General features: G+C 42.1%; 4 protein-coding genes and 1 long non-coding RNA gene across 6 annotated transcripts in view; 1 reads left to right on the plus strand and 4 right to left on the minus strand.

Annotated features, from left to right (window-relative positions):
• mknk2b (MAPK interacting serine/threonine kinase 2b) overlaps positions 1–9,323 on the minus strand; it is a 12,312-nt gene extending 2,989 nt beyond the window's left edge. Inside the window, exons 1-14 of the mRNA XM_034081722.2 lie at positions 9,198–9,323; positions 8,490–8,696; positions 7,963–8,050; positions 7,636–7,737; positions 7,407–7,504; positions 5,053–5,132; positions 4,844–4,917; positions 4,566–4,670; positions 4,286–4,341; positions 4,063–4,158; positions 557–751; positions 300–464; positions 166–206; positions 1–71 (exon numbers count right to left, since the gene is read on the minus strand). The exon at positions 1–71 is cut by the window's left edge and continues 2,989 nt beyond it. Coding sequence (XP_033937613.1) covers positions 1–71; positions 166–206; positions 300–464; positions 557–751; positions 4,063–4,158; positions 4,286–4,341; positions 4,566–4,670; positions 4,844–4,917; positions 5,053–5,132; positions 7,407–7,504; positions 7,636–7,737; positions 7,963–8,050; positions 8,490–8,540 — 1,222 coding nt within the window. The 5' untranslated portion in view covers positions 8,541–8,696; positions 9,198–9,323. The remainder of the gene's footprint in view (positions 72–165; positions 207–299; positions 465–556; positions 752–4,062; positions 4,159–4,285; positions 4,342–4,565; positions 4,671–4,843; positions 4,918–5,052; positions 5,133–7,406; positions 7,505–7,635; positions 7,738–7,962; positions 8,051–8,489; positions 8,697–9,197) is intronic.
• A 4,548-nt stretch (positions 9,324–13,871) lies between these two features.
• On the minus strand, positions 13,872–19,557 carry mob3a (MOB kinase activator 3A). 2 transcript variants are annotated; one of them, XM_034081536.2, is made up of 4 exons: positions 19,331–19,557; positions 17,560–18,125; positions 15,810–16,012; positions 13,872–14,311 (listed from the first exon to the last, which is right to left on the minus strand). In XM_034081536.2, the coding sequence occupies exons 2-4, from the start codon at positions 17,975–17,977 to the stop codon at positions 14,282–14,284; spliced, it is 651 nt and encodes a 216-aa protein (XP_033937427.1). In that variant the 5' UTR covers positions 17,978–18,125; positions 19,331–19,557; the 3' UTR covers positions 13,872–14,281. The 2 variants fall into 2 exon arrangements, with proteins under 2 accessions (XP_033937427.1, XP_033937428.1); XM_034081537.2 differs by having other exon boundaries at positions 19,268–19,557.
• Positions 19,558–19,663: 106 nt separating this feature from the next.
• Positions 19,664–33,980, minus strand: zap70 (zeta chain of T cell receptor associated protein kinase 70). The gene is made up of 13 exons (XM_034080329.1): positions 33,917–33,980; positions 28,562–29,025; positions 27,517–27,677; positions 27,287–27,425; positions 27,098–27,179; positions 26,887–26,909; positions 26,766–26,805; positions 25,785–25,977; positions 25,444–25,650; positions 24,584–24,776; positions 22,212–22,352; positions 22,019–22,131; positions 19,664–21,346 (listed from the first exon to the last, which is right to left on the minus strand). Exons 2-13 carry the CDS (start codon positions 28,964–28,966, stop codon positions 21,229–21,231), a joined length of 1,815 nt encoding a protein of 604 aa, XP_033936220.1. The 5' UTR covers positions 28,967–29,025; positions 33,917–33,980; the 3' UTR covers positions 19,664–21,228.
• A 2,206-nt stretch (positions 33,981–36,186) lies between these two features.
• On the plus strand, positions 36,187–113,088 carry adamts10 (ADAM metallopeptidase with thrombospondin type 1 motif, 10). Its single transcript, XM_034080468.1, has 26 exons — positions 36,187–36,260; positions 40,753–41,141; positions 44,791–44,927; positions 45,042–45,251; positions 48,116–48,284; positions 48,703–48,905; positions 50,321–50,404; positions 52,501–52,646; positions 54,303–54,346; positions 54,969–55,074; positions 75,944–76,090; positions 76,325–76,466; positions 77,280–77,387; positions 80,256–80,401; positions 87,735–87,798; positions 88,158–88,260; positions 94,984–95,117; positions 97,696–97,819; positions 108,529–108,609; positions 108,941–109,104; positions 109,192–109,318; positions 109,891–110,020; positions 110,385–110,589; positions 111,133–111,309; positions 111,392–111,557; positions 112,755–113,088. The coding sequence occupies exons 2-26, from the start codon at positions 41,039–41,041 to the stop codon at positions 112,862–112,864; spliced, it is 3,330 nt and encodes a 1,109-aa protein (XP_033936359.1). The 5' UTR covers positions 36,187–36,260; positions 40,753–41,038; the 3' UTR covers positions 112,865–113,088.
• LOC139433761 (uncharacterized) lies at positions 36,252–44,424 on the minus strand. Its single transcript, XR_011643149.1, has 3 exons — positions 44,234–44,424; positions 39,208–39,285; positions 36,252–36,371 (listed from the first exon to the last, which is right to left on the minus strand). It is a non-coding gene; the product is annotated as an uncharacterized lncRNA (long non-coding RNA).
• Positions 113,089–121,896: the final 8,808 nt, after the last annotated feature.

Below are 121,896 nucleotides of genomic sequence, written 5' to 3' on the forward strand. Positions count from 1 at the left end.
GTTCAGCTAGCTGCCGGTTCACAGCCATGGCTTTGTCAGCAAAGAATGTAAAATCCCTGGCATTGCTGGATCTACGGGACAAGATCAAAAACAGATTAAATACAAAGTTCAAACATTTGAAGCTGAAGTGTCCATAACGAAGACAGTGTTGTAGCTGTAACTCACCTTGGATGCAGGATTGATGTTGATAAAGTGTCAGATGCACCCTGAGTAAAAAAAAAAAAAAAGTTATTGACAAAACCCCAACTAAGAATGTATGCCGAAGTCTTGCAAAAGAGGCGTGGTGATTTAAGACTTACCCTCTGCACCCAGGGGTGTCGCAGCACCTGGCTGGCACTCAGGCGACTTTTGGCGTCCCGAACCAGAAGTTTGGATATGAGGTCTTTGGCACTTGAGGAGATGTTAGCCCAGTCTTTTTCTGGGAACTCGTATTTTCCTTCCTGGATACTCTCAAACAGAGTGTTCTAAATATGGACATAAAAACATGCATCATCAGTTGCTGTGACCTCGATGGAGGAGATGCATTGTTTAGTTTTCACTAATGTCAAACTCTTACCTGGCAGGTGTGGCAGGGCTCCCCTAACTCCCAGCCGCAGCCTCCACCACAGCGGCCTACAAAGGGGGGGTAGCCGCTCAGCATGATGTAAAGGATGACTCCAAGGCTCCACAGGTCACAGCGCTTGTCATAAATAGTGGCCTCCTCACTGAAGGCCTCCACCACCTCGGGTGCCATGTACTCTGCTGAGCCACACTGAAAAACAAAATCACAAGTTGGTTAGCCCCCGGGATGATAGGAAGCAGTACCTTCAGCAGAGTTGAGGGAAACAGAAGCCTCATGGATGCTGCCCACATTCCTCTGTTCAGCTGATTCCTTGTGTCTTAGTGTTAAAGCTTAGGGCCTACACAGTGGTGGGGGGATAGACTATGTGACAGTCACATGCTTATGTGCAGTGATTGGTTCATTTAAAATGGGCTATACAGCCTTTATTGATGTTTTAAGGACAGCCAAGTAGGAACATTGTGTACAATTACACCAACTGTAGGAGGTAGTGTGGGACTATAATTAAGCAGGTCAGCCTGCGTAGGCAGCAGCAGTGACTCACTGCTTTGACCGTACACAATCCAGGCAGAACGGGCCAAGGGCAAGGGTTGGCTCGGCTCTGATGGTACCTTGTTATGTAGCTCAGAGGGAAATTAGGCCGAGTGGGGAAAAGAGGATTGGTTGTCCTGCAGAGCCAGAGACTGGGCTGAGCCCTAGTCAGTTACGCAACTTTGAAATAAAAACCGCCGTTTTAATTCTGTAGGAACAGAACAGCAAGTCGCTAGATCAGCAGGAGAAATATTCCATTGGCCCCTCAGTCACCGAACCTTAACAGGAACTTTTAGATTGATTAAAGATGTTGCAATTCAAAAAAGGATATTTTGAGAGATGTCCTAAATATAGACAACTCGTGGTACATTCTAAGAACCTGCTTTGAAAATACTTGTAATCCATCCTTTGCCTGCTGAGCTACAAACGTAAATGATAGCAGAATCCGGACCAAGGCAGATCATGGCCTGCTTCCTCTCAAAGCACGGTGGCCTACATCTTTCTTTCCATCGGTGGTCGAGCATGTTTACATTGAGCAGGCCACCATTGTGTCCTGGTACCATATCCCAGCTGTCTCCTAACTCCTCCTCCACCCTGCTGCACCCTTATGTAATGAAATCTGCTGCACAGGAATCTCGTCTCAGACAAAGCTGCTTCTGTCGGGAGAGTATACCCCAACCCCCACGTTAACACCAACAACATCATGTCTGGGGCGCCTGCCTCCACAGACAAGGCCCCAGGATTCAGGCCAAACGCAGCTGCCACAGCAATAACAGACACAAAAGGTTACTTTGCCTACCCAAAACTAAACTTTAAAAAGAAAACAGCTATCAAGGCTAATTTTGTTTCAAAGCCACTCAAATATACTACAAGTCAGAGTAAAGATAGAACATCTAGTACTGCCAGTGGCATAAAGAGTTGATAGGGAGCAGGGAAATAACATTTGTTCTTCCTGTACTGCTGGCTGCAAACACCTGGTGAGCTTGCGTCAGTCACATCCTCCTCAAACTTTACTGTAAGCTGAAGCTATACTTGCTAATCTGCTGCAGTCACCACATATTAGTTGGTATTGCAACCTGGGGCTTTCCTGAAACCATGTGACTAGTCAGGCCATACTGACAGCGCTGATGACACACCTCTGCTGTTTGTAAACTACGTGATTATCTGAAGAGGCTTACAGGAAGGAGACGTGTTCTGTCACCATGCAGCTGCACCTGCAAACAATAACAGATGCAGTCTAAGCTGCTTCTGTTTAGCATCCTCAATTTATTTTCAGTTCTACATCTCACAGCAGGTATACATGAAGAGTGACATTTCAACAGTCCAATTTTATGCCAAGCAGACAGCACAGCATTCACGTGTGGAGCGGTATTCGGCAAATAAAATGTGCTTTCTCCTAGAAAGGACCTTTTGTGCTTCTATTGTAATAGAGAGCACACTCCCACAGTTGACTTCCTAAAATAGTCCTGAGATAGAGTTGATTAAACACATTTGGATTCATCAAGATGGCAAACGTGTGTTCATTTGAGCAACAGCATCTGTTGGAATGTGGGTATGGGGCGGGCTGGGGGGTGAGAGTGCCAATAGTGAGATGAAAATCAGATAACATTGTTCATGTGATCAGGGCAAAGAAAACAAGTCAGAGCGCATGAGCGGACTGGGTAGTTGTCCCTCCCAGTTGCCTTCCCCCACCCCCTGGGCCAGCCAATCATATCCCAGTTGCTAGGTATAGGAGAAAGACTAACATTTCTAGAACAAGCCTCATGCACACCCTTTGTATAATGAACATAAAGAAAGCGCAGACAAGCACAAGCGTGGTTGGGGCCGCTGGGCGGAGACTAAGCAGAGAGAGGAGGGTGGATGTTTTTCTCTTTCCTACCACAGAGAGAAAAGGGGCATGAGCAAGAAGTGGTGTGTTATGGTTTCTCTGTAACTTCATACCACAGGACATCCTTCAAGGCTATCACAATGTGTTCTGAAGCAGGCACTTCTTTCCGTGAGATAACGTCTAGTTATGTACAACAATACTGGGTACAAAAATGGTAAAGAAGCAAGCTTTAGTTAATAAAAGGATGCACCCTACTGCACACTTTATCATTCAGGCCAAACATCGAAGTCCATGTAAACTAAACTCGAGAAACTACAAATCTATCTCCGCACTTCAAATAGCTGAGGGTTAGGCTCCATCCATTAGTTCTGCTAAAGGAAGATGAAGTTACCATTGAAGAAACCCCCCACCACCACCACATTCCTGCAGGCTAAACTGCCATCCTTCACCTGCTCTGGTCCATCTTCCCACCCCCGCAGACAGCTAGCAGACAGTACATGTTGACGAGAGGAACCTCTCCAATTTAACTTTACTGTCTCTCTTACTGTCTCTCTCTTCCTCTCCTCTTTCCCCCCCCCCCCTTGGAGGTTGGAAGGGATTTTCTGGGCAGTGTTCTGAGGACTTTCTTAGTGCTGTGACAATACCAGAAGCGTTGAACAATCATAACTCCCAAACACACAGGCCTCAATATTTGAGAATGATAATCAACAGGCCGTTGACATTAAATTGAGGGCTATCTATCCAAGTGTTACTGATAGTCCAGGGGGTAAACGCTGCCCGATTGTGACATACAGGAAACAATCCCCGTCATTGCCCAACACTGAACTGCCTTAACCTCAACTTTATCTCTCCCATCAGTGTGCTGCCCTGCAGCTAACTCCACTGAGGATTGCCCAATAGAAAGTCAGCCAATTTGACTTGATAACGGCATTGTTTTACAGCCTGAAAACAACCTGCCTGTCCACAACAAGGTCACACACACACACACCACTATAGGGAAATGTTACCAAGACCATGCAACAAAGCTTTACTAATACATTGCTGGCCTGCATTTCCTGTCAATGGTACTCTCCTATTCCCATTGAATAAATGCAGTCCAAACTGTTTGGCAAACAACAGTAGAACAATATGAAGGAGGACTTACAGGAGTGAGGAGCTCAGGGGTGGAGATGGGTGAGCTGTCGCTGTTCAGCTTGATACCACTGCCCAGGTCAAAGTCACAGATCTTGACTGGGGAAATCTAACAAAGAGAGAAAGATTTAGAATCCTTAACATGAATCACATTTTGATAAGCAGAGCACATAACAGTTTATATCAAGGTGTTGTCCTTTCAACTAATTGGGCTGGAACGCATGTGGTAAACTCACCTTGTCTGCACTCTTACAGAGGATGTTTTCAGGTTTGAGGTCTCTATGTGCCATTCCTAGAAAAATGAACAGGGAAGGAATCAGTAATATTCTTAATATCAGGCCACCATATTAGAATAACGTAATGCAGAAAGCACCCTATTCTATTTGTTTGCCAGTGCCAGTTTGAAAGAGGTTAGGGCAAATATGTTCAGTTTCTCCAGTTCTAAACAAATGTTCACAGTTGGGCTTTTTTGGTGATCATGAGTTATACAATTCCATTTTGTATGAGTGGTCTCACCTTTGTTATGCAGGAAATCCAGAGCACTGGCGATTTCCTGCACGACAACACTGGCTTCCTGTTCGCTGAAGTATCGTCGTTTGTGAATGTGTGCCAAGATGGAGCCTATTAACGAGCAAAAAGTTGAGTACAGCAGCTCCATTTACAAGAAATTATTATAAAAGTTCTTCCAAACACTGATAAACAACTGGCTACAGTGAAGCACATGCATTACAGGAATGTTTAAAAATAAACAACGTTCTGATGCAGGCATCCTGAAACGGTTTGAATTCACTTACCTCCCCTTAGCTTTTCAAACACCAGGTAGAATTTATCTTCCTCTTCAAAGAACTCTACCAGCTCCAGGATGTTACTAAAAAAAAAAGGTTCACCATGAGCCAGTTGTAAAAGAGGCATCTATTCTTGCAAACATTTAAAGTGATTTCTGCACTATGGAGTAAGAGCACTGAGGGGCTCCAAATGGTACATCAGCTGCTCATGCCATTACCTGTGTCCCTGGCACTGATAGAGCATCTCCACCTCTCGAAAGACGCGGCTGCGGCTGTGACCCGGTCTCTTCTCAATGATCTGAAATAGAAAATGATAATTCAGCGTCTATGTTTTCCACAGGAGAATGATAAAAGACAATTCTAGTGTATTCTAGTATCCAATGACTCATAATACAAATAAACAGTGGCTGACACAAACCAGTTTTAAAATCAATGAATAGCACAGATTATGTATACCATATACAGAGAGCTAGAACGAATGTTTCTCCCAGACCAGAATTCTCCAGCTTTCCTCCCCCTCTCCCAACCTGTGACACTGTTGCAAAGATAGTTTAACCTACTTTCCATGCTGCCTGCAGAAGCAGAAACCTCTGAATGAGAATTGAACAAGTCACGGCATGTCTATATTTAGCATTTCACATGTGACCCATATTTAAATCTTAAGCACTCTTAAGGAGCCGATTGCGTTCTTTGAAACACCCCATGGGTTATTCCAAACCTGTTTACGATAAACAACAATTCTTTGCTTAATCTAGCTTTGTGCTGCCTGGAACTAATCCACCGAGGGGCCACCGCCAGCCGAGCGATGTCATGCCAAGAGAGACAGACAGACTGCTGACAACAAGCAAAAGGCCTGAATTTTCCAGCCCAGGTTGGTTATTGTCTGCTTGGGAGGCTGTGCATGTTTCTCTTCCTGGTGGCTGGATTACAGCTGCTATTGAAGCCCAGTGGGGCCAGAGTTACAGTGTGTGTGTCTAGGATTAATAGACAGACAAGGGGCTTGTGAGCATTCCAAAGCCTCTGTACTGCTCCCATCTGAGTCAGCAGCACAAACAACCCCCATCAACCATCTTTCTCCTGACCACTACACAAGCCTTGCACCCTGATAATGAGTTTCAGATAAAACAATGCAAAACATAGCTGACAAATGCATTATCATCGTGATAAGGCGGACAGGTATTAGAGATTTGGTTGTTTACCCATATAACGGATCAGAATGACAACAATGATTGACAAAACAAGGCTCTACGAAGTAGAGTTACAAGTTAGCCCTTGGTGCTCAGTGGCTTTTGTTGCAATTGCAACACAAGCAGCCCAAACATGCAATTCTCCCCTCCCCCTCCAGACTGGGGTGAGACAGGACATCTGGCAAGAGCCCCCTCCGACTCTTAAATGACCTCCAACCCTTGTGCCTCCTCCCCCACAACTGCAAAGTCCCAAGGGATCTACCAAACCAGCGTAATGCGGCACATGGTCACATGACATAAGTTCTGCCCCAAATCCTCTGAAATATGAACTGGTATGATATGGACACTTGCTCCATGGGGACTTATCAACAACATCTTTATCAAACACTTTAACAAAATTAAAGTACAAATAAGAATTAAAAGTTTTAAAAAATAGCTAGGTGTTGTCAACAAATGTCCTAATGGAGTTAGTGGGTTAAGATTCAAGAATGTACAAAAAGAAAAACAAGCCTTAGTCACTTTTAAAGAGTTCAGCAAAGAAACATCTTTCATAATGTTTTGTTCCCAAATTGAGGAAATGTGCATTACACATACAAAGGCACAAAAAAAGGGAAGTCAAGACATGTATCCATAAGTCTACACCTAATTTCGAAGAAAAGAAAAAAGTAAAACTGTAGCGAGTAAAAGGGAGAACAAAGCAGTGTAAACACTATGGGTCACAACCCTCACCCCTCCTTCCTCTATGTGGGTTTTGTTTTGGCACTGTTACAAGTACACTGTGTCCTCCAACGAGCGTCCTCTGTAGGCAATAACAGAAAAGAAACGGGGTGGGTGTATTCCTACGAGCTCTGTGATAGGCTGGCCATCTGTAAAAACAGTGAGGGGATGTGTCTAACAGCAGCTAGTGTTGCACACTCGGAGGAAGAAAAGAAAAGTGCAGCAGTAGCACAACACAGACAAGAGCCTGCAGACATCCACTATAGAGAGCTGAAAATAAAAAAAACTCGCCCCAGGATCAAAACTTCCCTTAACAAGATTTCTAAAGAATGCCCAGTGAAAAGGAGGAACCCGTACACAATGTTTTTCCAGTTTCCTTACATATAGATCTCAAAAGCATGACAAGGCTCAGGACTTGTTAGTGTGCCAAGGCATTTCATTCCTTAACCCACATCTTTAAAGTTCATAAAGTAGTAAACTAGTGCCGTCCTAGAAATGTAACGTCTCTTTATATTGATTACTAAACGTGGGACCTCACACAGATAACAGGCATGTGTTATGTGGCAACTACGACATTCACAGACGTGTGATACAGGGGCACTGACTTGCAGAAATTCAAGGCGATGCATAGTCATCCATTAAGTGTGTAAGAATTGTTGCCTTCTTACCTTGACGGCATACTCCTTGTTGGTGATGAGGTTGAAGCATGTTTGCACTCTGGCATAAGCACCCTCTCCTAGTAACTCTTCATGCAGTCTGTAGACATCTGTGGCACAAAGTTGTACATGTCAAGAAAACACTACATTTTACAAACTAACAAAAAAATAATAATGCACATCGCTGTTTAATGCAGAGTTTTTCTATCAAATTATAATTCTGGACAAAAAAGGCTTTTACCTTCGAATCTCCCTGAGAAACTGTCAGTTGCCCGGCAACGCTTTTTCTTCTTGTTTCTCTTCTTGGCATCGGGGATGTCGATAGGATGGCTGGAAGTTATGTCTGTCAAAATAAGAGTGCCTAAATTATAATTAGCTAGGGAAGAAACAACCTAAACAAATTCCAAGAAAGTACATGGGGAGAATAAATCAAGGGTGCTATTGTTCAAAGTGAGAACGCTTAATTGGAGAATCCAGGCTTAATGTACGAACTAGGTGCAACTAAATAAATAAGGATTACATTGTTAGAACTCTGAAAAATAACAAATCTAAAGCACTGAATACTCACCATGTCTTGGGGAGGAATCAAAATGAAAGGACGAATCAATAAGGGATCCATTTTTAGTGAAGTCGTCAGATTCAAAGGGATGTTGGCCCTAGAGAAGAATAAACATGAGCTTGTATGCAAGCTATTTAGCTGAGAGGATCAAGTGTTAGTGATAAGACGAGGCTTTGTTATCTCGTGTAAAACCATAAAGTAGATTCAAAACAGAAAAACAGCCGATTGGTGGACACTTACAACCAAGAACATTTCATTTCCAACCTCAAGTCAGCTAAAATGTGTCCAAAATAACCAAATAACAATCTTGCTAATTGTGCAAAATGGCCACATATCTTGACAGTTCTTAACATACACGTGCACCAGGCCACATAGACAGACATTAGAAGTGGGTGGGCAACAGATGTGTTTATATATAGGCTAGCGATGTGAGGTCCTCTCATACAAGCTGACAAAACTGCTCTCTGATTATAGTCTTCCCAAAAAGCATGATGATAGTAGATCTGCATTTCTCCCTGAACAAACCTCAAACTCACCTTGAAAGAGCGATGGAACCCAGTGATTTCGGTGATCTTATTTTGAACCATTTTTGCTTCAATTTTGGATTGTTGGTGGCGGCGGCAGTGGGTTTTTTGGGATATCAATTTGCACTTCTCCGAAACAGAAATATCGTTTCAGAGAGAGTTGCAAGTGATTTCACTGCGCTAGCTGGTCAGCTTGATGCGGCGCTTTGAACGGGAGCCCTGTGGACAATACAAAACACCGCGTTACAACCCATATTACAACAGCAAGTCGCTTACTTATAGCTACAATAAGCAACGTTTCACCAACTTTAGAAAAATATGAATCCGTATACCGACGTTAGCTAATATCCTTCACGTGTTCAAGGGGTAATACAAACAATGCAACAACAACAACAGTGATAGCCAACTGCAGCGCCACCCACTTAACGTTAGCTGTGTTGGTTACAGCCGTTTAAAATGCCAATTTAAGACATACGTCATTACAATATCTACGTTTTGGTAAGATGAACAAATAAGTCGGAAAGCACCACTGTTTTCAGTTAACGGTAGAGGTTGCTGCAGCGAGGGTGACGTTTAGCTAACACTAACGGACAGATGTACATTTAACTTCAGACAACAACGGTTAGCGACAGTTAATGGCCTAACGTTGAAAACGGTCGAATTAAAAAAATTAAAAGCTCAGATAAATAAATGCTATCATGAGCTACTTTGTTTACTCACCCCGTAGTTGATTTTACAGCTCCAGTGTTAGCGTCGTTGTCTGACCTACTGCTTCAATAGCCGCAGAGGACGGTCAAGGGAGATATCGCTTGATAGTGAGTGCTTGGAAGGTGGTGAAAGAAATACTGCGTAGGTGCTTTTATAACCTCCCCGCTGACTCCTCCTTGTCTCCTCCCTCCTCAGGACTGCACCAACAGACGGGATGCATCGGATGCATCACGTATCTTCTAGAAACGGATATGGTGGCTTGATACTATTTGGTATGGCTGTAACACTTTCGCCTCGTCTCAAGCTAAGAATAGCTGCTCAGCATGGTGCAAAATACGTAAAAAATACTTTATTCAATCAAGTTTGTCACATAGATAGTTCAATGTCGACCCAGATGAACATCTGAACACATTTCAGGAAAATGGTAAGTACCAAAGTTGTGAAACACGAAATGGAACCCAGCCAATGAGCTGTTTTTTGTTGTCGAGGCCCACCATGGCATGTATGGAGCATGGTATGGAGGAGCTAAACGGCGAGTACGTGCCGTACGTGGCGCGCCCATCAACACTGACCGCCATCACTGAGACCTACGGCTGATCTGCAGAAAGAGATCTAAATGGAGGTGGAGAGGGACGCCACTGATGCAACATGTACACCAGTTTACATTATTGGACATCAAGGCCTATTAAAAATAGGATCAAGCACACACAAGAACACTTTGTCAGCGTTGTGCTGTTTGTGTTAATGATATAAACACAAACAGACCACAACATAAACATTATTTTGCATTTTTGAGAGGATAAACCCCCTTGAAATGCATTTCGTTAAATGTGCATGAAAATGATATGGAAAATAAAATAGACATTATTTTAGCTACTTGGTCTACTTTAAACCCACATTTAAATAAAATACAGTTAAGAACAAAAAGATTAAAAAAGCAGCAAAAATAAAATTGTTGAACATGTCTGACTTTTTGTGTGTCTCAGAAATGTTACGTTTTTAAAAAATAAAAACATTTATAGCACCCTAAACATTATTCTCACACCCAGTGGTGAATGGCCATGACCAGATGGGTGTTCAAAGAAATCCCCATCTGAGTCACTCAGACCGGGGCTGTGGCATGACATCAGCTGCTGTGGCCTTTCAGTATCACATTAAAAAACATACCCTCATGCAATCTAGAGAAAGAGTCAGGTGTTTAAATACTCATAATGCAGGCAGAATCAGTGACTCCTGTCAGTTGTTTTATTATAATATTGGCAAGTTATTGCAGAGGACTATCTGTGTATGCATTTTTTATGTGGCTGCTTAAAGTAAAGCCACATTTGTATTTTTTGTTTAATGTCAGGTTGGAATGTACCTCAGAATAAGAATTCCTTTATTAGTTCCACAACTGGATACACTTACAAAATATCTCCAATATTTGGATATAAATCCCACCATTAATAGATTTTAAGGGTATTTGCTTTGGGAAATTAAACAGTTTTGATACTTTCATTTTCTTAATTTTGAAATGTAAAGTAATGAAAATATGTTAGCATTGGTTATTGACGAAGGAGGTGGGCACAGTGGCCAGTTGCAGCCCTCTGCAAACATTTTTACTTGTGACACTGCATAAATGGCATGTGTTGTAGCCTGATGAGCAGGCTGTTTTGAAGAGGGTGCAGACGCTGTATCACAGTTGTGATAATGAAAGAAATCCAAGAACTCTGATGAAAAAACCCATCTGCTTAATGTGAGATGCCAAAGCAGTATTGCCACATACATGACAAGCATACAGTATTTCCATAGATGAAAATAAATGTTATTTAGACAGAGGCACAGGAGAGAGATTATAAACCCCTTTGTTATCTCATTTTATATTATTCTTTGACATGAACCCCCCTCAATTAAGTTTAGAGTAAAAACAGACCACATGTTGAAATGTTAGTGCTTTATACCAATTGCTTTGTTAGCAGACTGTACAGTACGTCCTCTTTCATAATGCATTTAATCCCTTGTCCACAGACATATTCATTTATTGTTTATCAAAGGTGTTTTTCAGGACCCGGCAGTCTTGTGACCGGAGGCTTTCTGCCTCTTCTCCACCTTTCACCTTCTATCCCTCACACATAAGCTCAATGGTAGCAAACATTACGCAAGATGTTGGCTGACTATCCCTAGCCAGGAGCACATGGTGAATCCACAGGTTTAGCAGGAAAACAAGATCACACGTTGAAGTAAGAGGGGGCGGGCCTGTGTCACTAAGGTCATAAGGAAGTGGGATGGGCCATCATAAATATCTTCTGGAGGCAACAAGCTAATTTCTGACATGAATGGCCCTCATCAGGAGATACTCAGGAGGAGGGGGGCTCTATTTTCACACAGAGGTTATTCCAGTTTGAAATTCTACAGGGGTGTGTTTCTGTTGTTGTCCTTGTACAGAGGTTAGTCTTGATACTGTATAGAGTTGAAGCTGCAGGTATTTCTGCACGTACGTGTACATCTGCATTATTTCCAATTTTACAAAACTATGTTCTCAAATCTACTGAGTGTGCACTGTATTAAAACATAATGTATGTATGACACTGTTGGAAACCTTAAAGCTACTTAGTAAGAATTAAAAAATATAATGAAAGGTACTAATACGACCCCTAAATGCTGATATCCTCTGTACAAAGTCCAACCTTACATATATGACCATGTCATAGTAAAAACCTACACGGATACAGCTTTGTTAGTGGATAGAAGTCATTTTGGTTGACATGTTGAAATGAACATTGAGCCAGCAGGATTATTTACAAGAACAATCCTGTATCTATTACAAAAAGTACTACATGTTACACACATGTGTCTGTGCACATGACGTAGAATGTTGTTGATCTTAAATCTATTCATTATTAGCACCTGCCTGGCACGCAAAATAAAACTGTCAAACATTACATAATGTGCTAGAAGGCGCAAACAGCCATGTCTTACAGTACACGGTTGCAATAATTTGCATACTTTTCTCCAGTGGGAGGTGCTGGTCATACCCTTTCCAAGAAAACTCCCAGAGCAAACTTCCTAGAAACAAGTAGCCTACCCTGCAGTTTGGAAAGCCAGCCATATCTGGTTGGGAAAATCTATGCCTTCTATGTATTACGTTGGAAAGAAGCCATACTGGAGCACTGATATTAATCCAATATTTAGCCAAACTCGAAACACAGAAAGAGTTACCAAGCATTTGGTAACAGCATTTGTTTTGTTTCGACTTGGTTCCCGAACACCTTCTTTTAAAAAAAAAAAAATCTGATTGTGCTCTTGTTACGTAACATAACAAAGCATTTTGAAAACAGTCATGTTTTAAATACTTAGTATCTCCATGCAGATTGGATAATACATCAACAAATACAGTCTGCAATTTGTCAGCACACAGCTGAAATGTTATTTCAATAATCTTTTGGGGCTGGGCTGCAGTGGTTGTCACTATTTTTAATTTATGAATGTCTAATAAAGTTTAAGTGGCTACATGTTATAGATCATCACACGTTCGCTCTTTTTAAAAACCAGTGGTGTAAGATGACATAGACATGGAAATGTTTTAGTTTGTTATGTAAACATGTGACATTTTAGTGTGTCTTTATGGGATCATTGTGACAATCAGGGATGCAACCAACTATTTCTTTCAGGGTTTATTTTCAGTTATCTTAATTTATTGTTTGGCCTGTTAAACTGCATCCTCTTCAGCGTGAACAATCTCCTAAATGTTATGATCACTTTCCTTCCTAAACTAGCTACAGCTGTACACGTGGTGAACAACTCACAAGACACAAAACCGTTAGGGTGTGTGCTTGAACATTTGCCGTGTCACATTATCTCCCAAACCCTTTACTCTGTGCAAATAATCACAGTTTCATCCAAAACAACAGGGCATACACTGCTGTTTACACACTGACAGAGCTGGACACGCTCCAGTCTGATTGGCTGCGGCCTGAGCTCCTTCCCCCTTTTATTGGCCTCTTTCCAGTACTTTCCTTCATCTTGCAACCCCTTCAGGGGCAGTCTGGTACATTCCAGAAGAGAAAAACACAGCAGAGGGATCGAAGAGCAAAAGGCGGGTACACACGTAACACCAACTGCGAGTACAGTGGGGAGTTGAGGAAGTGACTCCACTGAGAGGAGGGACAATCCTGTAAGAGGATCAGGTTTCAGCAGGAAACCAGGTCATCACAGTGCTTTATGGTATTGGCTATTGGGGCAGAAAGTTACATCATGTTTATTCAGATGTGTTATTCATAATAAAGTGGGAATTATGAATGGCAAGTACTGTAGAAATAATATATCCTACTGTTGGAGAGGGATGGAATATAACAAAGTAAATTTACTGAAGTGTTGCAATTTTGAGGTAGGCCTACTGGTTTTTATTGCACTACTTCTATGGCATACCTCTTCTACCCGCGGCCAAAAGTGTGGCATGAATCAGACTTGATAATGTCTTGATAATGTATAATGAGTTTATTATCTGTGTGTAACTTAATGTGTGTATAACCAAATTGATTGTAACATTTAACATTATACTCTTAAATAAAAATACTAAATTACTACATTGATTGTTCAGATGTGAGTGATTAAACTGATTAAACCTGAGACTAAAGTCAAAACGCAATAGATTTGTTTAGGTCGTAGCCCGGCACTATAAGCTTCAGAAACGAATGCCAGTCAGTGTGAATTTAAATACTGATTACCAAAGTCAATTTATCACAGTACAGAATCATTTTGATGTAACAACATAGTGATTTTTATATAGTACAGTAAGAATTCATACTAATTTTAGATTGTTTTACAGACAAATAGACAAAAGCATCCTGGAATGATTGAGATTCAAATAAAATAAAAAAACATTGAGACAAACATACACCTCTTAATACTTTGCTCTGATAATATGTTTGAAAACGCTTTAAAAGGAACAGAACGCCTTATCTCACAAGCTTAAAACCTACAGTATGTGGCTAAAATAGATTACAGTACTTAAATATAAAAATAGACTATTTTTCTAATTTGTTTGTTCTTTTAGTTCTGCAGTCTTCTTGATGGACGGATGAGATAATCCGGTGTGTGTCAACCGGTCAGTTCCTTCAGTGACACATCCGGGAAGTCATCTCTTTCTGCAGACATGAGACACACATAACTCAGAGTTAGAAAATACAGGGAAAAAAACTTGAGATGTTACCACACTTTAGGATGCAATAAGCAGGTTATTTATATATAACTGTAAGCTTATGAAGATAAGATATTGAATAAAAGCAACAAATACATAAAGCAAAGCAACATTTTGAGATGTACTACTGTTGGGGCTAAGAGAAGCGACAGCACATCAACACAGTACAAGACAATGCTGGGTATAGCAAATAATAAAGGTCAATATCTGCACACTAATCTCTAGGGATGTGCTAAGAGTCCTTTTCATTTTCTCTAATGCTTCTTTTGGGGTTATGGAATGAAGCTTTGAATGTGTTTTTAACCTACATTTTAAAAATGTTGCTAGACTGCCCCCCTTTGTGTGCAGCAAGCACTACAGCAAACTGTTTGTTGGTCCCTGAAACAATTATGAAAAGCTAAACACAGGCTAATATGGATATAGATAAAAACATGTTCTGAATTTTGGAAGAGAATATTTCTCTTTTCTTAATGGATTTTGAAACTCTCTGGAGTTATTGGAAATATTTGGATCACACAAGGCGGAAAAAGTCCTAAGCAGCCACCGCAGGAATCAAATTCTGCAAACAGTACAATACTAATAACAGAATGAAAAGAAAATGCAAAAAAAGAAACTGCGCAGCATTCCTATGTTGATTTATAATAAGAATGTCAACGTTATGAATGAAGCGTCAAACCATGCGTGCAGCCCTGCTAATCTCCATAGCAAACATCCAGCTTATTGTCTAAAACTTTGGTCACACGGGCCTTTGTTACAGTTTGACACATGCCCAACACACACAGAATTTAGACACTCTCACACTGGGTGGAGGGGTCAGAGGTGATCGATAGACAATCAATCACATTATAACATAAATTGGGGCAGTACTATAATCCATGACTGATTCATGAATTTCAAGAAGGAACTATTGTTAAAATATGATTTATAGAGATCCTGAAAAGAAATGGAAGTTGCTTAATTTGGGAACAAACATATATATATATGTCTGTATGAAATTGCATGGTTTATTATAATTGCAACAAAAAGATCCAGGGTCTTGTTTGACATAAGTGACCTTGTAAATGGTGCTGCTTACATGCAGATTGCGATGCATCCTGTTTCACAAATGGTTGTCTCAGGCAAGTTGCTGATAAATGTGAGTCCTACCAGGCTCTTGTATGCTCATGTATGATTTACAAGTACATTTTGTTTGATATGTTAAGTCTCAACATTTCAACAAGAGGAAATTATCTCATTTTGTAAATCCCCATCAATGACTTTTTATTTAAGTTTTTATACCATCTGTAAAATGCAAAATGTTAGGTAGTAAGTAAAATAAAAAGTACAAGTGATCTTTGATTACTGGCATCTTAAAATAAAAAACAACACTGCTACACCTACTTTATGAGGTTTTTGAAATTCAATATTTTAAACATGATTTTTTTTGTGTCAGCTCCGTCACTCACCAGAGGCTCCAGCTCTTTGTGGTCCGTGAGGTTGAACTCAGTGACAAAGTAATAGAAATGCTTATAGCAGGTATTGACGTGAGCCTCGGCCCCCATCTGGCTAACACGGTCAAAGTGGTGGATGTAGACGTGAACAAACACCCGGAACAGACGAGACAAAATCTTCTTAGCCACCTGCATGAAGGTCTTAGGGAAGGGAGTACCTGCGGGTCAGACAGATAAAGACGAGACAACACTGAGGTCAATCCAGCATGACCTTTTGACATTTGCTTCACAGAGAGGAACACATTTGAAATCCTGATGTGTTTAATGCAATAGTTACAGAATATTTACTGTGTTGAAACTTTCAGTGTGTGTCTTTGTCCTATGGAATCCCTCAGGTATGATACCAGCATGCTGAAGGGGCCCAGACAGTATCACCACATAAGCAAATGGAAAATCAACATGGCTTAGTCTGAGTGATAAGCCTCTGATCTCACCAAGTGATTCATTTAGTATGTCGTTTTGCTTTAACTAATTCAATAATATTTCAGGAATCTGTTCCAGAGGGCACACGAGTCAGATGTCGTCTAATTATAGCCTCCTGTATACTGTGTGACCCATTTTTTAATCCATTGCTTGGATGTTTGTGTAGTTAGTCAGATTGCGAGCCACAGCAAAGGTATGCAAACAGATACAGAATGAGATAATGAGACACCGTCAATGCCACAGCAGCATAAAGGTTTACAAGTCATGTTTGTAATGTGCAACACTTTGGGTAACGTTATTAATTTGGCCTCCAAGATTTAATCTAATACATATTTTGGTTATCTAATAGAGTGAATTCAGATTTTTAAATGCCTTCACTCTGCATAATTGTATCTGTACCTCATTTTAACTTTGCAATGCATTCATTATATGTTCTTTATTATTTAACAACGTTTTATTTTGGGATCTTTACTATGACTAGTGCTGGCATGAGTAGCCAATTGAAAGAAATACTAAACATGTTTTACTCTTTTATTTCTTCTGTTTTTCTACCTGGCATTTTTAAATAGCCAAACTGCCGTCAATACTAGCAAACCAAATTGTTTCATCCCAGGTTAATATTTGAATAGCGGCCTGCAACTCTACGGTGTGAAAGACGTTCTGTTTGTTTGCAGAAAGGATTCAGCGAGAGTTGTTTTTAAGATGATGTCACGTCAGTTTCACGCGTCTATGTTACGTGGATGAGCGGACAATCCTACACTGGAAGGTACTGTGGAGTGGAAAAACAAAATAGAGAACAGCACCTGGTACGAAAAGGATTGAAGTCTAGTCTAGCAAATGCGTATCATGCAGTGGAAACACAACATAATATTTGCTCTCTACAGGTTTATGAACCTCTTTAAAAACAGAACTACCTCTACTTGTAACCCAGTTGCAGGCAGTACGTCTACCAGTTATGACCAGTTCAACCAAGTGAGAGTCCCCACAATCTACAGTTTCTTTATTTTACAGGACAAAAGTAGACCTTAGAGGGAAATCTGAATTATAAATCTAACTTTGTGAGGCATAAATATGCTCCATTTTACTCTTCTGTTAGTTGTTTTGTGATTATCAGATTCAGGGATTTGAACCAACCGCCTAATATTCTTTACAGCAGCCTTGTTGAATGTTGACAGCTAAGATACATTTTACTCTTTGATAGGACACGCAGAAACCAAAAACCTGCGACCTAATTCTGGATCTCAGCATGAAGAGTTTACCACACTAAAGTCTTAACACTTACCGACATTGGTGGGGAAGATGTTCTCATTGTTGACTTGTACCTCAATCCAATCCATGAGCAGACTCATGTATTTAGGGGCCGACAGGGCTGTCGGTCTCTTGTATTTGTGCTCGTCCTGCCAGCGGTATTCGTACCTGGGCCCTCCGGACATGACGGGGCAGGTTTGATCGGTGCAGGAGTCACTGATGGTGCCGTAGATGAGGTTAATGCGGTTAAAGAAGTCTACCACGTGGACGGCGACCCAGTCGTTGAGGTCCTCACCGTGGGGCAGCTGCACGGCCATCTTCAGGTCCAGCCCCGCGTTCAGAGAGGCCTGGGCTTTCTTGTGCAGGTCGAAGCGCTGCGTCCCGGGCTCAAACTTGCGCTTGGGCCGGAATGTCCTGTCTTTGTTGAAGACTTGTTTAAGAGCCATGGACATTGTTAAGTGAGGCAGAGTCAGGCGATTAGTTTGAATGCTTTGTGTGTGTTATTTACTGTTAAAAAGGTTAAAAGGTTGTTTAAACAACCAGGGCAGAGTTTGTGTTATCAACTGTCTTCTGGTATTTGTTTCGAGTCAGTGTGTGATCCTGCATATGACAAAAGGAGGGAAGAGAAAGAAAGAAAGGAACAAAGTTGTATTAATAGAAGTATATTTCCGCTTAAATACATACTTTTTTATAAAGAATGATTTGAGTTTACAACCTATTCCTCCTGCATCACAAAACTATTTCAATCTATAGCTGCAACTTCAACTCATTATTGATAACTCTACCGATGTTTTTTTACCGAGTAATCATATTTATCATTTGTCATATCAGAGAAAAGAGAGACAACTTTCCATCACAATTCCCAAGGGTCAAAGTACCTGAACAAAATCCTCAAAAGTAAGAAGCGTGAACTTGGTAATATTTGGCATTCATGCTTTTAAAAATACCTAAATGATTTATAAAGGATATAAATACTTCTACCTCTATTACTGATGTGTATTAAACATGTAATACATGCTGTCTTTACATAACAATGGCATCTGTGTTCCAGTTGTTTCATTGTCTTAGGCCTAGAGTTGCTTGCAGAGATGCAGCAAAGTATAAAACACTCACACCTTCTTAGGAAAATATAAATCCTAAATATCTTGAGAGCTAACCTTTTTTGTATTCTACAAAACATAAATACATGTGAAAGCTAATGATTATCACAAAACGCCGACGTTTTTACTTCATTATGATTTTATCTAGGCACTACATTGAGAAGAAGTGATGAAGCCAAATGCATTTATGGCAACCTGAACATCTTAGGTAGACGTGAAGTCTCAACAGAGAGAGAAGCTTGCATTAAAGATGAAACATCGGCCTGAAGTGAACATGAGTCATTTCCTATTTCAGCCGTGAAAAACCAAGAATCTACGGAATGACAATAAAACCAAGTCACACGTCTACCACCCATATAACAGAGCATTACTAGCTTTATTCATACATTTATCTAAATACGACACCGTAATCTTCACAATGATGCGGACTTTAATTCGTTTTAAGCACACTTTCAAGGATAAAAGAGATTAAACAGCGGGGCACATGACGACTGTACGAAGTTTATTCGTGACGCGACATGCTAACTCGGGCTGACTTGTTGCTTTCTAAAGCAGCTACACACATATAAAAGACAAACCCCACGCTATTCATACTAAGGTAACATCACATGTTAATAAAAAGCATACGGAAGCATGTATTACATTAGACGGACGATGAAACGGTGACGAAATCGCATAGTTGAAACAGCACTTTCACGAACTTACTTGTTCCGCCTTCCTGTTCCGCTCACTTTGCTTCGATCTTTTCTTATAGGAGATTATCTGGTTACCAATCAATAGTTTTAAATCTACAGCATGCACGACCTACATTATGGATACGTGATACATGATGAATAATTACTGCTAATTCAATAAACATCTCACTTTAATAAAATAAACTAATGTCTGACTCCTCCCTACCAAACGAAAAGTACACCAGTGTCGAGTTAAATCCGTCGGTGGCTACTTCCGGGCAGGTCCTTCAAAAATAATGCAACCCTTTGAACATTGTAATTTTGTGTTAAATCTCTTTATTGTAGAAATCAACTCTTACAATATGTGACGTTGACAGACCTAAACCATTTAGTCATTATGACGACATAAGGATAGCATAACAGGCATGAGTCCACTCTTAACACGAGGACACATTTAACATGGTTGCATTACATAAGTTAAATGAAAATCATTATTTGTTAAGAGGGAAAATAAATTATTAATATATAAATAATAACTTTACATAATTTCCATATCGACAGTACACTTAACTTTGTGTTCCGCCTTAATTGAGCATTTATTCTAAACATAATTTGGGTTTTTAGTAAGAATATTATTTATTTGTTTATGCATTTAGGAAGTCATACCACCAATCCTTTACTTTTATGTTAATAATGGTTGTTGTCGAATACATTGCTCTTTACTTTTACTCAAGTACATTCTAAATGCCTCAACTCGTCATATATCATCTTTCAATTGTTGTATTCAATGTTTACTAATTAAAGCAATTGAGATCTCACTCAACACAGCGGAATAAAACATGCAAAGTGTAGGCCTAATGCTATCCGACAAAACATTACGCCATTACTTTGAAGAGTAATCCTTTAACTTCCGGTGTCGCGTGCCCTTCAGTTGTTGCCTGGCAGTTTTAAGGGGGCAGAGAACAGAATCATAATAAACCTAAATACATCATGGTTGGATTATTGACAGGAAAAACACAGGAAACTCTGCTTTAAAGTCGTTTAAATAGTTCAAGATTAATGTGTATTTCAAACCATAATGCTAATGTCCCTTTTATTTATACTGATTATTTATTTACTTTGAAGGATACCGTACAATTATCATAAAACTGCTATGTTTCTCCATACAATTCTGGAAACAATTTACATTTTTTCTAATATTTTAAGGCAAGGCTACATTAAACCTGTCTTGTGCTTTTCCAATGTAGATGATCCAGATGAAGAGCTTTGCACATGTGTACAAGGCATGTTTCAAATACATTATTCCCCATATATGTCTGCCATAGGTTGAAACATCTGGAACATCCCTGTGCAAGTCAGCAAAAGGAGTAATCAATGACTATATAGTTACATTTTTATGTGTTCTATTGTATTACTTCATAATATCTAAAAACAAAAGTGCATGTAGGTCTATCTGATTATGAACTCCACATTTAACCATGTGTAACAGGTTAACAGATTTAATCATTGACTTCACAGGAATGTTAAAAGAACATTATTAAAAAGTGTACAGTTCTAGCAATTTCTTTCTACATTATTTGGCATAAAAAAGATACTGTGAAAAACCAATTGGATAAGCACTATATACTCCCATTATACTCCAAAATACCACAGTATAAAATTAAATTGTTCAACAATGCAAAGATGTCGAAACTTAACATTCAAATCATGACAGACAGACAGACACAGATCCTTTTTACATGGCCGACCTACTGAAGTCCAATTTACAATGCACATTTATTATCATCGAGGCCTGTTTAGCTGAATTGGTACAGCAGTTGAATCTGGTCAGTGTGCACTGTTCATAAAAAGCTCTTTGTTTGGGATCTTTAATGGCCAGTTGAAAGGATGCTTTGTGCAGCATGGGGACAAAATGTGCCTTGTTTCTGTCTACTTGATAGGCTCGGCAGCGGCTGCAGCTCCCTCAGGCGTGGCCTTGTTCGATATGGAGTAATGGTAAGACCTCATGGACTCCTCAACCTTCTTGAAGTCAGGACGCTCCTCGTGCCTGGGGAGAGACGAAGGATAGGATCAGATGTGTGAAGGGTTGTGATTAGAGGAAGGCAATGCAGCAAGATGAGGTCACATTACTGTCTGACGCTGACCGAATGTCAAATACAACACATGATATGGTACATTGTCTTTAGTTCTGAGTGAGGAAGGTAATGCCCTTCAGCCCCAGCAGTCATGCTTTAGACTTGATAATAACACAATAACTGATTCTGTTGCTGCAGTGCATGACTGTTCATTTGCTTGATAAAAGCAACATTGTGCTGCACTCTTTAGATATCTGCTATCAGGCTTTTGTTCTGGAGCCCTGGCTTGAAAATTGAAGATATTTCTATATTCCACCACATTAAGGCATTCTTTTTACAGTATAATGGAGCACTGAGGTCTGTGATTCAATTCATTCACATTTCCCAGACTGTGAAAATAACAAACTTTTAGTGTACAGAAAATAGTAACTCTTAAAAGTCTGATACTGATTGAAGCAATTAAAACATTGAAAGTTTCAGATATAGGAGTTTTAGGACGATGGTATTTTTATTTTTATTATAACAAGGACTCATTGTTGTATTGTGATGTGATGATGGCTTTGTGTGACTGAATTGTCTTTATGTGTATGTATTGTAAATGTAACTTGTAAAGTTGCACAAGCATCACATGATCACTTTCTTACTTGTATATCCAGCATTCTTTCATCACTGTATACATTCGCTCAGGACACACGGCTGGACAATCCATGCGGCTTCCACTGTCAATGAAGCGCATCACCTCTGGGCCTTTCATTTTCTAGACATAATTGTGACACAAAAAAGTTGTAATTCCATATGTAATGTAATTGATAGATGACTTTGATTGTGCTCTGGCACCTTGTAAGGTTTCCCTCCGAAGGAAAAGGCCTCCCACATTGTGACACCAAAACTCCACACGTCGCTTTTACTGGAGAATTTGTGGAAGTTGATGCATTCTGGAGCGTACCACTTCAGAGGCCATTTACCTGCAGTACGAGCCTGGACAACACAACAGGTATGACAAAAAGCAACATGTAAATGAGAGGCTACCTGCATCAGTATTGATAATTATAACAATCTTTATTTAAAGAGCAAAGGACTTGTAAGCGCTTTAACGATGGGCAAGGGATGCTGAAAGATTTGATCATTTACATTTTGGCATGCAACTTTTCTTAACATTAAAACATTTGGTGATTTGTACTTTAGTGACATTTAAAGGGGAAAGGAAACACCAATTACAGTTATAATATTCCGGTAGTTTATTCATTTTACAATGGATATTGATCGTAATATTTATTGTATATGATATTACTCGCCAAAAGAAAATTAATTATCCGCCGGCCGGGTGGGGAATTCCGGGACCAGGCCCCGCCATTAGGGGAGTCCCAAATGGTGACGTCACTGGCTGTGTTTTCGCTCCACCTGAAGTCGACACAACGTAGCAGATATGGCAGCGATGGAGGAATTTTGCAATGAGATCGACGTTTTGAACGATGAATTTGACTATTCGTCGGGAGATGACATTGATGTGGAAGCATCTACAGTTACCAGGCATCCCATGGCCTATGCTTATGAACCGATTCGGTCGAATAGAGTGGCATACGATCCGGAATAAAAAAATTAAAAAAACACAATGCTAACAGTGAGCCTCTGAATTAGCCCCGAGCGAAAATGCTAACCTATTACTGCACCGAAAATCACTCCTAGCTCCCTTATTACTTATCCTAGCCGCACATCCAACACATCGTTTATGATCGCAAGGAGACACAGAATCTACCTCAACACTGAAAGATACAAACTCGCGAGGTTATCCACAAAAACGTACATCAAAACAAGTGGCGCTAGGTACTAACATACGCCAGGCTAACGGCTTACCTTCCTCATTGTCTGGTCTAAACTGGTCTTCAATGGCATTACAACGATAAAAACGATGATGTAGTTAATCCATAGGTTAATATCCAATGGGGCTGTGTCCCCTTTGAAATGTTCTGATAATCTATAAGCAATACAACTGCAATTCCGTTATCTGCTGTCCGCTCTGTGCTCCGTGCGCTCTGGGTCCTGCAATACCATCCATCAATAGCAATACTAGCCTTTTTAGGGCTGTTTTCGACAGATGAGCGTGTGTATGCCAGTTTAATTAGTTGAGCTATAGAACACCCCCAATTCTCTATTGTGCGTCATAATAATAGCTACCATTTAGTTTGGACGCGATTGCGTTAATTAATAAGGTCACACTGTGTCAGTAAATACATGTGTGAGCTAGTAATCTGGTAGTGCTGCAATATTTACCTCTCTCTCGGCAGCTGAAGCAACTCGTTTGGTGGCTCGAACTTCACGTTTGTTGACACTGTCATTGTCTTGCGCGGCCGACGTGCTGGGACGGTCGGTGTTCCCGACTGCATACGTTGAGAAATCGAATATTGTGGGAACAGATCCTGGCTTCAAATCCAATGTTTTGTATTGAACCAGGCATCCAGACTGGACTTTGAGCAGCTTCTCATCCTTTAGTGGCAGCCTATGGAAATGTACTTCTTCCTTCTTTGTATAAAATCCATTTGTGCAGCCTGGGGCAATACAATAAACTCCTGACGACGACCGTTTTCTTGTAATGTAAACTACTGGTGCATTGCACGCCATGTTGTTTGTTATTGAGCTTTGGCCCAGGAAGCCGTACCCAATCAGTGACGTCACTGGAAAAGTCCCGGAGCAATGGAAGCGCCCATGGTCATTAGGCACGTATTTCAAAAATTAAATTCGCGTATCTCGATCGTTTACATTGGAAATAGACTAGATAAATACATTTCCTAATGGTAATATTGTCGCATAGAAAGCAGTTTGAAAAGTGTTTCCATTTCCCTTTAACATTATTGAACAATATCAGAGCAGAAGAAATATCCAATAGTTATAGAAATAACATACGACAATAACAACTTTCTCAACTATTTAAATATGTATCTGTAAGTCCAACACAGGCCAGTATAATTTCACTTGGTATTGATATTATTTCCCATTTTTCTTAATTGTATTATCTCCTTTATTTTGTGATTTATTTGGAGTCTTTACTGATGTATGCTGTGCTTATAAAGTGCAGTATAATCACTCATTGTTTTGGTTTGTTTTAACTCTTTGGGCTTTGTGCTTGCCTGCTTATTTAAACATGATTGTGTATTTGATTGTTGTGTTTTATGTGTGTGTTGTAAAGAAACTCTGTAACATCTAACATTTACCTTGTAATAGTTGTCGTCTGCTCCAAGGGCCTTGGAAAGCCCGAAGTCACTGATTTTGGCGAACTGTTTGTTGACCAGCAGGACGTTACGAGCCGCTAAGTCTCTGTGCACAAAGTTCTTCTCCTCCAGATACTTCATTCCCATCGACACCTGGTGCATCAGGTTCACAATGTTCTCCACGCTGACTGTGTCCCTGTGGTGACCAAAACACTGATTGTCACAAAAATCAGGAGATGACGAGGAATATTCATTCAGTTTTTGTCTTTTAGAACTGTGTTTAGTCCATATCCAAAGTTCTGACAATAGATGGGCTTGTATGACACTTTATTCTAACCATGGGGTACTATATTAATCTGAGGAGATAGAAGAGATTTTTTTTGCCACACAAGATACTTTTTTTCTGAAATATTTAATACTTTCACCACCATCTTTCAAATGCAGCCCTTTGAGAAGGAGAAATCACTCTTTAAACTTATAATAACATTAAGGCATGTCTGTAAAGAGGACAAGTGGACATTGCTACAATTTAAGTTATTTATATAAGTATAATAAAAAAGACTTTACTAGTTCCCCTACTAAGTATGATAAAGTAAGAGGAACAACTGATCATTATCAAATATGTCCATTTTAATTCATTTCTTATTTTATAGTTATCTATCATTTTTAATTTGTATCTTTGATTTTACCCTTAATTTTATTAATCTGTGTGAATCTGTGATGTCCTGTTTTTCAATCTTACCTTGTTGCTGTTAAACTACTGAGTTTCCCCACGGGGATTAATGAAGGTCCATCTTATCTTATTTTGTATTTTTTAATGATCAAAGGCGTTACATATATATACATACATATGTTTAACTTACTTATTTGTGGAGAGGAACTTGTGGAGAGGCCCGGCAGAGGCCATCTCCATGACCAGCATCAGGTTCTCGGCGTTGCACAGACCCAGAATGCGGACGATGAAGGGGTTGTTGAGCTGGTGCATGATCTCTGCCTCCCTCATCATCTCATCCCTCACCAGCTTTTCATTGTCACTCTTTAGTACTTTGATGGCCACATCAAGCTGGCCCCTGAGAGCACACAAACAACAAAACATTGTGGATTTACTCAAGAGACGGTGCATGGGCTAAGTACAGCTGCTTGCAAGACCAATTCTGGGTTTATTGGTGAAACTTGTTTTGTTTCATAATGTTTAAGTCCTCACGAATTAGTCTTGAGGACTCCTTTCTTGACGAAGCCAAAGTTCCCTGAGCCGAGCTCCACTTCATCGACCAGCAGCTGACTCCTCTGGATGTTGAACTTCCTCACTTCATTTGGGTTGTGGTACGGGTTGAATACCTCGCAGTCCATTGGCAGCACCTCACGGTCTGCAGGCACATTGGTGGCCATCTTCGATGCTGAGGGAGCAAACCATATAGGGTTGAAACCCAAGACAGGTTTAATGCTGTACATGCTAATGAACTGCTGAGAGAAGATACATCGTTTTTGAGATGTTTTTCTGTGTTTTCTTTAAAAAAAACGCTCAAAAAAGATTGTGTGTGATTCTGTGAAGTTTTGAAATAGAGCTGCAGTAACTCTAAAGTGTTTGTAAGCCTGATGAGTATTTTTTTTACAGTTTTAGGGCACTTCAATATTGTACTTTCTACTCCACTACATTTATTTGAAAAGCAAGAGTTAGTTATTTTTCAGATTATGTTTTTACCATCAAAATATATGATCTGTAAACCATATGGTGCTTTGCCAATATTAAACCAAACAACAACAGAAACCATTTCATGCATAATGAGTCATTAAAGTACATTTTATACTATTAATATTGCTTTAAATGTATTTTAATAGTATCACTTGTACTTGTCATAGAGAATCTTTATACTTTTGTATTGTTGCTTTTCTAAATAAATATCTATTCATTATTTTAGTTTGGAGCATTTTTATTTGATTATTTATTGAATAGTACGGCGTCCTGGGTTTCGTGAAAGGCCCCCAAATACAATGTATAATTATTTTGTTCAGTTTTATGTATTTCAAACATAGGGAGAGACATTAGAAACAAGCTTAGGCTATAACTTCTCCTGTGGTGTTTGGTGTTGGTTATTACATTGTCCCTAAAGTAACTTTCCTGCAAGTGCATATAACTGAGCATTTAACTGTGTGGTATGAGTAAGTTGTATTTCAGGTGACTGACCATGAGGGGGTGGTGTGTATCCATTTGCTGGAGCACGCCTCTGAAAAAGTGACATTCAAATTAATCTCAGAGAAAGAATAACATGCTGAATTTAACAATGCAGGTTGTACTCAGTACTTACTGTTGTAGGAATACTAGGAGTCACTGAAAGGTTGATAAGAGAAAAATATGTATATCATTAGTTTCAGTAGTAAGTGTAATGATCAACCAGGTTAAATGTTACAAATAACACACAATCATGAACTGGAAACGCAATGAGGGCTAGGGTTACGGTTTCGCAAAAATTACAAAATGTTAACACGACTGTGAAAAGGAAATGAAATGTTCAGTACTTGCAGCGGCTTTGCCATTTAGGCACGCCTCCCTGAGATTAGTCATCAGGCCATCAGCTTTCATCTTCTGGTATTCAACCAGCTAGAGAGATTAAGAGAACATTACATTTTAAATAAAACATGAACACAATAAGTTTATACCTAATCAATAGATAATGAAAGAAGAGGAGAGTGTTATGGGGCGCAGACCTGCCAGATTGTGTCAAACTTTGTTCCCTCTGGCATGGAGTATTTCCCTGACTTGTCTTGGAGGATCTGGTAGTGATACACTGTTTTTCCGTACACCATGGAGAGAGCAAAAGTACCAGACTCCTCTCTGTCTCTCACTCTGAGAAACAAAAAAACAGAGTTGCTTAAAAACCGCATGGTGACCTCTGACCTTTGGCTGAAAAAAAGAAACATCACCTTGAGCGACTTACAGAAACTTGCCGTCGGGCTGTGCGCCAGAGTAAAGCCGCCTCTCTCCTTCCTGCCGGGTGATTTTAGCGTGGTACCAGGGCATCTTCTCGTGGGCCGTGGTGGCAATCAGTTTCTCCAGCTGAGGAGCTTGACTGATGATAGCCTGCTCCATTGCTTCTCCCTGAGCAGAAGAACAACAAAAAGACAAAAAACAGACAGAATTCACACAATGATTAAGAGTGTATTTACTGTTTGAGGTATCCCAAATGGCATCCCTAAATACATTCAGTCAGCAAGGTCTGTAAAAGTTTTTGCCCCTGGACCCCTGAAAACCTGCTGCAATATATTTTAATATACAGTATGAAAGAGGTGCATATCATATCAGGCATTTATATTTTTTTGTAGAAAAAGCACTTAAATATTTGTAATATGTTCAATTTCTTTGTGTTTTTTATGTGAAATGTTCTAATTTGCTCAAATGTTGTTACTTTTCACTACTTCTAAGATATGTTGCATCTATTGCAGACAGAGGGTTATGATTGTTCTGTCTCCTTTTGGTCCCTGCAGGGGGGTCCACAGACATCTGGAGCCAGTTTGGCTGTTTAGCAGAAAGAAGCCAACCAGTGATAAAAGGCTACTGGTCTCAGTGTGGGACTGTCTGCAGCAGGAGACCAATCATAAAACTACAGGACTTCAAATTGAAGTCCTGCTATAGATGGCCAGACCTCAAACGCAATAAAAAAAGACATTTAACAAATGAATTTTTTTTTTTAACTTTTTTTGGAATAATTGTTAACCCTTAATGCTGTTTGTATTGTATAGGCTTTTGTTGGGTTGTATGATTGTAGTAACATAAAAACGAATAAGTAAGTAATATAAATACTTAAAAGACAATTGCAAGCAACTCAAAACATGTAAATTGAGTTAAACTAATTAGTAACATTAACTACTAAGTGTAAATATTATGTTAATCTATTTGATTACAGAACAACTTATTTAACTATTTGAAAAGTAAGAACTGTTTTCACTTTTATAAAACTTCCAAATGATGAACAGCAGCCTCACCTCCAGGTTCCAGGTCTGCTTCACGTACTCCCTCATCATGTTTTCTCTCATGCTGTCGAACACGCCGGGACGTATCGGAGTGTCCGGGGTGCGCAGACAGGGTTTCCTCAGGAGGTATACCAGCCCTTCGGGGTCTTTGCTGTAAAACTCACAGAGCTCCGCAGGCCCACAGTGCGGCTTCCCCCCTGTGATGCAGTAGGTCCCGTTAAGCTGCTTGTCAACAGGGTAATGGTGAAACTCCAGGTTAAACGCGATAGAGAGAACATAGCCTCCCAGACTGCGGAGACACTGTCGCAGCAGGAACATCCCATCAACCATCCCGGCCAGTTTCAGGTGCTGCTCGGCGTCTGAGCGACTGATGCTGCCGTAGTAGAAAGGCAGCTCGGCCGCCGGGTCGATGGACATGGTCAGGCTGTGAGAGAAGAGCTGGACTTTGGATTTGAGTTATGGTTGGTGGAAATTAACTAGAGAGAGAGAGAGAGAGAAAGGAAAGGCATTAAAGCAAAAACTGCATTTAAAAGGCTAAAAGCGCAAATTGTTTGACCTCTGACCTTTCCACCTTTAAGCAGCTACGTTCCCTCCAATGTCTGCTAAAACATTTTTACAATCTACCAAATTACAAACCAGCTGTGAAATTACAGTTTCAAATCAACATTTAACAAGTGCTAATCATGCTAGTTTCACCTCTACTTCTTGTCTTCTACGACACACCAAGAGAGTTCGTTTTTTCAGTACAGTCAACATTACACAGACGTGATATTTAGCACCAAGCACCCACACATTTTGGCTGCATGGAGCTTTCAGACTAACAAACTGGTGACAAAGCCACAACAGGAAGTTGCAGTCCGCCCTCACAGCCTCTTTTCTCCAGCATCTTGTTCTTCAGTTGAACAGGTGCTTTTTTCTACGAGATCATTCCTTCTGATTTAGAAACTCAAATGTAAAAGTTTTCCTTACTGAGAGGAAATTATATTTAGGAAATTCCCCTCACTACATATTCAAAACAGCTTTAATGTGATAAATGAAATAAAAATGCTGATCTAAAACTTCAGGCGAGGTGTTAAATGAAGACCTAAAGATGAGATAAAAATCAAGCAGGTTTTGACTGCAGTTTGGAAATGTGATAGCAGGCGGAAAATGCCTGTTGGAGATAAAAACAAAACTGACAATGATCAAATTGCGTCCGGCACACCACGCAGAAAGTAAATAACTTCAATTTGCCGATGTGCTTGGAATAAAGATTGAGATTTTATAAAGTCCCACTATAATAAAGAAGAAACAGGAGCTAAAACCACAGCTTTTCGTGCAGAAATGATTTAGTTCAACCGTTACAGAACATTAATAGTTGAATTTAAGATTAACCTTTTTGGTAATTGATTTATAATTTCATTTTTTGATCTTTGTCATATATATGAATGGAAAGCTCACACTCCTAAGAAAATGCATTTTTATGTATTTACTGAACTCTGATAGGAAACATTTTCTGAAAGAGACACATCTTTTTTTATGTAAAACCTCATGTTGCTAGAAAATCAAAACAAATTGAAGGCAGTGAGTAAAAGCCTCAGCTTCCTGGCTACAAACTTGTGATTCTTGCCCACATCCATAGTGGACAACCGAGGAGAAACACAAAGCCGCCACAAGACCCCCCCACAACAAAGACCTCGAGAGCCGACGATGTGGACACAGATATCCCACGCACAAAACAAGGCTTCGTAAAATACACCTGTTCATCTGATGTTTCTTTAGGGCATTTGAATCCATATAGTTGTCTTTAGGCGAGGCTAAATGTACTTGGGTTCTGTTTTTATTGTTGATTAGAAGTTTAAGGCATTTATAGAGTCAACGTGTGCCTGTTACTACTTTTCAAAAGTGAGGATAAGATTCTTCACAAATTAAATATATTTCATTTTTTAAACTGTGGTTTTAAAACGAGACATGTAAAGACTTTCAACAACAACCTGTTGACTGAAAATTTCAGCTATTATACTATAACATCTTAATAATGTTTTCCAAAATTGTAATTCCCAGTAAACATTTAGCATTAAAGTTGTGACACTATTCCTTAATTGATCACAGACAGTAATATTACTTAAATAAACTCAAACTGCAAGAGAAAAATTGTTTTATAACACACCAAAAAGCATGAAAATAATATTGGTCACACTGAATGTAATTCACGACACGACCAAACCAGCTAAAAACAGTTACAGATTTCCAACAAGACATAAAAGTATTTTTATCTAATCCAAAAGGCAACTCTTTGCTCCACTTGTGTTCTTTTCAACATGTATTTTTATGGTTCATTTTATTTTATTTAATTGTTTATTTGACAGGGACCATGCACATTAATGAACACTTAAAACAAAAAAAATGGATTTAGCTTTGAGCTAATTTCCATCCGTCCCTCACATAAAACATTTAAGAACATGACATTTATAAACATGGCAAAAACAAAATACATGATATGCAGAAAGAGCAAGAGCAGCATACACAAGTATTTTCCACATGGCAGTACAATATAGCAGCAACGACATATAAAGTGCAAGAGAAGATACAAGAGCTACATAAAGTGCGAGAGGAGATACCCCTGTATTAAAGTGCATTTAGCGGTGATTGCACGTCTGTTTGTTTCTCAACCATTATTTGAGTTGACTTTTAAAATTATTGAGAGTGGGACAATCCCGTATCTCAGTTGGGAGGCTATTCCAGAAAGACCTGCCTTTAACGGAGAGGATATTTTGTCCAAAAGTGGTCCGTCTATGGTGGACTTCACAGTCTCCTCTGGTTTCTGACCTAGTGCAGCGTCCAGTGTCTTTTTTGTGGATGAATTCCGCTAAGGGGGGGGGCAGTCCATGTAAACATTTATAAAAAAACACATACTTTTAAAAGACTTTAAATTGTCAAAACTTAAGAAATTTTGTTTTTCAAGGATGGTACAGTGGTGGTATGAATTTGGCTTTCTGTCAAACACCTTGATAGCTCTCTCGTACAGCTGTTCTATTGGTTTAAGGTTTGTGGCACAAGAAACTGAATTAAAAGTAGAAAAACGTACTTCATTAAATGAAATAATTCCTCTGCAAATAAAGTGTCAGACAGTGAGCTGTGTTGAACCTCCTGTGAGTCAGTCGGTTTTCAACAAGTGGGAAGTGAGGTGACCGTTTGTTTTCCACAGAGGAGTCCTCACACGCAAAGTAGATGTTATTAAATACAAATGAAAAACCACATCTTGATTATGATCTAGTCAAGCTTTTGTCTACAAAAACTGAATATGATTTTTTTGTCGTAAAGGTTAATCAATGCCAGAGATTGAAAGGCACCGGAAATGTAGTGGATAGAGAATTCTTAGCTATACACGTTCAATAGAATACTATGGATAATACTTAGAGGCTTGTGCCCCTGCTTCCTGGGTTATTAAGTGAGTCTATACACTTGTTTACAGTAGCAATGCTATAGTCTACGCCTAAAGAGTGTAAAGCTCCCGTGAATATTCTATTGCCCCAATAAAGACATACAACAACCATCAAAACAAAGCTTTAAGAACTCCACCAAACAGTATTTGAGATCTTTCATTCTGGACCAATGTAGTGAAATGACAAACATACGTTGTCATCCACAGAGCCATTAGCATTGGCTGACACAGCCTTAAAACAATAGTGTTTATATTTGAAAAGATATGAAGCCCTTCACTAATAATTTAAACGGTTTAAATTTAACAGATGATCAAACTAATGACTTATTTCTGTTGAAAATGTAGTTTCCGAGCTAGTAGATTTTTTTGATAGACCTTATATACTCCATTTGATATAGATTAACAATTATTAAACAGCCTTTTTGTTTAGCGTTTTCGGTCTTTGTTTTGCGTCAATGCCACCATTTTAGTTTCAATGTGTTAAAAATAAAATTATATATATAGTGGAAAAAATGTGACGTGATGTCATTTGTCTTCAACTTTTTCATTATAACATTGCACCCAAACATCTAAAAAACGTCAGTGCTAACGTTAACGTCAAGCTGCAAGATCAAGTGGGGGTCAGGAAAATAGAGACCTCTTTATTTCTGTTTATAGAGAGTAAAAGCACAAAACACAAACCCCTTCAACAGCGTCGAGACTCATTCATACAGAGACATTTAAACCCTTTTATTCTCATGAATCTACGTGTGAGCAATACCATGAGGTCAGTGATTTAATGTGCTTCTTTAAAAAGGAAAAGCTGTTATTCTGTAGATAACTTAATCAAGAACATTCCAGTGATAACTATTGAGCTATTTACGTTATTTAATTTTAGATCCTGATTATTTGGGTTGTGCTATCAGGAAGTAAGCTTGTTGTTATGTAACTCAGAGCATTCCTCCATACGTACATCAGCATTAGAGAACATGTAGGCATCAGCCCACAGATAATGTGTCCTTTAACCCTCATACATGAAATAATTGTTTCCCACCTTTGTTTAAGTGATGATTGGAAAACAACTTAAGGATAAGCTGCACTCGGATAAGAGGTTCATCTGCATCTGTCAGTTAAACTTATTATAATGAGGCTTTGGTGTCAACTGTTGTTTCAGCTGGAACTAAATGTAATGTTTGAATGTCAGTAAACACTGTCACACTTACACTCAGAATTAACAAGCACATTTTGTATTACATGAACCTTTTGGCTAACCAGACTGATATTGTCAGACTGTGGCTGGAACATTTCATGCTTCAGTCCAGGACCAAAAATACATCCAGACATTTCAAGAAAAGTAACAAGCGATAAAAGACACACACACAGAGCTCTTTACCCATTTTTGGTTTTCTATTCCAAGGCACAATGAAAGCAGCTATTTATATTTTTGCACATGTTATCTCTACTTCTGTAAGCCAAAGCAACAATGCCTTAGCCAAATGTTGTAACACACACACTTGGCTATGGATATATAGAAACAGACATTTAAACTGTGAATGTATGGCTTAAATTTAAAAGATTAATTAGAATATAAATACCACAGATCATTTTAGGTCACACACTCAATTTGGATTAAATTACTGGGAACTTTATGTAAAAGAATAATGATAAAAAAGTATTAAAATACACTTTTAACACAGCCAAACCCCCTAATAAACTATTTTATAGATAGATGTGTATTGGAAAGCATTTTTGATTCAAGAGAAACATTGATTTTAAGGGAAATACATTTAAAAAAGTAAACGTTTTTGTTGCATTACTTTAATACAACTTTTCCTCAGGCCCATTAACCTAAATCGTATTAAGTACAATATTTCTATTTTTGTTAATTTAAAAATGTGTATTCCAACAATACAAAGCATGGCTGTTGTTGAATCAGATAAACATTGACAATTTAAGTTACTTACAGTTTGTTTTCCTGCTTCACCGCTAAACGAGCGTGCTGTTGCATCAGAGACAAGGATATATCTGTTGATCTGACAGTGGAGTATGGTGCTGTGAACAAGTTGGGGTTACACACACACACACACACACACACACACACACACACACACACACACACACACACACACACACACACACACACACACACACACACACACACACACACACACACTCACTCACTCGGACTATGCATTTTCTTTCTTCTTTGGAGCTCTTTAGATCATGATTGAACTGCAAACTGTACAATGTGTCAAAATATAAAAGCTCGGTTAACGCAACATTAAATACATATTTTTGTTGACACCTATTGGAAATATTATTCCATGTAGTTGCTTTCTTGCTGATATAGTACAATGAAAACAGCAACCCCCCTCTCATGTGTGTTTAAATGTTGCTCTTCTTCCTACTTTCTGCCAATATATATTAGGATCATGTGTTTCTACCATTATGTCGTATACTATTCCTTTAAAATACGAAGCCAATATTTGGATGGTTAGCTTAACATACAGAGTGGAAACAACAGTAAGCATGGGAGAACCTTCCAGAGGTAATACAATTTACACAAAATGCAGGTCTCCCTTGTAAAAGAGATCCATGATCTCAAGGGACCTATCTGTCTAAATAAAGGTTTGAAATGAAATGACAAAAGCATCAAATAGAAATATTGTTTTTACAATTTAATTGTAGAAGTCTTTACTCCTATGTTATGTCTTGCTAATTCATCTTAATGTGAATGTATGTACACAGTGGTGAGGTTAAAAAGGATTTAATCTTTCCTCATTTCTATATGAAGTGTGTTGTACTTTTCAATACAGATGAACGATTATGACACGTACGCACACAACACTTGTGGAATAGCCACAGTACAAATAGCAGAGATACTAAAGTGGCCTCTCAAACAAACCCCCACCTGACGCTGCAGCTGCTTCCTCGGTCTCACATCAGGCAGCCAATCAGCAGACCCCCCTCAAGCAAGTCTCACAACAACACACGAAACTAAAACGGAAAACAAGATGCGTGCTTTCAAAAATAAAAGCAGCAATGTTCATTCAGACTGTTCTTGAAATTGGTAACCAAGAGTTCTCCGTTTAAAAAGTACTTTCTGCTGATGAATCTGCAAAGCACCTTTACTCTTGTCAATGTATAAAAAAGGTTATGAGTAGGCAAGGTTATGAGTAGGCAAGTATGTTTTGACAAAAGGAAAAGTTGGGTTTGTGCTTGGTTTGAAAGTGTATACTTTTTACTTTTAAACACAGCAGAGCATTAAGAAAATAATAACCTGGAAACAAGTTGGCAAACGTATATGCAGTTTGAATTAGTTCCACCATTGGGTTTTTTATATATTTTTTTACTGAATATGATATGGATTTATAGCTCCAGTTGTTTCTCTGCTCTCAAAAAGTTTGAAATAATATAATTTAATAAGGCCATACTTTTACTTATTAACGATAAATGCACCTCTCTTCCGATGGAGTCAAGCTTAGCCTAAAGCATGGCATTAACATAATTTTAGGAAACATTACATTGTTTTTTACGTTGTATTTCATTTTTTAACAAAGCATTTCGTCACCTTATATAGGACCTAAAATAAAATAAAAAAATGTAAAGAAAAGTTGTGCACTTTAGAAAACATATCGTGCAAATCCTCCTTTGTTATTACAATTATTTAGGAAACATCTCAGGGTTGCAGTCTGTCATAAAGTTACTCCTCCCTTGCCTTGGCCCATAATGGGAATGGACCACAGAAAATGAAAACTATGCAAACCAAATTGGATGATGTAGTATGATGCAGCTGTTAAAATATATAACAAAAAACGAAATAACTATAGTTCATTGATTATAGGAGAGAAGTCATGTGGTTATTTAAGGGATGAACCAATGTCAGTGTTTTTGTGTTGTTTGCAGGAGTGATACACATGTAGGTTTTTAAATAAATAAGAAAATTAATCATTAATAATTGTGGCCTAAAATGAAAAGTGCACAGAGCAGTAATGCAATTAAAAATCAGGATTATCATTAACAAGTGTATTTACTATATTGCTGTCTGACCATACACACTCAATTCAGCTCATTATTTGATCCAAAAACTGAAAAGGCCCTTTTGCAGTTCCGACTTTTATTTTGCAAGCTGTCACCGGAAGTCCAATAAACTAAGTGTGGGTGAGTCGACAACAAACTGTGGCTCTGTGCTGCTGGAAGTGGAAGAAGTTGAGTCTCCTCACCCGCCGGCGCCGCCTCCTCTCCGCTCCGCTGCGGTGGACAGAGGGACAGACTCACAGCGGAACTTCTGCAGGGGACAACGGGAAGGTAGGTCCGCGCGCCCGGCCACACTCTCTGTTCTAATGCACACCTCTGGAGGAAAGCGGCCATGCCATGATGCTGGCAGGAGGCTGCTCTCAGCTAGAAAAACGCACATTTCTGCAAAAAACCATTTGCAGACGTTGAATGTTTTGTCTTTTAGCTTTTTCATTGTGTTACCAAAGGATCATGGTATGCATATACATTTACATTTTCTTTAATGCATGTGTGTATGACATTACGGCATTCCTCCTAAGATCAATGTTTTAATTGGCTCAAGATAAAATAGTTATTGCTCGAATCGCCTCATTGACTGATGACAAGGCAGTCCAGTCATCGTGTGTGTGTGTGTGTGTGTGTGTGTGTGTGTGTGTGTGTGTGTGTGTGTGTGTGTGTGTGTGTGTGTGTGTGTGTGTGTGTGTGTGTGTGTGTGTGTGTGTGTGTGATGTGGCTGACAGGTACATAAGCTAGGGGACCAACATGTAGCTCATTGATGGAAAACAACTGCAGTAATTAAGCAGCAAAACACTTTATCTATCAGGATTTGAAAATATTATAGGGATTTATTTATTATATTTCCAGCTTTTATATTATCTTCTGTAACACACATAATGTGAATATATGTAGTAGGACTTCTTTGTGCACATGGATGCCAATATTTGGTTCCTGAATATGCATCAGAAATGAGTCATTTTTCAGCAGAATTTGCATAGTTGCATTCTTGATCTTTGTGAGTCTTGCATCGGTTTTTGGTAGAATTAACACATGCTCTTAAAATGTGTTTAATATATTTGTTTGCATATTCGGGTGGTAGACATATTATAAGATTTGTTTTTCAGGGTTTTTTCTCACATTAGATGCACAATCAGTTTATGCATGCTGATCACTGATGTGGAACCACTGCATTTCATTTGCAGCTATGTGACTAAACTGAGTATATGTGGTGTCTTTGCAGTCCTAAAGAAGATAAAAAAAAATGGTGAAATTAATATGATAAAAGACAGAAAGAGAAAACCTTCCTCTACCATCTGTGCTGTGTTCCCAGTGCTGCTGGCTGACTGACTCACTAGTGTCGAGTCAGCTCTCTCTCTCTCTCTCTCTCTCTCTCTCTCTCTCTCTCTCTCTCTCTCTCTCTCTCTCTCTCACTAAATATTGTTTCAGACTCGAGAGGCACATTTTCAGAGTTAGGGGAGCACGTCCGAGGTTCTCTGGCCTGTTTATGTTCCCACTTTTCATCTGCACACTGTTTATTTGGGGAAATTGAGAAAGGAATGCCTGCCTCTTTCTCTTTCTGTCTTTGTACCAGACAGAGAGAATGAGGGTTTAGTCTGGGAAATATCCCCCGGTTCTTTGCTTTATTTCTATCACCTGTTCAGGGTTTCATGTGGAGCTCTTTGTGAAGCTATAGTCTTATCGAGGGAGTTATTTTTGCCGAGGCTGTCTGAAACGCTCCATCTGACTTGTGACATTCGTCTTATTCAGTTATTTGGTCCCACAGCCTCACAGTGTTATTAGGAAGGAGAATCCACACCACTAGTTTAATGAAATAATAAACTGAACCTACAACTGATTCATGAGCTACTCCCGGATCAAAGTGGAAGCAGTATGTATGTGTGTGTGAGTGGGGGGGAGTGCTAGACTTGAAGCTAAGCTGAGGGACACTTAGCATCTGTTCGCTCCACACAGACTTTACTTTGAGCCGGTCATATGGCTTTGATTAACGTGCTAGTGTTCGGATAGCTCCACTCTCCCTGGCAACAGTTAAAGACAAGGACAGCATAGTTAGCTGTAGTCTTTAAAAGAAAAAAAAACTCACTGTACATCCCTTACACCACATTAAAAGCAGCTGTCACTAGTGGATGACAAGATGAAAAAATGACATGTCAAACTGAGTCCACTGGCGTGATTGCATTGCCATTTGGGCCTATCCTAAAATCCCCACCTTATTATCCTGAGCGGTCCAACTTTTCTCTCTTGTATGTTAACAATGACCCCTTTCTTCTCCCCTTGTTCTTTTCTCTTTTGCAAATTGTGATTGCGTTGGAAATTGTGTGGCCTGTCTGCAGCTCGGACCACTTTCTCTCTTGGCCGCGATTGCAGCTTCATGCTCGATATTCGCAGCTAATCCAAGCAAAGCACAGAGCGGAGAGTCGGAGAGCTTGGCCTGCTGACAAACATACGTTTTTTATTTCGCTCAAAAGTGATACAGCCCAGAGGGAAAGTTTTGCACAAAAGACCGCAGAAGATGTATGACACCGTCACCTCTGCGAGACAGCTCTCTCTTAATTCAGCTGCAATTCTGTGTGGTTTATAATGGGGCAATCATTTACCAAGAACGCAGTGTTGTTGTGAGGATCTTTTGATGGCTGTTCACAAATCTTTTTAAGCAGCTTCACTTAAAAAGCACCAAGGGACAGCACTGGGGGGTCCGGTCTCCCCCTTGTTTTCTTGTTTAAATAAACAAAAAGAGAGTTAGATGTAATGAAAAGTCTTGATATCAAGCTGCAAGTTTAATAACCCCACTATAAATTGAGAGAAGGAGCAGAAGAAGTAATGAAAATGGAGGAGAGTTTGGCTTTTGCAGGAAATGACTGGGAGAAAGCCTTAGGGAGGGAAGAGAGAAAGATGTTCCGTTGTACCACGTATGAGAGAAGCTGCAACAGTAAAAAGACCCCTCAGTGTTTTTAAAGAAAGCTCTTTTTTTACTATACCTTCTCATTGTTTTTTAACTTAAATAAAAGGCACATTAATGCTCTTTTCAATTCATTCCTTCACACTCGGTTCAGCACGAAAGCTCAAGAATGACTCTCCCAGCTGGCTCGAACAGCTTACACTCCGCTGCCTCTCTTTCATTCCCCTTGGGCTTTGCATTGGTTTTTTTCCCTCCTCTTTTCAGGAGGCAACTTGTTCCCCCTGCTCTCGTCACCAAAAGGTTTCCCCATCTGCTTCCGATTACCTTTGGCTGCAGTTGGTTTGCCGCCAGCCATCTGGGGCAGTGTGGCGTCTCCGCTCGCTCTTCTCTCCCCAGACGGCACTGAGGGAAGGATGGAGGGGAGGCAGGGGAGGACAAGAGTGAGCCGGGTGGGCAGACTTTTCTGGAGAATAGCAAGGAATGGTTTATTTTAGCTGACGCTGCAATCCATAGTCAAGAAACTCAAGTCAAACAGAATGGCACCCATAAAATGTGAGTTCCGATCTTGGCTCTGGTCTGTTTTCATAATTGGTACTGTGGGTAGTTTTCCTTTGTCATTATAAAACAGATCCTCTTATGTTGGTCTGTCAGTAAAAAATAGAATAGTACCCAATAAAAAAAACTTGGTTTATGTTTAGCACATGACATTTAAATTAGTAGTCTGGAAAATGAACAAGAGACCCAAGTTTTACATCTATGCTGTCAGTCTGGCTGAACTGTTACCTCCAAATGACCATTTAGCGTTGTCATACAAACTTTCTATTCCGAAAAATTCCCTGTTGTGACTAAAATGTAAAACCATAATTTACGTCTGCTGGTTGAGAAAAACAATGAATTTCACTGGCATTGTGGAGTAGTATACAGATGATATTCACCAATGGGTCCTGTAATATGCAGTGCCCTGCTGAAATGAAGAGCTGGATGTTCAATAGTTTCATGCAATTCAATGACAATGTCGTGTGAGCCTGAATCTATATTTAAAAAAGCAGTAGTAGGGAAGCAGTAGTTGGTGCTGGATTTTAGAAACACAAACTAGTTGAAGTAGTTTGTCCACCAAGGAGCAATGAAAAACTGAAAACAAACAAATACCAATATCAGTTTTGCCTTCTTGGCCAAGTCTGGTTTAGGCTATAATTATCACAGTACTCTACCTTTTGTCTCAAATGTAAACAAGTTTCATATAGGCACTCATACCATCCGCCTGCGGGCCAGGACGCCTGCCAATTAGTAAGCTGTACTGTCAGCCAGCCAGCCAGCCAGCCAGCAAGTCACTCAGCCATACAACCCACCAGCCACCACCACAGTCAGCGAAGCAGTGATGGCAACCTGCTGCTCCTCTCAAATTGGCTCATTTTACCCCCAGAGCCTCTGACATAATACCCACTTCAAGCCCTGTTTGGGCATTAAGCGCAACTTTTTACAAGATCAATGGCTTTCTTTGTGTTTGAACTCTTTCCGGTGGGCAGGCAGCTTAAAAAGCGGGGCCTCAGGGGCCCCAGGTTGGGACCTGCTGTTGTCTCCGGTCATCAGAGTGAAAGACAGGGTGTTTGCCTTTCGCCAAAGCCAAGATTGATTAGCTGAAGGAACAAAGCAAGACTGGGCAGTCCTTCATTGGACGCTGAATATGAACTGGGTAGATTTGTTTTGTTAGAACTGGAACTGCATGGGTCAAAGAGATCTCATGCTCTCTCTCGTTTTAATCGTTTTAAGTCTGCATTGTTCCTCCCTTTTTAGCCTAAATCTGATTCTCCCACCATTTTTTTTACTCCATTTCCTGGCCTTCCTCACTAAACATCTTATCTTTCACAGGGATATAGAAGGAGTCTAAACCTGACACTGCTGCCAAGCCCCTTCAGAGATCCCTCTCTTCTGCTCTGAGGACTCTTCAAGGATCCCTCCACACCTGCTGATCTACAAGCTGCAGCCGAGCCATGTCTACATGATCCTGAGGTCTACAGCAGCCATGACCCAACAGAGCGCTGAGCCGTCCCACTGCTAGGCGTTGGGGCATCCGAGAGGGCAGAAGACATGTTGGGACAGAGGCCCGGGGACCACTGCACTGAAATCTGTTACTATAGCAACTACTGTAGTAACCATGGAAACGCTATGGAGGACTGGTCTGGTTTGCACTGTCATAATCGTAATGGTTGCCACAGAGGTCGAAGGAGGTCACAGAGATGAGTTTGCCCAGTCACAAGGTGAGAGGAGGCGATTATATTCACATCAAATACCTGACAAACTATTGTAATCGTATACAAAATAATTGTAGCCAATTTTGTCAATTGATATGGATCACGGCCCACAATAGGCTAATGTACCCACAGGAAGTAAGGATAGGTACCATGGTATAAATGTTATGACCAAAGCTCCAATGATGGATAAATATATCTGAATCAGACATGTATTGCCAGTTTTTAGTACTTGACAATCTCTTGGTGCTACAAAACATTTTGGTCAATACCAATAATCTGTTGAGGTCTTATACCGAGCCTTCAGTGGCTGAGATGAGCTGAATTTAAGGTGAGAGTACATCATATCTACTATGAAATCAGGGTAATCCCATTACAGTTTCAGGTATACTGTCTATTCTATAGCTATTACCCTAATCTTGGTAATATATGAACTTGTGTTTGTGATTTCCCACCAAAAACAGCAAAGTCAGACACCCCAGTCTTTGAGCAGGTCTAATGCCAGGTTGCATAACACAGGTTGACCTTTTTAAAGAAACTAAACCAGAGTTAGAATTAAACACACTATTAGGTCTTTGGTAAATAAAATTGGTTAATTGGCTGTAAGCTTAGCTTTATACTGTGGGAATGTCTAATTATTTTCAGTATGTTGCGAGCAAGAGTCCTTTAATATATGTTACCTTTGCGGTGCCCAGAGTGAAATCAGTTTTTTTATTTAAGCAAAAATAATGTTCACAATCTACCCATACTCATGTTGAGAAAATAATTACATTTTCTATATTTAATGTATTCTTTACTTGTTATTAAAGGATTCCATGTTTGTTCCAAGTACAAAGTACTAGTCTTCTTCCATCTGACCATCTGAGGCACACTTCAGACCTGCAGGTCTGGGCTGCTGAACTTGAACTCTATTTCAACAAATCATGTAGCTGTGGTTCAGCCACGCTCTCCCCACGCTCCCCCCACCACCTCAAACCACACAGTCTCTCTCATGTTCAAAGAGAGGCTGGAGCGCCTGAAATCCCTCTGAAGGCAAAGACTTAAATTCCCTGTCTCGTCATCCTGAACAAGGCTATGATTGTGTATTTCCTAAACTTAACCTTTGACCCCCTCCAGCCATTTGTCTCCAATTGTCTGCCATGCTGCTTTCTTTAAATAACCCACCCCTCCGACCCTGACGTGGCTCATTTTACAGGTACAGAGAGTTTGGTCCTAAAGCCTGCCTAACTTTTTTTATTTATTACTAAGCTCAAATAACTGTAATTTAAGAGGTGTTGTTTTTAGTGATTAACTATTTGCTCTTCAGCAAATCTGCTGTCATCAATCGTGTTTTCCAACCACAGTGGGCAGCTGATAAAATCTGCTTGAAACCAAGCAGCATACAGACAAAGATAGCAACTACTTGGTGTAAATGGCAGTACTGTTTATAAAGGGAAAATGCTGTAAATGCAGCTAAAATACCAGAACTATTTCTCTGGAAGTCGTGGACACTAAAAATGAAACTAAAATAGAGACTGAATATTGGACTTAAATCTGTCGCTGACAGGAAATACAATGACAAGGCTTTTGTGGCTGCTGAATGTGTAGGTAGGCAATGGAATATAATGGCCTTGTAGCATTTGCAATTAAGTTTGAACAAAGTCCACATTTCGGTATGTGCATATGTCACTTCCCTGTTTACAGGAGGAAGACACAGTCGGCATAGAAATACAGGATGATAATCCTAAAGTGAGGACTTGTGCCACCAATGCTCTCTCTTGTAGTTAGTACTGATGGGATAGTCACAGATTATTCCTTCTCATGTAGTAGTTATTTGAAACAAGGCGTTTTGGTCTGAATTGCCTTTAGGGTGTGTCTGGGTTGAGGGAGGGACAGTTTCCATCCAGAATATTTCCTTCCACTATTTTTATTTGCAGATAATAGAAATCAGGGTGATGCCCCGCTTCTGGATGAAACCGTTTTAGTCTCCTGTTAAATTTAGCAGACATGTTTCCACTCTCAGTTTTATATTTGCTTTGATGTCTACTTACTGTAACATAGTCAAATGCTGAATTGCTAAGGGCTCAGTTTGCCAAAGATATCATGTAAAAATGTACTAGTTAATTCTCTCAGGGTCAACTTGAGAACACCAGGAAGGAATAGTTTGCATTGTATATACTGTAAAAAAATACTTGCATATATAAATAGTAGAAATTGGAGTTTTTTTGATATGCAGTTGTAGAAAGTCTTAAAACATTCCTCATCCATTTTATTAAGTCATAAAATACTTCCGCTTAAACGTTTAGTTCAAACTACTTAGTAATTCATTTGACTAGTTTTCATTAGTCTACATTTTATTCTGTGTGAGGTCTCATTAATTTCTTCCTTGGAGGTGAGGTACATCTACTTCATTAACACACTACCCTTATTTTCTCTCCGGGAGCTTTTCCTGTGCTTCAAAGGTAATGATAATCCCATCTGCCTGATAACTTGTGGTGGTTTTTCAGAGCAGGATGGATGTGTTGTGGGAAGCAGTTTAGAGCTCTAAGAAGGTAACAATGTGAAGTTAAACATTCTGTTGCCACTATATTTTTTTAAAACCGGATTATTTGAACTAACAACAACACTTGCCTCTTTCTTGGACCTTCGGCCAGTTCGGCATCCCATGAGTCAAGGCATGTTTAGCTAGCTAACGTTTACCCAGTTATTCATTACATGGCTCGTTTTTATCACGTTAATATAAATGAAATCGAGTTCCTAAGTGTGGGCCGATCACCCTTTTGTTAATCAGTTAATTGAATCTGTTGAGTATGAAAGCTTGCCATGACTACCCGCTGCTTACATGGTTTTACAATGATTTCAAGTTATAACTTCACAGGCTGTCCCTCCTTCTCAAACCCTTATTTCAAGAGGTTCACCTACATATGGGGAAGAAACATAAACTTCAAATTTAAAATATAAAAAACGTCAAGTCATTCACCAATTTTTGAAACCAAGCCAATTTCCATTTGTGTGACTTAAACCTAAAACGCAGAGCATGTTTTTAACTTTACTCTCCATTTTGAAAATACAGTACAACCTCACAAGCTCCATGTGAAGGCAGCATTTGTAATTGTGCTTACTGTTTATTCAAGCCAGACCGATCCGTTGCCTTCAGAGTGGTTTTTCCCATAACAGAGCTCTCCAAGTCTGTACCAGGGAACTCTGATCTCTGGGTATTTACTCTGTGTGGGAAGGGGCCACGGCCCCACCAAGTGAGGCCAAAGGTTTGATGAAAACTGGGCTCATTTGCTGGTGACCTTTCCCCGTTAGTTAGCTGACGGTGGCTGTTTGGAGCCGTGTGTGTTTGGACAATAAATCTCCACCAGGCCCGTCACAGACTGGGACAGACAGGAAGTATACAGTTTCAGGGTAACTATGGCAACATCCCTTTTGGCCTCATGCGGGAAGGAGCTCTTGGAGTGGAGGGACCTTGTCAGTAATGGGCCAGAAAGTCTGCAAGTTTCTCTTTGTCAACTGGGTTACTCTCTCAATAAAAAGCCACACAGTGTTATTTAAAATAAGCAACCCCCAAATCCTCAACTTTTTTAAATTAGGGTGAATAAGATTAAGCTGCATTTTGGCTTTATTAAGTTAAACTCATATTTGAGGTTTTATGCCTTTTTTTCTCTCCCTCCAGCTGCTTTCCTGTCCAGTCTCGGCCAGTATGAGATTGCCATCCCAATACGTGTAGAACCCAATGGCGAGAGCATGGATGCAGAAACGCCACAACATCACAGAAGAAGACGCAGCACTGAGGACAGAGTGCCTGACTCTGTAAGTTACTTTTTGAAAATGACTTCATTTTTTTCTTTGTCTTAAACGTATGCACAACTTTTTTTTTTTAAATAGAGATTTTTGTTTAACTCCACTCTCTTTTCTATCTATTAGCTCTTCTACCAGCTATCCACGTCACGTAACAACTTCCTGCTGAACTTGACGCTGCAGGGAGGCCTGCTGTCCCGGCAGTTCAGGGTGGAGTATTGGAAGAAAGGTCGTTTAGCCTGGAGTCATCCCTACTCTCCCCATTGCCATTATGTAGGACACCTCCAAGACCAGCCGCACTCCAGCAAAGTCGCCCTGAGCAACTGTAATGGCCTGGTAAGACTTAAAACCTGCAAGTCTAATCCACATCTAATACATTGAGTGAGGTCAGCGGCCGTCGTGCTGGCCCAGCAAATGAGGGATCAGCTATGCTTGATTTGGACATCAAAGCTTGACATTTAAACAAAGTTTGAGCATTCAAGCCAGCTTTATTCTTCGCAAACCAACCAGTGTGGTCCTCAAAAATGTAGGGCACTGGAAATGAAATCCTAAAAAGGTACTTTAATTCTTTCTGTAGGCATTTATATCCCTACAGATACTTAATCAAGTTTATAGGACATAACAATGATGTTGTTAAATATCCAGTACAACAACTTCAGGCATACAAACTTTGACCACCATTTAACAATCAGGTAACTGCAGATGCAAATAAGCTGTATAGCTAACTCTGGCTCAAAATGTGTGTTCTGCATGGCCCATGTTATATAAAGTAATAAACGAAAATAAATCTAGAAATTACTTTACCATTCACTATGCTCTCTTACAGTAAAAGATGTTGCCATGTTCACGACACGTCATATGGAATGGAGGGGTAAAAAATGATGGTTATGTGAAGGTAAAAAATGTTGTGCATTGACAATCTAATACTTCAAATACAAAAATCTTGGTTTAATTTTCGTGAAAGATAGACTTTGGCAGACAATGGTGTTTACGTTTGTTTGGTTTTCAGGCAGTTTCGTCTCATATAGTGCCAAGTCAAAGCGTTCCTGTTTGAATTACTACTTGGATTTTGATCTGAACACTATTTAAAGGTGGGGTAGGTAATTTCGGAGAAACCAGCTCGAGTGTGCTAGAATTTGAAAATACACAACCGGAAGAAATCTGCCTCTTCCTTATCGAGCCCGCCTCCTCCAACACACACAAACGCCCACATGACCAATGAGGGCACGAGATAAGTTTGTGTCCAGATGGAAGGCTGACAGGCAGGTAGGCCATCCAATTATTTAAGCCGTGCCGGCTCAGATGATTGGTCGTGCTTTTTACAGTACTACGGCTTCCACAAATGACATTTTGTTATGTATTTATTGTCAAAGCACTTAAAATATTCATTGCTATCTGGATGTTAAGAGCATTCCATGGAATATAACAAAAAGTGTATCTCGAGCCGGTTTCTCAAACTTACCCACCCCACCTTTAAATTTGGAAATTGGTCATAACCATAACTCAAATACAACAGAAACGTGGCATCGGCATGTATGAAATGAACAAAGTTGATGAGGCAAGTTAGGATTATGTATAAGCGTTGATTTATACACTTCGGCAAGAATAACATTTAAAGTGCTTAACATAAAAAAATCAAAAGCATCAAGAGAAATGCAAAAGAAACAAACGACGAAAGACACTCAAATACAAAAAAGACAATTAAATAGGAGATTGATTTTGGCTCTAGATGTGAACAACCTTTTTAGGCAAGACTCAGTGTGTACAAATTATGATATTCAGCACTATATTTCACAAAAGTGATTAAAATAATTCCATAAAAAAAGAATAAAAAAACGTTTCAAAACCTTAGAAAAAAATGCAAATCTTCCCTAAAGCTATATTAAATGGGTCCTGTTCTGACATGGTAACAATGCAGGGGTGTTGTTAAACAGATCAGCACCTTCAGCACATTGTTTGAAGTTTAACATCTACCTATAACCTACAATGCATCATGTTCTGGCATGCTCAATGGTGCTGTTTAAATGCAGACTGGGAAAATATAGGATATTAGTAACCGGAGCTGTGGTCAACCAGGCAGGTTTTAAGAGAAAAACATCTGAATTGAGGACCATATGTCTATATTTGAACAGTTTTTCAAAGCATACATTTAATTGAATATACTGTATTTCCCACTCTCATGAAGTCATCAGCGTGTGACTGCAACAAAAAAAGAGATCAAAGTTAGTTCCCTCTATGAATCACTGGACTGGATCACCTAATTGTCATGCATCAGTTTGTTGGCTGAAATAATGTCCACGCATTCACAGCACTGTGTATCTGTGTATCCTCTCACTACAAACAGCAGGCTTGTATACACAGCTGAGGATTAGATGTGCTCACAAAGCGTTAATAAGAAGCACACTTAATTACTGTTGGTCAGACCAGCATGAGCACATTCACCAACGAGCGGGTGGTGTGTCCAGGGGAGCATCACTAACTTTATTATGGGATTAAAGTCCGCCGCAGTGAGTCGAGGGGAGACGCTCGCTCTGACCGAGCCAACACATCTGAGCAGACTCAAAGGAAGTGTTAGTGTATCGCTCTCTGTCTCACTCTAATTTTTCTCGCTCTCATTCACTCTTTCATGCTCTCACGTGTGATTATGTGTGTTTGTGTGTATGTTTGAATCAAATATCTCTCACTAAATGCTTTGTAACTGCTGCTAGTATTGTACCCATCAAATGTTACCTAAGAAACTATATTATGAATGCTAACGTAATATAAACTGATGTGCCTCTTTCCAAATATGATGCTCACTCTGAAAAGTATGTAAAGTTCTAATTTTCAAATTATAGATAGAAATTGATCGTACATGGAGTTCAGACATTTCAACAAAACTAAACCCTGTGCTCAAAATATGCTGCAGTGGAAGCCCAGAGGTTGTTATGCAGTCTGACCCTCTCCGACTGCCAGTTTCTGACCCATTAGCACGAGGATCCCTCGGAGGGCCTCAGACTCACTTCTGCTCACCTTAATGTACCTTGCCTGCTTTGTTGCTCATAGTTTTTTGTCACTAAAGCACATAAGTGATTGATTTTGGTTGTATAATTACTGGAGCATTTTGGATGATGTGTGTTATTTAATAATGTGACGATTGTGATATTTCATGAAAGCAATGATTCCTGTTATTCTATTCTGTTCTATTCTACTCTCTGCAGCAGGGGGTGATTGTTGCAGGGGGAGAGGAGTACCTGATTGAACCCCTTGTCTCACCAGATAACCAGACCGGGACGGAGCGGGGGGAGAGAACAGAGGGGCGCCCCCATGTGGTTTACAAGCGGTCATCACTCCGCCATCAATACAAGGGCAAATCCTGTGGAGTCGTTGGTAAGAGGAGAGATATCCTGGGCTTTTTATTAGCAGAAGTTTGGTCCAGACTGGAGGAGTAAACGTCCCCAGACTGATTTGCATAGCAGCCAGCAGCAGGTTGAGGTTGTGTCTGAGTTCCCAGTTGTGATTGGGTGTGACTGAGTCTGTGTTGTAGGGCGTTGCTGCAAAAGCAAAAGTATTTTCAGAAAACAATATTGTTGCAAATAAAAAGTTAAAAACAAACCCCTTGCTAACCTTGTTTGGCATGCTGTATATCAATTGAAAGTGTGTTCAGGCATCATTCTGGTTGGTAGAGTGCTGTAGGAAAACTATAGTGAGTCGTTCTTTTTTCAATGTATAATTGGCTGAATTGCTGCTGTGCTTCTGTGATTTCTTACTATATGCCATCAAATCATGTATGTGTGATCTTCCTCAGATGAGAAGCCGATGAAAGGCGCGTCATGGTGGCAGCGAACTCTAAAGACGCCTCCCCATCATGTCGGTCGTGGCCAGCTGCCTCTAAAGCGCTCAGTTAGCCGTGAGCGCTACGTGGAGACGCTAGTGGTAGCTGACAAGATGATGGTGGGTTACCATGGACGCAGAGACATCGAGCAGTACATCCTGGCTGTCATGAATATTGTAAGTTTCACAACACCGGAGATGCAAATTCACAATGTATTGAAAAGCCACTTTCCCAGTGTTATTGGAGTCATTACTGATGAATAAAATAAATTCATTTCTTAGGCATGGCAGATCTACCTAAAGCTTTAAGCCAAGATGATGTTCTGTATTGTGTAGTTCAGCTTTTTTCTAAGCTTTTAGTAGGAAAATCAGGCAATTGTGGTTTGTTTACTTGACATCGAAACAAAACTGACAGCAGGTTGGAGTCAAGTTAATATTAGAAATATTTCAGAGGAGATTAAAGAATGTGTCTACAATGTGAAATATAAGTTGTGTTTTTGTTTTGGACAGTCTTTGTAAGCTATTTTGGTGTTCAATATGTCTAATATCACTTTTTTGTACGTGTTTGTACAAAGGAAATATATATTTTTTTATAGATACTATAATGACGCAATAGTATGTTCATGCAAAACCCTTTTTAAAACCAGTTAAAAACCCAAATAAACAAAACATTTAGGTCAACAACTTGTTTATTTATTGTTAAAATAATTTCATTTGGTTTAATTTAGTTGCATGATTAATGCTTAGAGACAGAAAGGAAAACAAATGCATAAACCTTTTCTTTTTTGTCCTGGTGAAGGCCACATGTTTTACTGTCACGCTCAGGTTGTATGTCAGCATCTTAACCGTTTCTTGTCACTGCGGATCTTCTCACACACAGTTAATCACTTTAAACTCATACAGACACATGTTAGGAATGTATGTAATGAAGGGTTGGTCAGCCACTATTGTTACAAGCAGGTTGCATCTGGAGTGTTACAGAATTTCTGAAACCAACAGAGTCTCCTCAGTGGTGCGGAGCAAAGTGTGCCAAATTACAGCAGACACCACTAATGACAAGTGTCTGTAGTAGTGGTTCTAACTCTGGTTGTTTTTTATTAGTGTTGGTGCTTTAACTCTTAAATAATCATTTATACTTGTGGTGCACTGACTTTACAGCCCTTCTAAAATTCTCAGACTATTCTGTCTTGTAGAATAAGTGTTTGGTTATAATGTAAAATTGATCTTGGTAGAGGAAAAGACAGGGATGAGTTCAAAGCACTCTTCTGTTTTCTCTTGCCATTGAGCATTTCTCGCTACAAATGAATCCAGAGTTTATGGTGATCTTATTTAGAGAATTGACCAATACGTTTTTAATCTTCCAATATAATGCATGAAGGCTAGTCTCTGAACTGGAAATCAGGTAGTATTAGTGGTAATTTTCAAGATTGAGTCTTTCTCCTCCTAGAACTTCTCTTGCCATTACAAATCTAGTTTTATGAGGAATTACTCCTGTGTTTATTTCAAGTGTTCTCTGGGCTCTAGTGTTATTTTCTCCTCTGGTCTATTAACTATTTTTAAGACTGCTCTTTTCTTGTTTCCCTGGAGGTCAGGTTGCCAAACTGTTCCAGGATTCTAGCCTGGGGAATGCAGTGAACATTGTGGTGACACGGCTCATCCTGCTGATGGAAGATCAGGTAAATAGACATAGTCAACTCCTGTAATAAACGTGGCTCTCCTCTTCTCTTTCTGTACTTGTCTTTCCTTTCCCGACTGCAAAAAGCTCTTCCCCGACAATCATATATGAGCTCCTTGTGGAATCAAATTATTGGCTTAAGTATCTTTTCCTCCAAGATCCCAGGTCTCTGAGTGTGTAAGTGGGTCTTGTGAATGGTGGCTGTAATGAAATAGACGGGAGGTTGTAAGGAAGAGGTAGATGGGTGAGGTAAGGCGGAAAAGTAAGGATATGAGGGGGGGTCTGTACCTTTCAGACAGAGCAGCTTTGTAACTGTCCTGCTGGTTCACTCTGATGAACAGTGACCTCTATGAGCGTTGCTATGACGCACATCCAGGGTGTAGAAAAGCTTGAAGTTAGATTTAGCTGCTGATGCAAAACACAGCCTTTAAATGAAGTTCCAAAAGAACACCATCAGGATCCAAATTCAGCAGATTCCTCTCGATTCCGTTTATGATTTTACAAATATTTTAGAGCCACGCTAGCAGTGTAGCAATAACGGTCGGACACTTGGTCCACTACTTTGTCCAGACTGAAATGTCTCAAAAACGGTTGGGCAGATTACCATAAGAGTTTTTACAAATATTGATGTCCTCCCAAGGATGAAAATGTGGGTAACTTTTTCTTCAAGGACGACTATCAGGTTAAAACTTGCTAATGCTATGTTAACACACTAATTCAGAAGGTGAACATAGAAAACATTCCTAAATATTGGCAATTTAGGAGGTAATTTAAAGAATATTAGCATGTGACATGTAGCTCAAAGCATTGCTGTGCAGAGCCTCACAGGGCTTTTAGCTTGTCGGTCTCTTGTTGTATGACATAAGTGAGTGAATGGATGTTATCGAAGGAGCAGAGTCTGAATCCACAACTGACATCTAGTCTGGGGTTCAGCTCATAAAAAGTACATGACCTTATCATCACAGCCAGGGAGATGACTGGGCCATCTGAATACCTCTTAAATGTCCTTATTAGCCGGCCATTAAACGCATGTGGTGAGACGGTGCGGCGGTTCTAATGTTGACATTCTAGCAATCTGACATCTGAATCATACTGAATTAAATATTAGGCATTACAGTGTGGTTTTAGGTTTCCTCCATAAATGTCTTATTAGGGAACATTTATGATTCATACTGCCTCAAAATTAGTACCATAATTTACTTCTCGGATGTGTTTGGAACATTTGCGGCGGGCAATATTAGTGTTGTTATTCTTTCTCCATGGACTGTGGAGGTTGATTTCGGGACAGGATAGAGAATAGTCTTGGCGAGAGTCCTGCTGCTGTTTTCCAGCTCTGAAAACGGCAAGCTGACCCTGGAAAATAAAATCAGGCCAGCATCGGGACCAGAAATGAGAGACTGTGGGATGAGACAATTACTAGTTATGTCACCACATGCATTCCTTGGTTACGGGTTCTCTCCAGCTGTGGCCAGCAGAGCACTCCCTTCTCTTTTTCTCCTCTGTGCACTCTCATTATACTATAGAGCTCCTTCACTGTATACCTGCCAGTGCCTTAGCATTCACTTGCAGCGAAGCCAAGGAAGTTTCTTAAGCCTTTAAAACTGGGATCCTTATGTTTTCTCACCATGACACACAGCCCAATGAAAACCATGTAACGCTGAATGTGCTGATTTTAGATTATGTGGTTCTTTATGTATTGAGAAAATGCCAACTTCTTTAAATAAAACCATTCTAAACCATTGGATAATCGGAAAAATGTAATGCCACAAACCTGAAAAAAAATTATTAGCACATGTAAATTGGCATTTTAGAGATTCATGGTTTCCCAGCACAGTAAAAATAACTGGTGTGGTTAAACAATGCAATACAGAAAGACTGAGGCTGGGCTATCATAGCATTGTTGGGCTTATCATCTGAGGGTTGAAATCACCCCTTGTTGACACTTGAATACAGTTATATTACTAAGTTGAGTATCTTTTCAAAGATATACAATTGCTTGAATCGTTTTATCCTTTTATGCGTTCAAGATAATGTTAGGTATATTTATTTTCCTAATTTGCTTTTAACTATGTATTACCTCTCTTGTCTCTCTTCCAGCCAACCCTAGAGATCAACCACCATGCAGGGAAGTCTTTAGACAGCTTCTGTAAGTGGCAGAAAAACATCCAGCACCGGAGCAGCTACGGTAACGCCATCCCAGACAACGGGATCGCTCACCATGACACTGCTGTGCTTATCACCAGGTAAGAAACCTTCTTCAAAGCAGTAAGAACTAAAGACTAACTGTGTTTTAGAGCTTTCTTCATAAATTATTTTACAAAGGAAATTTAGAATGAAGACATTGTTTGTAAGTCCAACACAAAACTTTCCAATGTGTCGGTGCACAACAAGAAGCTGCACTGGGCAACATAACGCTCCTACTGCGACTTGAAAATAAAAATATGTTAAGGCTGATTCCCAGGGCAAAAAAGGGTTAAAGCAGCGTTTCCTCTTAGCTGAATTCCTACATTCCCAGCCCTTATCCTCATAGGCTTTCATCACGCCAAGTCCAGAGAGTTAGACTGTATCTTGTCCTGTTTGAGGTGACGATAGCAGTGGCGGCTTTGCTCAAATCAGCATCTGGAAAGTAAAACGTAAAAGAGATATGAAAAGAGAGCAAGTGACATATTTATGTTTTGAAGAAAGCAGCCCAGAGCAAATGGACAGGATAAGAAAGTGGGCAGAAATCAAAGAAAAGCTGCAATGAAGCTTACAGGGCTGGTTTCCCGTGATCTTCCGTTATTTCTCAAACTGCCCTTTCTGTTACTAATACTGGAGGAAACGGACAACAGTGGTATCTGCATTTTAAGCAGCTCAACAATGTGCTATTGACTGAGGAATGTGCAACAGCTAACAGCACAACCATGGTTTGGACAGAGTCATCTGAATCAGACAGGACAGAGCTGACACACAAATAAATACCTATTCTTCCTCACAGATTGTGCCATAAAAATATATAAGATTGATGATTGTCTTGTGCTTTTGGTGGTGGCTTTTTGAGAACACTTGGGTTTTACGAGAGGATTTATCAAGCAGAGGATGGAAACTGTCCAGACAGATGACACCACAGTGACCGTCCATGGTTTCCTGCTTTTGTTCTTTTAAATCTATATCTGTCTGCTATCACGTCTGTCTCTGTGAGTGTCACCATCTGGGAGGGTTACTACATCTCAATGTCAATGTGCAGTGGTTAAATGAAATTCAATATATAATTAGTCAAGTACTGTTAAAGGTGGGGTAGGTAAGTTTCAGAAACCGGCTCGAGATACACTTTTTGTTATATTCCATGGAATGCTCTTAACATCCCGATAGCAATGAATATCTTAAGTGCTTTGACAAAAAATCCATACAAAAATGTCATCTGTAGAAGCCGTAATACTGTAAAAAGTACAACCAATCCGTTTAGCCGGGCCGTAAGTACTATTTTTGAGCCCATGTACTTGTACTTAAGTATTTCCATTCTATGCCACTTTATACTCCATCTAAGAGGGAAATATTGTATTTCCCTCCACTTTAAATGCAATACATTTATTTGAGCTATCCAGCAGAAAACAAGAGTTAAAATCAGCCCTACATCTATCAGCTAACTATAGTCCAATAACATGATACATATTGAGTACTCTTATACAAGCAACTTAAGTATCTTTAGATGCTAATACTGTTGTACTTTTACTTGGGTAAGATTTTGAATGCAGGACTTGCTATGTTTCCTTAAACAATAAGAACTAATATCTGAATATTTTAGGAGTCTTTTTGCATATCAATGTGTGATTACATCTATTAAGTGGTGCTGTTTCTGTTTGTGTGTCAGTATGTAGTTATTAGTCTAACAGCCTTGTTGTTTCCGTTCTTGTGTACAGATATGACATCTGCATCCAAAAGAACAAGCCCTGTGAAACCCTAGGTAATACACACCCACACACACAGACACATACATACATACATACATACGTACGTACACACACACACGCATATAATATATTTGTACTTTTCAAACACTATACTCACTGTACTATTCTTATAAGAACCCTCACCCCTTAGCCTGACCGTAGGCCTCACAACTGAATGCCTAACCTCAACCTATACACTAAACTGAACTAAAATGGAATTCTAAGTGTAATCTTAAAACCAAGTCTTAGACCTCAACATCATAGATAGGCCAAAATATTTGAAACTCAAATCGGACCAAAGACAGATATTACAGAGCACGCATAATGTTATTATTACTGTATAGTACTGATTTGTGTGTGTGTGTGTGTGTGTGTGTGTGTGTGTGTGTGTGTGTGTGTGTGTGTGTGTGTGTGTGTGTGTGTGTGTGTGTGTGTGTGTGTGTGTGTGTGTGTGTGTGTGTGTGTGTGTGTGTGTGTGTGTGTGTGTGTGTGTGTGTGTGTGTGTGTGTGTGTGTGTGTGTGTGTGTGTGTGTGTGTGTGTGTGTGTGTGTGTGTGTGTGTGTGTGTGTGTGTGTGTGTGTGTGTGTGTGTGTGTGTGTGTGTGTGTGTGTGTGTGTGTGTGTGTGTGTGAGGCAGGTCTGGCTCCGGTAGGAGGGATGTGTGAGCCGGAGAGGAGCTGCAGCATCAATGAGGACATCGGACTGGGAACAGCCTTCACTATCGCCCACGAGATAGGACATACGTGAGTGAAGCACACACACAGGGCCTATCTCCTTATTTAAAACCCAAACAAATCCATAATGAATTTCATCCTTTATGGGTACTTTGTGGATTAAACTATCTTTCAGTTTGATCTGTGCAGATTAAGCAGCTCACTGATTCTTGGGAATTTGGATAAAACAGGTTTTAATTTTGAAAATAAAAAGTTTGTTAAATTACAAAATCTGAAGTTATATCATTATAGACCAAGGTCTTGGCTGTTTAGCAATGTACCGGTGCAACCTCCTCATTTTGTATTTTTTTCATAAAATAGGTTTTTCAAGTCATTACTTTGTTTTTGTAAACACCGTCAGACACAATAAAAAGTGATTTATTTTTTATTTGTATTTAGTCTAATATGTATTTAGAGCTTTTAAATCATTATCTGGCATTCTAAGTACACATATATGCTGTAAAATGTTGAATGTTCACTTTTGCTCATTTTTTTATACTGTTTCACGTGTGCTCCTTTAAAAGATCTTACATCATACAACGTTTACTTTTAGCTTAAACAGACAAAGTAATGTTTTTTTACTTAAAAAACACATTTTTGTATTAAAAGAGAGTATTACTTTAATAACTCAACAGCACTGAAGAAACAGATTACAAGCATATTCATTTAAAACAAATAAAACTCCCTCTCACGGTGGTGACTTTGGAACTGACGGTGGTGAGTTCCACTAATCTGACGGTGGTGACACTGGCCTCATTACAACATACAATTCCAAAATGTATACCACTCAAGTCAATGCCTTGCTTAACAACTTTATTTAACAATTTGGTACAACAAATAACAATTGTGAGAACTGTGATAAACATTTAATTAAGGAACTTAAGGTACAATTAAGCAATATCATTAATAAAAGTACCCCACCCCCATATCATCAAATATCAAATCATCATAGTTAAAAAATAAAGTGATTACCAGTTGCAATAATGTACAATTCATTACTGACATCATCTTAAACTGTCATCTAGTGCCCCCTACTCATAAAATAATACATTATATTGTTCTGTAAACTGTATATTGGACGTGAAGAACAGATAACAAATAACAATTGTGAACACTGTGGCAAACATTCAATAAGAAACATATAGGTTCAATGAAGCAATAAGCTATCATTAATAAAAGTACCTCATCCCCATTAATAATCATCATAGTAAAAAATACCAGTAGCAATAAGATAAGAATTCATCACTCACTGTGAACTGTCGTCTAGTGCCCCCCACTCAAAAAATAATATACATTATATTCTTCTGTAAACTGGACTATAAACTGTATATTGGACGTGAAGAACAGATAAATGAATAACTACATCTTACAGTCTCTTTTCCATAAACTGAAATGTTTCTAAATACAGAAAGCATTCTGTGTAAACATCACAAAACACATCTGGCACAAAAATAATAATAATTCATAAGTGAACTCCTGTGAGTATTCCCTGCCTGTTTCTACATCACTCCACCACTCATTCAGCTTTATCAGGACGTAGGCCTATATGGTGTATATGTTTATGCTCTATGAAGTCCATGACTTCAGCAGACAGGTTGTATATCTCCCTCGTCCTGCTTGCACGACCTGGTGATGACTGTTCCACAAGTTTGACCAGAATATGGTCAAATGGTATGAAGCACATATCCTTTCCACCTTCCACCTCTTTTGGATAGAATCGTGTGTTGGGCCCATGAGGGTGGAAAAACTCCACTTTCACATCTTGATGAGGTGCATCCACAGTGACAGCCTTTGCTAACCACCAGTTCTGGTCATAAATGACCGCCAGCCAATCTCCGCAATAAACTACATCAGCAGATAGATCTGTCATAGTCCCGTCAGGCCCACTCCTGGTCATTGGCTGTTGCTCACTTTCCTCCTGCTCCATTTCCTCCATCAACATTTCCAAAGGACCTTTCTTCTTTTGCATTGGTATAGGACCATCATCCTCAACCTGTACCCTGGGTGTGTTGGCAATCAACTGGAATATTGTTGGGCAGAAACACTCGCACATCTGTGGCTCACTGCAGAAACAGGACAGTGATCTGCAATGGATCTCAGAGTTGTCGGTGTGACCTGATGGAGTTTCCTTGTTGCCGGTACAGGTTTTAGTGGTTGAGAAAGGAGTGCATCATATGGCATTTCAGCTTCATTAATAATATAGAGCTTAGTACTGCAAAGGCTTCTGCCAACCATCTCATGGAAGATATTGCCATCCACAATGTCATTCCCCCGCAGTATAAGACTGTCTGCAGTCCTTTTCACAGTTCCTCCAATGCCGTCTGGGGCTCCCTTCCCATGTGAGGTGGGGAAGAAGTTCCAGGTTGTTCTCTGGAAACCGATAGTTACGGCTGTAACTACGGTTCTATGAGTCCCGGATGACCGCCAGAGGCGGTGCTTTAGCACTGGCAGGGCATGACATTAAGGATTTTGGGAGATGGCCCTATGGGCCATCTAAGCTAATTTACAGATGGCCCTGAGTCCAATAGAGATGGCCCTGAAAAATGCGCGCGGACGAAATGACACACGAAAGGTTTGGGGGACCTGCAGGTCTTAGATGCTGTCTGGTGCATTCTCTAGAATTATAAGATGAACCACCACAATATTATATTGTACAATTTCAATTTTATTATTCATTTCACTTCTTCTTGTTTGTGTTTGCTTTCAACGACTAATAGTCTTTAGAGAAAGTGTCAATGTCTGACTCGTCTATGTCTGACTCATCTGAGTCGTCAAGAGCTTCAGCCAAGCGCTTCTCGCCAGCAGCCACATTCTCTGCCTCAAGTCCGAGCTCGTCAGATATGGCCTCCTGGCGCACATTCTCCTCCTGCTCGGCTTCCTGATCCATAAGAACCAGGTCTTCATAGAGGTCGTCCCGTATCTCCTGCTCCTGCTCCTTCTGCCACGGGTTGAAGCCAGGGCGACGAGCCCTATTTCCTGAGGTCCACCACTTCTCCACGGCTCCGGCAGCATCAAAGTTGTCCATTGAGGGGCCCTCAATGGAGGAAAACATCAGGCGGCTGAGCTGCTCAGTACCCAGACAGGAACGCCAGTCGTTCTTCACCCTCTTCATGCAGCTGAACCCCCGCTCACACACTGCAGTGTTGACTGCCAGAACAAGGTATATTTCAAACAGTATTGACAGCCCCTTATACTGTTTGCATCTCTCAGTGTCACGAAGGATGCCAGAGAAGATCTGTGGCATTTGAAGTGTGCGGGCTGCTGCATAACTCTTGTAGAGGATGAACTCAGACTTCAGCATTTTAGTTGTAACACTGTGCTCGTCCATCAGGGGCTGATAATGCTCACAGATATCAGCAAAGTCTTGTTTGCCATAGGCAGCCAGATCCTTTCTGTCAGAGGGCCACTGACTGGGGTTGAAGATAGCAAATTTTGAAGGGACACTCCCTTTCTGGAGATCTAGGAATCTTTTCTCCAGGTGCTTGATGAGCACATCTGCAAACACATACACCATGTCAAATTATAATCCCTGTCTCTGGACCACCATAAAAAATCATTTATATCATAACAAATGTGAAATTATATTCCTGTCTCTGGACCACCATAAAAAAAGTATCTATTAAAACATGTTATGCCCATATTTACTTATGAAGAAAATATTTACTTTTGAAGAAAAAATATTGAATATTTACTTTGAAGAAAATATTATTGGGCACATACCTATGACTTTCTTCCGGAGAAAGAGAATCTGCCCTTCGTTGACATACTTGAGTTTAGTCCCTCGGAAGAGGCCGGTTTCTGAGACTGCATCAATGACCTCCTGCATCCCCTCAGTTGGTTGGAACTGCAGGTCCACTAACTTCAGTGAGCATGTCTCCAGGGCTTCCACAGCATCACATACAGTCAGGCTGTCCTTCTGGAAGTTCAGTGACAACTCGGAGAGGGCTTCAAAAGTGTCACGCATGAAATAACTGAAAAGTACATTGTCATAGTCCATGAGGAAGGTGAGGATCCTGTACGCCCTTCCTCGCACCTTTGGGCTTGGCTTCGGTCTTCTCTCAGTGCTTATGAGATCCTGGAAGTAGGTCACGAATACCGCGTAGCTTTCGCACACAATCTGCAATAAAGATAGCAATTTTATATTTTATATGCTGATGAGATTTCATTATCTATTAAATATTTGTTTAGACCTACCTTGTTGGCTTTGTGTATGTATGGGAGAAATCTCGCCCCAGCAAGGTTGGTTGGCTTCAGCACTTTCTCCTCCAAGGCCTCCGCTACCAAACGCAGCTCATGTAAGGCTTTTGGGCTGAACTTATAGTGCTTGTAAAGCCACTTAAGGTTCTGATGAAGTGCCTTGAGCTTGTCAAGCTCCTTGAGGCTGTCAACGAGCCCCCTCTCAGCACGGTGGGCCACACAGTGAAGGGCAATGAGATATGCGATATCTCGTTTGAGGAGGGCCTGGACACCATTGTCTTTCCCGAAGTTAACAGCAGCCCCATCTGCCCCGAACCCCACCAACCTCTTCTTCCAGTCGTCCACTCTACCCCGTGCAAATGCTGTTTTTTTATTTAAAATAGAACATTTATTAAATGTCATCAGCAAATAATATCTTACCTCCCATAATGAGTGCATATAGGCCTTTAGCATTGGCTCGCTTGACGTGTTCAATGCTAAAAAACACATTCTTTGGCCTCTTGGTGGAGTCTAGGTACCGTACGTACACGATTTCTTGTTCCAGGATCGCCTTGTCCGTTGCCCCATCTATCATGACTGAGAAGAATCGGGCACTCTTCACCTCAGCCAGAATAGGGTCATAAATGAACTGGTAGATGTCCACAAAAAATCTAAAAGTAAAAATATCAATTAATTTAATACAGTTGCATGTGGCAGTTGTAACATTTTAAGGTGAAATAAATGCAAGAAGTACCGGTACCAGTAATTCTAAAAATTAGTTGTGAAGAAAAGATATTTACTTTTGAAGAAAATATTTACCGTGCGCAGGCTTTGTCGTGGTGGTAACACAGGGGCATCTTGGCACCGGTCCTCCTGTTCAGGTCCACCAAGACAGGAAAATCTGTAAAGGGCCTCTCACTCTTGACCACAAAGTAGGCCACATGGAAAAGGTTGCTCATGCCAGCACGAAGTTCATCCTGCATCTTGGAGAGGCCACGCAGTATAGGGGCCACCACAGAATTCTCACCATCAATCTTTGCTTGGGAAGCTGCAGCACACATCTCATGCTTCTTGCTTGGATCATGACAATCCAGTAATGTTTTGCGGAACGTACTGTTGCCCTTGTACAGACTGCATGTCCTGAAATTAGGGAAAAATATAAAATATAAATAAGCAATGTGATTTTTGGGGGTTTGGGGCAACATTTTTTCTAAGTCGAGACATGGACAAAAATTGGCCAGAACTCCCCCTGTACATAGGGGTGTTTGGGGCAAGAATATAGGATTTTTTCTAAGTCAAGACCTGAAAATCAAAAGTGCATATACAAAATTGCATAATTATATAATAATAAGTTCATACATACTTATCACTGATGGAAGGGAAATGTCTGCAAGGCTCACAGAACATTTCATTCTTCTCTTCGTCAAATCTCAGCCATGGAAACTGGTCCAGCCAAGCTGGGATGAATGCCCTTGCCCTCTCCTTCCCCTCATAGTCTCTGGCCTTCTGAATTCTCTCTTCTTCTGACTGGGATTCTCTTTTTGATTCTCTTTTTTCGGGGGGGGGCTGCAGCTCAGTCTTTCTCTTCTTTCCAGGTTGTTCACCTTGCTTTGGTGGACTAAGAAACATTGTACACTCTGATTTTAAATTATGTGATCATTATTTATTCAGCATCAGAATCCGTAGCAAACTGAAATTCCCGCGAAAATGGGGTTGCATTCGATTCATTGTCCGGGTAGTATTCAGTTGCGCCACTTATGTGACAGACAAGAATAGTCAATTCTAATGTCTAACACGTAATGTGGAGAAAGAGATGCCCTGTATGGGTTGATTGTGCGTTGATCTGTTGGTAATGCCTCGGGGTTCCGCTGGGCATGTAAATACATGCATAATGCTGCGCTATACTTTGTGGCCTCACCCAGTTGCATAGCGACGCTTATTGTTTAGGTGTCTTTTAATAAGCAGGTAGTCATATCATTAGCTAGAAGTAGCTGGATCTGATCGATATGGACATAAACGCGAGTGAAGTCTAATCTGACGGGAGAGAGAGATCAGCTGCTGCTGACGACTCGACACGCAGCTCTGCATAACCACATGCCGCGGTGAGCGGAACAAAACACACACTTCAGGTTAGAATATCACACGTAGCTATTTTAATTACTTCTCAAACTACTTAAACTAGTTATAGATGTGTTTGGTTTTACTGTCGGGTCACTCATTACTGGATCCGCGAGCTGCATGATACTGGCATAATAGATTGCCCGATCGGGCAACCAGCAGGTGAGGCTTCATGGCCCGAGCTAAATGCTAGATGGGCCATCGGGCCATCCTTAATGTCGAGCGCTGACTGGATATGTCCATCGCGCGCATGCGCAGCTCGAGTACCAATAACAACAAAGTCACCTGTGACCCACGTGACACCGGCTATATCAGCCGGTATTGTCAGAGGATCTGTTCCCCGAATCTTCTCGCGAGCACACAAGAATTCTGAGTGACAGGGAACTCTGGCGGTCATCCGGGACTCATAGGACCGTAGTTACAGCCGTAACTATCGTTCTATTTCGTCCCTACTGACCGCCAGAGGCGGTGCTTTAGCACTGGATGACCTATACCAACAATGTCATGAAGAATCCAAGCCCTTGCTCACCACTGGAAGCAGCGGAGCTCGGCAAAAGGACCACGCCCAAAGAATGGGGAGTGGCGACATTGACCTGATGACAACTGGAGAATGTGCCAGAAGACGCCCACGACGCCGCGGCGCAGATGGCCTCCAGGGGCACCCCTCTCAGGGCAGCCCAATATGTTGAGATGCTCCTTGTAGAGTGGCATCTCAGCCTGGTGGCAGGGGGCGGCCACTGGCCCCGTAAGCCTGTGAGATGGTATCGACAACCCAGTGGGGAAGCCACTGGTTAGAGGGCCTAACCTCCTTTAGTGCCGCCAGGGCAAACTCAAGAGTTGCTCCTCCTGCCGTATACAGGCAGTAGCCTTGATATACGCCCTTTGGGCACCCCCCGGGCACAGCAACTTCGATGTGCCGTACTCCTGAATGTCAAAGCGTGCCAGCTGGGCAGGCTGATTGAAGTGAGTTTGTGGAAGGACCCCGGGCGGGAATGCCACATTTGCCCAAAGGGCAACGCCTGAGAGTCTCACCTCGGGCATGTATTGTTTATGGAGAGGACATGCAACTCCCCGACTCACTTCCCTGAGGCTATGGCAAGCAGAAATGCTGCCTTTGTGGGCAGCCACCTAAGCGCCAGGGGCTCGAAGGGAGGAGGTGATAGGGCATCCGGCAGCAAGGGCAGGTCCCAAGCCGGAGCCCTCGGGGTGCAAGGGGGACGCTGCCGTAAAGCCCCTCTGATAAAGAGGGACACCGACCTGTGGCACCCCGCCGTGGCGCCGTCGACCCAAACATGTTGGGCAGAATCGCAGCCACCTAAATTCAGAGTGGAGTGAGAACGTCCACTATCTAGAAGGGACTGTTGTCTAAGCAACAATGTACATGCTGTCCCCAAGGAACACGCACATTCTTGCCCCCCAGTTGGGGTAGAAAGTGCGTGAGTGCAAGCTGCACGGCCCGAAGCTCTAGCACGTTGACCCGGCGCGCACTCTGCTGGGCAGACCACTGACCCTGAACGGTCCTGCCCTGCCGCACTGCACCCCACCCTGAGAGACATGCACCTATGGTGATGGTCTCCTGGCGGGATGGGATGGCGCCCATGGGCACGCCTACCAGAGATAGGCCCTGCCCCTCCAGCGTGACGGAGAGTGGAGCAATGCTGCGACACCCTGACTTCACTGTGCCTGTGCCACTTGGCGTCCAAGTGAAGGCTGTTCAGCCACATCTGCATGGGGCACAACGACAGCGGGCCTAAGGGCCCAGCGGCCGAGGCAGCTGCCCGTCTGCCCAAGGGCCGGAGGAACTGAATATAAGGCACCCTCTTGCCCGGCCCACGTGGAAGTAGGCATCCCTCGGTTGGGAACCACTCCACCTGTGCGTATGCAGTAGTCAGCATATAGAATGGCAGCACCTTCAGGAATCTGTTGATTCCTCTGAGGTCCAAGATCGGGCGAAATCCGCCGACTTTCTTGCTCACGAGAAAGTATGCCGAGTAAAACCCCCTGGCTAAGCAGAGGGTCTTACTGGGTTGATTGCGTCCTTGGACAAAAGGACGGACAACTCTTGGCCCAGAGGTAGGGCCCCTACCGGATCGCTGACGACTGTCAATTAGACCCAGCCGAAGGCTAGGGGCCGGAGCTGCGGTCCGTACCCCTGGGTTAAGGTGAAAACCACCCAAGGGACGGAAGTACAGACTGCCCAGAAACTGAGCTGCTGCTGGGAAAGCAGCCGCCGACCACCCCCGGAATTTCAGAGCCCAGCCCCCCGGACCCTGGAGCCTCTTGGGGGGGGTTCCGGTAAGGCTCTGGGGCACGAGGCCGCCTGGAAGGCGGGCGACATGGGGCACGAAAGTCATTGGGAGGCGGTTGAGTGGGCCGCTAAGACCTCTGCAGACCACCCCTGTAATCCAGCGGCTGAGTGCGGCTGCTAGAGCGGCCCCTGGGCCTGCTGGGAGTGGGCACAGGTCTGCGAGGACCCGAGTGCTGCTGCCTGGTCTGCCTAGCTTGGGCGGCACACTCCAGTGCCTCCAGGGCAGCTGATCTAAACAGCTCCCCTGGCTCGACTGGTACGCGACGGAGGACTCTCCGTCAACCGGAGGAGGTGCGTCAGCCGAAAGAGGGGCGCCAACCGAAGGAGGGGCGCCAACCGAAGGAGGCGCCTCTTGGCCCTTCAGCCCAGGCTGAAGGGCCAAGAGGCGACCTCATCATGCCCCTATCGGCAGCTAGCCGATCCACTTTAGAGGACAGCCTATTTATAGTCCTTCTATTGGGGGGAGCACACAAAGCCATCGCTCCCTCAAGTCACCGGGAACGGCCGAATTGATCTGGAGGAGTACGTGACAAGGAGAGGTGTCTGTTGGCTGCTGCCAGACGTTCCACCTCAGTGATTCGAGCCACTCTGAGCACCCGAGGCATGCAGCTACAGCTCATGCAGGCGTTTACCGTGAGAACCTCCCTCAGATGCTCAAATTTCGTCCCCACTGACCGCCAGAAGCGGCCGAGGCAGGAGGGGCAGCCAGATGCAGCGTAGCCGGGAGCGGGTGCGGGAACACAGCCTTCACCAGCTACCTGCTTAGTGGAAAGAGTAGAGCGTTGCCGCTACTTGCCGAACAGAAAGAGGGATGTAATTACACCCACGTTACGGCAGAGGGAGCGGGAGCGAGATCACTGCCTTCACCTAGCTGGATTAGTAAATAAGGCAGTTTACCAAGAGCGGGGGCGAAAACACTGCCTTCACTGGCTGAGCTAGAGGCGAGTGCCAGATGCAGCGTAACCGGGAGCGGGTGCGGGAACACAGCCTTCACCAGCTACCTGCTTAACGGAACCAGGCAGTTTGGCGTCTACCAGGAGCGGGGGCAAGAACTGCCTTCACTGGTTAAATTAAGACGAATGCCAGATGCAGCGTAACCGGTAGCGGGTGCGGGAACACAGCCTTCACCAGCTACCTGCTTAACGGAATAAACAAGGCAGTTTAGCGTCTACCAGGAGCGGGGGCGAGAACACTGCCTTCACTGGTTGAGTTAGAGAAGAATGCCAGATGCAGTGTAACCGGGAGCGGGTGCGGGAACACAGCCTTCACCAGCTACCTGCTTAACAGAAAAACAAGGCAGTTTGGCGTCTACCAGGAGCGGGGGCGAGAACTGCCTTCACTGGTTGAGTTAGAGACGAATGCCAGATGCAGTGTAACCGGGAGCGGGTGCGGGAACACAGCCTTCACCGGCTACCTGCTTAACGAAGAAACAAGGCAGTTCCGCGTCTACCAGGAGCGGGGGCGAGAACACTGCCTTCACTGGTCGAGTTAGAGACGAATGCCAGATGCAGCGTAACCGGGAGCGGGTGCGGGAACACAGCCTTCACCAGCTACCTGCTTAACAGAAAAAACAAGGCGGTTTGGCGTCTACCAGGAGCGGGGGCGAGAACTGCCTTCACTGGTTGAGTTAGAGACGAATGCCAGGGAACACAGCCTTCACCGGCTACCTGCTGAACGGGAAGAGTAGAGCGGTGCTACTACTCGCCGAACAGAAAAAGGGATGTAGCTACATCCGCATTACCGGTAGTGGGAGCGGGAGCGGGAGCACTGCCTTCACCTAGCTGGGTAAAATAAAGAAGCTAACAGTATACGCAAGACGTTAGCCGAGCGGCTGCTGCTAACGATCAAGCGAGATCAAGTCAAATAACACACATGTTTAAGACCAGATAACTAGCTTCTAAAGAATAGAATAGCACAGAGCCGTAGTTACAGCAGTAACCATGGTCAGGGCTCACACGGCATCTAACCGTAGTTACAGTAGTAACTATGGCCAGTACTTACACGGCTTAGAACTAGGGGTGCAACAACTAATCGACTTAATCGATTAAAATCGATTACCAAATTAGTTGCCAACTAATTCAGTCGTCGATTCGTTGGTGACGTCATCACGTGCGTTTTACGCGCCGTTAAGCTACAACGTTATCGGTACTGGAGACATTTAAAAAATATATGTCATGTATTATTGATACAAAAACATTATATCGCAGTCTTAGTGTGGCCTGCTCGTTTATAATATGTAAAAAGACAAACAAATGCGTCTATGATGTATTTTCGATCAGACGAGATCTCTCTCCCTGGTCTGTGTGGGAGGGGGCGGGGCAGTTTACACACACGCGGCTGCTACATGCAGCAACACACTGCGGTGGCGGAGAGAACGCTGCTCCGAGGTGTGGTTAAACTGTACCCGTCTCGATGCTCGTTGCAAAGTGCAATAAGTGTTTAGCATGTAAGGGCGGTAACACGAGCAGTTTGTCTAAACATTTAGCAAAAGTGCTCCACATCCAGACGGAGGAATGCACCGGGTTGGACTGTCTTTCTAGCAGCTCTGTAGCCCCGTCCACGAGTAACGTTTTCACGTCAGGTGTTATGTATGCTAGCAGCAACACACAGAGCTAACTCAATTATACAAACATGGGGTAATGATTTGAGGAAACTGAATTAGTTAGTTTGTTAAAGTTTCAGCTATTCTGTTCACAGTTCTGTTATCACATTATTTATTATTTGCTAAAACACTGTTGTTTCTTTTGATGTGAAATATTATTTATTTAATTTAAATGAAAAGCAATGTTCATTTTGTAAACAATTTGTTTAGTTAATTTAATAATATGTATTTTTTAATCAAGTATTCATCTTTATTGTCTTCATTGTTAGTTTCCACATGCCTAAAACAACCTCAAGCTACATCTAAAAGTTGATGGCTAAATAAGAGCGCTTGAGAAATTGTGCAAGGCATAATAGTCCGAATAGTCGATTAATCGTTTCATTAATCGATAGATTAATCGACTATCAAATTAGTCGTTTGTTGCAGCCCTACTTAGAACCGTAGTTACAGTCGTAACTCTGGCCAGTACTTGCACGGCTTGGATACTTACACAGCATAGAGCCGTAGTTACAGTAGTAACTCTGGCCAGTACTTGCACGGCTTGGAACCGTAGTTACAGTAGTAACTATGGCCAGTACTTACATGGTTTAGAACCGTAGTTACAGTAGTAACTATGGCCAGTACTTACACGGCATAGAGCCGTAGTTACGGTATTGCCTATGGCCAGTACGTGCACGGCTTGGAACCGTAGTTACAGTAGTAACTATGGCCAGTACTTACGGCTTAACCCCGTAGTTACAGTATTAACTATTGCCAGTACTTACACAGCTTGGAACCGTAGTTACAGTAGTAATTATGGCCAGTACTTACGGCTTAGGACCTTAGTTACAATAGTAACTGTGGCCGGTGCCTAAAAGTGTCAGCCAACGGCTGCCCACTAGACAATATAATATTGGGAGGATGAAATCCTCCTTAATGGCCATACATGCAGAGCACACGGCACACACAGTGAAGATTGTTCTCTGCATATCGTCCTAGTGCTAGGAGTCTAGTACTAGGAGCAGTAAATACCACGATATAGCGCTACTGCAACCATACCATGCGTTTACCGGGAGCAGCAGCGAGAGCACTGCCCTCACTGGCTGAGTTAAATAATGAAGCTTAACCGTACATGCAAGGTGTTAGCCAAGCGGCTGCTGCTAACAATCAAGCAACCAAGTCAGAACACAATGTTAAGACCAGATAATTAGCTTCTAAGAAGAGAACAGCCCGCATAGAACCGTGTCTGGTTACAGTAGTAACCGCACATGCCGAGCACACAGCACCCGCCGTGAAGATGTTCTCTGCATATCATCCTAGTGCTAGGAGTCTAGTACTAGGAGCAGTAATACAACGAACTAGCGCTACTGCAATCAAACCCTATGCTACAGGGAGCGGGAGCACTGCCCTGAGTTAATAGTTAAGCTCAACAGCAAGGTGTTAGCCAAGCGGCTGCTGCTAACAATCAAGCGACCAAGTCAGAACACAAATGTTAAGACCAGATAATAGCTTCTAGAAAATAGAAAGTACTTACCTTACTTTCTGCATCTAAACGAAAAACGGGTTTAAAGTATGACACTCTTGGCTTTCCATACTAAATCGAATGAGGGACGCAGCCAAAGCTGGGACTCAAATGCTAATGATAGCTCGGGCACAACGCCACAAGCAGAACTTTCAAAAGAGCATAAGGGCAGCTTTATGCGAGAGGAAGCGGGAACACTGTCGTCACCAGAAAGTCTAAGCCACAACAATAAGACGGTAATCAGGACAACTTGGCTGGGAGCGGGTGTGGAAACACAGCCGTCACCAGCAACAAGCTGACACCAACCTGTCTGTCGAGGCTCTGCACAGCCGGCGCAGCTCCTGGAGGACGCGTCTAACGACCCGTAGCTCCGACTGTCAGTCACGAAGCTCCCCGCGGCCAGCTGTTTGCAGAGAAATCCCTCAGATCAAACGTTCAAACCTGAACGCTGTAGGCTACGAAAACGTAGCCACGGTACCCTCGCGCAGCGAGAAGATGAAAAGGAACAGATCCTCTGACAATACCGGCTGATATAGCCGGTGTCACGTGGGTCACAGGTGACTTTGTTGTTATTGGTACTCGAGCTGCGCATGCGCGCGATGGACATATCCAGTGCTAAAGCACCGCCTCTGGCGGTCAGTAGGGACGAAATAGAACTAGTGTTGGAGGGACACTGCAGAGAAGAAAAAAGTTGTTCTTGTTTTTGTACTGCTTGCTGGGGCCATCTGACCAAAAGTGAATAGTATCAACTTTTGGAAACTTTAAACGAATATCTCTCAGGACTGGTTCCATGTGAGTCCAAATGGCAGACGCATCTTGTCGCTTGGATTCTGATACTGTGCAAAATCCTGTCTTCTCTTCTTTTGTGTAGTACATGCCAGTGTGCAGGTTGAGCTGTGGGAGGTTCTGACAAAAATGGCATGACTGTACCTCAGAACTATACTTGCATTTCCATGCCTCAGAAAAGTCTGCATGCACAATTACTGTGCTATCATTGCAGTTCTCTATCATGCTCCTGTATTCTCTGGACTGGTTCTGAACCGAGCACACATGTGTTGTTGTTTCACTCTTCAGTTTGTCTTCATATAGTTGGATGAGCTCTGCCAGCGTGCAACTGTGCATTACAAGTCTTGTGTTGAAGTGGAGCCCATCTGCTGTTTGGTCCTGAACTCGTTCCCATTGCTGCCATTCAACATTGGTCTGCTCTTGCTGTGGTGTGGGAAGTGTATGTTTGTAGAGACACCGTGTGCAGGAGCGCAGAAGACATGCCTCGCTTGTCTGTGAACAGCAGACAAGTTCAAAACTATCCTCCAATTTGTTAAACTTAACAACACCATTTTCTCTTAGGACTTCAAGCATCAGCTTAGCATTTTCATGGTACTGGCATTGGCATGTCTTGCGATCTGATGGTCTTGGTGCTGTGACATAGAACGGACGTAAGGCACAGAATGATGAGTAACTGAGTTTCATTATTGGTTCCTTCTTGATGAACTCCTTGTGGAGGTTCAATACTGTATCAGTCAGAATCATTCTCTGATGCTTTATTTTCTTCCGTGTTATTGTGTCCTGTTTGTCAGTCGTCATTCGTAGTGTACTGCAGTCTGAGTTATTGTTTGAATGTATGCAGGTTTTTTGTCAGTAAGCCTCCTCTTCCGCAGTGTGTTATATGTTACGCCAAACTGCCTTGTCTGGTGAATTAGACGATATTTCTTCAGAACCTTGCCTGACAGAGTCAAGTTCTTGTTCTTGTGAGGAGACTTGTTTTGATTCAGTTCATGAATGAGTGCATTGTGGAACAGCAGAGTTTTCTTGATTGAGGGGTTTTTGAGTTGGCTTCCCCGTAGCAGCTGCTCTGTTTTTTTTCTTGGTGATTCTTGTGTTTTTTTAATTCCTAGTTTGTTCTCGTACCCAATGCTTTTTCAGCGTATCTTGCTCTTGTTTTCTTTCTTTCCCTTTCTCCTGCTATAGCCTGCCTACTCCGAGCTGGCTCGTGTATGGCATGATCCACTGGACTATCTGGGGGAGTTACTGGGTGATCTGAGCCCTTTCTCTTACATTCTCTTGATTTCTGTTGTCTACGTTTCCAAGCCTTTCTCTGACTTCTCTTTTCCCTTTCATTCATGTCATTGACAGTTGTTAGCTTCCCTTCCTCCACCCTCTTCTTCCATCTTTGTCTTTCCGTTCTGAGGTATTCCTCTTTTAACTCTGCCTCACTGTGTATTTTCTCTCTCCGCCTTTTTTGATATTCCCCGTTTCTTCTCCTTCTCTCCTCCACAGATAGCTGCTGCCTAGCCATAACTTCCTAAAATACATAAAGTCAAAGTTGAGTGTAATGACTATATAAGCTGCATTTCATCTAAAGCGGGAGTGACTTATTGAACACATTGACTTAAGAGTTTAAGGTTTGACGGTTACCACTGACACATTTTACTTTTTACAGACCCCAGTGAAAATTCAGCCTCCTATAAGGTATAGTCAGAGTAGTCTTACCAATACCAGATGACAAATTCAAGTGTGGAATATATTGTTTTAACATATATTTGGTTAAATGATGTCATGCCATTTTCATTTGGCTTTAGTCATTGGAGATGCATAGCTTACAAGGGATATTGTAGGTGTGCTATGTAGGTAGGTAGTAGGTGCACTATGTGCATACCCCATGACGTAAGCTAAATGAACATGGCATAATAGTGAATTTAGAAAGAGAGAAGGCACACCTCATCCCCTAGGATTGAGCGATAGGCCGATGGTATATATATATATGGTTCATCAATGGTGGTAGTAGCATGCAGTGTATTGTTATTGTGGTAAAGAAATATACTTTAGCCTCCCTTGAGTACAATTTGGAGGTTTTTGTCACCACCATACTGTCGTCGACAGTATCAGAAAATCTGACGGTGGTAATGTCTGACGGTGGTGATAAAAACCTACTCTTTTACATGATATGCATGAGTTGTTCACATTAGCCATCTTGTTTCCCCTCTGTTGCTAGCTACCTCAGACCTCGTCTTAAAAAGTATACATTTATGTCATAATCTAATCTAATATTTTCTATACAAAAGAGACGGTGTTGACATGTTATGGTTGTGACAGTAGCAGTCAGATACATTTTTTACAAGTTTTAGAGAAAATAGCAAACTTACAGGAGCTTGAGTGATCTTGAAGCATGCAGTAAAGCTGAAGGTTTGAAAAGGGGGTCCTAAGGAATGTAGCTGACCTTGTAGTTGCCTGGTTTGATTGCTTTTTATAAATATCTGACAGTGGTGACGAATATGTGGGACGCATTTTGAGCAACTACAAAATATTGGTAAATATTGTTCAAAATTCACTGTTTGTAGTTTTTAATACATATTACAATGTACTCTTTCATTTTAAGAATATTATTCTATTAAATTATTACTTTTTGTTTTTTTAATCAATAAAACTAAAACTATGAAAGAACCATACATTTGTGCAAAAGACCCTCTGATTATAACCTTGATTCTTTTTATTCATGAAAATGTTATTCATTTCCAACAGAATTATCACTTTTCTTAGTGGGACATGTTTTTGGCAAAGTTTCAAGAATCAGTGAGCTGCAAAAGCAGAACTTTTCTTAAAATGTGAATCCACCCTGAATCCTTACCAGAGGCCTGTACTACGAAGCCGGATTTTCGCTTAGCGTAAACTCTGGGTTTCCGGTCCTACGACGCTGGTTCTCTTCTTACCGGGGTAGATCTCCATGGTAACTTATGCTGAACGGCCAGTGGCGGTTCTAGACCAATTTGACTGGGGGGGCCAGGCTGGGGCCAGTTATTTTCTGAGGGGGGCACAATAAATGCAGGACGAAAAAGACAAAGACAGTATGAAGTAATTGCGCATAAGAAAACAATGCAATACAGTTATTGGTATTTGTTTCAGTACACATATTTATTTCAGATACTTCTAGTCACAGTTTTTACACTCTAATGCAGGGGTCTCCAACCTTTTTAAGGATGAGAGATACTTTCAAAAAATAAAACAAGTCGTGAGCTACTTTTACTCCTCTTTTTATAGTTTTATGCAGTTTATATAATTATTAATAATTTTAACATTATTATATGCTTACCTTTAACCTTCGTGTGCTGCCATTCACAGGATAAGAGGTCAACTCAGTGAAAGCACCGCCTGCTGACCAATCAGAGCTCAGTGTGCAGAGTTTAAAGCTATCCCGTCATATTACAGGATAAAGGAAATACAGAAAAGCTGCCGTTGCAGGAAAGACGGCGGGCAAAAATCAACCGACTGTGTGAACGTGAACATTTATAGAATATTACCTCCCATCTTCAAAGCGATCAGACTAATATAACATTAGCGTTAAGAAAGCTTAATTAAATATCTGCCACAACATAAGTAACCGGATCAAAGTAACATTACGTACGCGGCACTGTGAGTGCAGACGTCGATGTGTCCCATTATCAATATATTTCCTTATCTGAGTCAGCTTCTTGAGCCGTATCTGGCCGTGCAACACTTACTGTGTCACATACTGTATGCAGAAGTATTATTTTTAAGCAACACATTAAGTTGACGAAACACTCGAGTCGAATGTAATTAAAGTCAGATCCACTCGTGTCTTAGACGGGGAAGTGATATCATAAACCTATTAGTGTATGCATTCAAACACTTTTTCTGTTACCAGCTGTATTCATTACATTACATTGCATTTAGCTGACGCTTTTATCCAAAGCGACTTACAATAAGTACATTCGACCAGGAAGACACAACCTTGAAGAAAACAGAATCATATAAGTACATCAGGTTTCATAGAGCCAAACATTTCAAGTGCTACTCAACTGGCTATAGATAAGACAGTCCTTTATTAGTATATAAGTGCTCTGTTAGCAGTTCTTTGTTAGTAGTTCTATCGCTCGAAGTGGAGTCGAAAGAGATGAGTTTTCAGTCTGCGCCGGAAGATGTGCAGGCTTTCTGCTGTCCTGATGTCAATGGGGAGCTCATTCCACCATTTTGGAGCCAGGATAGCAAACCACGTGTTTTTGCTGATGGGAACTTGGGTCCCCCTCGCAGTGCGGGTGCAGCGAGCTGTTTGGCTGATGCAGAGCGGAGTGCACGTGCTGGGGTGTACGGTTTAACCATGTCCTGGATGTAGGAAGGGCCAGATCCATTCGCAGCATGGTATGCAAGTACCAGTGTCTTGAAGTGGATTCTAGCAGTTACTGGAAGCCAGTGGAGGGAGCGGAGGAGCGGAGCGGTGTGGGAAAATGTAGGAAGGTTGAAGACCAGACGAGCCGCTGCATTCTGGATGAGCTGCAGAGGTCGGATGGCACATGCAGGTAGACCAGCCAGGAGGGAGTTGCAGTAGTCTAGGCGTGAGATGACGAGAGCTTGGACCAGAACCTGCGTGGCTTTCTGGGTCAGCTGGGGACGTATCTTCCTGATGTTGTAAAGCGTGTATCTGCAGCAACGGGTTGTAGCAGCGATGTTTGCAGTGAAGGACAGTTTGTTATCTAGGATCACACCCAGATTCCTTGCAGTCTGAGTCGGGGAAACAACAGATGTGCCGATGTTGATTGTCAGGTCAAGAGTTGGACAATCTTTTCCCGGAAGGAAAAGCAGTTCAGTCTTGTCAAGGTTGAGCTTGAGGTGATGAGCAGACATCCACTGAGAGATGTCAGCTAGACAAGCAGAGATGCGTGCGACGACCTGGGTCTCTGAGCGGGGAAAGGACAGAATTAATTGGGTGTCGTCAGCGTAGCAGTGGTATGAAAAACCGTGCGGGCTAATGACTGATCCGAGCGAGTTTGTGTACAGGGAGAAGAGGAGGGGACCAAGAACAGAGCCCTGAGGGACCCCTGTAGTTAATTGACAAGGGTCGGACTCGGACCCTCTCCAAGTTACCCTGTAGGTACGGTCTTTGAGGTATGAGGTGAGGAGGGAAAGTGCAGAGCCTGAAACTCCAAGTTCTTGGAGAGTGCAAAGGAGGATCTGATGGTTCACCGTGTCGAATGCAGCAGACAGGTCCAAAAGGATGATGATGACAGAGGAGAGGGATGCAGTTCCTCAGTGACAGCAATGAGAGCAGTTTCTGTGGAGTGACCTGCCTTGAAGCCAGACTGGTGCGGATCCAGAAGGTTGTTCTGATGGAGATAACAGGAGAGTTGTTTAAAGACAGCGCGTTCAAGTGTTTTAGACAGGAACGGGAGGAGAGAGACAGGCCTGTAGTTTATAACATCAGACGGGTTGAGAGTGGGTTTCTTTAGGAGAGGGTTTACTCTTGCCTCCTTAAGACTATTTGGAAAGTGACCAGAAGTTAGAGAAGTGTTGATGACATGGGTGAGAAACGGTAGAATATCAGGAGCGATAGTCTGAAGGAGGTTTGAAGGGATAGGGTCCAGGTGCAACTATGTGGCTTTTATCCTGGATAAAGTGTTTAAGTCATGGATGTTTAAAGTTTAACTTCTTCATATTTTGTCTAATATTATAGTTTTCTTTTCATTCAGGAAGTATGACGCTGCACTGTCAGTACGCTTGTCCATGTTTGTGATTGGTCAAATGTTGCTAACCCTGCCCCTTTCATGTGAACGCACACTCAGCTGGACAGAGAAACCCTGGCTTGAGTTACCAAGTTGATAACCAGTGTCGTAAGACTTCTTAGTTAAGTTAGTTAAGCCAGATAACTCAAACATATCCAGGGTATGTTGAACTGGATTCGTAGTACAGGCCTCAAATCTATTGTTGATTTTTTTTAGCTGAGGCTGAAAAACAAAATGTCCCTGAAGGAATCCTTGAGGTGTCTCATTTGTCTTTTCTTGTTTACTGGTCTGAGAGGATCCTTCCCTCCTCAAATTACTCCCCCAGATCTCTGGAGAGAGTTCATGTAATGCCTAACATTATGAGTCATTTCCATGTGTTGAAAGTTGTATATTTTCTTTCAGTCACACTATTTTATGTGCAATTAGTTACATGTTGGGTTGGTGAAGCACCTGGAGATGCCTCAGTTTTTTTCTTTAAATCTGGATTCCCTGTGTTATTTGGAAACTGTGTTTACTCATTTGCCTGATCTGTATCACTTACATGCAATTCTCTCTTCAAATGGGCTTTGTTTCTGTCATGAATACAGTAAGAGAAGTGACCTATTGTATCCCTCTTTTTTCTCAAGCAAACCATGGTTTATTTTAGTATCTTACTTGCTCAGAGTACTGTAATTGAGTGTCACGTTGCATTATGATCCCACACAGCCCCGATAAGTATTAATGCAGATGGTGGATCCATAACTGCATATACAGTAGTGTGCTGCTATACACAATCCGTTTCCTCTACACAATCAACATGTGTTTTTAATTGTCATATAAAGTGTTTTGTCATCACAGTGCAGCTTTAGATTAAATGCAGGCCTGTTTGTGGTTCAGAATACCAACATGAAAAGACTGAACCAGACAGAAATGACTCACAGGGATGAAAAACTTTCAGAACATTTTTATTTCAGGCTCAAACACAGCTACTGTGAGTGTTAAACAACAACAAATGGACCACTAACACAGTATCTTAATACAGCTGGTAAACTATTAGTAAATATGTTGAACATGGAGTATTTTGAATAACTAAACATCTTTGGGCATGACTTTCCATATTTCAGTATTTCATAATTGAGGTCAGTGGGGTTCAAACCCAGAGCTCTGCTATTTTCCTATCCTGCCTGCTGATGGAATAAGTTGCAGTTGGGAATGGAGTAACAAGTTATCCTGGAACAATTCATCTGTAACCATTTTGATAATTGATAGTTTACATTGGTGCATTCTTGTATCTTTGTATTTATGTATTAAAGAGCATTGGCCACTGTCCTATTATATTACGTATGTATCCTCTGTTTATTTTATTATACATAAGAGATGCATTCAAATGAGGTACTATGTGGTTAATGGTCACATGATTGGTTGTGTTTTAGCCATGACTTCAACATGTGGTCACAGATTTTTATGGATGAATTTACTGTAACATCAAGTTATATTTCCCGTGGGTTTATGTTTCAGGTCGTATCCTTTCTGTTGTTAATGTTCATTTTATCAGACAGGGTTCTGACTGGCACTCGACTTCTATAAAAACCACTCGGTTATCCACTTTGATGTTTTTTTCCACTCTCCTGGTCCCTGCTGCAGCAACGATTACCTGACCACCCGACCTCAAAGTGTTGTCATTGTATCATTATGTGCGTTAGGTTTGGGATGAACCATGACGGGATGGGGAATGCCTGCGGGCCCCGCAGCCAGGAGACCGCCAAGCTGATGGCCGACCACATCACCATGAAGACCAACCCATTCATCTGGTCTGCCTGTAGCCGGGACTACATCACCAGCTTCCTGGAGTGAGTCAGCCTATCAGATATGTGCACCACCACAAATCATTTTGAGGTTTGAGAAATAAAAAAAAAGACTTGGTTGTCAGAGTAACATTTTCGATGGTCAGAAAAGACAGACACAGGTAGAAACATCGATTTCAATTTAATTATCTACTTTGGTTTTTTCTCATAATTCATAATCATCATAAATACAACAGTTCAATTATATTGAACTCTCCCTCCTTGTTGTCTGTGCTTTAGCTCAGGTATGGGCTCTTGTCTGAACAACGTCCCCCCGAAGCAGGAGTTTGTGTACCCCACCACAGCACCGGGTCAGGCCTACGACGCAGACGAACAGTGCCGCTTCCAGTACGGAGTCAGATCTCGACAATGTAAATATGCGGTAAGTGCTCTGGTATAGTTCCTTACTTTACATTAATGCTTGCTCTCAAGTCAGTGAAGAACAATATGTTTACCTATTGATCTTAAGCAAGTGTAAGGTCTAACACCATTTTAGTGCAATACTCTAAATTAGTCATGCACTGTAGAGATAGAGATTTTTAAAAACTCTTTATTTTTTTGACGATACAATTCTTCAGCCACCCAAGTCAAAGCACATCTTGAAGTCTTAATTCTAGACTACTGCAGTTGCTGTTTCAGTTTTTAAGACTGACTTTCATCACTTGTCCAACAGCCTTTGCCAGTTGTACCATTAAAAAGACCAGATGAAAGCTCTTTGATGATAAACATATGTATTCTTATTCTTTATGATGGTACCAGGCTGACTTAATCCTTTTCTAATAAAGGATTTCATCTTAATTAAAGTTGTTTACCTTGCTTCTCACATCTTATTTGTATTCCTCCACCTCTCTCCTTCAAGTTGGTCTCTTTGACATCGTGAAACTTCTTGGAATACATTTGTTGAATTGCATCCACTTTATTGCTTGGTCAACTTTTATGGTGCCAGATTCAGCGGGAATGGACATCTGGAACGGGGTGTATACAGCTTTATAGACTCATTACTATTGTTACTATATGGTCAGAGCATATGTACTCAATAAAATATATCCCATGTGTTATAGGCATCACTGTAGAGAGAGCAGGAGGAGGATGAGTGTGTCTGCTCTTGTGTCCTCATAATGAGCTTGTAAAGAAACACTCACTGACAAGTTCTCTCTCTTTTTCATGTTTTTATTCTTCTTTCACTCACACGCAGGAAGTCTGCAGTGAACTTTGGTGCATGAGCAAGAGCAACCGTTGCATCACCAGCAGCATCCCCGCTGCAGAGGGCACCATCTGTCAGACCAACACCATCGAGAAAGGGGTAAATACTTACATTATTATTTGAGGGCAGAAGGGGGCCTGTTGCCTGCACAAAGTGCATATGTGCAATATATGTATCCATTATTACAGCTCCGTGGGATGGCAGTAAGACGATATGGGTCCCTTCTTATTGTGCATCCATGGGTAAAGATAAACGCAACTCACATTGGTTTCTCAAACAGCATCTCTGTAAACTACGTGTATTCACTGAATTTCACTCTCTGCCTTTAACGGCTCGTTGTAGCTCCAATAGCTCCAGCCCCCACCCTCCCTGTGAGCAGTGTGCTCTGATTGGTCGGGACATGTAACATGAACGTGCCGGGCGGCGTGGTCCCGTGGGTTAGATGCGCGTTCATAATGCAGAGGGAAATAACTCTCAGAATAACGTTATTAGCACATTATTACAACTTGAGGAACGAATGTTTTTAATAAGGGCTATACAAGTGTTCATACTGGGTAGTTTATTTAGTTTAAAAAAAATTATCCAACGATTTACAGACCACTCTTTCCCCATGTAAGTCAATGGGAAAAAGTGTTTCCGGGTGTCACTACCCGATCCGTCACCCTGCCCGATCGGTTCTGCGCATGTGCGAGAGGGTCCGCCATGTTGGACAACTCCGGACAGCAACACCAGATGGACACTTGACACAGTGGCTTTTAGCAAAGCTCCAAAATAAAACTCGAGAGATGAGTTATTGTTATTACAACGTGACTTCACTATTATTTAACAACTCTTTTTATTGGGTTCTTTTATTTGGGGTTAAGTACATTGTCAGAATAAGTGAGGAATGAATTTAACTTCTGTTAGACAGCCATATGCCATACATTTTTGCATACATTCACAGTAAATATGTATTCAGTATGATAGCTGTCTAACAGAAGTTAAATCTATTTCTCATTTATTCTGACAATGTACTTAACCCCAAATAAAAGAACCCAATAAAAAGAGTTGTTAAATAATAGTGAAGTCACGTTGTAATAACAATAACTCATCTCTCTCGGTTTTTCTTTTTGAGCTTTGCTAAAAGCCACTGTGTCAAGTGTCCATCTGGTGTTGCCGTCCGGAGTTGTCCAACATGGCGGACCCTCTCGCACATGCGCAGAACCGATCGGGCAGGGTGACGGATCGGGTAGTGACACCGGGCCTGGCAACCAAATGGAAGTGTAGTAACGCCGTTTGGCCACCATGAATATTTTCATCTGAGTCCGGCGCACTTCCTGGGGGCTTGCCCTGTCAGGGAGAAAATCCAGAGTCCACAATCCAGAAAATCCGGAATTTCTTTATCCAAGGGTATCATAAAAACCCAGCCTGTGTAATATAACACTGCTTAAAACATTGCAAATGTATCTTCAACACATGTGCATCAAATATCATAACTGTGCAGTGCTAAATTATCAATGCAAATATACAACACATTTAGATACCATAATATGGAAAACTTTTGCATTGTAAATGAAAGATTCATTCTAAATGCACTACTAAAAACACACTGACTTCAATAACCATGAAATCATGAAATGTAGATCAAGATAAGCATTTACAGTTTAAACATTATTGCTCAAAACATTGTAGTAAACGAAATAAATGTCTAGTGCTTGTTAGCACTGTATAGTAATACACAATATATAGCTACTGTAACTATCAACCATAACTCTTTGCTAAATGTAACTGAACTCTCAAAAGAGCTAGGTGGCTAACACACCACGATGCCGCAGCATGCAGGCAGCAACTAGCATGTAGCGTGTTGCTTCACTCACCGAGGAAAACAAAATAGCAATCAAAACTCCCGCTTTCCAAAGCAGCTCCAATCTCCAACAACAGCCCCAGAGATTGGTCCACCGCCGTCCCGGTAAAACTGTTAATTTGCGCTGTTTTGTGCATATAATGCTCACACGTGTCTCTGTTCTTCCAGCTTGACGCTGCTCCCTCACACACACGTCTTCAACGTGCTCTCACTACTAACCTGTGTGAGGAGGCGGGACTTGGCGGATTTTTGTCCAACAGCAATCAATGAGCATAGTTCTTAAATGTTGACCATTGAACTAAAATATACTATAAAATAACTAGATAAATCATAAATAATTATTAACAAACAAAATAAAAGAACCTTGTAACCTTGGTTTATCCAGTGGGTTACACCAACAAACACTCAAATCTTATTTTAAAGGTGGGGTAGGTAAGTTTCAGAAACCGGCTCGAGATACACTTTTTGTTATATTCCATGGAATGCTCTTAACATCCCGATAGCAATGAATATCTTAAGTGCTTTGACAAAAAATCCATAAAAAAATGTCATTTGTAGAAGCCGTAATACTGTAAAAAGTACAACCAATCGATTGGATGGCCTACCTGCCTGTCAGCCTTCCATCGGGGCATAAACTTATCTCGTGCCCTCATTGGTCATGTGCGCGTTCGTGTGTGTTGGAGGAGGGTCTCTATAAGGAAATGGCAGATTTTTTGGTGTATTTTCAAATTCTAGCGATCTCGAGCCGGTTTCTCAAACTTACCTACCCCACCTTTAAAGACTTCCATAAAAGCCTTGAATGTACAATGGGAAAAAATAGGTATTCAGTACGGCATTTTTAATTCAAATAGCTTTATTCGTATGACCACAATGACATACAGCATCTCTGACACATCTTGGCGTGTTTTGTGTCTAAAGCATGATGACCCAAAAAATATAAACATGCTCAACCCTTTTTAAAAGAGAAAATATCTGTTTTAACAAAGTAAATACAACTGTTCTTAAAGTATCCTGTGTAGTATTAAATTCACTTAACAAACTTTAAAATGTTCCTAACTTCATTGTTTACATGCGAAGTCCATGTACCTGAAGATATGTATAAAAAATGTGAATTTGAATTGCAGTGGTGCTACAAAAGGGTGTGTGTGCTGTACGGGACTCGTCCGGAGGGCGTGGATGGGGGCTGGGGTCTGTGGTCGCCCTGGGAGGAGTGCAGTAGGACGTGTGGAGGAGGGGTCTCCTCGTCCATCAGACACTGTGACAACCCCAGGTAAGGCTCTAGGGTTGCCAACCGTCCCGTATTAGCCGGGACGTGCGTGCGTGTGCGTGCGTGTGTGTGTGTGCGTGCGTGCGCGCGCGCGCCACGTTCTCACTCCCATCCCATCACATATTGACGGACGGTCAGGGCCCCTCCCCGTCGCTATATTACGTACAGGGTACCCCTTGCCCGTCAGGCTTCTACGGGCAGGGCGTCCCATAGACCTTCATTGCGGACAGTGAACCCCTTGACCGTCAGGCTTCTACGGGCAGGGCGTCCCATAGACCTTCATAGACCACGTGATCAACAACGATGGCCGACCTTCGTGTTATTCTCGGTGGAAAATACCTATATTAAGGTTCATTTGGCCATTAAAATGCGTTTTGATGTCATTTTATGCGAGTAATGACTTTTTATTTCTGATTATTTGTGCAGTACATGTACATGATGTTTAGTTTGCTAGTTATGACGAAGATTACTTCATGAATGCTAACGTTTTTTTGGTGGAAATGTGTTTTTTCACAGCAAAGTCACCCTCTGTACTTGGACTTATTGGGAGAATCTAAAGGCAAAAACATCCCAAATATTCATTTAGGTCTTTATTTTAGACCTTTAGTGTTGCCGTCTGTGAGGAAAATACATGGGGCTCAGAGCCTCGTATTTTTAAAATCTTTTTTTCAAAATAACACACTTTTATTTACTCACCAATAACACACAATTATCCTTGCTTTTAGTTATTGGTTTAATTCCATAATCTCGGTCTTTTTTGGCGTTCGTCAGGAACTGAATTTCAAAATAAAAATAACCGGAAACAGACGTAAGCATTTCGAGCGATTACCCAAGATCCTCAGCTACGCTGATTGGATGTTTTAGCCGCAATGCATGCTGGGATTTGGTGTTTATATTATATGAAATCCGGAAAACATTTTAAAAGAATAAAATAATACTTAATTCCGAGTGCTCTTGCTTTTCTCTTTGAAAGTCATCACATAACGGCATTGTAATACACGGTTCGGCTGCATTCAATATTACAGATCTGCCGTAGTTCTTTATGTATAGAGCCCTGATGAGAAGACCTTTGGAAAAACTGAAGAAATGCCGCCGAAACTGAATACTTGACGTGGATCATAAATATATCAACAATTAAAAAACATCTTCAATTTCTCTTCACACAATACGTCTCCTTGCAGTATCAACACTAATTCGGCTGACTTTTACATTTGATATAATTCATAGATAGGTTATATTTACACCATAACGGTGCACAGCTGATATAAAAGGACTTGTAGTTTTTGAAAGATATTACTGATTTGAATTGGATTGAATTTTGAATGTAAGAATGTAAATACTGAGTCTGAAATAGTATACTAATATGCTGTAAAATTATGTGAAAGCATGAATAAAACTACACATCTTCAGATGTTGTACATACAAGTGTCTGTGTGTACCTTGTGTGCACCGCCTAGTGGTTAAAGCACGTTATTGAATTATTGTTTTTATGTGTTATATTTGATTAAAAAAATATTAAGAGTACATATACTTTCATAGGGGGAAAGTAGAAGGTCTGTGATAGAAATATAGAATATAAAAAATCAAGAAGATACTATAAGTGATCTCTACAATAAAACAGTTTAGTGCAGGATGTACAAAGATATTAATAGGAGGAGGTGCAAAACAGAAAAACGAATTAACCTTTATTTAAACATTAAATAACAGATTAATATCTTCTTTTAAATAAGAAAAAAACTTTGGGGGTATCTATCTACAGATACATATTAAGCCTGACAAAGTACTTAACGTCTAATATATTGCTTTCCTGCAATGTTAACTATGTTGAAGCACTTATTTTAACTGATATTATACATATGGATTATACTCTTATGTATGTAGATAGAATAAGAAATGTGCAGAATATGACAGTTTAATGGTGGAGGTACACACATATTGATAGATGTCTTGTAATGCACTGTTGAGGGAACTGTGACCCACGTTTTTCATTCATTGCATAACTACACCGTAGTTGTGTATATGATATGTCAATAAACCTTTAAAATCTTGAAATCTTGAAAGGGATGTGCAAAATAGCCATAATATACAGTCTTTAATTAACTATTAGTAGAGAATAACGAGTAATTAATATACTTTATTACTCGTTTCCATTCATGTCAATTGCAGATACATGTTTAGTCTTCTCAAGCACCAACTATCAAATATCTCTCCTGATTGTTGGCAATTGACAATCACCTTCCCTGAATTTTACTGAGGTGTAACTAAAGTCTGATTTAAGGGTTGTTTATATTTCACATCATTAATCAGAATCTGCAAAGTAACTCAAATAAGTGTAGTGGAGTAAAAATACCAGGTTAACCTCTGAATTGTAGTGGAGTAGAATTACAAAGTATCAATGAGCTGTCATGTGGGTATATTAATGCTATATATTGATGCTGCACATTATGGACAGCGATTTTCACCCATTTATTAATTATATGTTTTACCAATGTGTTTAATACTGGCAAACGTTCAGTAGAGACATCCCATAGAACATTTTGCGAAACACAATAGTGTAGTGTGTAGTTCTGGGGGGGCGTTCTATTCCAGTTTTGGATAGTCTGGCGTGGTTTCGTTCCATTTCACACAGCTGTTTGACGCTCTGCGTAACCTTACGGGGACTGTAGTCCTAAACGATAGCTGGGGATTATGGGTAGTGTAGTGTCTTCGGCCATCCTAAACTCAGAAATGTTGACAATCGCAATGATGCTCGAAATGTCCCTTTTTATAGGCCTACGTCTGTTTCCGGTTATTTTTATTTTGAAATTCAGTTCCTGACGAACGCCAAAAAAGACCGAGATTATGGAATTAAACCAATAAATAAAAGCAAGGATAATTGTGTGTTATTGGTGTGTAAATAACAGTGTGTTATTTTGAAAAGAATAACAAATTAGAAGGAAAAAAAGATTTTAAAAATACGAGGCTCTGAGCCCCATGTATTTTCCTCACAGACGGCAACACTAAAGGTCTAAAATAAAGACCTAAATGAATATTTGGGATGTTTTTGCCTTTAGATTCTCCCAATAAGTCCAAGTACAGAGGGTGACTTTGCTGTGAAAAAACACATTTCCACCAAAAAAACGTTAGCATTCATGAAGTAATCTTCGTCATAACTAGCAAACTAAACATCATGTACATGTACTGCACAAATAATCAGAAATAAAAACTCATTACTCGCATAAAATGACATCAAAACGCATTTTAATGGCCAAATGAACCTTAAAATAGGCATTTTCCACCGAGAATAACACGAAGGTCGGCCATTGTTGTTGATCACGTGGTCTGGGAGCTGTTGCAGCATCCATAGCAACCATGAATGTGTACACATTCATGAAGTAATCTTCGTCATAACTAGCAAACTAAACATCATGTACATGTACTGCACAAATAATCAGTAATAAAAACTCATTACTCGCATAAAATGACATCAAAACGCATTTTAATGGCCAAATGAAACTTAAAATAGGCATTATGAAGGTCCATGGGACGCCCTGCCCGTAGAAGCCTGATGGGCAAGGGGTCCGCTGTGTCCGCAATGAAGGTCTATGGGACGCCCTGCCCGTAGAAGCCTGACGGGCAAGGGGTACCCTATACGTAATATAGCGACGGGGAGGGGCCCTGACCGTCCGTCAATATATGACTCTGTGCTGTGTGTGTGTGCTGTGTGTGTGTGTGTGTGTGTGTGTGTGTGTGTGTGTGTGTGTGTGTGTGTGTGTGTGTGTGTGTGTGTGTGTGTGTGTGTGTGTGTGTGTGTGTGTGTGTGTGTGTGTGTGTGTGTGTGTGTGTGTGTGTGTGTGTGTGTGTGTGTGTGTGTGTGTGTGTGTGTGTGTGTGTGTGTGTGTGTGTGTGTGTGTGTGTGTGTGTGTGTGTGTGTGTGTGTGTGTGTGTGGCTGACAGGTACATAAGCTAGGGGACCAACATGTAGCTCATTGATGGAAAACAACTGCAGTAATTAAGCAGCAAAACACTTTATCTATCAGGATTTGAAAATATTATAGGGATTTATTTATTATATTTCCAGCTTTTATATTATCTTCTGTAACACACATAATGTGAATATATGTAGTAGGACTTCTTTGTGCACATGGATGCCAATATTTGGTTCCTGAATATGCATCAGAAATGAGTCATTTTTCAGCAGAATTTGCATAGTTGCATTCTTGATCTTTGTGAGTCTTGCATCGGTTTTTGGTAGAATTAACACATGCTCTTAAAATGTGTTTAATATATTTGTTTGCATATTCGGGTGGTAGACATATTATAAGATTTGTTTTTCAGGGTTTTTTCTCACATTAGATGCACAATCAGTTTATGCATGCTGATCACTGATGTGGAACCACTGCATTTCATTTGCAGCTATGTGACTAAACTGAGTATATGTGGTGTCTTTGCAGTCCTAAAGAAGATAAAAAAAAATGGTGAAATTAATATGATAAAAGACAGAAAGAGAAAACCTTCCTCTACCATCTGTGCTGTGTTCCCAGTGCTGCTGGCTGACTGACTCACTAGTGTCGAGTGTGTGTGTGTGTGTGTGTGTGTGTGTGTGTGTGTGTGTGTGTGTGTGTGTGTGTGTGTGTGTGTGTGTGTGTGTGTGTGTGTGTGTGTGTGTGTGTGTGTGTGTGTGTGTGTGTGTGTGTGTGTGTGTGTGTGTGTGTGTGTGTGTGTGTGTGTGTGTGTGTGTGTGTGTGTGTGTGTGTGTGTGTGTGTGTGTGATTTTCTCCGGCGGGCGCGGCATCATTGTTTGTGTGGCATGTGAGCCTGTTCAGTCGTGTGGGAAAATGAGCGCTGCCGGTGGAGGAGGTGATAATGAAAGAGGAGAAGAGAGAGAGGATGTGGTTCTGGGCCCTGGCCCTTCTAAAAAGAAAAGACTTGTGTCTTACAACAAACAGTGGGAAAAAAACACAGTTGGGTAAAGCCCGTGAGTGGAGATCTGTCTCGGGTCTTCTGCACCTTGTGTCGGAGGGAGTTTTCAATAGGTCACGGTGGAGAAAACGACCTGAAACAAGACAAAGTTGCTGCATGTGAGGTAACATCAGTGTATCACACAGTTAAGCATGGTTTGAGTTATAACAGCATGGACTGCAGTAATAAGCTGGCAAGTGCCATGTTTAGTGATTCGAACACTGCAAAGAAAATGCAATGTGGAAGAACAAAGGCTGAGATGATAACAGCCAATGTGCTTGGCCCCAAAACTGTTCGGGATAATCTGAAAGAGCTGTGTCCTCCTCCCACCGAGGTCGCAGCAGGTGAGGAGGTGGAGTAACTAAAAAAGTAACTAAATCCGCCAGAAACCCGAAAATCTTTGCGTGCACGCGCGCGGGGGACACATGCATGTGTCCCGTTTCTCCATTTCTGGAAGTTGGCAACCCTATAAGGCTCTCAACTGTGACCCCTCTCAAATGCTTTATTTTTGGGGTTTAAGATGAACTTGGATATATAGCGGATCTGTTGCAGATATTACATTGTCAAGTATCAACTTGAAAGGACTGATCCACATTCCAGACTGTTTGTAGTTCCTCTTGTTATGAAATACAATTAAAACCCTTTCTTGATATATATATATTAGGGCTGTCAAACGATTAAAAATTGTAATCAGATTAATCACAGTTTACAAATTAATTAATCATGATTAATCACCATTCGAACTATGTCCAAAATATGCCATTTATTTATGTATATTGTTGTGGGAATGGAAAGATAAACGAAAGAAGGCGGATATATCCATTTAACATACAGTATCTATGTTTATTATAAAAATGTTCTGCATGTCAAAATGAAAGACAACCCACACACCTATCAATCATCAAACCGTGGGGTCTTAATTCATTACGTGTTGATTTCTATCAACGGGGGAGTACTTCAGGAAAGTCGACAGAGGGGGGGGGGGCTAGTGGAGTACTTCGTGACCACAGAGTGTGAACATTGTGATCAGCTGTTTTAGCGCAGTTCTCCAGTGAAGAGGGGAGTCTCCCTCCGCAGCCGGTTGGCGTAGTTTTGGCACAGTTCCGTTGTACAGACCGACGTTAACAGCAGCCCTGTCTGTGCACACGGAGACCGACTCTGTCGTCCGGTGATCTAACCGCCTTCTGGAAAAACTTCACAAGTACGTCGGTACGCAAATGCGCTTTGTGACACAAGTGACGGTACGCATTTCAGATTACGCACATAACCTGCGTACCAGTTATGTGCACCCCTGTACCAGAGCCATATTATTACTATTATATGGCTCTGCCCTGTACTCCAGCAAAAGTATTCTGCGTCGGGACTTCCTGCAACAACACCACGCCGTTATCAAAGATGTTCTATTGAGAAGACGATCACTACGTGACAAAAGTTTTCAAAACCGTGGCTACTGAAATCAGTCTTACTAACTGCTGTCTGTGCAATTTACTCCGCGCGAGTTGGCAGACTTTATTTTGCTTACTTTAACATCATTTTTCATGGTGGGGCTAAGCCATTTCTTGGTATGGGTGTAGCCTACGCCAGCCATACCCTGGCGCTGCCACTGGTGGCACGTATGGGGCGGGCCATTCTGCACATGCGTTAAATGCGTTAAATATTTTAACGCAATTAATTCAAAAAATTAATTACCGCCGTTAACGCGATAATTTTGACAGCACTAATATATATAGTTAAAAGTTTTGAGGAATCTTGGTTTAAACATGTGTTCACTTACGATTAAGAAAAATATGTCACAATACAGCCTCATGCTACCTTGGAAATAGAAGAATGATCATTTACCTGCCAAAGGACACTTGAGAACTCAGATAAACCCACTTATTACTATAAACATATAAAATCACAGCACAAAGCTCCACGGCTCACATTAATTTACAGGCTACAGTGCCACTTTTTGTGTGTGTATAAAACAACTCCGATGAGTCATCACCAAACCACTGGCAGACTTGCTTTCGAATCGCAGTCACCATATCCCTCATCTTGAATTGATTAAACTGAGAATAAATTGATTCAAATCTGAGGCCAACGGTTTTCTTTCTTATCATTTTTGAGAATCATTTGCACATTTGTTTTGGCTCCATTCGGTTCAATTTGCTGAAAGTTGAGCTGAGGTGCTGGCTCGAGATTTCTTCTCTGGCGTTTTAAAATATGTTTTTATGTAGAGGTGTTGTCGTGCCAGTCTGTAATAGACAATAAAGCAATAAAAGGTACAGACAGTGAGATTGAACACACTGATGCAGGCAGACAAAGCAGGGATCAGGAGCCAGTGTTGTGTGGGGAAGTGATGGAGGTTAGAGCTTTTAAATTGTACTCAGATGTGACTGACTTTGTGTTGTAGGCCAACTATCGGTGGAAAGTATTGTCTGGGGGAGAGAAAGCGCTTCAGGTCCTGCAATATTGATGTGAGTATAGCTGCTCTTCATCGCCGTCATGGTCAACATACTATAATCTAAAACATGAATATAATTTATTCAATGTGTGTGTGTGGTACTTTGCATGGGACTCTGCTGTGTGTGTGTGTGTGTGTGTGTGTGTGTGTGTGTGTGTGTGTGTGTGTGTGTGTGTGTGTGTTGTGTGTGTGTGTGTGTGTGTGTGTGTGTGTGTGTGTGTGTGTGTGTGTGTGTGTGTGTGTGTGTGTGTGTGTGTGTGTGTGTGTGTGTGTGTGTGTGTGTGTGTGTGTGTGTGTGTGTGTGTGTGTGTGTGTGTGTGTGTGTGTGTGTGTGTGTGTGTGTGTGTGTGTGTGTGTGTGTGTGTGTTACAGGAATGCCCTGCAGGCTCTCGGGATTTCCGGGTTATTCAGTGCGCAGATTTTGACAGTGTTCCTTTCCGGGGAAAGTTTTACACCTGGAAGCCATACAGAGGGGGTAAGTGTGTGTGTGTGTGTGTGTGTGTGTGTGTGTGTGTGTGTGTGTGTGTGTGTGTGTGTGTGTGTGTGTGTGTGTGTGTGTGTGTGTGTGTGTGTGTGTGTGTGTGTGTGTGTGTGTGTGTGGTGTGTGTGTGTGTGTGTGTGTGTGGTGTGTGTGTGTGTGTGTGTGTGTGTGTGTGTGTGTGTGTGTGTGTGTGTGTGTGTGTGTGTGTGTGTGTGTGTGTGTGTGTGTGTGTGTGTGTGTGTGTGTGTGTGTGTGTGTGTGTGTGTGTGTGTGTGTGTGTGTGTGTGTGTGTGTGTGTGTGTGTGTGTGTGTGTGTGTGTGTGTGTGTGTGTGTGTGTGTGTGTGTGTGTGTGTGTACCTCTTTGCCCTTAACATCTCCCCCTGCTCTATTGAGTGTTTTAAAGCTCATTGTTTGGGTTTTACATCCACCTTTAAAATATAGGAGTTCAAGGGAAAATCTAAAGTAGTTTCAGTAGTAGGTTCACAATCAGATAAAACAGAAAGATTTGGGCTGAAAGCAAGGGTTGACGGGACACGATCAGCAGTCATGAGTTGGAAGGGGTGTGTGTGCGTGTGTTCGTGTGTTCGTGGAGAGAGAGAGGTGAAAGTGAATTGAAGCTGCAGACTGCTTCTTGTCTGGCCTGCAGATGCTGGCTGCAGAGCGCCATGCATTCCCAAAATGCTTTGCGAGAATTCCTCGCTCCTGATGAGCACTGTGCTGGACGCAAAAGAGAAATAGCGACATAACTGCCTTTAATCTATCCCTCCAATAACCTAATGGCTTACAGAGATGGCCGGCCAGCAAAATCCAACTTCAGGCAACAAGTGCTCCTTTCATCAAGTCAGCTGATTTTACAATGGAAATCCCTTGCAGCTGTTAAAATAGGAACAGTGCCATAGACTCTGCCCTGCGTTAAGGCCATATCCCACCGCCCAGCCCCTCTGCAGCCCTCTCACTCTCCTCACATTCTCATGTTAGCTTACCTCCTTTCACTTTTACCCTCTCATTCCACGAAGACAGCTTCCTTTTCTTCTTCTTGCTTTTTGACTTTGTCCTTACTGCTCTGGTCTCTCCTCCTCTCACTTTATTTAGTTCACCATTATGCAATCTCTCTCTGGTGACATTGAGAACAGAGGCAGCCTTTCTCTCTCCGCTCATGCAGTCAAAGACAGTTCATTAAAAAAGGTCTGTTGTTTAAGCTGTTTTTTTTTTAACAAACATGCTGTCACACATTGCTGTTCTCAGTCCAACAGCTTTTACGTTCAACCTTCACACTCCATAAAGCACACCCTACCGCGAGCCGCGCTTGCCCTGCCAAAGCTAGGCACCATGGGAATGGTAGTTTTCCATGGTCTGACCACTTCATCGTCTACAGGTCATCTCAGTACATTCTCTCTCTCCCTTTTTCTCCATTCCAGTACATATTGTACCTGCTACAGCGCTGCCAACGCAAACAAGCACAGCCCAAATTGATGTCAACAGCCACTCAAATAGTGGAGCTGTTGGAGAGCCGCACGGATGAATGAAGGATATATACAACATGGCCAGACAAGACCTCAGAGTGTGTTAGTGCGGGCGTGTGTGTGAGAAAATATGGTATAGTCTTGCAAGTGCAAATCACTCTTAACTGTGTGGGTTTGTGTTATGAATTGTGTTTAGTTATGGATATCCTTTGTCACAGAGCATTTACAAATCACTAGAGATCTGAAAAAACACAAATATAGTGATTTGTCTTCTATGATGGAACATTTTAAATATCTTTGAACTGTTTGGAAATATAAGTACATATAATTTTGTATGGTTTGAAAACACAAGTTGTTACGGTGGCCCTGAAGTGCAAGACACCACAGCATTTCAGAAAACACAACAGCATTTCACAAAACGCCGCAGCATTTCACAAAACGCCACAGCATTTCACAAAACGCCACAGCATTTCACAAAACGCCACAGCATTTCACAAAACACAACAGCATTTCACAAAACGCCACAGCTTTTCACAAAACGCCACAGCATTTCACAAAACACAACAGCATTTCACAAAACGCCGCAGCATTTCACAAAACGCCACAGCATTTCACAAAACGCCACAGCATTTCACAAAACACAACAGCATTTCACAAAACGCCACAGCATTTCACAAAACGCCACAGCATTTCACAAAACGCCGCAGCATTTCACAAAACGCCGCAGCATTTCACAAAACGCCGTAGCATTTCACAAAACGCCGTAGCATTTCACAAAACGCAACAGCATTTCACAAAACGCCATAGCATTTCACAAAACGCAACAGCATTTCACAAAACGCCGCAGCATTTCACAAAAGGCCACAGCATTTCAGAAAACGCCGCAGCATTTCACAAAACGCAACAGCATTTCACAAAACGCAACAGCATTTCACAAAACGCAACAGCATTTCACAAAACGCCACAGCATTTCACAAAAGGCCACAGCATTTAAAAAAAAAAAAACAGCATTTCACAAAACGCCACAGCATTTCACAAAACACAACAGCATTTCAGAAAACACCACAGCATTTCACATTGGACGGAAAGGGTATTCCTTAGGGAGAACACTTCTTGTTTGTGATTGGACAGAGCCAGCCATAGAAGCACTGCTATGATTGGTTGTTTTTGCTGCCAGTCAAGAAATGACGCTGCGTGATTGGCCCAACACATCAGCCGTTAGCTGTTAGCACACACTCAGAGCTCACAGCTCCTCATATCTGTTCAGAAACTGGACAAAAGTTAAACATATACAAAACACAGACTGTCTGTCATTTTGAATACAGTCGCTGCTTTATTTATTTAATAATAGCTACAGGTTAGTTTAGCCTGATCGATCCGATTCCGATAGGATTTACATGGAGATACGGCCCGCCCCCTCTCCAGCGTCTTGTTTGAATGACAGGAGTAAACACAGAATTAATGCTTTATTAATTCATGGTTTTTAAGGGGCTTATCTCCATGTAAATACTATGGTAGACCACCCAATATTCGCATCGCTCTAATCGCTCGAGTTTCACCGCGGCTGTCAGCTGTGTTTGCTCCTGTCATTCAAACAAGAGGCGCTGGAGAGGGGGCGGGGCGTATCTCCATGTAAATCCTATGGGAGATACCAACTACAACAAAATGAACATATTTGACCGTGATTTAATTGTAATACACGTTTCAAAGTGATGCCGAAGTAACTACATACTGACAACGGTTAGTAAAAACCATGAATTAACGCTTTGACAAGTCTGCAGATAAGACGGCAGGCGAAAAGCTTTTAAAATGCGTGTTTTCTGAATGGAATCGGACCCATCAGGCTAAACTAACCTGTTGCTGCTCCGTCCACACTCACAACAACGTCATACAGACATAAATAAAGCAGCGACTGTATTCGCCATGACATAGACAGTCTGTGGTTTGTACATGTTTAACTTGTGTCCAGTTTCTGAACAGATATGAGGAGCTGTGAGCTCTGAGTGTGTGCTAACGGCTGATGTGTTGGGACCGGTTGGGACCAAGCGGCAAACTCTGGGGAACAGCCGGGAACTAGCCAATACGGAAGTGCCACACACTGCAGTTCATACATGGGCCGCTTGGGACTGGCTGCAGAAAGGAGCAATTTCCATAGACCCCCATGTTAAAATGCCCAACTTTACAGCAGAAAAAAACATGTTTCCACCCATGGATGCAATGAATATTAGATTCCACCTTCATGATTATGAATCTGTGAGTGAATTGTTTTCTAACATGACCCTTTTATTTATATTATGTCTTAAAGTGTTTGCATAAATTAGGGCGTGGTCACGTTGATGGACACGTACATGCCTCACTGTCAGCTAACAGCAACTTGTCCACTCTGCTAGGCTACAACCATAGAGGCTACAACGTTAGTTAGTTAGTCATAGTACTGTACTTTACCCTTTAGCTTTAGCCGTGTTCGTGGTGATTGTGCCTTTTAGGGAATATTGTTACAAATACCAGACAATTAAAATGTCGTGCTGTGCGCTTGAATGTAGTAACAGAACTTCCAAGAAGTCTAAAATGATAATATTATACATGTTAACCCCGTTCGCAGGTGTTTGTGTGCTTGGTAGCTTAGCTTGTTACTTATTAGCCAGCTAAGGACCTAACCCTTTATGCATACATATTAGGGCTGTCAGTCGATTAAAATATTTAATCGCGATTAATCGCATGATTGTCCATAGTTAAAGGTGGGGTAGGTAAGTTTGAGAAACCGGCTCGAGATCGCTAGAATTTAGAACAACCGGAGAAAATCTGCTACTTCCTTATAGAGCCCCTCCTCCAACACACACGAACGCGCACATGACCAATGAGGGCACGAGATAAGTTTGTGCCCCGATGGAAGGCTGACAGGCAGGTAGGCCATCCAATCGATTGGTTGTACTTTTTACAGTATTACGGCTTCTACAGATGACATTTTTTTATGGATTTTTTGTCAAAGCACTTAAGATATTCATTGCTATCGGGATGTTAAGAGCATTCCATGAAATATAACAAAAAGTGTATCTCGAGCCGGTTTCTGAAACTTACCTACCCCACCTTTAATCGCGATTAATCGCAAATTAATCGCACATTTTTATCTGTTCTAAATGTACCTTAGAGGAATATTTGCACGCACGTGCGATCGTTGGAGCTATGTGCAACTAAAGGCATATGCTCGAACGGGAACTGCCTGAACGCTGCAATCATGTTGCGCGCACTATCCGTGCTGAGTGTGCTGACTTTTCGTACAATGTCCCACTGTCTGGCTGCCTGCATAAAGTCAAGTGCTCGGCGCAGTTGTGGCGAAATGTTGCTCCTCTGTTTTCATTTATACAGCTCCTTATATCCGTTAGCGCAGCTAGCTAGCACCAGATGCTAACAACAAAAATGCACGTAAGGTCTCTCTCTCGCTCGCTCGGGCCACACAAACACACACCCTCCCGGTCCTCCCGATGGCCAGTCGGTGCCTGCCGGTGAGCGTGGAACTGTGGTCTGCCACAAGCGGGCAGCAGGAGCGGGGCTGTCAGCATCAGCTTGTAGATGGTATTTTAAACTCGATGCGCTCTGAAACAACGGGGCGGCCGAGGAAAACAAATACACATGCGTTAATCGCGTTAAAATAATTAGTGGCGTTAATTTTTTTTTGCGTTAACGCGTTATTAACGCGTTAACTTGACAGCCCTATATACATTTTAGTTTATGATGCAGCCTTGGGTAAGACTTTTATAGTCTATGGCTATGACGCCCATAATGCTAAACGGGAGCAAATGTTAATAGGGGACCCAATTATCCAAGTGGTGGCCGCCGGAGCTAACGGAGCCGCAGGGGGCTAGCTCCAGCCGGCGTCCCGGAGCTAGCCCACTGCGGCTCCGTTAGGTCCGGGCGGTGGAGTCCGTCTTTTCTCAACGTGTGAATGACAAGCATTAAGAATAACAAAATATAGCTAATTCTCTTGCAAAAGAGCCGCTCGAAAGTCCCTGCTCTCTAGCAGGGACTTTCGAGGGGGTAAAAAGGTTAGCATGAACTAATTTTAGTACCGGCTCTTTTTGGTGTGAACGCGATCATGAACTAAGTTAATGCGCCTAATCACAGCAATGCTTCTCTGGCTGGTTCTGTCCACGTCCAATCACAAACAAGAAGTGTTCTCCCTAAAGGAATATCCTTTCCGTCCAATGTGAAAAGCTGTGGCGTTTTCTGAAATGCTGTAGTGTTTTGTGAAATGCTGTGGTGTTTTCTGAAATGCTGTGGTGTCTTGCACTTCAGGGCCACCGTAAGTTGTTTTAGTATGATGTGCTTTTTCACTGGTATGTATCATATTGGACAATAACAATCATGACCTAAACATTATAGTGGTTACAAAATGATTTATAGATTCACATTTAGCTACTTGTTCTCTGTTGGTCAGCACTGGAAATTCGTTTTTGGTAAATTGGCCTTGCTGCAGAATTGAGTGCTGCCTTAGTAACAAATTCTGCTCTGTTTGGCATATTTTCAGTAGCTCAGACTAACTTTTTACAGGACTTCAGTGGGCTGTATAAAAGATATTATTTGAAGTGCATCAGAGAGATAGAGCCCATTTACTGATGCTTTATCATTTACATACACGTCACCTCAAGTTTAATTTATAAGCTTTTCTGGACTTGAGTAACATTTAAATTATAACTATATGGAAATTGAAAGAGCAACATTTAAATGATAACTTCTTAAATTAAACTTACATTTTCAGCCTTATCAAAGGGATCTAAAAGTATCAAATATAATCTATTTTTCATTATGTTATAGTATTGGAGAACTGTCATTTGTCCTATACTGTATGCCTTTGCCCACATAAACCAGTGCACAAAAAAGTGGGTTGTCACTGGAGTCTGGACCTGGCATTTGGTGCAATTTACTTTCAATTTTTATGTTTTGGTAAACAATACAACAGCATAGACTAAGAAAATAGGGAACGCCAAAGAACGTTTTGGCCAGAGAACTTGTGCGTGCCATTTGTGGAAATCTTGAAATACATGTCTTTCAATTGAACACTTTTCCCCTGTGACCGTGTGCGTGTTTATAATATTTAGATTTGTGCAGACATACACTACATGTGCATGTGTATCGTACTTGCATCGGGACCTGTGCATGCAGCTTTAATAGAATGGGTTGATGTCCATGTTTGTGTGCTATAAATCCGGTATACTGATACTGTGGTATGCTCCCTGTGTGTATGTCTGTGTGTAGGTGGGGTGAAGCCCTGTTCTCTCAACTGTCTGGCAGAAGGATACAACTTCTACACGGAGCGTGCTCCAGCCGTGGTGGACGGCACGCCTTGCCGAGACGACTCTTTGGATGTGTGTGTAAATGGAGAGTGTAAGGTGAGATAAGGCTTTTCCGTGTGTTTGTAAGTCTTCATGTAAGCGTTTAATTGAAATAAATTAGAGCCATTAGACATCTGCATGTGAGCAGACAGTTGAAGCTGAAGCAGCAGAATAGAGGATCAACAAACGAATGAGATAATGTTGTTTATACTCGCTCTTCAAACCCTGGATTGCCGCCACTGTGTTGTCTAAACAATGACTGCGGATGATCATCACAATCAGCTGCTTAACTGAGAAATTGTTTTAACTTTGGCAGTGATCTCCCATTCCCATCAACCAATGCTCTCTCTTAATCTCGGCTGTTAATGAAAACAAAACATCTAGCTGCTCATCTTAAAGTGAAGACCACCTGGAGGCCCAAAAGGTTCCTGGAACCCGTTTTGGCAGCCTCATGGTCCATTTGTTAAGGGATGTAGACCAAATGAATGGTAATAGCGTGCAGCTAAAATTGATCCACTTGTTGTTTATTTTGGATGTAGCATTTTCCAAAAGTTGAATCTTTCAATGGAAAAGGAAAAAATGTGAGGACAGAAGAAAGAAAAAAATTCTGATTTCCAGCGTGTTGTCTTGTGGTTGTCTGAGTGCCAACACAAATAGTTTTCACCTCCCTTTGTCCTGGCTCTTACCCCCCATGATCTGGCTTATTGACGGGTCTCAAAGGTTATGTAAGGGAGGCTGAACTCATCCAAGAGGAGAGTTTTGTTTATCAACATCTCCTCTCTGTTCTCTCCTCCTGCACCGATCTCTCTGATTTCCCCCATGCTTTGCTCTGTTCTGATCTGAAAGAACTCAGTGACCCTCCTGCTCAGGTCTGTCTGCACTGCAGGCACGCTTTATTCACTGCAGTTGTTCTCTTTCTCTTTTTCTCTTCTCCGTTCTGACTCTCTTCATCCATTCCTACCCCTGTTTCAGTTTACTCACTTTTCTTCTGACTTATTCCACTCGGTCATACTTCCCATTATTCTTCTCCATCATGTCACCTGTCATATGTTTTACATACACATTTTAAATGAAAATCTAACTTAAAAAACACTAAGGATAAATATCTTCCTTTTGGTTTCAGTTTTATGATTGCGGTCTGACAATGATAAGACGGGAGAAACAGAATGAAGTGTTGGAGATAGGAAAAGGACCCGAGAACAGATCTAGTTGTACAAAATCTGCTGCTGCAGACGAAAGGCACATGAGTCAGAGCACCTTTTCCCCAGATCTTTTGGACAAAATATACAGTGCCAGATTTACTACATGTATGATAATGGTGTTCTGCTAACATGTGGCACAGCTTTCAGTCGACTCCTGGACTGCACCTGTTGTTATAAGGCTTCTAAAGATGAGTGAAGTAGAGCTCTTAATTTAAGAGGTGGGATTTGTTTTATGGTCATTTTTATTAAAGAAGGGAAAATGCACATAAATATAAATGAGCACCTATTAACCGTGCTCGGTATTTTGTCAAAAAACCTCATTAAAAAAACTACTACTAAAATTACTTTGTCTAACTCTCTCTATAAACATCTTTAGCATATATCTGATATGAATCAAAAAGATGGTTCTAGTATGCAGTAAATGCCAAACCAAATGCAAAGTTAAATAAACGCTAACATTTTAGGTGGAGTCTGTAGTGACTTTACACTTGTAAAGTATTTAATAAATACAAACCACAACATCCCTACACTTTTTGTTCATTAATTGTGGTGTGGAAGTTCATTTTTTAAAGCATATATTTCAGCATCACAAAAACCCATATATATAAGCCTTCTAATAGTCTAGAGACCTTTATGTTTAAAAACGTCTTACTACCCACAATAAAAAGCCACCAGCCGATACTCATGAGTTGAATCTCAGTTTCAACCCTGGCTTTAGTTTTGAAATGTGATCTAATCAGTGTAAAAGTAATAATAAACATAGGTTTCATTATCCCTCTCTACAATAAACAACTGCCATATGAATATATGAGTGTGAGCGCTGTTACCATTCATTGTCTACCCTTTTGTTTAGGTTTGGTTCCCTGTTAAAGAGTTTGAGTGAAACCACCTGCTTCACTCATCATGAAACTTATTTATGTCGACAGCTATGAGTTTAGCAACCTCAGATCATTAAGTCTACACAGGATCAAAAAACACATCTGGTCTTACCATCTGATAATTCTGTGTTTTGGAAAAGTGGTCTTGAAGACATAAGAGGTAATCCCTCAGCCCGCCCCCCGATCAATCAATCAATGTTTATTTATATAGCCCAATATCACAAATGTTACATTTGTCTCAGTGGTCTTCACAGTGTGTACAGAATATCAGTATGACAATACGACACCCTCTGTCCTTAGACCCTCACATCGTACAGGGAAAAACTTCCGAAGAAAACCCACAGTTTAAAGGGAAAAATGGGAGAAACCTCAGGGGAGCAACAGAGGAGGGATCCCTCTCCCAGGACGGACAGACATGCCGTGTGTAAATTGAAAGATAATACATTTGCAACATAGGTAGTCCAAATGTTTGGAAATGCGACACCTCTCCACTTACTGACTGTGCCCCATGACCCTGACTGACCCTTTAGCTCACTTGTTTCTCCCTTCTTGCAGCACGTAGGCTGTGATCGAGTCCTCGGCTCGGACGTGCGCGAGGATCGCTGCCGGATCTGCGGAGGGCACGGCAGCAGCTGTGACTCTGTGGAGGGACTCTTCAACGACTCGCTGCCCGAAGGAGGTACAGAACTCAAACACTCAAGCACCAGCCAACTCATACATGTACATTTTTTTAAATGCTGCCACAGAGATTTCTGCACATATAGATTAAGATGATTTCATGGCCGAGGGAAGCTTTGATAAATATTGAAATACCTCTGCTCCTGAGAGTCAGATTAAATGAACGGGATGCTTTTACCGTGAGAAGTTATTCATTCTATTCGTTTTGTGCACAATCAACATTTGGATTTGAATGCTCTGGACAGTAAATGCATCTTGGAAAGCTGCCTTGCCATGTGAGTTAGGATACCCCAGACATTCAAAGTGTATCACATACAGTGGGGCAAAAAAGTATTTAGTCAGCCACCAATTGTGCAAGTTCTCCCACTTACAAAGATGAGAGAGGCCTGTAATTTTCATCCTAGGTATACCTCAACTATGAGAGACAAAATGAGGGGGAAACCGGCTGGCCCGGACAACTTAGAACCTTTCTTTTTAAAGATAGCTGCAGATTTTATTGCTCCACCTCTTACTTCTCTTTTTAACCTCTCCCTCAGCACAAATACAATTCCAAAAGTATGGAAGTCTGCTTATGTCTTGCCTTTACTGAAAGGAGGGGATGCAACTATTTTAAATAACTATACAGCCAATCTCTAAATTGTCAGTTCTGGCTAAGGTTCTTGAACGCCTAGTGAGTGAACAGGTAAAGTTTTTACGTACAAATGACATCCTGTCTAAACATCAGTCAGGCTTCAGAAAGAAACACAGCACCATCACTGCCACAATGAAAGTGGTGAATGACATTACTAGTATCTTAGATAATAAGCAGAGTTGTGCAGCTCTGTTTATTGACCTTTCCAAAGCGTTTGACACCGTTGATCATCGCATCTTAAAGCAGAGGCTAGCCAGTATTTGGGTTCAGAAAAGCGCTATATAAAATTAGTTTATTATTATTATTATTATTATTGGCATATCCAGCCATGCAGTGGGGTGGTTTGTGAACTACCTCTCTGAAAGGTCCCAATGTGTTCATTTTGATGGACTGTCTTCCGAGTGGTTAAACATTTCTAATGGTGTACCACAAGGTTCTGTTTTAGGACCACTTTTATTCTCCATATATATTAACAGCGTAGTAGATAATGTGGATGAAGCTACTTTACATTTTTATGCGGATAATACTGTGATGTATTGTGCAGGTCCCACCATTAAGGAGGCTGTTGTTAAATTACAGGCTGTTTTTAACACTATTCAGACTCAGTTCTCTGAATTAAAGCTTCTTTTAAATGTGGATAAAACCAAGGTAATGCTCTTTTCAAAATCAAAAAAGACACCAGAGCCTGTTTTAGATATTGTAACTACGCAAGGAACAACACTTGAAGTTGTTGCCTGTTACAAATACCTTGGTATCTGGCTTGATGATTGTCTCTCTTTTAAACTTCATGTCAATAACCTGCTAAAAAAACTGAGGGTTAGGCTAGGGTTCTTTTTCAGAAACAAGTCCTGTTTCTCGCTTGAGGCCAGGAAAAGGCTAGTCACTGTGACCTTTTTACCTGTGCTGGACTATGGGGATCTGGTCTATATGAATGCACCTGCCAATTGCCTGGTCAAGTTAGATGCTGCGTATCACAGTGCACTGAGATTTGTGACAAACTGTAAAGCGTTAACCCATCACTGTACCCTGTATGCAAGGGCTGGTTTGCTTTCACTAACTGTACGGAGGCTCAGTCACTGGTACATTTTTATATACAAAGCCATGTTAGGGAAACTTCCATCTTATATCTGCTCCCTGATCTCACGGAGAATTGTAAGTGGCTACTGCCTGAGATCGAATGCTGTGGTTTTATTAAATGTGCCAACTGCTAGGACTGTCTTAGGGAAGACAGCTTTTAGATGCGCAGCTCCTCTGTCTTGGAATAGTCTGCAAATTAAATGGAAACTGAACAATCTGGTGCCACTAAATGTTTTTAAAGCTCGGTTGGATGCTACTCAATCGGAAGCTATTGGTACCTGTTTATGTGGATAATTTTGTAAATGATGCTGTATGATGTCCTTTTGTTGTTTTTATGTTTCATGTGGAACTACTTGAGCAGGTCTCCCTTGGAAAAGAGATCAATGATCTCAATGGGATTTATCTGTATAAATAAAGGTTTGAAATGAAAAATATCCGACCATTTACAGTTGACGCAGCCCAGGCTTAAAGTTGGCATTACAGATAATAACAATCGCTTGTCTTATCCATCTTTGCGTACATTAGTTTCTTCATGACATTTCTTATTATTGTGTTACATAATAACCAACGCCTATACATTGTTCTATAGTAGTTGTTAGTTCAACTGTCTCATTGTCTGTAAATATAGACTTAGAATAGGGTTGACAGGAAGATATAATTTTATATTATCTGCATATAAACAATGTAATACGTCCACCAATGACATGACCAATGGTAATCTTATACAAAGAGAAAGATAAAGGGCCTTGAATTAACCCTTCAGGTTTCTTCATCTAAAATGAAGCTACCAAGTCTTACAAAAACATGTCCGCCAAAAATATAAACCATTAAAGAGCCAAGTTGCTTATCAGTGCATGGTTAAAGAGTCAATTGAATACATTGTTGTAACAATTAAGTGGCAAAACAGCTTTAAGGTCAATCAGGGTTACGATTTAAGTAAAGGCCAGCATGGGTTACTAAGTAGAATTTGACAAAATTAATTCGGAGAAGTAAAAATACTCCCTGAAAAACTCTTAACCCATAAATATACGCATATACAATACCATACGCTGTATATGCATACATATATTTATCCAGCAGCTACCCAGGGACACGTGGCAGGCAGATTTAGGTGAGGTCGGACCAGTGTGGCTTGAGGTCCAGCTGCTTTTGGATCTATTCTCGGTTTGATTTCTCCCCGCAACACCGACTTCAGAGTTTCTCACCCAACTGTCAACTCACCCCCTTCCAGGATTCCTCGGAAGGGACGCACCCTGAGCCGGCAGCTGTGTTCTGCACCGCAGTGGCCAGGCCAGCCGGTCAACCCCAGCTGAGGTCGCAACTATGTGCCAAATATCTGACATTACTGTTACCCTTAAAAAAAATCCATTAGGAGAGCTGAAGTCAAAGTGTAGGTTGCTGAGTCACGTGTTTCATGATCTGGGGATAGTATTTACGGTCAGTGTTTTTATTAAAGGGGGTTTTACAGGTTTACCTGTATTCCTCATGTCAATTACACTGATGTCCTAAAACAGTGAAGTGCTCCTTTAATCAGCTGCAGTCCCAGCATGCATTGCAGTTGTTGCCATCAGTGCAAACTTAAAGCAAAAGCGCCAAATATAGATTTAAGTTTTTTTTAACAAAGACAATATGCATCCGTTTGGTTTTGCGAGTCTTGGTTTATTCCAAAACAATGGTTATTAATGTGCTGCTATCTCAGCTTCTGGGACAGCTTTCCCCTCAAGATTTTGAAACCTGGCTGCTGGGATTTTCTCCCCTTCAGTTGCAAAAGCATGAGTGATGTCCACACTGGTGTTAGGCAATGAGGCCTGGCTTTCATTTATCCCAAAGGTGTTAGCTGATGTTGAATTCAGGGTCCAAGCTGAAAAGATAGTAGTGTCTATAGGTTTGGCCATCTAATTACAATGTTTGCCAATACAAACTTAAGTAAAAAGAGGTCACTTAAAGGTGGGTAGGTAAGTTTCAGAAACCGGCTCGAGTGCACTAAAATTTGAAAGTACACAGCCGAAAAGAATCCGCCCCTTCCTTCAGACTTCCTTACAGAGCACCTCCTCCAACACACATGAATGTGCACATGACGTCAGCAGACTGGTGAAAGTGGCCGCCTGTTGCTGGCGAGTCATTGAAGTACTGCTGCAATGCACGCCCAATGACGGCACGCCCAATGAGGGCACGAGATACATTTGTGCGTGCACGAGATGGAAGGCTGACAGACAGGGCGGCAATTGTACTTTTTACAGTATTACGGCTTCCACAGATCCAATTTTTTTATGGGTTTTTTGTCAAAGCACTTAAGATATTCATTGCTATCGGGATGTTAAGAGCATTCCATGGAATATAACAAAAAATGTATCTCGAGCCAGTTTCTGAAACTTACCTACCCCACCTTTAAGTTTACAGTTGACTAACCTGTCAGAAGTCCTAAAAGTAGGAACTCCGTTTGACTTGGTCACAACTTCCGTACAGCTTGTTTTCATCTCGAGGCAAACTGAAACTATAGGTTACTTACGTAACCCCAGTCCTCAGAGTAACATGAAGTGAGATTTCTCACTATGGGATGCGCCTCATCGCGGAGCAAACAGAAGCATCAATCTCATTACGCCAATCCTGATTGGCTGGTGATCTTGACGTCAGCGTCAGGGAATTCACCCCCTATAAGTAGCTTGCGCCACGACGCATGCGTCATTCAAAATAAGCACCTCTTCTCGCTTCATGACAGCTTCATGTCACACTGTATTCAGATTGTACCACTCACGGGCCAGGCCCATAGAGCCAAGCGCTCTGGGTGTGGGTGAAAGATCGCCCCCCCCGCTTGGGACAGTATGTCCCTGCGTAGTGGGAGCTGCCATGGCTGCCCGCACAGCAGCTGATATATTTCCGCTAGCCAGTACATAGCTGGCCAGTGCGGAGCTATCAGAGTAAGTGTGTGGCGTTGCTCTCTCACTCTGGCCAGAGTTGGAGGTATCAGAGCCAGGGGTGGGAACGCGTACAGAAGGCCCGGGGGCCAATCGTGCGCGAGTGCATCCACGCCTAACGGTGCATTTAGATCGCGCATCGAAAAGAACAGCTGACACTGAGCGTTGTCTTTAGATGCGAACAGATCCACCGCGGCTCTGCCGTAACGCACCCACAGCTGGCTCACAATCCTTGGATGTAGAATCCAGTCTGCATAAAGTGGTATACCTCTGGACAGTAGATCTGCCCCGAGGTTCATCACTCCCGGTACGTGCGTCGCTCTCAGAGAGAGGAGACGTCTACCGCTCCATAGGATCAGTTTGCGCGCCAGTGTGTAACTGGAGAGAACGCAAACCCCCTTGGCGGTTAATATACGATATTGTGGTCGTGTTGTCTGTCCTCACGAGGACATGATGTCCCCTGAGGAAAGGCAGAAAGCGTTTTAGGGTGAGAAACACCGCTAAAAGCTCCAGGTAATTTATGTGCGCCCGCTGGAGGTCTCTGCTCCAGAGACCCCTCACCGGGCGACCTTCATAAATACCTCCCCAACCTGTCAGACATGCGTCCGTGGTGACCACTTTCCGTGAAAGGACAGCACCCATAGGCACACCTCGTACTAGAAAAGTCGGGTGCAGCCAGTGGCGCAGTGCCATTACGCATTTCACAGTAACCATCACTCATTTAGTTTTAGGGCGGCCACCCAGCGCTGAAACTCCCTCATGTGTAAGCGTCCCAGTCGTACGACCAGGATGGCTGACGCCATGAGCCCCAGCAATCGCAGGCATGATCTGAAGAGAACATGTTTGCGCAGCTGGAAAAGAGCGAGACAAGCTCTGAAAGCTTTCATTCTTTCCGCTGGCAAGCGAGCTGAAAAGGGCACCGAGTTCAGGCGTAAACCCAGGAAGAGTATAGACTGCGCGGGGCACAACATGCTCTTCTCTGTGTTTATTATGAAACCCAGGTTGAGCAGGTGCTTAACGAGGACATTTGTCTGCGTAACAGCCTCCTGCTCCAACTGTGCGAGAAGCAGCCAGTCGTCCAGGTAGGTCGCCAGGCGAATACCCTGTTGTCTTAACGGGGCTTCCGTACATCGTACAAACACCCTTGGACTGAGAGACAGACCAAAGGGGAGTACTCTGTATTCATAACAGATCCCCTGAAATGCGAATCTCAGATATTTCCTGTGTGGGTAATATACTGGGATGTGAAAATACGCATCTTTCAGGTCGACTGATGTAAACCAGTCGTCTTGTCGCACGAGCCGCAGCAGAGATGTGTGAGTGAGCATTCTGAACTTATATCTTTTTAGTAGGGCTGTCAAGTTAACGCGTTAATAACTCGTTAACGCAAAAAAAATGTAACGCCACTAATTATTTTAACGCGATTACGCATGTGTATTTTTTTTCCACGGCCGCCCCGTAGTTTCAGAGCGCATCGAGTTTAAAATACCATCGACAAGCTGATGCTGACAGCCCCGCTGATGCTGACAGCCCCGCTCCTGCCGCCCGCTTGTGGCAGACCACACTTCCACGCTCACAGGCAGGCACCGACTGGCTATTGGGAGGACCGGGAGGGTGTGTGTATGTGTGGCGCGAGCGAGAGAGATACCTTACGTGCATTGTTGTTGTTAGCATCTGGTGCTAGCTAGCTGCGCTAACGGATAGAAGGAGATGTTTAAATGAAAACAGAGGAGCGACATTTCCCCACAACTGCGCCGAGCACTTGACTTTATGCAGGCAGCCAGACAGTGGGACATTGTACGAAAAGTCAGCACACTAAGCTCGGATAGTGTGCAACATGATTGCAGCGTCCAGGCAGCTCCCGTTCGAGTATATGCCTTGAGTTGCACATAGCTCCAACGATCCATCACACACACACACACACACACACACACACACACACACACACACACACACACACACACACACACACACACACACACACACACACACACACACACACACACACACACACACACACACACACACACACACACACACCATTTGTATTGTATTATTGTATGAGAGAGGTTCCAGGTTGAATTGAGGCGAATATTTGTAATGTTCAGAGGTTGTTGTGTTTAACATTCATGAGAATATTTGTCATTGTTCAAATGATAATAAACATTTGCATAAAGCATATTTGTCCACTCATATGTTGATAACAGTATTAAAAACTTGAAAAATATTCCTTTAAGGTACATTTAGAACAGATAAAAAATGTGCGATTAATTTGCGATTAATCGTGATTAACTATGGACAATCATGCGATTAATCGCGATTAAATATTTTAATCGACTGACAGCCCTACTTTTTAGATATTTGTTCAGAGCCCTCAAATCAAGTATTGGCCGAATTCCGTTCCCTCCCCGTTTGGGAACGAGGAAGTACTTGGAATAGAAGCCGCCCTGACTCTGCTCGGCGGGTACAATAGATATAGCCCTCTTTTCCAGGAGTGAGAGAATCTCACCTGGGGGTGACAGCGAATTGGAGTCTGTAGCCCCGTGTTACTGTCTTGAAAACCCAAGCAGATGATGTGAGCATCTTCCACTGCAATGCTCCTTAGAGCCAGTGGAGATGTCACGGCTCCTCCTCTCTGAGTCTCTATTTGTTGTGTTATGGGGCCCTCTAGTGTCTGAACACAGTGGTGCCCCTTTTCGACAACCCCAGTCGGCACTGCGCATGCGCGTGACGGTGGTGCCTTCACAGACCCGCCTGTAATCCGCCTTTTGAGAGATGCCGTAGCTGCTCTCAGAAGGGGAACAGTTGACGGGCTGTTTATTGGTTTTATTGTTTTTCTTTTAATTTTTTTGAGCTGCGCCCTCGGCCTGAAGCCTGGATGCGTCAGCGGCAAATGTTTTATGACAGAAAAATAAACAAATGTGTGACATATGTTTGTGCGGACTTGAGGATGGTGTTGAGGCATCTCTCGAGGCGGCGGGAACACATTTAGAGCTGGGGAACCGTGGACTTCCAGCTCTGTCACAGAGGGGAGAAGGAGGGGCTGTCACGCCACTCGCTTCTTCTTCCTCGACTGCTGGCCAAAATTCTGGGTTGGCTGCGCCTGAGCTGCAGCCGGAACTGGAGATTTTCTAGGCCAGCTCGCCCTCGTCTCCAGCCTGGCTGGGGACTCGGGGCGGGCTGCGACCTCTGCGTCTTCGGTGTTTTAAACCGAGCAGGGTTCGAGGCAGCTTGGGCGAAGGACTGCTGCTGCGAAGGACTGCTGCTGCGAAGGCAGCGGCTGGACCCTTCGAGGGAGGCAGAGGTGGAGTACCTCGTCCTCCTTCTTTTTCGACTCGCATCTCCTCTGCATGGAGGCGAGAGCGGAGCCGAAAATCCCCTCGGGAACGATGGACATGTCAAGCACATCCTCCTTTTCCCGGTCTGGGAGGTTGGTGAGGTTGAGCCATCTCGCTCTTTCCTGCACCACCATGATCCCCATTACCTTGCCCGTGGCCTGGACAGCGCAGCGCTGGACACGGAGACAAATGTCCGTGACCGCTGCCATCTCGTCCAGAGTGGCTGCCCCCGGGTTACCCGACAGGTCCTCGCAGAGCTCCGCTTGGTAAGCGGTTAGCAGCGAGGACGCATTCAGGGCCCTGGCGGACAACGCTGCGGCTTTGTAGGACCGTTCAGTCATTGTCGACTGAAATCGGTCCGACTTTGCTGGCAGCGTGGGGTTCCTGCTTGGTGACGGGCCCAACCTCGGTAGGAGGTGGGCCGCTACCAGCGGTTCCATGGGCGGTATGCGGAGCAGGCCGAGCTTCTCCATTCCGTCACAGTCTAGGGAGGAGGCACCCTGGATTGGGACCTTGTTGCTGGACACCTCATCCAACATCTCCGGGAAGACCGGAAGGAGTTGCCTCTTCGTCCGCGCTGCTTGGGGAAAATGTTTCCCTTCGTAGCGGGACCTGGAGGTCTCCTTGGCCATTTCAGGCCACGGGATGTCGAGTCTGGCCGCGGCGCGTTTACACATGGCCTGCAGGTCCATGCTCAGACAGGGCGAAGCTGGTGTGTCATCGCCCGGGAGAGCAGCCTGAGCCGATGACATGAAGGTGTCCTCTTCCTGTTCATCCGACTCGGACAGGAGGAACACCGAGGCGTCCTCTTCGTCCTCATCGTAGTCCAGCTCGAGGACATCCTCCGCGGGTGAGACCATGGTGAGGTCTAACCGGGAGCCCCAGCTCGGTAAAGCGTGGGGTCCCGTTCCCGCGTGTCTTGCCGTCACCGGGTCCCGGCCTGCCAGGGCGCGGGATTCCGGTTCTGCAGCCATCGCAGATAATGAGCCCCAGACCGACACGGAGAGGGTTCACTCTCTGCGGCGGACGCCCCCGCGTCTTGACTGCCGGCCGGCAGGTCAGTGGACATGGGGGGGTCTTGCTCCGAGAGGCTAGCTTGGCATGCTAGCCGTCGGCGGAGGCTCTTCACGGTGAAGCGGACACAATGTCCGCACGAGCCGGGGTTGTCGATAGCGCCTCGGGCATGTTCCAGCCCGAGGCAGGACGAGCAGACCTGGTGTGTGTCTGTGCCCGAGATCTTCAACCCGCAGCCGCAGAGTCGAGCCACCGAGTCGAGCCACCGAGTCCCTGACTCCTCTGGTGTGAGGGAGAGAGGCGTCCATCTTGTTCGCCTCGTGGCGTGGAGAGGACCCGCTCTCAACAGGTAGGATGGGAGAAAAAGATGTTACCACCCTGTCCTTAATCCGGAGAAAAGGACGGTGTGGGTCTTTTATTCCCGGAGAATACTGACTGGTGTGACAGTATGCTCCTTTAATCCTTTCCTCCTCCATGGGGAAGAGAAAAGAAAAAGCTTCCTCGCTGCCGTGGTGTCGATAGTGAGGGAGCGAGCTAGCAACAGGTGTGTTTCTAGCTTGAAAAAATCAGACCTACCTTACTTTCCGGGGAAAGAGAACCGCGAGAGCGCCCGTCGACCGAAATGGTTATATTTGGGTTCAGTCTGTGGACCGTTAAGCTTGTCCGGCTACTATGTGCTCTGAAGCGAGAAGAGGTGTTTGAATGACGCATGCGTCGTGGCGCAAGCTACTTATAGGGGGTGAATTCCCTGACGTTGACGTCAAGATCACCAGCCAATCAGGATTGGCGTAATGAGATTGATGCTTCTGTTTGCTCCGCGATGAGGCGCATCGGCTCCCATAGTGAGACATCGAACGGAGTGTTATGAATGAGAACTCCAGAGCCAGTCAAACATCTCTGGAGGTTTATTCTGGATACAGAAAGATTTCTGAATCACTTAGTCATGTCTATAACAAGCTTTTGATTACGCTGAACTCCCAAAGCCTTTAGCCAGTGCTCTGCTCAAGGCATTTCAATGTGGTCTGGGATTAAGCCATTGAACCTACACTTTAAAATGGAGGGAAAAGGACATAAATGACTTTTTTGATAGACAATGCAATATTTAGTCTATTCTCTGTGCTCTTGGCTCCAATCCAACAATGTCTCTTAAAAACTATTTCCATCTGTCCAGCCTGTGTCTCTGGTAGGCAGTAAAGTGTACCACACAGGTTCCCAATTATTAACAGATCAAACCTTTCTCACACTTTTGCTCTCCCAGTCTTTGTGGCCATCAAACTCCAAATCTGTTGCTCTAACCTTTGTCGCCTCCATCCAGAAACCCAGAGCAGGGTCAATCCGACCTGCAGAGCTCCATATGGAGGTCACAAGCCAAACCTCTCCTTTTGTGGTCAAAGCTTTGGTAGGAATCATTGAATTCGTTTTTATTATTTTTGTGTGCCTACAGTTATTTACAGGGCTGCACTGACTGTATAAGGTTGGTTTTCTCTGCAGAGGTGAGATGAGCGTAAAAAGAAAAAGGACAAGAAACTAAACCAGATGGCAGGACGAGATGAAGAGGGGAGAAGCCGGCTCTTGGCTCAGTTCTTTCTCTAGCAGAGAGCCGAGCTGAGGCCGGCTGCCCAGGAATGCAGCTGGAATCTGAAGCCTCTGCTTAGTCCATTGGCGTCCCGCAGAGCTTAAAACTGCTTATGCATTGTTATCCCCTTCTTTAGCTTTTTGACTTTGTGTGTCTCAGGTTATGAAGAAGTGGTCAGAATTCCTAAAGGCTCAGTGTTCATCCACATACAAGAGCTCAACATCTCCCTCAACTACCTTGGTAAGATTATATTCAAGCTTATGTTTAGTGTTATTGCCTGTACATGTGATGAGTTAGAGAAATATACATAATATCTATGATAGAAAACTACAAAGCTGTTAAAATACTAAGCAAAGTACTTCATTTATCCAAAAGGAAATTGTTTTACAGCAGGTGAAATCCAAAGTTGTAAAGCATGCAAATAAACACAATATAAGCAAAATAAAATGATGATAAAATGATCAGGAATCGTTATAGGTTTTTATCTGAATGTCTTAACTTTACTCTGAATACTCCTGCCTTCCTACCATTTATTTCTTCCTTCGTATTGTCCCTCTCCTCTGGTTCCCAGTGCTAAAAAGTAAAGGGGACCAGTACTTCATCAATGGGAAGCTGACCATTGACACGCCGCGTAGTTTTCATGTCGGCGGGACCATCTTCCACTACAGGCGGCCCACTGACGGACCAGAAACTCTTGAAGCTCTGGGGCCAACAAACATGACCCTGATTGTCATGGTAAGAATGAATCAAAAATTCCGTGTTAAAAAATTGGGATCTTGAAAAAGTTTAACCATCATGTATTTTAAACGTTTGAATGTTCAGGTGCTGGTGCGTGAGGAGAACCCGGGGGTCCACTATCGCTTCAACCCCCCGATGAACAGGGAACCTCTGACAGGCTTTGCCTGGCACTACACCTCCTGGTCCCGCTGCTCAGCCCTCTGCGCTGGAGGTACACACACACACACACACACACACACACACACACACACACACACACACACACACACACACACATGCAGGATTAAACCCATTCATAAGTGTCCAATGTCAAAGTAAGGGTAAAAGGGCAAAAAAAGTAGAGTCCCTATTGAGGCATTTGGGCAGATCACCGACTCTGACATTGGAGATATCACACATTGCTAATTTCCTTTTCTCTCACTGACCTTTTTTAGTTTACGAACAAATGTTCTCCTCTGAGAAGTAAATGGAGTCCTAAAGGAGACAGCCTGTTAAATTGTGTCACTTTTTTTATGAATGACAGTTTTACATCAACACTAAGGCAACACTGTCTATGGCAATAAACTGAGAGGAAGTAAGAGATAAAAAAATGCTGTTGGACCAGATTTCTTTTCACATTGTCTTCCATACTGAAGCTTTGCTAGCACTATCATAGATCTTGGATTACCCGGGCCTTTCCCACATAACTAATCTCAGCACTGTGGCAGGGTTCAAAACAACTAACTTGGAGATGCTAACGTATCCACTCACTTTATAATGCCTATGTGTGTCATGTTGTCACAGGTGTGCAGACACAGCAGGTGGTGTGTAGGAAGCAGGCACATCATTCAGTCGTCTACAATCACTTCTGTGACAAGAAGATCAAACCTAAAGAGAGGGAAAGATCCTGCAACACTGAGCCATGCTCCCCATCGTGAGTAGTCTCCTGCTGATAAGACTTTCTTCATGTGAAATTAGAAATACATATTTCTCTATTTGTTCATAACTTTTTACCTGATAAAAGCATTTGAATATGTGTGTGATTGTTCAGCGTTCATTCTACAATCACTCTTTTGACGGTGAAATAACTCCTCAAAAGACGCAAATTTTATCTTAATTCAGGATTAGACTCCTTTTTTGTCAAATTTCCTTTAAGGTACTTAAAATGTTGTCTTTATTAAGTGTTAACCGTTCATAAACACGTATTTGTGTATTGTAATTGTATCAGTATCATGTCTTCACTATATTATGCAATGCAATAAGGAAAATGTAAACAAAAAGCTCCCTCTCTGCTGTAGCTGGTGGACAGGAGATTGGACGGAGTGCAGTCGCAGCTGTAACAGCGGCCTGCGTACCCGGGAGGTGTTCTGTAAAAGGCGGCTCTCTGTGACGGAGGAGAAGGTCCTGGACGACTCCGCCTGCGCGACGCCGCGGCCCCCTTTCACTGAGCCCTGCAGCAACCACAGCTGCCCCCCAGAGTGGCTGGCCCTGGACTGGTCAGAGGTAACGGGGATTCAATCTTACATGTTTTAGTAGCATTTAAGTCTTTCTCTTATATGAAGTTTGTCCAGTTGAAACCTTAGAGACATCAGCGCAGTAAAGCCATGCAATATGCAACAGAATCGCAGAGCAGACCACAACATTACAGTTGTTGCATTCTTAACAAACATAATATTGTTACATTTGTCATGTGGGGAATCCCTCACATGTTTTTAATGTTGAACCTTAGTTTTGGGAAGACAGTAGGAGTTTAAATATGTCTTTTATGCCTTTGCAGACTTGTAAAATATATTTTGAAGATCTGCTGGTTTCAGCTTTTATCTGGTGTTTGTGTAATGTAGCAATGACACACACAGAAAAGGAATTTGTCCAGCGAACTTTCCAGGAACTGATCAGGCTCTTGACTTTGTTTCCAATAGAGCAGCTGCCCTCTTCTGAGTGGATTACAAAAGCTTCTTTCGCATGATTTTTGATTGCAATGACCCGCTGTTGCACCCTCCCATCGACTCCAAATCCCTGTCCCTTCATCAACCCCTCTGTTCACAGTGTACGCCCAGCTGTGGTCCTGGCTACAGGCACCGTGTGGTATTGTGTAAGAGCGGGGAGAGCGGAGACAACCTGCCAGAGTCCAAGTGCCCCAAACATGGCCGACCGACCTCCAGGGTGCGCTGTAACCTGCAGCGCTGCCCCCCCCCTCACTGGGTGACCGGTCCCTGGGGAGAGGTAAGACAGGCTTTTGCTTCAGTCTTTTTAATATTCAGTATTTTGTAGTATTTTGACTTAAAGATGATCCCCAATGTGTTAGTGTTCTGCCAGGTGTGGTCTGGGTCAGGAGAAACGCATGGTGCAGTGTCTGACTCCCACCGGCCACCCGTCCAATGAGTGTCTGGAACATCAGCGGCCCGCAGCCATGCAGCAGTGCAAGAGCAAATGTGACCTCAATCTGGCCATCAGCACAGACAACCCTGAAGGTCAGAGGTCAAATCATCGCTCCTCTTCATGTGCCATAGAAAAAACATTATAGAAAGATTTACTACTAAAATTAAAAATATAGTTTTTAATTTTTTTTATTTTAAAGGTCTCCTATAGTGCACTTCTCTATGTCTTGTATACATAAATACGTGTCCCCGGTGTGTCAGGTAACTCACTAAGTGTCAGAAAACAAAACCCTACATCTAAAAAAACGGGGGTACAGAATGTTTCAGAAATAATCCTTTATGTGGTTTTGAACATGATATGGCGATTAATCACGGCAGCATTTAGCATTTAGAGTTTCTGGGTAGAATTCTCCTGATCAGATACTCAGCATAATTTTTTTTTCTTTTATTAAAGTTTTAGACCCAGAAACAGCATTTCAATCAGGAGAGACGTGATGTATGAAATACATGTTTATTACCGGGACTCATATTATGAATGAAATAGTGATTGACAGATTATTACGAGTGAATGAAATGGTGTTTGGCGATTAGGCCCAGGTTTGCAGGGTAATCATTCAGGAGGGGAAAAACCGCTCCGATGAAACCCACCGGGGTCTAGACACTAGTGGTGGTGATAAGTAGTTCGGTCCGGTCTGAAGGGAGAAGGTTTTAGCTTGGCCCTATATGAGGAGACAGGAGGCCAAGGGGTGGAGGAGGGTTGCACGTTGTCACCTGAAATGACAACTGACGGAGAGGGAAGAGCAGATTTAAAGGGGTTAGCGGGTGCAATGATAGGCTTGTGAAAATGGGGGGAAGTGATTGGTTAGCTGGGGAGTGACGCCCCCGGTCACTTATTGAGAGAGGAGAGAGCATTGAAATGACGTGTAACAGACAGAGGATATTGGTCTTCCTGATTGAACTTGCGCTAAGCTTAATTTCTCTAACAGGGCTGGAACAGAGGGATATGAGGGATGTCTAAAATGCATGATCTGTTTGGTATTTTGAGCAAAACACATCATAGACATGTTTTTTATATATTTTTATCGGAGACTCATAATATATGCCTAACAATAGCATGATAGGAGATCTTTAAATTGTACATTTCTTATCACATTGAGCCTGATTCCATCAAGCACAAGATGTATAAGTCTGAACAATATAAGTGATAACATTCTTACATTTAATTCTTAATAATAAAATGTAATTTCCATGCATTAATTACTAACTGCTTCATGTTTGTCTTCCCCGCAGAGTGTAAAGATGTGAACACTGTGGCCTACTGCCCCCTGGTGCTCAGGTTCAAGTTCTGCAGCCGGCCATATTTCAGACAAATGTGCTGCAAGACGTGCCAGGGACACTGACCTGGACACAGCCTCCATTCTCTGGGCCCTGTACTCTCACAGTAGCCTGACCCCCTCCCACTGAGCCTTTACAGCAGCCCTCACAACTGGGACGCTGTCGAACGAACATCTAGTCCCGTTACTGTTAAAGAGGGACCTTTTCTTTCAGCCAGAATCCAGCACAAACCTCTCCGAGCCGAGCTGGGCCGAAACAGCCCTGGCTGAGTTTTACATTCCACTGGAGGGAGGGGGGGGGGGGGCTGCTGAACCCCGCAGAGAGAGAGAGAGAGAGAGAGAGAGAGAGAGAGAGAGAGAGAGAGAGAGAGAGAGAGAGAGAGAGAGAGAGAGAGAGAGAGAGAGAGAGAGAGAGAGAGAGAGAGAGAGAGAGAGAGAGAGAGAGAGAGACTTCCCTCCATCGTCTGTCTTTCTATGATCCCTCTGTTGTAATATTTTGGTGCTACTATATTTTTCTTTGGCCGCAGGCCTGGTCACCGTACTCTCTTAAAACCTGTATCTTAACAGGTGATTTTTGTTTTGTTACGAGTTTAAAAGAAATCCACTTTGTAAAGAACATGATTTTTCCTGATATCTTCCCTCATGAAAAAGAATATCTCGTGCTATAAAATGAAAGATCTGTTTCTATGTTATCATTACATAACAGTTGTTACCTGACCACATTGTTTAAATGCCATTGTTTAACGCCAGATCAACGTATTCATAAAGTCCTGGCTGTTATGTAGCTGAAGTATGAGCAGAGTTTGATTTGCAAAGTGTCAACAGTCAGAGGATTTGTGTGTTTTGTTTGTTTTGATTTGTATTTGTGAAAGCTATAGATGTGTCATTGCAGTGAACCAGCCGTAGTCTTGCCATTTTGAAAAGTTTGCTAAAAATATTATCACCTCTACAGTAAAACAGAGCTGCACGGGGCAAACAGTGACTCTGCCTTCACTATTTGATGATGTGAGACAGGACATTTTCAGATTATAGGATGTTCTTTTGTGGCTGCCGACTGTGGGGCTTGTGCAGTAACTTTTATTGTTAGTGCAATGTTCAGATCACAGTGAGACACAGTAGAGTCAGCTCTGCCAGCAGGAACAGGCCCAGAGGGAGGAGTGAAGACATCTGACTGCACTTACTTTCAAACTGCATTTTATAGTATTAGTGCTAATTTGAGAATGGATTAATTCACCCGTAAAATATCAGATGTCTTTGTGGCACAGATATGATGAATTAAGGACTGTTTGAAACCATCATTTATGTCCCTATGAAAAGATTTCTGCCACATAAAAAAAAACTACAGCCATCTTAAATTAGGGTGATAATAGGTGATTTCGTTTGACCACATGGGGACAGCATAAGCAACATTGACATAGCAATTTTTATATTATTAGGTGAACATGTTAGCCACCAGTTGCTTATTTCTGCCCACCAGACAAGTTTAAGAACAATATTGACTCTTTTTTTAGTTCTGTTTTAGGTCTCTAAATCCAGAGGGAAATATCTGACCCTTTAGCTGCTCAATGATCCACTATGTTCACAAGCTACTCACTTACTGCGTTTCTGCTGTTTAATGCTAAGATAAGACGTTCTCACTGGGGTTTTCTGAGCTTTTTCATTAAAAATAGTTACCTGCAGTAGAAACAAATATGCAATGAATGAACCAAGTCAAGCAAGACAGCTAACTGTGAAAACTCAATCCAAAGCTTTTTAAAGAAACCATTATCATCCTCATTTCATATATTGAAAGAAATCAGTTATAACTGATTTATCGAATTACACTAACTGTATGAGCTGGATGCTAAAATATTAAAAGAAAACCTGTCAGCTTGTCCTTCTAAAGATAGTATTGTGACCATTGTACCCTAAAGGTCACTGTTTTACTGCTGTTCTAAAGGAAACTAATCACCTGACCCACATTTTTGCTGCCCTAATCTTAATGACGTATTTTATTTTTTTAAATGCAGTTTCAGCGGTTTCTTTATCCTTAAAACTGTCAGAAATGCTGTGTCATCACTGTGACGTCCACTGTGCTCTGAAAGCAGCTCTGTTTAACACATGTCTCATCATTTCATGATAGAATCTACAGTTTGTCTTTATGGGGATTTGCTGCGATGCTGTTCCTTTCCTTTTTTCTTGTGGTGCTTTGGTTTGGATTGGTGCTATAAGTTCACTGTTGTTGTCGTTTCTATCATTTTAACAATTGTGCTTTAAATGTTTTTGTAATAATACCAATATTCAGAGTTGTAATAGGTGGGTACCACATTTGGCTTTTTTGTTCATTGGTGTCGGAATATAAAAGTTTAATTTACACTCCCTGACTTTGTTAAAGTGGCCAGTAATGCCTCAAAATCTCCAAATGTAGCTCACCTTGCAGATCATAAACTTATTTCAAATACTGTAACAATTTCTAAAGGGCCACTGTACAAGATATTGGCATTCCCAAGCTCTTAACAATTTGAGCCTTATAATAAAACCTATTTTGGCAGCATTTAAAAAAACATTTGTGTTTCAAACACCTAAAGAAATGTTGGTTTCTCAGATTGTCTCCCCCATAAATATTTGGTTCAGGAATGAACATAACCCGCTTGTAGCCATGTCTGTTGCTACCTGTGCCTAATATGAAGGTTCACACTGAGAAACGAGCCTGTTTTATCCGAGTTAAGAGGGACAATACCGGTATTTGTTGTTTTGTTTTGTCACATGCTAATTATACCATGACATGTACTGTATGTTGTTGAATACTATAGGTTATGAATCCATTTGTCCTCCATGTACATGCTTTTAAAAGTACATATTAAATTGATTAAACATGGTGCATTGTTCATTAAAAAAAAAAGAAGAAATGTGGTCATTTGATATTTCTGCCCTCAATGTACTTGTACTTAAATGGCACATTACAGCATCCAGACAGAGGTTGAGATCATCAGTGATCTATTTCTGGATCCGACAGACTTCATGGAAAAGATGAAGCAAGAACTTCTTCCTTTTGTCTGATGACACTGAGACATCCTCGTCCATCGGATGAAAAATAAAAGGGGTGAGTTGATTTTGTGTGTGTAACATATACTGCATGTGAACACGTGTGTCCCTGTAACGTTTTTTAGATTCATGCTGTCTTCTATCCTCATTGACAAAGAGTATGAAAACAATATCGAAAAGACAAAAAATGTAAACAAAAGATACTTGAGGACCAAAGACGCAAAAAAAAACTACAAGATATAAAAACGGACTTCCGGTAGTGATGTTGTAGGAGAAAGTCGCACGGAGGAGGTCTTCCGGTTGCACTTCAACTTTAACTTTAATATATCTGTGTAAATACCACAATTCATTCGGGAAAGTGACGGATTACAGTTATAACTTCAAGTCAGTCGTGAAATGAGTGGTTCTAAATCTAAAGCGAGCAATACGCCGAACTGCCCTGCTGCTCGTGGCGGTGCAACTCCTGTAGCTAGCAAAATTGCTAAAATGGCGGCAGCTAGCTCCGGCGCTAGCGACACACCAGACACCTTTTCAATGAGCCAGCTGGTTTCTGAACTGGAGAAGCAACGGGCCTCGCTCCGGAAAGACATGTCTGAGTTAATCCAGGAGTCTGTCAAACCTTTGCAGAGCTCGGTGGACGCGCTCCGCGAGACGGTGAATCAATTTAATAAACGCCTCGTTGCTGCAGAGACCCTGGCGGGGGATAACTTTGAGCGCATAACAAGCACGGAACAAACAGTGGAAACACTACTGACCCAGAATAAGTCTCTTCTAGATCGCCTCGACGACATGGAAAACCGGTCCCGCAGAGTCAACCTCCGGATAATAAATATACCCGAGGGCAGTGAAAAAGGCCGGGACCCGACCGAGTTCATATCCGACCTGCTGATGGGAAGCCTCGGCCCCGATGTCCTCTCCAAACCCCCGGAGCTCGAGAGAGCACATCGCACACTAGCTCCCAGATCTGGACCGGGAGGTAGACCCAGGCCTTTTGTGATATGCTTTCATCGTTTTCAAGAGAGGGAGAAGGTGCTTCGCTGGACCAGACAACACGAGCTTAAGTACCGCGACACAACGCTGCGAGTGTACCCAGACGTCAGCGCCATCACTGCAAAGAAACGAGCTGCTTTCAACAAAATCAAGCAAGCCCTCTACCAGAAAGGAGTGAAATTCAGGCTTCTCTTCCCCGCTCGCTTGCAAGTCTCGTTTGAGGATGGAACGTTCACTTTTGAGACTCCGGAGGACGCGCACGCATTCTACAACGAGCGGGTGATGGGCAAAGAGTAGGGGGCAGTATGGTGTTCCTGGCGGCCACCCTCTACTGAGGGTTTCCCCAAAAGACTGTATTCCTCCGTCTGCTTGGACGAAAGGCCCTGACACACCAAGCAGTCACCAGAGGACTAGCCGACGCTGACGTCGGCTGTTGCCTGGCCGTGTTCTCCTGCGTTTTGGCCATGTGTCGCACGGGAACACACCTCACCGACTTCAGTGCATGAGTGGCAATAACTCTCCTTACCAGCAGGCGGCGGTAGTGTGTATTTGTCATTCAAAAGAGGCAACAACCGGAAGACAGAGAAGAAGAAGAGTATCTTTTCTCCGTAATATCATACAGAGCTGGCCTCTCCTGGATCAAGGTGATGAGCAGGTCTTCGTTTGCATCATTCCAGATCGCCATGATGAGATGAAAATGAATAGCAGTCTGTGTGTGCCTTCTTAAATCGTTTGTTTACGTCCCTCACTTCCGCTTCGCTTCTCATGCACTGATTTGCTAGCTGAACAGCCAATCAGAGTGATTATTTGGTCCGACTGCCAGACCCGATGCATGGCCGATTCAACATGTTGAATCGGCCATGCATCGGGTCTGGCAGTCCAAATAAGGCGTGTCACGGTCGACAGTGCGGGACACACCAACCTGACTACGGCGCCGCGTATGCCCTACGGCCTCTGACTCCCAAAATCGGGTTGGTGTGTCAGGGCCTTAAGCCGTCTGCTCCTGCTACTGCATGCTGCCCCGTGTACTCACTGCTATGCGGTCACCTTGCAAGAGCGCCGTGGTGACCATGGAAACGGGTCGGCGCGTGAGTTGTGTTTACTCTCCGTATGTTCCGGGAGCGACGTGTATAGACTCCATGTATTTGTCTTTGTTATGATGGGGACTTTGTTTACTTCCAATTGCAAGGTGTGGTCGCCGCATGTGATTTTATCACCATTTTTTCCCCCTCTTTTGATTACGATGGTAAACATGTTATGTTTCTTCCAATGTGACGGTTAGGCTATCCTATATCAGGCACTTTATTTAATTATTGCTATTATTACCTCTTTTTGTTTGCTTTTATCTCTTGCCATATGCTATCCTGCAGTAGAGTTTCTTAAGTGGGATGTTTTTGAGGTAATTGTTTAGGCAAACTTATTGACGGCTTGTTTAAAGTTGAGGACTAATGTTGCTTCAATGTAATCATATATGTTCTTTAAAATGTGGGATATTTTTTTTTTTTTTTTTCATATTGTTTAACCGGTTGACCTCCGAATAAGAGTAGGTTATGGAAGCAGAAAGGGATACCCTGTTGGGAGTGAAGATGTGGTCGCGCTTGGTTTGTATAAGGGAATGGGGGGGGTGGGAGGGTTGTTGTTTTTTTTTTGTGTGTTTTTCTTGTTTTTTCCCCTTTTCCTTTGGCTCGGGAGTCACGTCAGCCATGGGAGAGTTAGTGCCCCTCGTCTCCTTATGATATGACGACTCAGGGTAAGAATCTTCGCTTTATCTCTTGGAACCTGAAGGGTGCCAATCAGCCCATCAAACGTAATAAGGTAATGACTCATTTAAAGCAACTTAGGGGTGATATTTTCTTTTTACAAGAAACCCACCTTTGTTCCTCAGAGATTGGCCTTCTCAAGCGACCTTGGATAAGGGATGTATTTCACTCTAAATTCCCAGTTAGGGCAAGAGGTGCGGCTATCCTTATACACAAGAATGTCCCATTTGAGTTATCAAACTCCATTGAGGACCCAAATGGTCGATTTGTAATTATTTCTGGTAGACTGTGTAGTATGCCGGTGGTTATGGCCTGTGCTTATGCTCCAACATGGGATGATGATACATTTATTAAACATTTTTTCTCCTCACTCCCTAAAGTTGATGACCATTACTTAATTATCGGCGGTGATTTCAATTTAACTCAAAACCCCTCCCTAGACAGGTCTTCCTCTAAGCCCCTGGCGTTATCCAAGTCAGCTAAAGTCCTTGACACATATAAATCTAGTTTAGGTTTATTCGACCCATGGAGAGTCAAATCCCATTCAGTCGAAGCCTTTTCATTTTTTTCACACGTCCATCATTCGTACTCGGATAGATTTTTTTCTCTTGGATAATTACTTTCGATCAGAGGTCCACTCATGTGATTACCATAGTATTGTTATCTCAGATCATGCCCCCGTATCTATTGATATTAGCTTTCCTAGTCGCGTCCCCTCATCCAGACAATGGAGACTTAACTCCTCCCTACTAGCCCACACTTCCTTTAAAGAATTCCTCCATACGCAGATCTCCTTGTTCTTCGATACTAATGATTCTCCAGAGATCTCTAGACGCACGCTATGGGAAGCATGCAAGGCGTTTATGCGTGGCCAAATCATCTCCTATGTCTCAAACCTAAGGAAGGCAGAAAGGCGAGTGTCGGAGGCGCTCACTAAGGAGGTATTTAGAATTGATCAGTTGTATGCTTCAGCTCCTACCCCTGCTCTTTATAAGGAACGCCTTCAACTTCAGTCCAAATTTGATTTAATGTCCACATGTAAGACTCAGAAGCAGTTATTCCTCGCTAGACAACGTTTCTTTGAGACTGGGGACAAAGCGGGAAGACTATTAGCACACCAGGCTCGTGCAGCTACACTATCCAGATTGATCCCCAAGATCAAATCTACTTTAGGTGAAGTTTCCTCGGACCCGACAGAGATCAATAAGATATTTTGTTCTTTCTACACTAACCTCTATTCCTCCCAATGTCCTCCAGATGTTTGGGATGGAGATAATCCTCTAGATAGGACAGTTTTCCCCAAAATAAATGAGGATTTGTGTAAGGAGCTGGGAAGTCCAATCTCTATCAAGGAAGTACAGGAGGCAATTATGTCACTTCAGAACGGTAAAACTCCAGGCCCTGACGGGTTCTCTGTTGAATTTTTTAAGTTACTCCCTGGCATAATTGCACCAGCCCTTCAGAGAATGTATAATGAGTCTTTTGCTGAGGGCCGCCTGCCTCCCACCCTGTCGGAGGCCTCCATTTCTCTTCTGCTTAAGAGTGATAAAGACCCTCTTATGTGTGGTAGCTATAGGCCCATCTCCCTCTTAAATGTTGACTTAAAGATCCTGTCAAAGATCCTAGCCCAACGCCTACAACGGGTCCTACCAAGTATAATATCTACCGACCAAACAGGTTTCATGCTTGGAAGACACTCATTTCATAACACAAGGAGGCGCTTGAATATCATTGGCTTATCTAGTTCATGCAGTCCGGAATTGATTATTTCACTAGATGCGGAGAAGGCTTTCGACAGGGTGGAATGGAGCTTCCTTTTTTTTGTGTTGCAGAAATTTGGTTTCAATTCAGAATTTATATCTTGGGTCAAATTGCTTTATGCCTGCCCAGTTGCCTCAGTCCACACAAACGGTCTCCAGTCTGCCCCATTTCCCCTTTATCGAGGTACCAGACAGGGCTGCCCTCTCTCCCCCCTCTTATTTGCCATAGCTATCGAGCCTTTAGCAATCTGGCTGCGTCAGGAGGGTGGATTTGAGGGTATCACCAGAGCTGGGAAAGTTCATAAATTATCGTTATACGCCGACGACCTCCTTTTATACATGTCTAATCCAGCTGCCTCTCTTCCCGTGGTTCTAGACATCCTCGACAAATTTGGGTCCTATTCAGGCTATAAACTTAACCTCCACAAGAGCGAAGTTTTCCCCATCAATTCTACAGCTAAAAGTATACCCCCAGCTTTTTTCCCTTTCAAATATTCTACAGACGGGTTTAAATATTTGGGGGTGCATATTACTGACTCAATTGATCGCCTTTTCTCCAAAAATTTCTCTCCTCTCCTTGAGAGGTGTAAACTGGACTTTGTCAGATGGTCTGCACTCCCATTATCCCTAGTGGGTCGTGTTAATTTGGTTAAAATGGTTGTTTTACCCAAGTTTCTATATCTATTCTCACATATCCCCATCCTTATTAAGAAGTCTTTTTTCAAATTGCTCGATCAACTAATAAGCTCTTTCCTCTGGGGCAAAAAAAATCCACGCATCAGAAGATCAGTGCTACAGCTCCCAAGGGCTCTTGGAGGCTTGGCATTGCCCAATCTCCTACACTATTACTGGTCCTGTAATATTCATAAACTTTTATACTGGTTTAACAATGCTGCAGACGGCTTACGCCCTACGTGGGTGGATATGGAACTTGCATCATCTAAACTCTCTCTTCACTCCCTGGTTTGCTCCCAACTCCCTCTGTCTATCTCCAACTTCACCTCAAATCCAGTGGTAACTAACACCATTAGAATTTGGATTCAATTTAGGAAGAGCCTAGGCCTCCATAGGGCCTCAGATCTCTCCCCCATTGTAAATAATCACCTATTTCTGCCCTCTTGCACCGATATGGCCTTTCGGACTTGGTTTGACAAAGGGTTAACCACATTTAGGGACCTCTACAACCAGGGGACTTTTATGTCCTTCCCGGAGCTCTCGAAGAAATTCCACCTGCCTAGAACCCACCTATTTCGTTTTTTTCAGACGAGGCATTTTGTCCAGAATCAGAATCCCAAATTCCCGAGTCGTCCCCCAGAAACCCTGGTTGACTTGTTAGTGGCGCTTGATCCCGAACAAAAGCGGCTAATTTCTAGCATTTACAGCCTTATCAGTTCTGCTATTGACAGCCCAGCGACCGGCCCCAGGGATTCTTGGGAGCAGGAGCTTGGAATCACACTGCCCGATGATTATTGGCGACAAGTTTTACGGTTGGTTCACTCCTCTTCAATCTGTGCAAGGCACGGCCTCATACAGTGTAAAGTGGTGCACAAAGTTCACTACACTA

Source organism: Pseudochaenichthys georgianus, chromosome 4, assembly GCF_902827115.2.
Source record: "Pseudochaenichthys georgianus chromosome 4, fPseGeo1.2, whole genome shotgun sequence".
NCBI lineage: Eukaryota > Metazoa > Chordata > Actinopteri > Perciformes > Channichthyidae > Pseudochaenichthys > Pseudochaenichthys georgianus.

Bases quoted from the DNA above. Each gene is read 5' to 3' on its own strand.
- adamts10 (XM_034080468.1), top strand. From the start codon at position 41,039: ATGGAAACGCTATGGAGGACTGGTCTGGTTTGCACTGTCATAATCGTA. The intron at 44,928-45,041 runs GTAAGTTACTTT...TCTATCTATTAG, and splicing joins AGGACAGAGTGCCTGACTCT to CTCTTCTACCAGCTATCCAC. The intron at 95,118-97,695 runs GTGAGATAAGGC...CCCTTCTTGCAG, and splicing joins GTGTAAATGGAGAGTGTAAG to CACGTAGGCTGTGATCGAGT.
- mob3a (XM_034081536.2), bottom strand. From the start codon at position 17,977: ATGTCCATGGCTCTTAAACAAGTCTTCAACAAAGACAGGACATTCCGG. The intron at 16,013-17,559 runs GTAAGTGTTAAG...TCTGACCCGCAG, and splicing joins CATCTTCCCCACCAATGTCG to GTACTCCCTTCCCTAAGACC. The intron at 14,312-15,809 runs GTGAGTGACGGA...TCATGTCTGCAG, and splicing joins ACAAAGAGCTGGAGCCTCTG to AAAGAGATGACTTCCCGGAT.
- zap70 (XM_034080329.1), bottom strand. From the start codon at position 28,966: ATGTCCATCGACCCGGCGGCCGAGCTGCCTTTCTACTACGGCAGCATC. The intron at 25,978-26,765 runs GTCAGTCACCTG...TTGCTCCCTCAG, and splicing joins ATACACACCACCCCCTCATG to CATCGAAGATGGCCACCAAT. The intron at 22,353-24,583 runs GTAAATGTTAGA...TGTGTTGTCCAG, and splicing joins CAGACGACAACTATTACAAG to GCTCGTACTGCAGGTAAATG.